Source organism: Amblyomma maculatum, chromosome 7 (assembly GCF_055883805.1).
Source record: "Amblyomma maculatum isolate TAMU_Amacu chromosome 7, ASM5588380v1, whole genome shotgun sequence".
Taxonomy (NCBI): domain Eukaryota; kingdom Metazoa; phylum Arthropoda; class Arachnida; order Ixodida; family Ixodidae; genus Amblyomma; species Amblyomma maculatum.
The window spans coordinates 44,799,761-44,943,939 of record NC_139350.1 but is presented as its reverse complement, the minus strand read 5'-3'; positions in this window follow the sequence as shown (position 1 = coordinate 44,943,939).

The window sequence follows — 144,179 nt, the reverse complement described above, 5'->3', positions numbered from 1 at the left end:
TGATACGTTTTCCAGCAATCTTCACTCCAGCTGAAGACTCGTCAAGACCGGCCTTCCTCATGATGCACTCTGCATATAGGTTAAATAGGCAGGGCGACAGTATGCAGCCTTGCCTCACCCCTTTCTCAATCGGAAACCAATCAGTAAGACCATGCCCAGTTCTGACTGTGGCCTCTTGCCCTTCATAAAGGTTCCTGAGGAGACAGATGAGGTGAATTGGAACTCCCATCTCTTGGAGAGCTTGCCACAATCTGCTGTGATCTACGCAGTCAAACGCTTTCGCATAATCAATAAAGCAGAAGTAAATGGGTTTCTGGAACTCTCTTGCTTTTTCCATGATCCAGCGAAGGTTGGCAATTTGGTCTCTAGTTCCTCTGCCCTTGCGAAACCCAGCTTGCACGTCCGGAAGCTCCCGATCCACATACTGCTGCAGCCTACCTTGCAGGATTTTTAACATCACCTTGCTAGCATGCGAAATAAGCGCGATCGTGCGGTAGTTGGAACAATCTTTGGCACTGCCTTTCTTTGGAATGGGGATGTAAACTGACCTCCTCCAATCCTGTGTCCACTGCAGGGTTGTCCAAATCTTTTGACATAATGTATGCAGTGTGTTTACAGCGTCGTGGTTGAGGTTTTGATGCAACTCAGCTGGAATACCATCAATTCCGCTAGCTTTGTTCTTAGCAAGGCTGGCTAAGGCCCATTCAACTTCACTCTTCAGGATGCCCGGCTCGAGATCAGTAATCACAACCGTCCTATGTTGGGCTTGCACATCCGGGTCCTTCTTGTACAGTTCTTCTGTGTATTCCTGCCACCTCTTCTTTATCTCTGAGGCTTCAGTGAGGTCCTTGCCTCGTTTGTCCTTTATCACGCCCAGCTTAGCACAGAAGCTTCCTTTGATATCTTTGATTGTCTTATACAGAGCTCTTGTGTTCCTTAATTGGCTGTTGTCCTCAACTGCTTGACACTGTATGTTCAGGAAGGCATTCTTATCTCTCCTTGCTATTTTCTGAAAATCCGCATTGAGAACCTTGTATCTTTCTTTCCCCCATACCTTTTGCCATCCTCCTTTCCTCAGCTATTTGCAAAGCCTCTTCAGATAACCAGTTTGCTTTTTTGCATTTCTTTTGCTTTGGAACTACCTTAGTAGCAACTTCTTGTATTATATCACGAACATCAGTCCACATCTCTTCGGGCTCTTTGTCTTCTAGATGTAATTCTTGAAATCGATTCCTCACTTCCACAGCATATTCTAATGGAATCTGATCCAGATCATACCTGAAAGGCCTTCTAGTTTTCTGCGTTTTCCTCAATCGAAGCTTAATTTTGGCAACAAGAAGCTGATGATCGGTGCCACAATCGGCCCCAGGCCTTGTTTTTACTGCTTGTATAGCGCTTCTCCATCTCTGCCGGCAAATAATATAATCGATCTGATTCCTGTACAGACCGTCCGGTGAAATCCATGTGTACAGGCGCCTCTTGTGCTGTTGAAAATGAGTATTCGCTATCGTCAGGTTGTTTTCTTGACAGAACTCTACTAGCCTCTGCCCAGCTTCATTTGGCTCACCAAGACCGAACTTGCCTGTAATTCCGGATATTTCTTCACTCCTATGAGAAAAACGACGTCTGATGATGGGGTGCGGTTTAAAGGCATTGTAGGTCCGCATAAAATCTCTCAACGTCAGCTTCTTCAGCAGCAGTGGTCGGTGCATAGACTTGGATAACTGTTATGTTGAAAGGGTGACCTTGGATCCGAAGTGAAATCATTCGGTCGTTTTTGGGGTTGTACCCTAGCACTGCTTCGCCCATTCTTCTGTTTACTATGAGAGCGACCCCATTCCTTCTCTTGGATTCGTGCCCACAATAAAAGACATAATGGTCGCCGGAGTTAAATTCTCCCATTTCGGTCCACTTGAGCTCGGTGATACCCAAGATATCAATGTTCAATCTGTCCATTTCTCGCTTGACGATATCCAGTTTACCTTGCGTCATAGATCTTACATTCCATGTTGCTATGTGATATATCTCCTTGCAACATCGGACTTTCCGGTCGCTTCCCGACACATCCACAACTGAGCGTCCTTTTGGCTTTAGCCCAGCCGCTTCATTCGTCCTGGAGCTACAAGGAATCGCTCTTTGTTCATCCCCAGTAACATGTGGGATGCCTTCCAACCTGGGGGGCTCACCTTCCGGCGCCATATCGAAGCGGCAAATTTTAAACCACTGACCAGACACTAACTCATTCATGAGGCTTTAAACTGGAAACATTTTTAGCATTAAAAAGGGATGTTTTAATGTAAAAATAAAGGAAACTGTCTAATATGATCATCTGGCAACTATGAAAGCAGAAATTCAAGTCTAGAACAGAAATATTATTGTCTGACAACATAACTAGAACAACAGTGACACAATCAGGTGGAGTTTTTTTTTGTATCAAAATATAGTGCAGGCTCTGAAGTAAAAGAATCGTTGAACCAAAAATTATGAATATACAAAGTATGTAAATCCATCAAGCTTGTTATCTTAGGCTGCACGAACAGTTGGCAACTATGAAGCGGCAAATTTTAAACCACTGACCAGACACTAACTCATTCATGAGGCTTTAAACTTGAAACATTTTTAGCATTAAAAAGGGATGTTTTACTGCAAAAATAAAAGAAACTGTCTAATATGATCATCTGACAACTATGAAAGCAGAAATTCTAATCTAGAACAGAAATATCCATGTCTGACAACATAACTAGAACAACAGTGACACAATCAGGTGGAGTTTTTTTTTTATCAAAATATAGTACAGGATCTGAAGTAAAAGAATCGTTAAATCAAAAATTATGAATATACAAAGTATGTAAATCTATCAACCTTGTTATCTTAGGCTGCAGGAACAGTTGGAAACTATGAAGCGGCAAATTTTAAACCATCGACCAGACACTAACTCATTCATGAGGCTTTAAACTGGAAACATTTTTAGCATTAAAAAGGGATGTTTTAATGCAAAAATAAAAGAAACTGTCTAATATGATCATCTGGCAACTATGAAAGCAGAAATTCAAATCTAGGAAAGAAATATCAATGTCTGACAAGATAATTAGAACAACAGTGACGAAATCAGGTGGAGTGTTTTTTTTTGTATCAAAATATAGTGCAGGCTCTGAAGTAAAAGAATCGTTAAGCCAAAAATTATGAATATACAAAGTATGTAAATCTAGCAACCTTGTTATCTTAGGCTGCAGGAACAGTTGGAAACTATGAAGCGGCAAATTTTAAACCATCGACCAGACACTAACTCATTCATGAGGCTTTAAACCGGAAACATTTTTAGCATTAAAAAGGGATGTTTTAATGCAAAAATAAAAGAAACTGTCTAATATGATCATCTGGCAACTATGAAAGCAGAAATTCAAATCTAGAAAAGAAATATCAATATCTGACAACATAATTAGAACAGTGACACAATCAGGGGGAGTTTTTTTGTATCAAAATATAGTACAGGATCTGAAGTAAAAGAATCGTTAAATCAAAAATTATGAATATACAAAGTATGTAAATCTATCAACCTTGTTATCTTAGGCTGCAGGAACAGTTGGAAACTATGAAGCGGCAAATTTTAAACCATTGACCAGACACTAACTCATTCATGAGGCTTTAAACCGGAAACATTGTTAGCATTAAAAAGGGATGTTTTAATGCAAAAAAAAAAGAAACTGTCTAATATGATCATCTGGCAACTATGAAAGCAGAAATTCATATCTAGAAAAGAAATACAGTTGAATCCCGCTATAACGAAATTCACGGTGCACGAAAAAAAATTCGTTCTCGCGGAACTTCGTTATCGCAAAAATTTGACATGAAACGCAGAAAGAATTGCCCAAGCAGCAGCAAAGGCATTTAATGCCAAAAATCTGTAAGCTTGGTTTGCTTACGCTTCACGGCGAGCAACGCCGTCACGCGATTTTCGCACTCGGTCAGCAAACCCATTGCAACATCGTCGTCTCGGACAGCAACGAAATTCCTGATGACATCAAAAACGTCCATCGCCTGTACGGCGGTTGCCGCAGCCGGCGCTTCCTGTACGTCGTCGTCTTCTACATCGGAAGAGTCCTTATCATTCCGGGCAGCTTTTATGATCTGCTCATCACTCACATCTTCGTGAACAACACAAGCGTCAGCGCCGATGTATTTGTCGAGCTCGAGATTAGGCGGCACGGTTCCTATTTCTCCCAGCGTTTTCCAGGCGGCCGCGATCCCCGGAGCCGGTGACGCCTCTTCGTCGTCGTCTGTAACGCCTGGTGTTAGGCCAGCAGAGTGTACGGGTCGACCTTCGGCAAATCCGGCGTGCCTGAAACAGTTCACAATTACTGAGCGCCCCAGTGTGCTCCAGGCAGCAGACATAATCTGCAGTGCCACGTACAAGTCCACCTTCGTGTCTCGGCCGGTTTCAGTGTTAAAAAGCAGCCGCTGAATTAACCTCCCGCGGTAAGCGCGCTTCAGGCTAAGAATCACGCCCTGATCGAGAGGCTGTAAGACAGACGTGCAATTGGGAGGGAAAAACCTCAGCTCCGTGTTAGTGAGCTTGACTTCGTCGGAGTGATGCGTTGAACAATTGTCCAAAAGCAAGCAAACTTTACGGCCCTGCCGCTTCATGTCGCGGTCGAATGCCATCATCCACTCGGTGAAAATAGCGCGGGTCATCCATGACTTGTTGTTCGCCTTGTACTGCACAGGTAGGCTACGAGTTCCCTTAAAACAGCGCGGCTTGGCAATTTTGCCTATGACTAACGGCGGACGCTTGTCCGAGCCATCCATGTTTGTGCAAAGCAGCACTGTGATGCGTTTTTTGCTGTGTTTGCCGCCGTGACAGCGCTGCCCCTTGAAGTCGAGCGTCCTAGCCGGCAACATCTCGTAGAATAGCCCGGTCTCGTCGGCGTTGTAAATGTCTGCAGGCGCGGAGTTGCTTAAAATTCCGGCCATGTTACTCGCCTTCCAAGCAGCTGCTCCGTCCATGTCTGCTGACATTGACTCGCCGCACAACACTTTTCCAACGATGTTATGGCGGGCCTTGAAACGGTTTAGCCAGCCAATGCTGGCTTTAAAATCATCAATGCCAAGTAGGCATGCATAGTTCAAGGCTTTCTGCTGGACGATGCTTCCGGACAGGGGGACGTTGCTGGCTCGTGCTTCCACAAACCACGCATGCACTGCTTTGTCCAACTCTTCATGGAGGGGCCGCGTCACCTTTTTGTGCTTCGAGGATGTGCCTGAAGCAAGTGCCATTCTCACGCTGTCCTTATTGCCTAGAATCGTTGACAGCGAACTTGCAGGAATTCCGAAGTCTTCAGCAATTGCCGCTTTCTTCCTTCCGCTTTCTGCTTGGGCGATTATTTGAGCTTTTTGCTCAAGGGAAAGAGTTTTGCGTTTTTTCACTTGCGTTGCCATCGTGTCCTGCGGATGAAAACTCGTTGTTGTCGAAGAGAAAGGCAGCGAGTGAACAACGCGACCACGACACAAAGCCAAAATGGCGGAACTGCAATCACGTGATTTCATGCTTAATGTGGCTTTGGATTTGACTTGGACTTCTCGCCAATAAAACAAGTTTCGGTTTCGATTTTGAACGCGAAAATTTCGTTGAAGCGGAAATGCTCTGCAAAAATGGTTCGTTGTGCAGAGAAATTTAGGCCATTAATTCTTATAGGATACTCGCGGGAAATAAAAAATTATTCGTTGTCGCGGAAATTTCGTTGTGGCGGTATTCGTTGTGGCGGGATTCAATTGTATCAATGTCTGACAACATAATTAGAACAACAGTGACACAATCAGGTGGAGTTTTTTTTTTGTATCAAAATATAGTACAGGATCTGAAGTAAAAGAATCGTTAAATCAAAAATTATGAATATACAAAGTATGTAAATCCATCAACCTTGTTATCTTAGGCTGCATGAACAGTTGGAAACCATGAAGCGGCAAATTTTAAACCATCGACCAGACACTAACTCATTCATGAGGCTTTAATCCGGAAACATTTTTAGCATTAAAAAGGGATGATTTAATGCAAAAATAAAAGAAACTGTCTAATATGATCATCTGGCAACTATGAAAGCAGAAATTCAAATCTAGAACAGAAATATCAATGTCTGACAACATAACTAGAACAACAGTGACACAATCAGATGGAGTTTTTTTTATCAAAATATAGTGCAGGCTCTGATGTAAAAGAATCGTTGAACCAAAAATTATGAATATACAAAGTATGTAAATCTATCAACCTTGTTACCTTAGGCTGCACAAACAGTTGGCAACTATGAAGTGGGAAATTTTAAACCATCGACCAGACACTAACTCATTCATGAGGCTTTAAACCGGAAACATTTTTGCATTAAAAAGGGATGTTTTAATGCAAAAATAATAGAAACTGTCTAATATGATCATCTGGCAACTATGAAAGCAGAAATTCAAATCTAGAACAGAAATATCAATGTCTGACAACATAATTACAACAACAGTGACACAATCAGGTGGAGTTTTTTTTTATCAAAATATAGTACAGGATCTGAAGTAAAAGAATCGTTAAATCAAAAATTATGAATATACAAAGTATGTAAATCTATCAACCTTGTTATCTTAGGCTGCAGGAACAGTTGGAAACTATGAAGTGGCAAATTTTAAACCATCGACCAGACACTAACTCATTCATGAGGCTTTAAACCGGAAAAATTTTTAGCATTAAAAAGGGATGTTCTAATGCAAAAATAAAAGAAACTCTCTAATATGATCATCTGGCAACTATGAAAGCAGAAATTCAAATCTAGAAAAGAAATATCAATGTCTGACAACATAATTAGAACAGTGACACAATCAGGTGGAGTTTTTGTTTATCAAAATATAGTGCAGGCTCAGAAGTAAAAAAATTGTTGAACCAAAAATTATGAATATACAAAGTATGTAAATCCATCAAACTTGTTATCTTAGGCTGCACGAACAGTTGGCAACCATGAAGCGGCAAATTTTAAACCACTGACCAGACACTAACTCATTCATGAGGCTTTAAACTGGAAACATTTTAGCATTAAAAAGGGATGTTTTAATGCAAAAATAAAAGAAACTGTCTAATATGATCATCTGGCAACTATGAAAGCAGAAACTCAAATCTAGAACAGAAATATCAATGTCTGACAACATAATTAGAACAACAGTGACACAATCAGGTGGAGTTTTTTTTTGTATCAAAATATAGTACAGGATCTGAAGTAAAAGAATCGTTAAATCAAAAATTATGAATATACAAAGTATGTAAATCTATCAACCTTGTTATCTTAGGCTGCACGAACAGTTGGCAACCATGAAGCGGCAAATTTTAAACCACTGACCAGACACTAACTCATTCATGAGGCTTTAAACTGGAAACATTTTTAGCATTAAAAAGGGATGTTTTAATGCAAAAATAAAAGAAACTGTCTAATATGATCATCTGGCAACTATGAAAGCAGGAATTCAAATCTAGAACAGAAGTATGAATGTCTGACAACATAACTAGAACAACAGTGACACAATCAGGTGGAGTTTTTTTTTGTATCAAAATATAGTGCAGGCTCTGAAGTAAAAGAATCGTTAAACCAAAAATTATGAATATACAAAGTATGTAAATCTAGCAACCTTGTTATCTTAAGCTGCACGATCAGTTGGCAACAATGAAGCGGGAAATTTTAAACCATCGACCAGACACTAACTCATTCATGAGGCTTTAAACCGGAAACATTTTTAGCATTAAAAAGGGATGTTTTAATGCAAAAATAAAAGAAACTGTCTAATATGATCATCTGGCAACTATGAAAGCAGAAATTCAAATCTAGAAAAGAAATATCAATGTCTGACAACATAATTAGAACAACAGTGACACAATAAGGCGGAGTTTTTTTTGTATCAAAATATAGTACAGGATCTGAAGTAAAAGAATCGTTAAATCAAAAATTATGAATATACAAAGTATGTAAATCTATCAACCTTGTTATCTTAGGCTGCAGGAACAGTTGGAAACTATGAAGCGGCAAATTTTAAACCATCGACCAGACACTAACTCATTCATGAGGCTTTAAACTGGAAACATTTTTAGCATTAAAAAGGGATGTTTTAATGCAAAAATAAAAGAAACTGTCTAATATGATCATCTGGCAACTATGAAAGCAGAAATTCAAATCTAGAAAAGAAATATCAATGTCTGACAACATAATTAGAACAACAGTGACACAATCAGGTGGAGTTTTTTTTATCAAAATATAGTGCAGGCTCTGAAGTAAAAGAATCGTTAAACCAAAAATTATGAATATACAAAGTATGTAAATCTAGCAACCTTGTTATCTTAAGCTGCACGATCAGTTGGCAACAATGAAGCGGGAAATTTTAAACCATCGACCAGACACTAACTCATTCATGAGGCTTTAAACCGGAAACATTTTTAGCATTAAAAAGGGATGTTTTAATGCAAAAATAAAAGAAACTGTCTAATATGATCATCTGGCAACTATGAAAGCAGAAATTCAAATCTAGAAAAGAAATATTAATGTCTGACAACATAATTAGAACAACAGTGACACAATCAGGTGGAGTTTTTTTTTGTATCAAAATATAGTACAGGATCTGAAGTAAAAGAATCGTTAAATCAAAAATTATGAATATACAAAGTATGTAAATCTATCAACCTTGTTATCTTAGGCTGCAGGAACAGTTGGAAACTATGAAGCGGCAAATTTTAAACCATCGACCAGACACTAACTCATTCATGAGGCTTTAAACCGGAAACATTTTTAGCAGTAAAAGGGATGTTTTAATGCAAAAATAAAAGAAACTGTCTAATATGATCATCTGGCAACTATGAAAGCAGAAATTCAAATCTAGAACAGAAATATCAATGTCTGACAACATAATTAGAACAACAGTGACACAATCAGGTGGAGTTATTTTTTGTATCAAATATAGTACAGGCTCTGAAGTAAAAGAATCGTTAAATAAAAAATTATGAATATACAAAGTATGTAAATCTATCAACCTTGTTATCTTAGGCTGCACGAACACTTGGAAACTATGAAGCAGCAAATTTTCAACCACCAACCAGACACTAACTCATTCATGAGGATTTAAGCTGGAAACATTTTTAGCATTAAAAAGGGATTTTTACTGCAAAAATAAAAGAAACTGTCTAATATGATCATCTGACAACTATGAAAGCAGAAATTCAAATCTAGAACAGAAATATCCATGTCTGACAACATAACTAGAACAACAGTGACACAATCAGATGGAGTTTTTTTTATCAAAATATAGTGCAGTCTCTGAAGTAAAAGAATCGTTAAACCAAAAATTATGAATATACAAAGTATGTAAATCTAGCAACCTTGTTATCTTAAGCTGGACAAACAGTTGGCAACAATGAAGCGGGAAATTTTAAACCATCGACCAGACACTAACTCATTCATGAGGCTTTAAACCGGAAACATTTTTAGCATTAAAAAGGGATGTTTTAATGCAAAAATAAAAGAAACTGTCTAATATGATCATCTGGCAACTATGAAAGCAGAAATTCAAATCTAGAACAGAAATATCCATGTCTGACAACATAACTAGAACAACAGTGACACAATCAGATGGAGTTTTTTTTATCAAAATATAGTGCAGTCTCTGAAGTAAAAGAATCGTTAAACCAAAAATTCTGAATACACAAAGTATGTAAATCAATCAACCTTGTTATCAGGCTGCACGAACAGTTGGCAACTATGAAACGGCAAATTTTAAACCACTGACCAGACACTAACTCATTCATGAGGCTTTAAACTGGAAACATTTTAACATTAAGAAGGGATGTTTTAATGCAAAAATAAAAGAAACTGCCTAATATGATCATCTGGCAACTATGAAAGCAGAAATTCAAATCTAGAACAGAAATATGAATGTCTGACAACATAACTAGAACAACAGTGACACAATCAGGTGGAGTTTTTTTTTGTATCAAAATATAGTGCAGGCTCTGAAGTAAAAGAATCGTTGAACCAAAAATTATGAATATACAAAGTATGCAAATCTATCAACCTTGTTATCTTAGGCTGCACAAACAGTTGGCAACTATGAAGCGGGAAATTTTAAACCATCGACCAGACACTAACTCATTCATGAGGCTTTAAACCGGAAACATTTTTGAATTAAAAAGGGATGTTTTAATGCAAAAATAATAGAAACTGTCTAATATGATCATCTGGCAACTATGAAAGCAGAAATTCAAATCTAGAACAGAAATATCAATGTCTGACAACATAATTAGAACAACAGTGACACAATCAGGTGGAGATTTTTTTTATGAAAATATAGTACAGTATCTGAAGTAAAAGAATCGTTAAACCAATAATTATGAATATACAAAGTATGTAAATCTATCAACCTTGTTACCTTAGGCTGCAGGAACAGTTGGAAACTATGAAGCGGCAAATTTTAAACCATCGACCAGACACTAACTCATTCATGAGGCTTTAAGCTGGAAACATTTTTAGCATTAAGAAGGGATGTTTTAATGCAAAAATAAAAGAAACTGTCTAATATGATCATCTGGCAACTATGAAAGCAGAAATTCAAATCTAGAACAGAAATATGAATGTCTGACAACATAACTAGAACAACAGTGACACAATCAGGTGGAGTTTTTTTGTATCAAAGTTTAGTGCAGGCTCTGAAGTAAAAGAATCGTTGAACCAAAAATTATGAATATACAAAGTATGTAAATCTATCAACATTGTTATCTTAGGCTGCACAAACAGTTGGCAACTATGAAGCGGGAAATTTTAAACCATCGACCAGACACTAACTCATTCACGAGGCTTTAAACCGGAAACATTTTTGCATTAAAAAGGGATGTTTTAATGCAAAAATAATAGAAACTGTCTAATATGATCATCTGGCAACTATGAAAGCAGAAATTCAAATCTAGAACAGAAATATCAATGTCTGACAACATAATTAGAACAACAGTGACACAATCAGGTGGAGTTCTTTTTTTTATCAAAATATAGTACAGGATCTGAAGTAAAAGAATCGTTAAATCAAAAATTATGAATATACAAAGTATGTAAATCTATCAACCTTGTTATCTTAGCCTGCAGGAGCAGTTGGAAACTATGAAGCGGCAAACTTTATGCCATCAACCAGACACTAACTCATTCATGAGGCTTTAAACCGTAAACATTTTTAGCATTAAAAAGGGATGTTTTAATGCAAAAATAAAAGAAACTGTCTAATATGATCATCTGGCAACTATGAAAGCAGAAATTCAAATCTAGAAAAGAAATATCAATGTCTGACAACATAATTAGAACAACAGTGACACAATCAGGTGGAGTTTTTTTTTTTGTATCAAAATATAGTGCAGGCTCTGAAGTAAAAGAATCGCTAAACCAAAAATTATGAATATACAAAGTATGTAAATCTAGCAACCTTGTTATCTTAGGCTGCAGGAACAGTTGGAAACTATGAAGCGGCAAATTTTAAACCATCAACCAGACACTAACTCATTCATGAGGCTTTAAACCGGAAACATTTTTAGCATTAAAAAGGGATGTTTTAATGCAAAAATAAAAGCAACTGTCTAATATGATCATCTGGCAACTATGAAAGCAGAAATTCAAATCTAGAAAAGAAATATCAATGTCTGACAACATAATTAGAACAACAGTGACACAATCAGGTGGAGTTTTTTTTTGTATCAAAATATAGTACAGGATCTGAAGTAAAAGAATCGTTAAATCAAAAATTATGAATATACAAAGTATGTAAATCTATCAACCTTGTTATCTTAGGCTGCACGAACAGTTGGCAACCATGAAGCGGCAAATTTTAAACCACTGACCAGACACTAACTCATTCATGAGGCTTTAAACTGGAAACATTTTTAGCATTAAAAAGGGATGTTTTAATGCAAAAATAAAAGAAACTGTCTAATATGATCATCTGGCAACTATGAAAGCAGGAATTCAAATCTAGAACAGAAGTATGAATGTCTGACAACATAACTAGAACAACAGTGACACAATCAGGTGGAGTTTTTTTTTGTATCAAAATATAGTGCAGGCTCTGAAGTAAAAGAATCGTTGAACCAAAAATTATGAATATACAAAGTATGTAAATCTATCAACCTTGTTATCTTAGGCTGCACGAACAGTTGGCAACTATGAAGCGGGAAATTTTAAACCATCGACCAGACACTAACTCATTCATGAGGCTTTAAACCGGAAACATTTTTGCATTAAAAAGGGATGTTTTAATGCAAAAATAAAAGAAACTGTCTAATATAATCATCTGGCAACTATGAAAGCAGAAACTCAAATCTAGAACAGAAATATCAATGTCTGACAACATAATTAGAACAACAGTGACACAATCAGGTGGAGTTTTTTTTTGTATCAAAATATAGTACAGGATCTGAAGTAAAAGAATCGTTAAATCAAAAATTATGAATATACAAAGTATGTAAATCTATCAACCTTGTTATCTTAGGCTGCATGAACAGTTGGAAACCATGAAGCGGCAAATTTTAAACCATCGACCAGACACTAACTCATTCATGAGGCTTTAAACCGGAAACATTTTTAGCATTAAAAAGGGATGATTTAATGCAAAAATAAAAGAAACTGTCTAATATGATCATCTGGCAACTATGAAAGCAGAAATTCAAATCTAGAACAGAAATATCAATGTCTTACAACATAATTAGAACAACAGTGACACAATCAGGTGGAGTTTTTTTTGTATCAAGATATAGTGCAGGCTCTGAAGTAAAAGAATCGTTAAACCAAAAATTATGAATATACAAAGTATGTAAATCTAGCAACCTTGTTATCTTAAGCTGCACGAACAGTTGGCAACCATGAAGCGGGAAATTTTAAACCATCGACCAGACACTAACTCATTCATGAGGCTTTAAACTGGAAACATTTTTAGCATTAAAAAGGGATGTTTTAATGCAAAAATAAAAGAAACTGTCTAATATGATCATCTGGCAACTATGAAAGCAGAAATTCAAATCTAGAAAAGAAATATCAATGTCTGACAACATAATTAGAACAACAGTGACACAATCAGGTGGAGTTCTTTTTGTATCAAAATATAGTGCAGGCTCTGAAGTAAAAGAATCGTTAAACCAAAAATTCTGAATATACAAAGTATCTAAATCCATCGACCTTGTTATCTTAGGCTGCACGAACAGTTGGCAACTCAGTTCAGTTCAGGCGTTCAGTCGTGTCCGACTCTTCGTGACCCTATGGACCATGTCACGCCACGCTTTCCGGTCTCTCACTATCTTCTTAACATCACATAGCTTCATCTGCAATGCATCGAGAATGCCATCTAACCATCGCGTTCGCTGCCTACCCCTTCTCCGGCGACCCTCAACCTTTCCCAACATCAAATCTTTCTCCAGCGACTCCTCTCTTCTCATCAGATGACCAAAGTAGCTGAGCTTTAACTTTAGAATTTGACCCTCCAATGAGCAGTCAGGGTTTATGGTCGACAATATCGACTGATTTGATCTTCTGGCAGTCCAAGGAACTCTTAAGAGTCTTCGCCAGCACCACAATTCAAACGCGTCAATTCTTCGACGGTCAGCCTTTTTCACAGTCCAACTCTCGCATCCATGCATCACAACTGGAAAGACCATAGCACGGGTTATACGGATCTTGGTTGGCAGACTAATGTATCTGCTCTTTACTAGGCGGTCAAGGCTAACCATTGCTCTCTTTCCCAGAAGCAGGCGTCTCCTAATTTCATGGCTGCAGTCTCCTTCCGAGGTAATCTTGGCGCCCAAGAACAGAAAATCTGTCACAGCTTCCACTTCTTGTCCATTGATGCTCCACGACTTGATAGGGCAAGACGCCATGATCTTCGTCTTTTTAATGTTCAGTTTAAGCCCAAACTTCTCACTCCTCACTCTCTTCTTGTACGCGCATCAGAAGTCTCTTGAGTTCCACTTCACTTTCTGCCATTAACGTGGTATCATCCACATATCTAAGGTTGTTGATACGTTTTCCAGCAATCTTCACTCCAGCTGAAGACTCGTCAAGACCGGCCTTCCTCATGATGCACTCTGCATATAGGTTAAATAGGCAGGGCGACAGTATGCAGCCTTGCCTCACCCCTTTCTCAATCGGAAACCAATCAGTAAGACCATGCCCAGTTCTGACTGTGGCCTCTTGCCCTTCATAAAGGTTCCTGAGGAGACAGATGAGGTGAATTGGAACTCCCATCTCTTGGAGAGCTTGCCACAATCTGCTGTGATCTACGCAGTCAAACGCTTTCGCATAATCAATAAAGCAGAAGTAAATGGGTTTCTGGAACTCTCTTGCTTTTTCCATGATCCAGCGAAGGTTGGCAATTTGGTCTCTAGTTCCTCTGCCCTTGCGAAACCCAGCTTGCACGTCCGGAAGCTCCCGATCCACATACTGCTGCAGCCTACCTTGCAGGATTTTTAACATCACCTTGCTAGCATGCGAAATAAGCGCGATCGTGCGGTAGTTGGAACAATCTTTGGCACTGCCTTTCTTTGGAATGGGGATGTAAACTGACCTCCTCCAATCCTGTGTCCACTGCAGGGTTGTCCAAATCTTTTGACATAATGTATGCAGTGTGTTTACAGCGTCGTGGTTGAGGTTTTGAAGCAACTCAGCTGGAATACCATCAATTCCGCTAGCTTTGTTCTTAGCAAGGCTGGCTAAGGCCCATTCAACTTCACTCTTCAGGATGCCCGGCTCGAGATCAGTAATCACAACCGTCCTATGTTGGGCTTGCACATCCGGGTCCTTCTTGTACAGTTCTTCTGTGTATTCCTGCCACCTCTTCTTTATCTCTGAGGCTTCAGTGAGGTCCTTGCCTCGTTTGTCCTTTATCACGCCCAGCTTAGCACAGAAGCTTCCTTTGATATCTTTGATTGTCTTATACAGAGCTCTTGTGTTCCTTAATTGGCTGTTGTCCTCAACTGCTTGACACTGTATGTTCAGGAAGGCATTCTTATCTCTCCTTGCTATTTTCTGAAAATCCGCATTGAGAACCTTGTATCTTTCTTTCCCCCATACCTTTTGCCATCCTCCTTTCCTCAGCTATTTGCAAAGCCTCTTCAGATAACCAGTTTGCTTTTTTGCATTTCTTTTGCTTTGGAACTACCTTAGTAGCAACTTCTTGTATTATATCACGAACATCAGTCCACATCTCTTCGGGCTCTTTGTCTTCTAGATCTAATTCTTGAAATCGATTCCTCACTTCCACAGCATATTCTAATGGAATCTGATCCAGATCATACCTGAAAGGCCTTCTAGTTTTCTGCGTTTTCCTCAATCGAAGCTTAATTTTGGCAACAAGAAGCTGATGATCGGTGCCACAATCGGCCCCAGGCCTTGTTTTTACTGCTTGTATAGCGCTTCTCCATCTCTGCCGGCAAATAATATAATCGATCTGATTCCTGTACAGACCGTCCGGTGAAATCCATGTGTACAGGCGCCTCTTGTGCTGTTGAAAATGAGTATTCGCTATCGTCAGGTTGTTTTCTTGACAGAACTCTACTAGCCTCTGCCCAGCTTCATTTGGCTCACCAAGACCGAACTTGCCTGTAATTCCGGATATTTCTTCACTCCTATGAGAAAAACGACGTCTGATGATGGGGTGCGGTTTAAAGGCATTGTAGGTCCGCATAAAATCTCTCAACGTCAGCTTCTTCAGCAGCAGTGGTCGGTGCATAGACTTGGATAACTGTTATGTTGAAAGGGTGACCTTGGATCCGAAGTGAAATCATTCGGTCGTTTTTGGGGTTGTACCCTAGCACTGCTTCGCCCATTCTTCTGTTTACTATGAGAGCGACCCCATTCCTTCTCTTGGATTCGTGCCCACAATAAAAGACATAATGGTCGCCGGAGTTAAATTCTCCCATTTCGGTCCACTTGAGCTCGGTGATACCCAAGATATCAATGTTCAATCTGTCCATTTCTCGCTTGACGATATCCAGTTTACCTTGCGTCATAGATCTTACATTCCATGTTGCTATGTGATATATCTCCTTGCAACATCGGACTTTCCGGTCGCTTCCCGACACATCCACAACTGAGCGTCCTTTTGGCTTTAGCCCAGCCGCTTCATTCGTCCTGGAGCTACAAGGAATCGCTCTTTGTTCATCCCCAGTAACATGTGGGATGCCTTCCAACCTGGGGGGCTCACCTTCCGGCGCCATATCGAAGCGGCAAATTTTAAACCACTGACCAGACACTAACTCATTCATGAGGCTTTAAACTGGAAACATTTTTAGCATTAAAAAGGGATGTTTTAATGTAAAAATAAAGGAAACTGTCTAATATGATCATCTGGCAACTATGAAAGCAGAAATTCAAGTCTAGAACAGAAATATTATTGTCTGACAACATAACTAGAACAACAGTGACACAATCAGGTGGAGTTTTTTTTTGTATCAAAATATAGTGCAGGCTCTGAAGTAAAAGAATCGTTGAACCAAAAATTATGAATATACAAAGTATGTAAATCCATCAAGCTTGTTATCTTAGGCTGCACGAACAGTTGGCAACTATGAAGCGGCAAATTTTAAACCACTGACCAGACACTAACTCATTCATGAGGCTTTAAACTTGAAACATTTTTAGCATTAAAAAGGGATGTTTTACTGCAAAAATAAAAGAAACTGTCTAATATGATCATCTGACAACTATGAAAGCAGAAATTCTAATCTAGAACAGAAATATCCATGTCTGACAACATAACTAGAACAACAGTGACACAATCAGGTGGAGTTTTTTTTTTATCAAAATATAGTACAGGATCTGAAGTAAAAGAATCGTTAAATCAAAAATTATGAATATACAAAGTATGTAAATCTATCAACCTTGTTATCTTAGGCTGCAGGAACAGTTGGAAACTATGAAGCGGCAAATTTTAAACCATCGACCAGACACTAACTCATTCATGAGGCTTTAAACTGGAAACATTTTTAGCATTAAAAAGGGATGTTTTAATGCAAAAATAAAAGAAACTGTCTAATATGATCATCTGGCAACTATGAAAGCAGAAATTCAAATCTAGGAAAGAAATATCAATGTCTGACAAGATAATTAGAACAACAGTGACGAAATCAGGTGGAGTGTTTTTTTTTGTATCAAAATATAGTGCAGGCTCTGAAGTAAAAGAATCGTTAAGCCAAAAATGATGAATATACAAAGTATGTAAATCTAGCAACCTTGTTATCTTAGGCTGCAGGAACAGTTGGAAACTATGAAGCGGCAAATTTTAAACCATCGACCAGACACTAACTCATTCATGAGGCTTTAAACCGGAAACATTTTTAGCATTAAAAAGGGATGTTTTAATGCAAAAATAAAAGAAACTGTCTAATATGATCATCTGGCAACTATGAAAGCAGAAATTCAAATCTAGAAAAGAAATATCAATGTCTGACAACATAATTAGAACAACAGTGACACAATCAGGGGGAGTTTTTTTGTATCAAAATATAGTACAGGATCTGAAGTAAAAGAATCGTTAAATCAAAAATTATGAATATACAAAGTATGTAAATCTATCAACCTTGTTATCTTAGGCTGCAGGAACAGTTGGAAACTATGAAGCGGCAAATTTTAAACCATTGACCAGACACTAACTCATTCATGAGGCTTTAAACCGGAAACATTGTTAGCATTAAAAAGGGATGTTTTAATGCAAAAAAAAAAGAAACTGTCTAATATGATCATCTGGCAACTATGAAAGCAGAAATTCATATCTAGAAAAGAAATACAGTTGAATCCCGCTATAACGAAATTCACGGTGCACGAAAAAAAATTCGTTCTCGCGGAACTTCGTTATCGCAAAAATTTGACATGAAACGCAGAAAGAATTGCCCAAGCAGCAGCAAAGGCATTTAATGCCAAAAATCTGTAAGCTTGGTTTGCTTACGCTTCACGGCGAGCAACGCCGTCACGCGATTTTCGCACTCGGTCAGCAAACCCATTGCAACATCGTCGTCTCGGACAGCAACGAAATTCCTGATGACATCAAAAACGTCCATCGCCTGTACGGCGGTTGCCGCAGCCGGCGCTTCCTGTACGTCGTCGTCTTCTTCATCGGAAGAGTCCTTATCATTCCGGGCAGCTTTTATGATCTGCTCATCACTCACATCTTCGTGAACAACACAAGCGTCAGCGCCGATGTATTTGTCGAGCTCGAGATTAGGCGGCACGGTTCCTATTTCTCCCAGCGTTTTCCAGGCGGCCGCGATCCCCGGAGCCGGTGACGCCTCTTCGTCGTCGTCTGTAACGCCTGGTGTTAGGCCAGCAGAGTGTACGGGTCGACCTTCGGCAAATCCGGCGTGCCTGAAACAGTTCACAATTACTGAGCGCCCCAGTGTGCTCCAGGCAGCAGACATAATCTGCAGTGCCACGTACAAGTCCACCTTCGTGTCTCGGCCGGTTTCAGTGTTAAAAAGCAGCCGCTGAATTAACCTCCCGCGGTAAGCGCGCTTCAGGCTAAGAATCACGCCCTGATCGAGAGGCTGTAAGACAGACGTGCAATTGGGAGGGAAAAACCTCAGCTCCGTGTTAGTGAGCTTGACTTCGTCGGAGTGATGCGTTGAACAATTGTCCAAAAGCAAGCAAACTTTACGGCCCTGCCGCTTCATGTCGCGGTCGAATGCCATCATCCACTCGGTGAAAATAGCGCGGGTCATCCATGACTTGTTGTTCGCCTTGTACTGCACAGGTAGGCTACGAGTTCCCTTAAAACAGCGCGGCTTGGCAATTTTGCCTATGACTAACGGCGAACGCTTGTCCGAGCCATCCATGTTTGTGCAAAGCAGCACTGTGATGCGTTTTTTGCTGTGTTTGCCGCCGTGACAGCGCTGCCCCTTGAAGTCGAGCGTCCTAGCCGGCAACATCTCGTAGAATAGCCCGGTCTCGTCGGCGTTGTAAATGTCTGCAGGCGCGAAGTTGCTTAAAATTCCGGCCATGTTACTCGCCTTCCAAGCAGCTGCTCCGTCCATGTCTGCTGACATTGACTCGCCGCACAACACTTTTCCAACGATGTTATGGCGGGCCTTGAAACGGTTTAGCCAGCCAATGCTGGCTTTAAAATCATCAATGCCAAGTAGGCATGCATAGTTCAAGGCTTTCTGCTGGACGATGCTTCCGGACAGGGGGACGTTGCTGGCTCGTGCTTCCACAAACCACGCATGCACTGCTTTGTCCAACTCTTCATGGAGGGGCCGCGTCACCTTTTTGTGCTTCGAGGATGTGCCTGAAGCAAGTGCCATTCTCACGCTGTCCTTATTGCCTAGAATCGTTGACAGCGAACTTGCAGGAATTCCGAAGTCTTCAGCAATTGCCGCTTTCTTCCTTCCGCTTTCTGCTTGGGCGATTATTTGAGCTTTTTGCTCAAGGGAAAGAGTTTTGCGTTTTTTCACTTGCGTTGCCATCGTGTCCTGCGGATGAAAACTCGTTGTTGTCGAAGAGAAAGGCAGCGAGTGAACAACGCGACCACGACACAAAGCCAAAATGGCGGAACTGCAATCACGTGATTTCATGCTTAATGTGGCTTTGGATTTGACTTGGACTTCTCGCCAATAAAACAAGTTTCGGTTTCGATTTTGAACGCGAAAATTTCGTTGAAGCGGAAACGCTCTGCAAAAATGGTTCGTTGTGCAGAGAAATTTAGGCCATTAATTCTTATAGGATACTCGCGGGAAATAAAAAATTATTCGTTGTCGCGGAAATTTCGTTGTGGCGGTATTCGTTGTGGCGGGATTCAATTGTATCAATGTCTGACAACATAATTAGAACAACAGTGACACAATCAGGTGGAGTTTTTTTTTGTATCAAAATATAGTACAGGATCTGAAGTAAAAGAATCGTTAAATCAAAAATTATGAATATACAAAGTATGTAAATCCATCAACCTTGTTATCTTAGGCTGCATGAACAGTTGGAAACCATGAAGCGGCAAATTTTAAACCATCGACCAGACACTAACTCATTCATGAGGCTTTAAACCGGAAACATTTTTAGCATTAAAAAGGGATGATTTAATGCAAAAATAAAAGAAACTGTCTAATATGATCATCTGGCAACTATGAAAGCAGAAATTCAAATCTAGAACAGAAATATCAATGTCTGACAACATAACTAGAACAACAGTGACACAATCAGATGGAGTTTTTTTTATCAAAATATAGTGCAGGCTCTGATGTAAAAGAATCGTTGAACCAAAAATTATGAATATACAAAGTATGTAAATCTATCAACCTTGTTACCTTAGGCTGCACAAACAGTTGGCAACTATGAAGTGGGAAATTTTAAACCATCGACCAGACACTAACTCATTCATGAGGCTTTAAACCGGAAACATTTTTGCATTAAAAAGGGATGTTTTAATGCAAAAATAATAGAAACTGTCTAATATGATCATCTGGCAACTATGAAAGCAGAAATTCAAATCTAGAACAGAAATATCAATGTCTGACAACATAATTACAACAACAGTGACACAATCAGGTGGAGTTTTTTTTTATCAAAATATAGTACAGGATCTGAAGTAAAAGAATCGTTAAATCAAAAATTATGAATATACAAAGTATGTAAATCTATCAACCTTGTTATCTTAGGCTGCAGGAACAGTTGGAAACTATGAAGTGGCAAATTTTAAACCATCGACCAGACACTAACTCATTCATGAGGCTTTAAACCGGAAAAATTTTTAGCATTAAAAAGGGATGTTCTAATGCAAAAATAAAAGAAACTCTCTAATATGATCATCTGGCAACTATGAAAGCAGAAATTCAAATCTAGAAAAGAAATATCAATGTCTGACAACATAATTAGAACAACAGTGACACAATCAGGTGGAGTTTTTGTTTATCAAAATATAGTGCAGGCTCAGAAGTAAAAAAATTGTTGAACCAAAAATTATGAATATACAAAGTATGTAAATCCATCAAACTTGTTATCTTAGGCTGCACGAACAGTTGGCAACCATGAAGCGGCAAATTTTAAACCACTGACCAGACACTAACTCATTCATGAGGCTTTAAACTGGAAACATTTTAGCATTAAAAAGGGATGTTTTAATGCAAAAATAAAAGAAACTGTCTAATATGATCATCTGGCAACTATGAAAGCAGAAACTCAAATCTAGAACAGAAATATCAATGTCTGACAACATAATTAGAACAACAGTGACACAATCAGGTGGAGTTTTTTTTTGTATCAAAATATAGTACAGGATCTGAAGTAAAAGAATCGTTAAATCAAAAATTATGAATATACAAAGTATGTAAATCTATCAACCTTGTTATCTTAGGCTGCACGAACAGTTGGCAACCATGAAGCGGCAAATTTTAAACCACTGACCAGACACTAACTCATTCATGAGGCTTTAAACTGGAAACATTTTTAGCATTAAAAAGGGATGTTTTAATGCAAAAATAAAAGAAACTGTCTAATATGATCATCTGGCAACTATGAAAGCAGGAATTCAAATCTAGAACAGAAGTATGAATGTCTGACAACATAACTAGAACAACAGTGACACAATCAGGTGGAGTTTTTTTTTGTATCAAAATATAGTGCAGGCTCTGAAGTAAAAGAATCGTTAAACCAAAAATTATGAATATACAAAGTATGTAAATCTAGCAACCTTGTTATCTTAAGCTGCACGGTCAGTTGGCAACAATGAAGCGGGAAATTTTAAACCATCGACCAGACACTAACTCATTCATGAGGCTTTAAACCGGAAACATTTTTAGCATTAAAAAGGGATGTTTTAATGCAAAAATAAAAGAAACTGTCTAATATGATCATCTGGCAACTATGAAAGCAGAAATTCAAATCTAGAAAAGAAATATCAATGTCTGACAACATAATTAGAACAACAGTGACACAATAAGGCGGAGTTTTTTTTGTATCAAAATATAGTACAGGATCTGAAGTAAAAGAATCGTTAAATCAAAAATTATGAATATACAAAGTATGTAAATCTATCAACCTTGTTATCTTAGGCTGCAGGAACAGTTGGAAACTATGAAGCGGCAAATTTTAAACCATCGACCAGACACTAACTCATTCATGAGGCTTTAAACTGGAAACATTTTTAGCATTAAAAAGGGATGTTTTAATGCAAAAATAAAAGAAACTGTGTAATATGATCATCTGGCAACTATGAAAGCAGAAATTCAAATCTAGAAAAGAAATATCAATGTCTGACAACATAATTAGAACAACAGTGACACAATCAGGTGGAGTTTTTTTATCAAAATATAGTGCAGGCTCTGAAGTAAAAGAATCGTTAAACCAAAAATTATGAATATACAAAGTATGTAAATCTAGCAACCTTGTTATCTTAAGCTGCACGATCAGTTGGCAACAATGAAGCGGGAAATTTTAAACCATCGACCAGACACTAACTCATTCATGAGGCTTTAAACCTGAAACATTTTTAGCATTAAAAAGGGATGTTTTAATGCAAAAATAAAAGAAACTGTCTAATATGATCATCTGGCAACTATGAAAGCAGAAATTCAAATCTAGAAAAGAAATATCAATGTCTGACAACATAATTAGAACAACAGTGACACAATCAGGTGGAGTTTTTTTATCAAAATATAGTGCAGGCTCTGAAGTAAAAGAATCGTTAAACCAAAAATTATGAATATACAAAGTATGTAAATCTAGCAACCTTGTTATCTTAAGCTGCACGATCAGTTGGCAACAATGAAGCGGGAAATTTTAAACCATCGACCAGACACTAACTCATTCATGAGGCTTTAAACCTGAAACATTTTTAGCATTAAAAAGGGATGTTTTAATGCAAAAATAAAAGAAACTGTCTAATATGATCATCTGGCAACTATGAAAGCAGAAATTCAAATCTAGAAAAGAAATATTAATGTCTGACAACATAATTAGAACAACAGTGACACAATCAGGTGGAGTTTTTTTTTGTATCAAAATATAGTACAGGATCTGAAGTAAAAGAATCGTTAAATCAAAAATTATGAATATACAAAGTATGTAAATCTATCAACCTTGTTATCTTAGGCTGCAGGAACAGTTGGAAACTATGAAGCGGCAAATTTTAAACCATCGACCAGACACTAACTCATTCATGAGGCTTTAAACCGGAAACATTTTTAGCAGTAAAAGGGATGTTTTAATGCAAAAATAAAAGAAACTGTCTAATATGATCATCTGGCAACTATGAAAGCAGAAATTCAAATCTAAAAAAGAAATATCAATGTCTGACAACATAATTAGAACAACAGTGACACAATCAGGTGGAGTTTTTTTTTTGTATCAAAATATAGTGCAGGATCTGAAGTAAAAGAATCATTAAATCAAAAATTATGAATATACAAACTATGTAAATCTATCAACCTTGTTATCTTAGGCTGCATGAACAGTTTGAAACCATGAAGCGGCAAATTTTAAACCATCGACCAGACACTAACTCATTCATGAGGCTTTAAACCGGAAACATTTTTAGCATTAAAAAGGGATGATTTAATGCAAAAATAAAAGAAACTGTCTAATATGATCATCTGGCAACTATGAAAGCAGAAATTCAAATCTAGAACAGAAATATCAATGTCTGACAACATAATTAGAACAACAGTGACACAATCAGGTGGAGTTTTTTTTTGTATCAAATATAGTACAGGCTCTGAAGTAAAAGAATCGTTAAATAAAAAATTATGAATATACAAAGTATGTAAATCTATCAACCTTGTTATCTTAGGCTGCACGAACACTTGGAAACTATGAAGCAGCAAATTTTCAACCACCAACCAGACACTAACTCATTCATGAGGATTTAAGCTGGAAACATTTTTAGCATTAAAAAGGGATTTTTACTGCAAAAATAAAAGAAACTGTCTAATATGATCATCTGACAACTATGAAAGCAGAAATTCAAATCTAGAACAGAAATATCCATGTCTGACAACATAACTAGAACAACAGTGACACAATCAGATGGAGTTTTTTTTATCAAAATATAGTGCAGTCTCTGAAGTAAAAGAATCGTTAAACCAAAAATTATGAATATACAAAGTATGTAAATCTAGCAACCTTGTTATCTTAAGCTGCACAAACAGTTGGCAACAATGAAGCGGGAAATTTTAAACCATCGACCAGACACTAACTCATTCATGAGGCTTTAAACCGGAAACATTTTTAGCATTAAAAAGGGATGTTTTAATGCAAAAATAAAAGAAACTGTCTAATATGATCATCTGGCAACTATGAAAGCAGAAATTCAAATCTAGAACAGAAATATCCATGTCTGACAACATAACTAGAACAACAGTGACACAATCAGATGGAGTTTTTTTTATCAAAATATAGTGCAGTCTCTGAAGTAAAAGAATCGTTAAACCAAAAATTCTGAATACACAAAGTATGTAAATCAATCAACCTTGTTATCAGGCTGCACGAACAGTTGGCAACTATGAAACGGCAAATTTTAAACCACTGACCAGACACTAACTCATTCATGAGGCTTTAAACTGGAAACATTTTAACATTAAGAAGGGATGTTTTAATGCAAAAATAAAAGAAACTGCCTAATATGATCATCTGGCAACTATGAAAGCAGAAATTCAAATCTAGAACAGAAATATGAATGTCTGACAACATAACTAGAACAACAGTGACACAATCAGGTGGAGTTTTTTTTGTATCAAAATATAGTGCAGGCTCTGAAGTAAAAGAATCGTTGAACCAAAAATTATGAATATACAAAGTATGCAAATCTATCAACCTTGTTATCTTAGGCTGCACAAACAGTTGGCAACTATGAAGCGGGAAATTTTAAACCATCGACCAGACACTAACTCATTCATGAGGCTTTAAACCGGAAACATTTTTGAATTAAAAAGGGATGTTTTAATGCAAAAATAATAGAAACTGTCTAATATGATCATCTGGCAACTATGAAAGCAGAAATTCAAATCTAGAACAGAAATATCAATGTCTGACAACATAATTAGAACAACAGTGACACAATCAGGTGGAGATTTTTTTTATGAAAATATAGTACAGTATCTGAAGTAAAAGAATCGTTAAACCAATAATTATGAATATACAAAGTATGTAAATCTATCAACCTTGTTACCTTAGGCTGCAGGAACAGTTGGAAACTATGAAGCGGCAAATTTTAAACCATCGACCAGACACTAACTCATTCATGAGGCTTTAAGCTGGAAACATTTTTAGCATTAAGAAGGGATGTTTTAATGCAAAAATAAAAGAAACTGTCTAATATGATCATCTGGCAACTATGAAAGCAGAAATTCAAATCTAGAACAGAAATATGAATGTCTGACAACATAACTAGAACAACAGTGACACAATCAGGTGGAGTTTTTTTGTATCAAAGTTTAGTGCAGGCTCTGAAGTAAAAGAATCGTTGAACCAAAAATTATGAATATACAAAGTATGTAAATCTATCAACATTGTTATCTTAGGCTGCACAAACAGTTGGCAACTATGAAGCGGGAAATTTTAAACCATCGACCAGACACTAACTCATTCACGAGGCTTTAAACCGGAAACATTTTTGCATTAAAAAGGGATGTTTTAATGCAAAAATAATAGAAACTGTCTAATATGATCATCTGGCAACTATGAAAGCAGAAATTCAAATCTAGAACAGAAATATCAATGTCTGACAACATAATTAGAACAACAGTGACACAATCAGGTGGAGTTCTTTTTTTTATCAAAATATAGTACAGGATCTGAAGTAAAAGAATCGTTAAATCAAAAATTATGAATATACAAAGTATGTAAATCTATCAACCTTGTTATCTTAGCCTGCAGGAGCAGTTGGAAACTATGAAGCGGCAAACTTTATGCCATCAACCAGACACTAACTCATTCATGAGGCTTTAAACCGTAAACATTTTTAGCATTAAAAAGGGATGTTTTAATGCAAAAATAAAAGAAACTGTCTAATATGATCATCTGGCAACTATGAAAGCAGAAATTCAAATCTAGAAAAGAAATATCAATGTCTGACAACATAATTAGAACAACAGTGACACAATCAGGTGGAGTTTTTTTTTTGTATCAAAATATAGTGCAGGCTCTGAAGTAAAAGAATCGCTAAACCAAAAATTATGAATATACAAAGTATGTAAATCTAGCAACCTTGTTATCTTAGGCTGCAGGAACAGTTGGAAACTATGAAGCGGCAAATTTTAAACCATCGACCAGACACTAACTCATTCATGAGGCTTTAAACCGGAAACATTTTTAGCATTAAAAAGGGATGTTTTAATGCAAAAATAAAAGCAACTGTCTAATATGATCATCTGGCAACTATGAAAGCAGAAATTCAAATCTAGAAAAGAAATATCAATGTCTGACAACATAATTAGAACAACAGTGACACAATCAGGTGGAGTTTTTTTTTGTATCAAAATATAGTACAGGATCTGAAGTAAAAGAATCGTTAAATCAAAAATTATGAATATACAAAGTATGTAAATCTATCAACCTTGTTATCTTAGGCTGCAGGAACAGTTGGAAACTATGAAGCGGGAAATTTTAAACCATCGACCAGACTCTAACTCATTCATGAGGCTTTAAACTGGAAACATTTTTAGCATTAAAAAGGGATGTTTTAATGCAAAAATAAAAGAAACTGTCTAATATGATCATCTGGCAACTATGAAAGCAGAAATTCAAATCTAGAAAAGAAATATCAATGTCTGACAACATAATTAAAACAACAGTGACACAATCAGGTGGAGTTTTTTTTGTATCAAAATATAGTTCACGCTCTGAAGTAAAAGAATCGTTAAACCAAAAATTCTGAATATACAAAGTATGTAAATCCATCGACCTTGTTATCTTAGGCTGCACGAACAGTTGGCAACTCAGTTCAGTTCAGGCGTTCAGTCGTGTCCGACTCTTCGTGACCCTATGGACCATGTCATGCCACGCTTTCCGGTCTCTCACTATCTTCTTAACATCACATAGCTTCATCTGCAATGCCTCGAGAATGCCATCTAACCATCGCGTTCGCTGCCTACCCCTTCTCCGGCGACCCTCAACCTTTCCCAACATCAAATCTTTCTCCAGCGACTCCTCTTTTCTCATCACATGACCAAAGTAGCTGAGCTTTAACTTTAGAATTTGACCCTCCAATGAGCAGTCAGGGTTTATGGTCGACAATATCTACTGATTTGATCTTCTGGCAGTCCAAGGAACTCTTAAGAGTCTTCGCCAGCACCACATTTCAAACGCGTCAATTCTTCGACGGTCAGCCTTTTTCACAGTCCAACTCTCGCATCCATACATCACAACTGGAAAGACCATAGCACGGGTTATACGGATCTTGGTTGGCAGACTAATGTCTCTGCTCTTTACTAGGCGGTCAAGGCTAACCATTGCTCTCTTTCCCAGAAGCAGGCGTCTCCTAATTTCATGGCTGCAGTCTCCTTCCGAGGTAATCTTGGCGCCCAAGAACAGAAAATCTGTCACAGCTTCCACTTCTTGTAAATTGATGCTCCAGGACTTGATAGGGCAAGACGCCATGATCTTCGTCTTTTTAATGTTCAGTTTAAGCCCAAACTTCTCACTCTCTTCTTGTACGCGCATCAGAAGTCTCTTGAGTTCCACTTCACTTTCTGCCATTAAAGTGGTATCATCCGCATATCTAAGGTTGTTGATACGTTTTCCAGCAATCTTCACTCCAGCTGAAGACTCGTCAAGACCGGCCTTCCTCATGATGCACTCTGCATATAGGTTAAATAGGCAGGGCGACAGTATGCAGCCTTGCCTCACCCCTTTCTCAATCGGAAACCAATCAGTAAGACCATGCCCAGTTCTGACTGTGGCCTCTTGCCCTTCATAAAGGTTCCTGAGGAGACAGATGAGATGAATTGGAACTCCCATCTCTTGGAGAGCTTGCCACAATCTGCTGTGATCTACGCAGTCAAACACTTTCGCATAATCAATAAAGCAGAAGTAAATGGGTTTCTGGAACTCTCTTGCTTTTTCCATGATCCAGCGAAGGTTGGCAATTTGGTCTCTAGTTCCTCTGAACTTGCGAAACCCAGCTTGCACGTCCGGAAGCTCCCGATCCACATACTGCTGCAGCCTACCTTGCAGGATTTTTAACATCACCTTGCTAGCATGCGAAATAAGCGCGATCGTGCGGTAGTTGGAACAATCTTTGGCACTGCCTTTCTTTGGAATGGGGATGTAAACTGACCTCCTCCAATCCTGTGTCCACTGCAGGGTTGTCCAAATCTTTTGACATAATGTATGCAGTGTGTTTACAGCGTCGTGGTTGAGGTTTTGAAGCAACGCAGCTGGAATACCATCAATTCCGCTAGCTTTGTTCTTAGCAAGGCTGTCTAAGGCCCATTCAACTTCACTCTTCAGGATGCCCGGCTCGAGATCAGTAATCACAACCGTCCTATGTTGGGTTTGCACATCCGGGTCCTTCTTGTACAGTTCTTCTGTGTATTCCTGCCACCTCTTCTTTATCTCTGAGGCTTCAGTGAGGTCCTTGCCTCGTTTGTCCTTTATCACGCCCAGCTTAGCACAGAAGCTTCCTTTGATATCTTTGATTGTCTTATACAGAGCTCTTGTGTTCCTTAATTGGCTGTTGTCCTCAACTGCTTGACACTGTATGTTCAGGAAGGCATTCTTATCTCTCCTTGCTATTTTCTGAAAATCCGCATTGAGAACCTTGTATCTTTCTCTTTCCCCCATACCTTTTGCCATCCTCCTTTCCTCAGCTATTTGCAAAGCCTCTTCAGATAACCAGTTTGCTTTTTTGCATTTCTTTTGCTTTGGAACTACCTTAGTAGCAACTTCTTGTATTATATCACGAACATCAGTCCACATCTCTTCGGGCTCTTTGTCTTCTAGATCTAATTCTTGAAATCGATTCCTCACTTCCACAGCATATTCTAATGGAATCTGATCCAGATCATACCTGAAAGGCCTTCTAGTTTTCTGCGTTTTCCTCAATCGAAGCTTAATTTTGGCAACAAGAAGCTGATGATCGGTGCCACAATCGGCCCCAGGCCTTGTTTTTACTGCTTGTATAGCGCTTCTCCATCTCTGCCGGCAAATAATATAATCGATCTGATTCCTGTACAGACCGTCCGGTGAAATCCATGTGTACAGGCTCCTCTTGTGCTGTTGAAAATGAGTATTCGCTATTGTCAGGTTGTTTTCTTGACAGAACTCTACTAGCCTCTGCCCAGCTTCATTTGGCTCGCCAAGACCGAATTTGCCTATAATTCCGGATATTTCTTCACTTCCGACCTTAGCATTCCACTCTCCTATGAGAAAAACGTCTGAGGATGGGGTGCGGTCTAAAAGGCATTGTAGGTCCGCATAAAATCTCTCAACATCAGCTTCTTCAGCAGTAGTGGTCGGCGCATAGACTTGGATAACTGTTATGTTGAAAGGGTGACCTTGGATCCGAAGTGAAATCATCCGGTCGTTTTTGGGGTTGTACCCTAGCACTGCTTTGCCAATTTTTCTGTTTACTATGAGAGCGACACCATTCCTTCTCTTGGATTCGTGCCCACAATAAAAGACATAATGGTCGCCGGAGTTAAATTCTCCCATTCCGGTCCACTTGAGCTCGCTGATACCCAAGATATCAATGTTCAATCTGTCCATTTCTCGCTTGACGATATCCAGTTTACCTTGCGTCATAGATCTTACATTCCATGTTGCTATGTGATATATCTCCTTGCAACATCGGACTTTCCGGTCGCTTCCCGACACATCCACAACTGAGCGTCCTTTTGGCTTTAGCCCAGCCGCTTCATTCGTCCTGGAGCTACTAGGAATCGCCCTTTGTTCATCTCCAGTAACATGTGGGACGCCTTCCAACCTGGGGGGCTCATCTTCCGGCGCCATATCGAAGCGGCAAATTTTAAACCACTGACCAGACACTAACTCATTCATGAGGCTTTAAACCGGAAACATTTTTACCATTAAAAAGGAATGTTTTAATGCAAAAATAAAAGAAACTGTCTAATATTATCATCTGACAACTATGAAAGCAGAAATTCAAATCTAGAACAGAAATATCCATGTCTGACAACATAACTAGAACAACAGTGACACAATCAGATGGAGCTTTTTATCAAAATATAGTGCAGGCTCTGAAGTAAAAGAATCGTTAAATAAAAAAATTATGAATATACAAAGCATGTAAATCTAGCAACATTGTTATCTTAAGCTGCATGATTAGTTGGCAACCATGAAGCGGGAAATTTTAAACCATCGACCAGACACTAACTCATTCATGAGGCTTTAAACCGGAAACATTTTTAGCATTAAAAAGGGATGTTTTAATGCAAAAATAAAAGAAACTGTCTAATATGATCATCTGGCAACTATGAAAGCAGAAATTCAAATCTAGAAAAGAAATATCAATGTCTGACAACATAATTAGAACAACAGTGACACAATCAGGCGGAGTTTTTTTTTTGTATCAAAATATAGTGCAGGCTCTGAAGTAAAAGAATCGTTAAACCAAAAATTCTGAATATACAAAGTATGTAAATCAATCAACCTTGTTATCAGGCTGCACGAACAGTTGGCAACTATGAAACGGCAAATTTTAAACTACTGACCAGACACTAACTCATTCATGAGGCTTTAAACTGGAAACATTTTTAGCATTAAGAAGGGATGTTTTAAAACAAAAATAAAAGAAACTGTATAATATGATCATCTGGCAACTATGAAAGCAGAAATTCAAATCTAGAACAGAAATATCAATGTCTGACAACATAATTAGAACAACAGTGACACAATCAGGTGGAGTTTTTTTTTGTATCAAAATATAGTACAGGATCTGAAGTAAAAGAATCGTTAAATCAAAAATTATGAATATACAAAGTATGTAAATCTATCAACCTTGTTATCTTAGGCTGCATGAACAGTTGGAAACCATGAAGCGGGAAATTTTAAACCATCGACCAGACACTAACTCATTCATGAGGCTTTAAACCGGAAACATTTTTAGCATTAAAAAGGGATGATTTAATGCAAAAATAAAAGAAACTGTCTAATATGATCATCTGGCAACTAAGAAAGCAGAAATTCAAATCTAGAACAGAAATATCAATGTCTGACAACATAATTAGAACAACAGTGACACAATCAGGTGGAGTTTTTTTTTGTATCAAATATAGTACAGGCTCTGAAGTAAAAGAATCGTTAAATCAAAAATATATAAATATACAAAGTATGTAAATCTATCAACCTTGTTATCTTAGGCTGCACGAACAGTTATAAACTACGAAGCAGCAAATTTTCAACCACCAACCAGACACTAACTCATTCATGAGGCTTTAAACTGGAAACATTTTTAGCATTAAAAAGGGATTTTTACTGCAAAAATAAAAGAAACTGTCTAAAATGATCATATGACAACTATGAAAGCAGAAATTCAAATCTAGAACAGAAATATCCATGTCTGACAACATAACTAGAACAACAGTGACACAATCAGGTGGAGTTTTTTTTTGTATCAAAATATAGTGCAGGATCTGAAGTAAAAGAATCGTTAAATCAAAAACTATGAATATACAAAGTATGTAAATCTATCAACCTTGTTATCTTAGGCTGCAGGAACAGTTGGAAACTATGAAGCGGCAAATTTTAAACCATCGACCAGACACTAACTCATTCATGAGGCTTTAACCCGGAAACATTTTTAGCATTAAAAAGGGATGTTTTAATGCAAAAATAAAAGAAACTGTCTAATATGATCATCTGGCAACTATGAAAGCAGAAATTCAAATCTAGAAAAGAAATATCAATGTCTGACAACATAATTAGAACAACAGTGATACAATCAGGTGGAGTTTTTTTTGTATCAAAATATAGTGCAAGCTCTGAAGTAAAAGAATCGTTAAACCAAAAATTATGAATATACAAAGTATGTAAATCTAGCAACCTTGTTATCTTAAGCTGCACGAACAGTTGGCAACCATGAAGCGGGAAATTTTAAACCATCGACCAGACACTAACTCATTCATGAGACTTTAAACCGGAAACATTTTTAGCATTAAAAAGGGATGTTTTAATGCAAAAATAAAAGAAACTGTCTAATATGATCATCTGGCAACTATGAAAGCAGAAATTCAAATCTAGAAAAGAAATATCAATGTCTGACAACATAATTAGAACAACAGTGACACAATCAGGTGGAGTTTTTTTTTTGTATCAAAATATAGTACAGGATCTGAAGTAAAAGAATCGTTAAATCAAAAATTATGAATATACAAAGTATGTAAATCTATCAACCTTGTTATCTTAGGCTGCAGGAACAGTTGGAAACTATGAAGCGGCAAATTTTAAACCATCGACCAGACACTAACTCATTCATGAGGCTTTAAACGGGAAACATTTTTAGCATTAAAAAGGGATGTTTTAATGCAAAAATAAAAAAAAACTGTCTAATATGATCATCTGGCAACTATGAAAGCAGAAATTCAAATCTAGAAAAGAAATATCAATGTTTGACAACATAATTAGAACAACAGAGACACAATCAGGTGGAGTTTTTTTTGTATCAAAATATAGTGCAGGCTCTGAAGTAAAAGAATCGTTAAACCAAAAATTCTATTTATAGAAAGTATGTAAATCCATCGACCTTGTTATCTTAGGCTGCACGAACAGTTGGCAACTCAGTTCAGTTCAGGCGTTTAGTCGTGTCCGACTCTTCGTGACCCTATGAACCATGTCACGCCACGCTTTCCGGTCTCTCACTATCTTAACATCACATAGCTTCATATGCAATGCCTCGAGAATGCCATCTAACCATCGCGTTCGCTGCCTACCCCTTCTCCGGCGACCCTCAACCTTTCCCAACATCAAATCTTTCTCCAGCGACTCCTCTCTTCTCATCAGATGACCAAAGTAGCTGAGCTTTAACTTTAGAATTTGACCCTCCAATGAGCAGTCAGGGTTTATGGTCGACAATATCGACTGATTTGATCTTCTGGCAGTCCAAGGAACTCTTAAGAGTCTTCGCCAGCACCACAATTCAAACGCGTCAATTCTTCGACGGTCAGCCATTTTCACAGTCCAACTCTCGCATCCATACATCACAACTGGAAAGACCATAGCACGGGTTATACGGATCTTGGTTGGCAGACTAATGTCTCTGCTCTTTACTAGGCGGTCAAGGCTAACCATTGCTCTCTTTCCCAGAAGCAGGCGTCTCCTAATTTCATGGCTGCAGTCTCCTTCCGAGGTAATCTTGGCGCCCAAGAACAGAAAATCTGTCACAGCTTCCACTTCTTGTCCATTGATGCTCGAGGACTTGATAGGGCAAGACGCCATGATCTTCGTCTTTTTAATGTTCAGTTTAAGCCCAAACTTCTCACTCTCTTCTTGTACGCGCATCAAAAGTCTCTTGAGTTCCACTTCACTTTCTGCCATTAAAGTGGTATCATCCGCATATCTAAGGTTGTTGATACGTTTTCCAGCAATCTTCACTCCAGCTGAAGACTCGTCAAGACCGGCCTTGCTCATGATGCACTCTGCATATAGGTTAAATAGGCAGGGCGACAGTATGCAGCCTTGCCTCACCCCTTTCTCAATCGGAAACCAATCAGTAAGACCATGCCCAGTTCTGACTGTGGCCTCTTGCCCTTCATAAAGGTTCCTGAGGAGACAGATGAGGTGAATTGGAACTCCCATCTCTTGGAGAGCTTGCCACAATCTGCTGTGATCTACGCAGTCAAACGCTTTCGCATAATCAATAAAGCAGCAGTAAATGGGTTTCTGGAACTCTCTTGCTTTTTCCATGATCCAGCGAAGGTTGGCAATTTGGTCTCTAGTTCCTCTGCCCTTGCGAAACCCAGCTTGCACGTCCGGAACCTCCCGATCCACATACTGCTGCAGCCTACCTTGCAGGATTTTTAACATCACCTTGCTAGCATGCGAAATAAGCGCGATCGTGCGGTAGTTGGAACAATCTTTGGCACTGCCTTTCTTTGGAATGGGGATGTAAACTGACCTCCTCCAATCCTGTGTCCACTGCAGGGTTGTCCAAATCTTTTGACATAATGTATGCAGTGTGTTTACAGCGTCGTGGTTGAGGTTTTGAAGCAACTCAGCTGGAATACCATCAATTCCGCTAGCTTTGTTCTTAGCAAGGCTGTCTAAGGCCCATTCAACTTCACTCTTCAGGATGCCCGGCTCGAGATCAGTAACCACAACCGCCCTATGTTGGGTTTGCACATCCGGGTCCTTCTTGTACAGTTCTTCTGTGTATTCCTGCCACCTCTTCTTTATCTCTGAGGCCTCAGTGAGGTCCTTGCCTCGTTTGTCCTTTATCACGCCCAGCTTAGCACAGAAGCTTCCTTTGATATCTTTGATTGTCTTATACAGAGCTCTTGTGTTCCTTAATTGGCTGTTGTCCTCAACTGCTTGACACTGTATGTTCAGGAAGGCATTCTTATCTCTCCTTGCTATTTTCTGAAAATCCGCATTGAGAACCTTGTATCTTTCTCTTTCCCCCATACCTTTTGCCATCCTCCTTTCCTCAGCTATTTGCAAAGGCTCTTCAGATAACCAGTTTGTTTTTTTGCATTTCTTTTGCTTTGGAACTACCTTAGTAGCAACTTGTATTATATCACGAACATCAGTCCACATCTCTTCGGGCTCTTTGTCTTCTAGATCTAATTCTTGAAATCGATTCCTCACTTCCACAGCATATTCTAATGGAATCTGATCCAGATCATACCTGAAAGGCCTTCTAGTTCTCTGCGTTTTCCTCAATCGAAGCTTAATTTTGGCAACAAGAAGCTGATGATCGGTGCCACAATCGGCCCCAGGCCTTGTTTTTACTGCTTGTATAGCGCTTCTCCATCTCTGCCGGCAAATAATATAATCGATCTGATTCCTGTACAGACCGTCCGGTGAAATCCATGTGTACAGGCGCCTCTTGTGCTGTTGAAAATGAGTATTCGCTATGGTCAGGTTGTTTTCTTGACAGAACTCTACTAGCCTCTGCCCAGCTTCATTTGGCTCACCAAGACCGAACTTGCCTGTAATTCCGGATATTTCTTCACTCCTATGAGAAAAACGACGTCTGATGATGGGGTGCGGTCTAAAAGGCATTGTAGGTCCGCATAAAATCTCTCAACGTCAGCTTCTTCAGCAGCAGTGGTCGGTGCATAGACTTGGATAACTGTTATGTTGAAAGGGTGACCTTGGATCCGAAGTGAAATCATTCGGTCATTTTTGGGGTTGTACCCTAGCACTGCTTCGCCCATTCTTCTGTTTACTATGAGAGCGACCCCATTCCTTCTCTTGGATTCGTGCCCAGAATAAAAGACATAATGGTCGCCGGAGTTAAATTCTCCCATTCCGGTCCACTTGAGCTCACTGATACCCAAGATATCAATGTTCAATCTGTCCATTTCTCGCTTGACGATATCCAGTTTACCTTGCGTCATAGATCTTACATTCCATGTTGCTATGTGATATATCTCCGTGCAACATCGGACTTTCCGGTCGCTTGCCGACACATCCACAACTGAGCGTCCTTTTGGCTTTAGCCCAGCCGCTTCATTCGTCCTGGAGCTACTAGGAATCGCCCTTTGTTCATCCCCAGTAACATGTGGGACGCCTTCCAACCTGGGGGGCTCATCTTCCGGCGCCATATCGAAGCGGCAAATTTTAAACCACTGACCAGACACTAACTCATTCATGAGGCTTTAAACTGGAAACATTTTTAGCATTAAAAAGGGATGTTTGAATGCAAAAATAAAAGAAACTGTCTAATATGATCATCTGGCAACTATGAAAGCAGAAATTCAAATCTAGAACAGAAATATGAATGTCTGACAACATAATTAGAACAACAGTGACACAATCAGGTGGAGTTTTTTTGTATCAAAATATAGTGCATGCTCTGAAGTAAAAGAATCGTTAAACCAAAAATTCTGAATATACAAAGTATGTAAATCAATCAACCTTGTTATCAGGCTGCACGAACAGTTGGCAACTATGAAACGCCAAATTTTAAACCACTGACCAGAACTAACTCATTCATGAGGCTTTAAACTGGAAACATTTTTAGCATTAAACAGGGATTTTTTAATGCAAAAATAAAAGAAACTGTCTAATATGATCATCTGGCAACTATGAAAGCAGAAATTCAAATCTAGAACAGAAATATGAATGTCTGACAACATAACTCGAACAACAGTGACACAATCAGGTGGAGTTTTTTTTTGTATCAAAATATAGTGCAGGCTCTGAAGTAAAAGAATCGTTGAACCAAAAATTATGAATATACAAAGTATGTAAATCTATCAACCTTGTTATCTTAGGCTGCACGAACAGTTGGCAACTATGAAGCGGGAAATTTTAAACCATCCACCAGACACTAACTCATTCATGAGGCTTTAAACCGGAAACATTTCTGCATTAAAAAGGGATGTTTTAATGCAAAAATAAAAGAAACTGTCTAATATGATCATCTGGCAACTATGAAAGCAGAAATTCAAATCTAGAACAGAAATATCAATGTCTGACAACATAATTAGAACAACAGTGACACAATCAGGTGGAGTTTTTTTTTGTATCAAAATATAGTACAGGATCTGAAGTAAAAGAATCGTTAAATCAAAAATTATGAATATACAAAGTATGTAAATCTATCCACCTTGTTATCTTATCTGCAGGAAGAGTTGGAAACTATGAAGTGGCAAATTTTAAACCATCGACCAGACACTAACTCATTCATGAGGCTTTTAACCGGAAACATTTTTAGCATTAAAAAGGGATGTTTTAATGCAAAAATAAAAGAACCTGTCTAATATGATCATCTGGCAACTATGAAAGCAGAAATTCAAGTCTAGAAAAGAAATATCAATGTCTGACAACATAATTAGAACAACAGTGACACAATCAGGTGGAGTTTTTTTTTGTATCAAAATATAGTACAGGATCTGAAGTAAAAGAATCGTTAAATCAAAAATTATGAATATACAATGTATGTAAATCTATCAACCTTGTTATCTTAGGCTGCAGGAACAGTTGGAAACTATGAAGCGGCAAATTTTAAACCATCGACCAGACACTAACTCATTCATGAGGCTTTAAACCGGAAACATTTTTAGCATTAAAAAGGGATGTTTTAATGCAAAAATAAAAAAAACTGTCTAATATGATCATCTGGCAACTATGAAAGCAGAAATTCAAATCTAGAAAAGAAATATCAATGCTGACAACATAATTAGAACAACAGTGACACAATCAGGTGGAGTTTTTTTTTGTATCAAAATATAGTACAGGATCTGAAGTAAAAGAATCGTTAAATCAAAAATTATGAATATACAAAGTATGTAAATCTATCAACCATGTTATCTTAGGCTGCAGGAACAGTTGGAAACTATGAAGCGGCAAATTTTAAACCATGGACCAGACACTAACTCATTCATGAGGCTTTAAACCGGAAACATTTTTAGCATTAAAAAGGGTTGTTTTAATACAAAAATAAAAGAAACTGTCTAATATGATCATCAGGCAAATATGAAAGCAGAAATTCAAATCTAGAAAAGAAATATCAATGTCTGACAACATAATTAGAACAACAGTGACACAATCAGGTGGAGTTTTTTTTGTATCAAAATATAGTGCAGGCTCTGAAGTAAAAGAATCGTTAAACCAAAAATTATGAATATACAAAGTATGTAAATCTAGCAACCTTGTTATCTTAAGCTGCACGAACAGTTGGGAACTATGAAGCAGGAAATTTTAAACCATCGCCCAGACACTAACTCATTCATGAGGCTTTAAACTGGAAACATTTTTAGCATTAAAAAGGGATGTTTTAATGCAAAAATAAAAGAAACTGTCTAATATGATCATCTGGCAACTATGAAAGCAGAAATTCAAATCTAGAAAAGAAATATCAATGTCTGACAACATAATTATAACAACAGTGACACAATCAGGCGGAGTTTTTTTTTTGTATCAAAATATAGTGCAGGCTCTGAAGTAAAAGAATCGTTAAACCAAAAATTCTGAATATACAAAGTATGTAAATCAATCAACCTTGTTATCAGGCTGCACGAACAGTTGGCAACTGTGAAACGGCAAATTTTAAACCACTGACCAGACACTAACTCATTCATGAGGCTTTAAACTGGAAACATTTTTAGCATTAAGAAGGGATGTTTTAAAACAAAAATAAAAGAAACTGTATAATATGATCATCTGGCAACTATGAAAGCAGAAATTCAAATCTAGAACAGAAATATCAATGTCTGACAACATAATTAGAACAACAGTGATACAATCAGGTGGAGTTTTTTTTTGTATCAAAATATAGTGCAGGCTCTGAAGTAAAAGAATCGTTAAACCAAAAATTATGAATATACAAAGTATGTAAATCTAGCAACCTTGTTATCTTAAGCTGCACGAACAGTTGGCAACCATGAAGCGGGAAATTTTAAACCATCGACCAGACACTAACTCATTCATGAGACTTTAAACCGGAAACATTTTTAGCATTAAAAAGGGATGTTTAATGCAAAAATAAAAGAAACTGTCTAATATGATCATCTGGCAACTATGAAAGCAGAAATTCAAATCTAGAAAAGAAATATCAATGTCTGACAACATAATTAGAACAACAGTGACACAATCAGGTGGAGTTTTTTTTTTGTATCAAAATATAGTACAGGATCTGAAGTAAAAGAATCGTTAAATCAAAAATTATGAATATACAAAGTATGTAAATCTATCAACCTTGTTATCTTAGGCTGCAGGAACAGTTGGAAACTATGAAGCGGCAAATTTAAACCATCGACCAGACACTAACTTATTCATGAGGCTTTAAACGGGAAACATTTTTAGCATTAAAAAGGGATGTTTTAATGCAAAAATAAAAGAAACTGTCTAATATGATCATCTGGCAACTATGAAAGCAGAAATTCAAATCTAGAAAAGAAATATCAATGTTTGACAACATAATTAGAACAACAGAGACACAATCAGATGGAGTTTTTTTTGTATCAAAATATAGTGCAGGCTCTGAAGTAAAAGAATCGTTAAACCAAAAATTCTATTTATAGAAAGTATGTAAATCCATCGACCTTGTTATCTTAGGCTGCACGAACAGTTGGCAACTCAGTTCAGTTCAGGCGTTCAGTCGTGTCCGACTCTTCGTGACCCTATGGACCATGTCACGCCACGCTTTCCGGTCTCTCACTATCTTAACATCACATAGCTTCATATGCAATGCCTCGAGAATGCCATCTAACCATCGCGTTCGCTGCCTACCCCTTCTCCGGCGACCCTCAACCTTTCCCAACATCAAATCTTTCTCCAGCGACTCCTCTCTTCTCATCAGATGACCAAAGTAGCTGAGCTTTAACTTTAGAATTTGACCCTCCAATGAGCAGTCAGGGTTTATGGTCGACAATATCGACTGATTTGATCTTCTGGCAGTCCAAGGAACTCTTAAGAGTCTTCGCCAGCACCACAATTCAAACGCGTCAATTCTTCGACGGTCAGCCATTTTCACAGTCCAACTCTCGCATCCATACATCACAACTGGAAAGACCATAGCACGGGTTATACGGATCTTGGTTGGCAGACTAATGTCTCTGCTCTTTACTAGGCGGTCAAGGCTAACCATTGCTCTCTTTCCCAGAAGCAGGCGTCTCCTAATTTCATGGCTGCAGTCTCCTTCCGAGGTAATCTTGGCGCCCAAGAACAGAAAATCTGTCACAGCTTCCACTTCTTGTCCATTGATGCTCCAGGACTTGATAGGGCAAGACGCCATGATCTTCGTCTTTTTAATGTTCAGTTTAAGCCCAAACTTCTCACTCTCTTCTTGTACGCGCATCAAAAGTCTCTTGAGTTCCACTTCACTTTCTGCCATTAAAGTGGTATCATCCGCATATCTAAGGTTGTTGATACGTTTTCCAGCAATCTTCACTCCAGCTGAAGACTCGTCAAGACCGGCCTTCCTCATGATGCACTCTGCATATAGGTTAAATAGGCAGGGCGACAGTATGCAGCCTTGCCTCACCCCTTTCTCAATCGGAAACCAATCAGTAAGACCATGCCCAGTTCTGACTGTGGCCTCTTGCCCTTCATAAAGGTTCCTGAGGAGACAGATGAGGTGAATTGGAACTCCCATCTCTTGGAGAGCTTGCCACAATCTGCTGTGATCTACGCAGTCAAACGCTTTCGCATAATCAATAAAGCAGAAGTAAATGGGTTTCTGGAACTCTCTTGCTTTTTCCATGATCCAGCGAAGGTTGGCAATTTGGTCTCTAGTTCCTCTGCCCTTGCGAAACCCAGCTTGCACGTCCGGAAGCTCCCGATCCACATACTGCTGCAGCCTACCTTGCAGGATTTTTAACATCACCTTGCTAGCATGCGAAATAAGCGCGATCGTGCGGTAGTTGGAACAATCTTTGGCACTGCCTTTCTTTGGAATGGGGATGTAAACTGACCTCCTCCAATCCTGTGGCCACTGCAGGGTTGTCCAAATCTTTTGACATAATGTATGCAGTGTGTTTACAGCGTCGTGATTGAGGTTTTGAAGCAACTCAGCTGGAATACCATCAATTCCGCTAGCTTTGTTCTTAGCAAGGCTGTCTAAGGCCCATTCAACTTCACTCTTCAGGATGCCCGGCTCGAGATCAGTAACCACAACCGTCCTATGTTGGGTTTGCACATCCGGGTCCTTCTTGTACAGTTCTTCTGTGTATTCCTGCCACCTCTTCTTTATCTCTGAGGCCTCAGTGAGGTCCTTGCCTCGTTTGTCCTTTATCACGCCCAGCTTAGCACAGAAGCTTCCTTTGATATCTTTGATTGTCTTATACAGAGCTCTTGTGTTCCTTAATTGGCTGTTGTCCTCAACTGCTTGACACTGTATGTTCAGGAAGGCATTCTTATCTCTCCTTGCTATTTTCTGGAAATCCGCATTGAGAACCTTGTATCTTTCTCTTTCCCCCATACCTTTTGCCATCCTCCTTTCCTCAGCTATTTGCAAAGGCTCTTCAGATAACCAGTTTGTTTTTTTTGCATTTCTTTTGCTTTGGAACTACCTTAGTAGCAACTTCTTGTATTATATCACGAACATCAGTCCACATCTCTTCGGGCTCTTTGTCTTCTAGATCTAATTCTTGAAATCGATTCCTCACTTCCACAGCATATTCTAATGGAATCTGATCCAGATCATACCTGAAAGGCCTTCTAGTTCTCTGCGTTTTCCTCAATCGAAGCTTAATTTTGGCAACAAGAAGCTGATGATCGGTGCCACAATCGGCCCCAGGCCTTGTTTTTACTGCTTGTATAGCGCTTCTCCATCTCTGCCGGCAAATAATATAATCGATCTGATTCCTGTACAGACCGTCCGGTGAAATCCATGTGTACAGGCGCCTCTTGTGCTGTTGAAAATGAGTATTCGCTATGGTCAGGTTGTTTTCTTGACAGAACTCTACTAGCCTCTGCCCAGCTTCATTTGGCTCACCAAGACCGAACTTGCCTGTAATTCCGGATATTTCTTCACTCCTATGAGAAAAACGACGTCTGATGATGGGGTGCGGTCTAAAAGGCATTGTAGGTCCGCATAAAATCTCTCAACGTCAGCTTCTTCAGCAGCAGTGGTCGGTGCATAGACTTGGATAACTGTTATGTTGAAAGGGTGACCTTGGATCCGAAGTGAAATCATTCGGTCATTTTTGGGGTTGTACCCTAGCACTGCTTCGCCCATTCTTCTGTTTACTATGAGAGCGACCCCATTCCTTCTCTTGGATTCGTGCCCAGAATAAAAGACATAATGGTCGCCGGAGTTAAATTCTCCCATTCCGGTCCACTTGAGCTCACTGATACCCAAGATATCAATGTTCAATCTGTCCATTTCTCGCTTGACGATATCCAGTTTACCTTGCGTCATAGATCTTACATTCCATGTTGCTATGTGATATATCTCCTTGTAACATCGGACTTTCCGGTCGCTTGCCGACACATCCACAACTGAGCGTCCTTTTGGCTTTAGCCCAGCCGCTTCATTCGTCCTGGAGCTACTAGGAATCGCCCTTTGTTCATCCCCAGTAACATGTGGGACGCCTTCCAACCTGGGGGGCTCATCTTCCGGCGCCATATCGAAGCGGCAAATTTTAAACCACTGACCAGACACTAACTCATTCATGAGGCTTTAAACTGGAAACATTTTTAGCATTAAAAAGGGATGTTTGAATGCAAAAATAAAAGAAACTGTCTAATATGATCATCTGGCAACTATGAAAGCAGAAATTCAAATCTAGAACAGAAATATGAATGTCTGACAACATAATTAGAACAACAGTGACACAATCAGGTGGAGTTTTTTTGTATCAAAATATAGTGCATGCTCTGAAGTAAAAGAATCGTTAAACCAAAAATCCTGAATATACAAAGTATGTAAATCAATCAACCTTGTTATCAGGCTGCACGAACAGTTGGCAACTATGAAACGCCAAATTTTAAACCACTGACCAGAACTAACTCATTCATGAGGCTTTAAACTGGAAACATTTTTAGCATTAAAAAGGGATGTTTTAATGCAAAAATAAAAGAAACTGTCTAATATGATCATCTGGCAACTATGAAAGCAGAAATTCAAATCTAGAACAGAAATATGAATGTCTGACAACATAACTAGAACAACAGTGACACAATCAGGTGGAGTTTTTTTTTTGTATCAAAATATAGTGCAGGCTCTGAAGTAAAAGAATCGTTGAACCAAAAATTATGAATATACAAAGTATGTAAATCTATCAACCTTGTTATCTTAGGCTGCACGAACAGTTGGCAACTATGAAGCGGGAAATTTTAAACCATCCACCAGACACTAACTCATTCATGAGGCTTTAAACCGGAAACATTTCTGCATTAAAAAGGGATGTTTTAATGCAAAAATAAAAGAAACTGTCTAATATGATCATCTGGCAACTATGAAAGCAGAAATTCAAATCTAGAACAGAAATATCAATGTCTGACAACATAATTAGAACAACAGTGACACAATCAGGTGGAGTTTTTTTTTGTATCAAAATATAGTACAGGATCTGAAGTAAAAGAATCGTTAAATCAAAAATTATGAATATACAAAGTATGTAAATCTATCCACATTGTTATCTTAGGCTGCAGGAAGAGTTGGAAACTATGAAGTGGCAAATTTTAAACCATCGACCAGACACTAACTCATTCATGAGGCTTTTAACCGGAAACATTTTTAGCATTAAAAAGGGATGTTTTAATGCAAAAATAAAAGAACCTGTCTAATATGATCATCTGGCAACTATGAAAGCAGAAATTCAAGTCTAGAAAAGAAATATCAATGTCTGACAACATAATTAGAACAACAGTGACACAATCAGGTGGAGTTTTTTTTTGTATCAAAATATAGTACAGGATCTGAAGTAAAAGAATCATTAAATCAAAAATTATGAATATACAAAGTATGTAAATCTATCAACCATGTTATCTTAGGCTGCAGGAACAGTTGGAAACTATGAAGCGGCAAATTTTAAACCATGGACCAGACGCTAACTCATTCATGAGGCTTTAAACCGGAAACATTTTTAGCATTAAAAAGGGATGTTTTAATACAAAAATAAAAGAAACTGTCTAATATGATCATCTGGCAAATATGAAAGCAGAAATTCAAATCTAGAAAAGAAATATCAATGTCTGACAACATAATTAGAACAACAGTGACACAATCAGGTGGAGTTTTTTTTGTATCAAAATATAGTGCAGGCTCTGAAGTAAAAGAATCGTTAAACCAAAAATTATGAATATACAAAGTATGTAAATCTAGCAACCTTGTTATCTTAAGCTGCACGAACAGTTGGGAACTATGAAGCGGGAAATTTTAAACCATCGCCCAGACACTAACTCATTCATGAGGCTTTAAACTGGAAACATTTTTAGCATTAAAAAGGGATGTTTTAATGCAAAAATAAAAGAAACTGTCTAATATGATCATCTGGCAAATATGAAAGCAGAAATTCAAATCTAGAAAAGAAATATCAATGTCTGACAACATAATTAGAACAACAGTGACACAATCAGGTGGAGTTTTTTTTGTATCAAAATATAGTGCAGGCTCTGAAGTAAAAGAATCGTTAAACCAAAAATTATGAATATACAAAGTATGTAAATCTAGCAACCTTGTTATCTTAAGCTGCACGAACAGTTGGGAACTATGAAGCGGGAAATTTTAAACCATCGCCCAGACACTAACTCATTCATGAGGCTTTAAACTGGAAACATTTTTAGCATTAAAAAGGGATGTTTTAATGCAAAAATAAAAGAAACTGTCTAATATGATCATCTGGCAACTATGAAAGCAGAAATTCAAATCTAGAAAAGAAATATCAATGTCTGACAACATAATTATAACAACAGTGACACAATCAGGCGGAGTTTTTTTTTTGTATCAAAATATAGTGCAGGCTCTGAAGTAAAAGAATCGTTAAACCAAAAATTCTGAATATACAAAGTATGTAAATCAATCAACCTTGTTATCAGGCTGCACGAACAGTTGGCAACTGTGAAACGGCAAATTTTAAACCACTGACCAGACACTAACTCATTCATGAGGCTTTAAACTGGAAACATTTTTAGCATTAAAAGGGATGTTTTAAAACAAAAATAAAAGAAACTGTATAATATGATCATCTGGCAACTATGAAAGCAGAAATTCAAATCTAGAAAAGAAATATCAATGTCTGACAACATAATTATAACAACAGTGACACAATCAGGCGGAGTTTTTTTTTTGTATCAAAATATAGTGCAGGCTCTGAAGTAAAAGAATCGTTAAACCAAAAATTCTGAATATACAAAGTATGTAAATCAATCAACCTTGTTATCAGGCTGCACGAACAGTTGGCAACTGTGAAACGGCAAATTTTAAACCACTGACCAGACACTAACTCATTCATGAGGCTTTAAACTGGAAACATTTTTAGCATTAAAAGGGATGTTTTAAAACAAAAATAAAAGAAACTGTATAATATGATCATCTGGCAACTATGAAAGCAGAAATTCAAATCTAGAACAGAAATATCAATGTCTGACAACATAATTAGAACAACAGTGACACAATCAGGTGGAGTTTTTTTTGTATCAAAATATAGTACAGGATCTGAAGTAAAAGAATCGTTAAATCAAAAATTATGAATATACAAAGTATGTAAATCTATCAACCTTGTTATCTTAGGCTGCATGAACAGTTGGAAACCATGAAGCGGGAAATTTTAAACCATCGACCAGACACTAACTCATTCATGAGGCTTTAAACCGGAAACATTTTTAGCATTAAAAAGGGATGATTTAATGCAAAAATAAAAGAAACTGTCTAATATGATCATCTGGCAACTAAGAAAGCAGAAATTCAAATCTAGAACAGAAATATCAATGTCTGACAACATAATTAGAACAACAGTGACACAATCAGGTGGAGTTTTTTTTGTATCAAATATAGTACAGGCTCTGAAGTAAAAGAATCGTTAAATCAAAAATATATGAATATACAAAGTATGTAAATCTATCAACCTTGTTATCTTAGGCTGCACGAACAGTTATAAACTATGAAGCAGCAAATTTTCAACCACCAACCAGACACTAACTCATTCATGAGGCTTTAAACTGGAAACATTTTTAGCATTAAAAAGGGATTTTTACTGCAAAAATAAAAGAAACTGTCTAAAATGATCATCTGACAACTATGAAAGCAGAAATTCAAATCTAGAACAGAAATATCCATGTCTGACAACATAACTAGAACAACAGTGACACAATCAGGTGGAGTTTTTTTTTGTATCAAAATATAGTGCAGGATCTGAAGTAAAAGAATCGTTAAATCAAAAACTATGAATATACAAAGTATGTAAATCTATCAACCTTGTTATCTTAGGCTGCAGGAACAGTTGGAAACTATGAAGCGGCAAATTTTAAACCATCGACCAGACACTAACTCATTCATGAGGCTTTAACCCGGAAACATTTTTAGCATTAAAAAGGGATGTTTTAATGCAAAAATAAAAGAAACTGTCTAATATGATCATCTGGCAACTATGAAAGCAGAAATTCAAATCTAGAAAAGAAATATCAATGTCTGACAACATAATTAGAACAACAGTGATACAATCAGGTGGAGTTTTTTTTTGTATCAAAATATAGTGCAGGCTCTGAAGTAAAAGAATCGTTAAACCAAAAATTATGAATATACAAAGTATGTAAATCTAGCAACCTTGTTATCTTAAGCTGCACGAACAGTTGGCAACCATGAAGCGGGAAATTTTAAACCATCGACCAGACACTAACTCATTCATGAGACTTTAAACCGGAAACATTTTTAGCATTAAAAAGGGATGTTTTAATGCAAAAATAAAAGAAACTGTCTAATATGATCATCTGGCAACTATGAAAGCAGAAATTCAAATCTAGAAAAGAAATATCAATGTCTGACAACATAATTAGAACAACAGTGACACAATCAGGTGGAGTTTTTTTTTTGTATCAAAATATAGTACAGGATCTGAAGTAAAAGAATCGTTAAATCAAAAATTATGAATATACAAAGTATGTAAATCTATCCACCTTGTTATCTTAGGCTGCAGGAAGAGTTGGAAACTATGAAGCGGCAAATTTTAAACCATCGACCAGACACTAACTCATTCATGAGGCTTTTAACCGGAAACATTTTTAGCATTAAAAAGGGATGTTTTAATGCAAAAATAAAAGAACCTGTCTAATATGATCATCTGGCAACTATGAAAGCAGAAATTCAAGTCTAGAAAAGAAATATCAATGTCTGACAACATAATTAGAACAACAGTGACACAATCAGGTGGAGTTTTTTTTTGTATCAAAATATAGTACAGGATCTGAAGTAAAAGAATCGTTAAATCAAAAATTATGAATATACAAAGTATGTAAATCTATCCACCTTGTTATCTTAGGCTGCAGGAAGAGTTGGAAACTATGAAGCGGCAAATTTTAAACCATCGACCAGACACTAACTCATTCATGAGGCTTTTAACCGGAAACATTTTTAGCATTAAAAAGGGATGTTTTAATGCAAAAATAAAAGAACCTGTCTAATATGATCATCTGGCAACTATGAAAGCAGAAATTCAAGTCTAGAAAAGAAATATCAATGTCTGACAACATAATTAGAACAACAGTGACACAATCAGGTGGAGTTTTTTTTTGTATCAAAATATAGTACAGGATCTGAAGTAAAAGAATCGTTAAATCAAAAATTATGAATATACAAAGTATGTAAATCTATCAACCTTGTTATCTTAGGCTGCAGGAACAGTTGGAAACTATGAAGCGGCAAATTTTAAACCATCGACCAGACACTAACTCATTCATGAGGCTTTAAACCGGAAACATTTTTAGCATTGAAAAGGGATGTTTTAATGCAAAAATAAAAAAAACTGTCTAATATGATCATCTGGCAACTATGAAAGCAGAAATTCAAATCTAGAAAAGAAATATCAATGTCTGACAACATAATTAGAACAACAGTGACACAATCAGGTGGAGTTTTTTTTTGTATCAAAATATAGTACAGGATCTGAAGTAAAAGAATCGTTAAATCAAAAATTATGAATATACAAAGTATGTAAATCTATCAACCATGTTATCTTAGGCTGCAGGAACAGTTGGAAACTATGAAGCGGCAAATTTTAAACCATGGACCAGACGCTAACTCATTCATGAGGCTTTAAACCGGAAACATTTTTAGCATTAAAAAGGGATGTTTTAATACAAAAATAAAAGAAACTGTCTAATATGATCATCTGGCAAATATGAAAGCAGAAATTCAAATCTAGAAAAGAAATATCAATGTCTGACAACATAATTAGAACAACAGTGACACAATCAGGTGGAGTTTTTTTTGTATCAAAATATAGTGCAGGCTCTGAAGTAAAAGAATCGTTAAACCAAAAATTATGAATATACAAAGTATGTAAATCTAGCAACCTTGTTATCTTAAGCTGCACGAACAGTTGGGAACTATGAAGCGGGAAATTTTAAACCATCGCCCAGACACTAACTCATTCATGAGGCTTTAAACTGGAAACATTTTTAGCATTAAAAAGGGATGTTTTAATGCAAAAATAAAAGAAACTGTCTAATATGATCATCTGGCAACTATGAAAGCAGAAATTCAAATCTAGAAAAGAAATATCAATGTCTGACAACATAATTATAACAACAGTGACACAATCAGGCGGAGTTTTTTTTTGTATCAAAATATAGTGCAGGCTCTGAAGTAAAAGAATCGTTAAACCAAAAATTCTGAATATACAAAGTATGTAAATCAATCAACCTTGTTATCTTAGGCTGCAGGAACAGTGAAACTATGAAGCGGCAAATTTTAAACCATCGACCAGACACTAACTCATTCATGAGGCTTTAAACCGGAAACATTTTTAGCATTAAAAAGGGATGTTTTAATGCAAAAATAAAAAAAACTGTCTAATATGATCATCTGGCAACTATGAAAGAAGAAATTCAAATCTAGAAAAGAAATATCAATGTCTGACAACATAATTAGAACAACAGTGACACAATCAGGTGGAGTTTTTTTTGTATCAAAATATAGTACAGGATCTGAAGTAAAAGAATCGTTAAATCAAAAATTATGAATATACAAAGTATGTAAATCTATCAACCATGTTATCTTAGGCTGCAGGAACAGTTGGAAACTATGAAGCGGCAAATTTTAAACCATGGACCAGACGCTAACTCATTCATGAGGCTTTAAACCGGAAACATTTTTAGCATTAAAAAGGGATGTTTTAATACAAAAATAAAAGAAACTGTCTAATATGATCATCTGGCAACTATGAAAGCAGAAATTCAAATCTAGAAAAGAAATATCAATGTCTGACAACATAATTATAACAACAGTGACACAATCAGGCGGAGTTTTTTTTGTATCAAAATATAGTGCAGGCTCTGAAGTAAAAGAATCGTTAAACCAAAAATTCTGAATATACAAAGTATGTAAATCAATCAACCTTGTTATCAGGCTGCACGAACAGTTGGCAACTGTGAAACGGCAAATTTTAAACCACTGACCAGACACTAACTCATTCATGAGGCTTTAAACTGGAAACATTTTTAGCATTAAGAAGGGATGTTTTAAAACAAAAATAAAAGAAACTGTATAATATGATCATCTGGCAACTATGAAAGCAGAAATTCAAATCTAGAACAGAAATATCAATGTCTGACAACATAATTAGAACAACAGTGACACAATCAGGTGGAGTTTTTTTTTGTATCAAAATATAGTACAGGATCTGAAGTAAAAGAATCGTTAAATCAAAAATTATGAATATACAAAGTATGTAAATCTATCAACCTTGTTATCTTAGGCTGCATGAACAGTTGGAAACCATGAAGCGGGAAATTTTAAACCATCGACCAGACACTAACTCATTCATGAGGCTTTTAACTGGAAACATTTTTAGCATTAAAAAGGGATGTTTTAATGCAAAAATAAAAGAACCTGTCTAATATGATCATCTGGCAACTATGAAAGCAGAAATTCAAGTCTAGAAAAGAAATATCAATGTCTGACAACATAATTAGAACAACAGTGACACAATCAGGTGGAGTTTTTTTTTGTATCAAAATATAGTACAGGATCTGAAGTAAAAGAATCGTTAAATCAAAAATTATGAATATACAAAGTATGTAAATCTATCCACCTTGTTATCTTAGGCTGCAGGAAGAGTTGGAAACTATGAAGCGGCAAATTTTAAACCATCGACCAGACACTAACTCATTCATGAGGCTTTTAACCGGAAACATTTTTAGCATTAAAAAGGGATGTTTTAATGCAAAAATAAAAGAACCTGTCTAATATGATCATCTGGCAACTATGAAAGCAGAAATTCAAGTCTAGAAAAGAAATATCAATGTCTGACAACATAATTAGAACAACAGTGACACAATCAGGTGGAGTTTTTTTTTGTATCAAAATATAGTACAGGATCTGAAGTAAAAGAATCGTTAAATCAAAAATTATGAATATACAAAGTATGTAAATCTATCAACCATGTTATCTTAGGCTGCAGGAACAGTTGGAAACTATGAAGCGGCAAATTTTAAACCATGGACCAGACGCTAACTCATTCATGAGGCTTTAAACCGGAAACATTTTTAGCATTAAAAAGGGATGTTTTAATACAAAAATAAAAGAAACTGTCTAATATGATCATCTGGCAACTATGAAAGCAGAAATTCAAATCTAGAAAAGAAATTTCAATGTCTGACAACATAATTATAACAACAGTGACACAATCAGGCGGAGTTTTTTTTTTGTATCAAAATATAGTGCAGGCTCTGAAGTAAAAGAATCGTTAAACCAAAAATTCTGAATATACAAAGTATGTAAATCAATCAACCTTGTTATCAGGCTGCACGAACAGTTGGCAACTGTGAAACGGCAAATTTTAAACCACTGACCAGACACTAACTCATTCATGAGGCTTTAAACTGGAAACATTTTTAGCATTAAGAAGGGATGTTTTAAAACAAAAATAAAAGAAACTGTATAATATGATCCTCTGGCAACTATGAAAGCAGAAATTCAAATCTAGAACAGAAATATCAATGTCTGACAACATAATTAGAACAACAGTGACACAATCAGGTGGAGTTTTTTTTTGTATCAAAATATAGTACAGGATCTGAAGTAAAAGAATCGTTAAATCAAAAATTATGAATATACAAAGTATGTAAATCTATTAACCTTGTTATCTTAGGCTGCATGAACAGTTGGAAACCATGAAGCGGGAAATTTTAAACCATCGACCAGACACTAACTCATTCATGAGGCTTTTAACTGGAAACATTTTTAGCATTAAAAAGGGATGTTTTAATGCAAAAATAAAAGAACCTGTCTAATATGATCATCTGGCAACTATGAAAGCAGAAATTCAAGTCTAGAAAAGAAATATCAATGTCTGACAACATAATTAGAACAACAGTGACACAATCAGGTGGAGTTTTTTTTTGTATCAAAATATAGTACAGGATCTGAAGTAAAAGAATCGTTAAATCAAAAATTATGAATATACAAAGTATGTAAATCTATCCACCTTGTTATCTTAGGCTGCAGGAAGAGTTGGAAACTATGAAGCGGCAAATTTTAAACCATCGACCAGACACTAACTCATTCATGAGGCTTTTAACCGGAAACATTTTTAGCATTAAAAAGGGATGTTTTAATGCAAAAATAAAAGAACCTGTCTAATATGATCATCTGGCAACTATGAAAGCAGAAATTCAAGTCTAGAAAAGAAATATCAATGTCTGACAACATAATTAGGACAACAGTGACACAATCAGGTGGAGTTTTTTTTTGTATCAAAATATAGTACAGGATCTGAAGTAAAAGAATCGTTAAATCAAAAATTATGAATATACAAAGTATGTAAATCTATCAACCTTGTTATCTTAGGCTGCAGGAACAGTTGGAAACTATGAAGCGGCAAATTTTAAACCATCGACCAGACACTAACTCATTCATGAGGCTTTAAACCGGAAACATTTTTAGCATTAAAAAGGGATGTTTTAATGCAAAAATAAAAAAAACTGTCTAATATGATCATCTGGCAACTATGAAAGCAGAAATTCAAATCTAGAAAAGAAATATCAATGTCTGACAACATAATTAGAACAACAGTGACACAATCAGGTGGAGTTTTTTTTTTGTATCAAAATATAGTACAGGATCTGAAGTAAAAGAATCGTTAAATCAAAAATTATGAATATACAAAGTATGTTAATCTATCAACCATGTTATCTTAGGCTGCAGGAACAGTTGGAAACTATGAAGCGGCAAATTTTAAACCATGGACCAGACGCTAACTCATTCATGAGGCTTTAAACCGGAAACATTTTTAGCATTAAAAAGGGATGTTTTAATACAAAAATAAAAGAAACTGTCTAATTTGATCATCTGGCAAATATGAAAGCAGAAATTCAAATCTAGAAAAGAAATATCAATGTCTGACAACATAATTAGAACAACAGTGACACAATCAGGTGGAGTTTTTTTTGTATCAAAATATAGTGTAGGCTCTGAAGTAAAAGAATCGTTAAACCAAAAATTATGAATATACAAAGTATGTAAATCTAGCAACCTTGTTATCTTAAGCTGCACAAACAGTTGGGAACTATGAAGCGGGAAATTTTAAACCATCGCCCAGACACTAACTCATTCATGAGGCTTTAAACTGGAAACATTTTTAGCATTAAAAAGGGATGTTTTAATGCAAAAATAAAAGAAACTGTCTAATATGATCATCTGGCAACTATGAAAGCAGAAATTCAAATCTAGAAAAGAAATATCAATGTCTGACAACATAATTATAACAACAGTGACACAATCAGGCGGAGTTTTTTTTTGTATCAAAATATAGTGCAGGCTCTGAAGTAAAAGAATCGTTAAACCAAAAATTCTGAATATACAAAGTATGTAAATCAATCAACCTTGTTATCTTAGGCTGCAGGAACAGTTGGAAACTATGAAGCGGCAAATTTTAAACCATCGACCAGACACTAACTCATTCATGAGGCTTTAAACCGGAAACATTTTTAGCATTAAAAAGGGATGTTTTAATGCAAAAATAAAAAAAACTGTCTAATATGATCATCTGGCAACTATGAAAGAAGAAATTCAAATCTAGAAAAGAAATATCAATGTCTGACAACATAATTAGAACAACAGTGACACAATCAGGTGGAGTTTTTTTTTGTATCAAAATATAGTACAGGATCTGAAGTAAAAGAATCGTTAAATCAAAAATTATGAATATACAAAGTATGTAAATCTATCAACCATGTTATCTTAGGCTGCAGGAACAGTTGGAAACTATGAAGCGGCAAATTTTAAACCATGGACCAGACGCTAACTCATTCATGAGGCTTTAAACCGGAAACATTTTTAGCATTAAAAAGGGATGTTTTAATACAAAAATAAAAGAAACTGTCTAATATGATCATCTGGCAAATATGAAAGCAAAAATTCAAATCTAGAAAAGAAATATCAATGTCTGACAACATAATTAGAACAACAGTGACACAATCAGGTGGAGTTTTTTTTGTATCAAAATATAGTGCAGGCTCTGAAGTAAAAGAATCGTTAAACCAAAAATTATGAATATACAAAGTATGTAAATCTAGCAACCTTGTTATCTTAAGCTGCACGAACAGTTGGGAACTATGAAGCGGGAAATTTTAAACCATCGCCCAGACACTAACTCATTCATGAGGCTTTAAACTGGAAACATTTTTAGCATTAAAAAGGGATGTTTTAATGCAAAAATAAAAGAAACTGTCTAATATGATCATCTGGCAACTATGAAAGCAGAAATTCAAATCTAGAAAAGAAATATCAATGTCTGACAACATAATTATAACAACAGTGACACAATCAGGCGGAGTTTTTTTTTTGTATCAAAATATAGTGCAGGCTCTGAAGTAAAAGAATCGTTAAACCAAAAATTCTGAATATACAAAGTATGTAAATCAATCAACCTTGTTATCAGGCTGCACGAACAGTTGGCAACTGTGAAACGGCAAATTTTAAACCACTGACCAGACACTAACTCATTCATGAGGCTTTAAACTGGAAACATTTTTAGCATTAAGAAGGGATGTTTTAAAACAAAAATAAAAGAAACTGTATAATATGATCATCTGGCAACTATGAAAGCAGAAATTCAAATCTAGAACAGAAATATCAATGTCTGACAACATAATTAGAACAACAGTGACACAATCAGGTGGAGTTTTTTTTTGTATCAAAATATAGTACAGGATCTGAAGTAAAAGAATCGTTAAATCAAAAATTATGAATATACAAAGTATGTAAATCTATCAACCTTGTTATCTTAGGCTGCATGAACAGTTGGAAACCCTGAAACCGGAAATTTTAAACCATCGACCAGACACTAACTCATTCATGAGGCTTTAAACCGGAAACATTTTTAGCATTAAAAAGGGATGATTTAATGCAAAAATAAAAGAAACTGTCTAATATGATCATCTGGCAACTAAGAAAGCAGAAATTCAAATCTAGAACAGAAATATCAATGTCTGACAACATAATTAGAACAACAGTGACACAATCAGGTGGATTTTTTTTTTGTATCAAATATAGTACAGGCTCTGAAGTAAAAGAATCGTTAAATCAAAAATATATGAATATACAAAGTATGTAAATCTATCAACCTTGTTATCTTAGGCTGCACGAACAGTTATAAACTATGAAGCAGCAAATTTTCAACCACCAACCAGACACTAACTCATTCATGAGGCTTTAAACTGGAAACATTTTTAGCATTAAAAAGGGATTTTTACTGCAAAAATAAAAGAAACTGTCTAAAATGATCATCTGACAACTATGAAAGCAGAAATTCAAATCTAGGACAGAAATATCCATGTCTGACAACATAACTAGAACAACAGTGACACAATCAGGTGGAGTTTTTTTTTTGTATCAAAATATAGTGCAGGATATGAAGTAAAAGAATCGTTAAATCAAAAACTATGAATATACAAAGTATGTAAATCTATCAACCTTGTTATCTTAGGCTGCAGGAACAGTTGGAAACTATGAAGCGGCAAATTTTAAACCATCGACCAGACACTAACTCATTCATGAGGCTTTAACCCGGAAACATTTTTAGCATTAAAAAGGGATGTTTTAATGCAAAAATAAAAGAAACTGTCTAATATGATCATCTGGCAACTATGAAAGCAGAAATTCAAATCTAGAAAAGAAATATCAATGTCTGACAACATGATTAGAACAACAGTGATACAATCAGGTGGAGTTTTTTTTTGTATCAAAATATAGTGCAGGCTCTGAAGTAAAAGAATCGTTAAACCAAAAATTATGAATATACAAAGCATGTAAATCTAGCAACCTTGTTATCTTAAGCTGCACGAACAGTTGGCAACCATGAAGCGGGAAATTTTAAACCATCGACCAGACACTAACTCATTCATGAGACTTTAAACCGGAAACATTTTTAGCATTAAAAAGGGATGTTTTAATGCAAAAATAAAAGAAACTGTCTAATATGATCATCTGGCAACTATGAAAGCAGAAATTCAAATCTAGAAAAGAAATATCAATGTCTGACAACATAATTAGAACAACAGTGACACAATCAGGTGGAGTTTTTTTTTGTATCAGAATATAGTACAGGATCTGAAGTAAAAGAATCGTTAAATCAAAAATTATGAATATACAAAGTATGTAAATCTATCCACCTTGTTATCTTAGGCTGCAGGAAGAGTTGGAAACTATGAAGCGGCAAATTTTAAACCATCGACCAGACACTAACTCATTCATGAGGCTTTTAACCGGAAACATTTTTAGCATTAAAAAGGGATGTTTTAATGCAAAAATAAAAGAACCTGTCTAATATGATCATCTGGCAACTATGAAAGCAGAAATTCAAGTCTAGAAAAGAAATATCAATGTCTGACAACATAATTAGAACAACAGTGACACAATCAGGTGGAGTTTTTTTTTGTATCAAAATATAGTACAGGATCTGAAGTAAAAGAATCGTTAAATCAAAAATTATGAATATACAAAGTATGTAAATCTATCAACCTTGTTATCTTAGGCTGCAGGAACAGTTGGAAACTATGAAGCGGCAAATTTTAAACCATCGACCAGACACTAACTCATTCATGAGGCTTTAAACCGGAAACATTTTTAGCATTAAAAAGGGATGTTTTAATGCAAAAATAAAAAAAACTGTCTAATATGATCATCTGGCAACTATGAAAGCAGAAATTCAAATCTAGAAAAGAAATATCAATGTCTGACAACATAATTAGAACAACAGTGACACAATCAGGTGGAGTTTTTTTTGTATCAAAATATAGTACAGGATCTGAAGTAAAAGAATCGTTAAATCAAAAATTATGAATATACAAAGTATGTAAATCTATCAACCATGTTATCTTAGGCTGCAGGAACAGTTGGAAACTATGAAGCGGCAAATTTTAAACCATGGACCAGACACTAACTCATAAATGAGGCTTTAAACCGGAAACATTTTTAGCATTAAAAAGGGATGTTTTAATACAAAAATAAAAGAAACTGTCTAATATGATCATCTGGCAAATATGAAAGCAGAAATTCAAATCTAGAAAAGAAATATCAATGTCTGACAACATAATTAGAACAACAGTGACACAATCAGGTGGAGTTTTTTTTGCATCAAAATATAGTGCAGGCTCTGAAGTAAAAGAATCGTTAAACCAAAAATTATGAATATACAAAGTATGTAAATCTAGCAACCTTGTTATCTTAAGCTGCACGAACAGTTGGGAACTATGAAGCGGGAAATTTTAAACCATCGCCCAGACACTAACTCATTCATGAGGCTTTAAACTGGAAACATTTTTAGCATTAAAAAGGGATGTTTTAATGCAAAAATAAAAGAAACTGTCTAATATGATCATCTGGCAACTATGAAAGCAGAAATTCAAATCTAGAAAAGAAATATCAATGTCTGACAACACAATTATAACAACAGTGACACAATCAGGCGGAGTTTTTTTTTTGTATCAAAATATAGTGCAGGCTCTGAAGTAAAAGAATCGTTAAACCAAAAATTCTGAATATACAAAGTATGTAAATCAATCAACCTTGTTATCAGGCTGCACGAACAGTTGGCAACAGTGAAACGGCAAATTTTAAACCACTGACCAGACACTAACTCATTCATGAGGCTTTAAACTGGAAACATTTTTAGCATTAAGAAGGGATGTTTTAAAACAAAAATAAAAGAAACTGTATAATATGATCATCTGGCAACTATGAAAGCAGAAATTCAAATCTAGAACAGAAATATCAATGTCTGACAACATAATTAGAACAACAGTGACACAATCAGGTGGAGTTTTTTTTGTATCAAAATATAGTACAGGATCTGAAGTAAAAGAATCGTTAAATCAAAAATTATGAATATACAAAGTATGTAAATCTATCAACCTTGTTATCTTAGGCTGCATGAACAGTTGGAAACCATGAAGCGGGAAATTTTAAACCATCGACCAGACACTAACTCATTCATGAGGCTTTAAACCGGAAACATTTTTAGCATTAAAAAGGGATGATTTAATGCAAAAATAAAAGAAACTGTATAATATGATCATCTGGCAACTAATAAAGCAGAAATTCAAATCTAGAACAGAAATATCAATGTCTGACAACATAATTAGAACAACAGTGACACAATCAGGTGGAGTTTTTTTTTGTTTCAAATATAGTACAGGCTCTGAAGTAAAAGAATCGTTAAATCAAAAATATATGAATATACAAAGTATGTAAATCTATCAACCTTGTTATCTTAGGCTGCACGAACAGTTATAAACTATGAAGCAGCAAATTTTCAACCACCAACCAGACACTAACTCATTCATGAGGCTTTAAACTGGAAACATTTTTAGCATTAAAAAGGGATTTTTACTGCAAAAATAAAAGAAACTGTCTAAAATGATCATCTGACAACTATGAAAGCAGAAATTCAAATCTAGAACAGAAATATCCATGTCTGACAACATAACTAGAACAACAGTGACACAATCAGGTGGAGTTTTTGTTTGTATCAAAATATAGTGCAGGATCTGAAGTAAAAGAATCGTTAAATCAAAAACTATGAATATACAAAGTATGTAAATCTATCAACCTTGTTATCTTAGGCTGCAGGAACAGTTGGAAACTATGAAGCGGCAAATTTTAAACCATCGACCAGACACTAACTCATTCATGAGGCTTTAAGCCGGAAACATTTTTAGCATTAAAAAGGGATGTTTTAATGCAAAAATAAAAGAAACTGTCTAATATGATCATCTGGCAACTATGAAAGCAGAAATTCAAATCTAGAAAAGAAATATCAATGTCTGACAACATAATTAGAACAACAGTGATACAATCAGGTGGAGTTTTTTTTGTATCAAAATATAGTGCAGGCTCTGAAGTAAAAGAATCGTTAAACCAAAAATTATGAATATACAAAGTATGTAAATCTAGCAACCTTGTTATCTTAAGCGGCACGAACAGTTGGCAACCATGAAGCGGGAAATTTTAAACCATCGACCAGACACTAACTCATTCATGAGACTTTAAACCGGAAACATTTTTAGCATTAAAAAGGGATGTTTTAATGCAAAAATAAAAGAAACTGTCTAATATGATCATCTGGCAACTATGAAAGCAGAAATTCAAATCTAGAAAAGAAATATCAATGTCTGACAACATAATTAGAACAACAGTGACACAATCAGGTGGAGTTTTTTTTTTTGTATCAAAATATAGTACAGGATCTGAAGTAAAAGAATCGTTAAATCAAAAATTATGAATATACAAAGTATGTAAATCTATCAACCTTGTTATCTTAGGCTGCAGGAACAGTTGGAAACTATGAAGCGGCAAATTTTAAACCATCGACCAGACACTAACTCATTCATGAGGCTTTAAACGGGAAACATTTTTAGCATTAAAAAGGGATGTTTTAATGCAAAAATAAAAGAAACTGTCTAATATGATCATCTGGCAACTATGAAAGCAGAAATTCAAATCAAGAAAAGAAATATCAATGTTTGACAACATAATTAGAACAACAGAGACACAATCAGGTGGAGTTTTTTTGTATCAAAATATAGTGCAGGCTCTGAAGTAAAAGAATCGTTAAACCAAAAATTCTATTTATAGAAAGTATGTAAATCCATCGACCTTGTTATCTTAGGCTGCACGAACAGTTGGCAACTCAGTTCAGTTCAGGCGTTCAGTCGTGTCCGACTCTTCGTGACCCTATGGACCATGTCACGCCACGCTTTCCGGTCTCTCACTATCTTAACATCACATAGCTTCATATGCAATGCCTCGAGAATGCCATCTAACCATCGCGTTCGCTGCCTACCCCTTCTCCGGCGACCCTCAACCTTTCCCAACATCAAATCTTTCTCCAGCGACTCCTCTCTTCTCATCAGATGACCAAAGTAGCTGAGCTTTAACTTTAGAATTTGACCCTCCAATGAGCAGTCAGGGTTTATGGTCGACAATATCGACTGATTTGATCTTCTGGCAGTCCAAGGAACTCTCAAGAGTCTTTGCCAGCACCACAATTCAAACGCCTCAATTCTTCGACGGTCAGCCATTTTCACAGTCCAACTCTCGCATCCATACATCACAACTGGAAAGACCATAGCACGGGTTATACGGATCTTGGTTGGCAGACTAATGTCTCTGCTCTTTACTAGGCGGTCAAGGCTAACCATTGCTCTCTTTCCCAGAAGCAGGCGTCTCCTAATTTCATGGCTGCAGTCTCCTTCCGAGGTAATCTTGGCGCCCAAGAACAGAAAATCTGTCACAGCTTCCACTTCTTGTCCATTGATGCTCCAGGACTTGATAGGGCAAGACGCCATGATCTTCGTCTTTTTAATGTTCAGTTTAAGCCCAAACTTCTCACTCTCTTCTTGTACGCGCATCAAAAGTCTCTTGAGTTCCACTTCACTTTCTGCTATTAAAGTGGTATCATCCGCATATCTAAGGTTGTTGATACGTTTTCCAGCAATCTTCACTCCAGCTGAAGACTCGTCAAGACCGGCCTTCCTCATGATGCACTCTGCATATAGGTTAAATAGGCAGGGCGACAGTATGCAGCCTTGCCTCACCCCTTTCTCAATCGGAAACCAATCAGTAAGACCATGCCCAGTTCTGACTGTGGCCTCTTGCCCTTCATAAAGGTTCCTGAGGAGACAGATGAGGTGAATTGGAACTCCCATCTCTTGGAGAGCTTGCCACAATCTGCTGTGATCTACGCAGTCAAACGCTTTCGCATAATCAATAAAGCAGAAGTAAATGGGTTTCTGGAACTCTCTTGCTTTTTCCATGATCCAGCGAAGGTTGGCAATTTGGTCTCTAGTTCCTCTGCCCTTGCGAAACCCAGCTTGCACGTCCGGAAGCTCCCGATCCACATACTGCTGCAGCCTACCTTGCAGGATTTTTAACATCACCTTGCTAGCATGCGAAATAAGCGCGATCGTGCGGTAGTTGGAACAATCTTTGGCACTGCCTTTCTTTGGAATGGGGATGTAAACTGACCTCCTCCAATCCTGTGGCCACTGCAGGGTTGTCCAAATCTTTTGACATAATGTATGCAGTGTGTTTACAGCGTCGTGGTTGAGGTTTTGAAGCAACTCAGCTGGAATACCATCAATTCCGCTAGCTTTGTTCTTAGCAAGGCTGTCTAAGGCCCATTCAACTTCACTCTTCAGGATGCCCGGCTCGAGATCAGTAACCACAACCGTCCTATGTTGGGTTTGCACATCCGGGTCCTTCTTGTACAGTTCTTCTGTGTATTCCTGCCACCTCTTCTTTATCTCTGAGGCCTCAGTGAGGTCCTTGCCTCGTTTGTCCTTTATCACGCCCAGCTTAGCACAGAAGCTTCCTTTGATATCTTTGATTGTCTTATACAGAGCTCTTGTGTTCCTTAATTGGCTGTTGTCCTCAACTGCTTGACACTGTATGTTCAGGAAGGCATTCTTATCTCTCCTTGCTATTTTCTGAAAATCCGCATTGAGAACCTTGTATCTTTCTCTTTCCCCCATACCTTTTGCCATCCTCCTTTCCTCAGCTATTTGCAAAGGCTCTTCAGATAACCAGTTTGTTTTTTTGCATTTCTTTTGCTTTGGAACTACCTTAGTAGCAACTTCTTGTATTATATCACGAACATCAGTCCACATCTCTTCGGGCTCTTTGTCTTCTAGATCTAATTCTTGAAATCGATTCCTCACTTCCACAGCATATTCTAATGGAATCTGATCCAGATCATACCTGAAAGGCCTTCTAGTTCTCTGCGTTTTCCTCAATCGAAGCTTAATTTTGGCAACAAGAAGCTGATGATCGGTGCCACAATCGGCCCCAGGCCTTGTTTTTACTGCTTGTATAGCGCTTCTCCATCTCTGCCTGCAAATAATATAATCGATCTGATTCCTGTACAGACCGTCCGGTGAAATCCATGTGTACAGGCGCCTCTTGTGCTGTTGAAAATGAGTATTCGCTATCGTCAGGTTGTTTTCTTGACAGAACTCTACTAGCCTCTGCCCAGCTTCATTTGGCTCACCAAGACCGAACTTGCCTGTAATTCCGGATATTTCTTCACTCCTATGAGAAAAACGACGTCTGATGACGGGGTGCGGTCTAAAAGGCATTGTAGGTCCGCATAAAATCTCTCAACGTCAGCTTCTTCAGCAGCAGTGGTCGGTGCATAGACTTGGATAACTGTTATGTTGAAAGGGTGTCCTTGGATCCGAAGTGAAATGATTCGGTCGTTTTTGGGGTGGTACCCTAGCACTGCTTCGCCCATTCTTCTGTTTACTATGAGAGCGATCCCCCATTCCTTCTCTTGGATTCGTGCCCACAATAAAAGACATAATGGTCGCCGGAGTTGAATTCTCCCATTCCGGTCCACTTGAGCTCGCTGATACCCAAGATATCAATGTTCAATCTGTCTATTTCTCGCTTGACGATATGCAGTTTACCCTGCGTCATAGATCTTACATTCCATGTTGCTATGTGATATATCTCCTTGCAACATCGGACTTTCCGGTCGCTTACCGACACATCCACAACAGAGCGTCCTTTTGGCTTTAGCCCAGCCGCTTCATTCGTCCTGGAGCTACTAGGAATCGCCCTTTGTTCATCCCCAGTAACATGTGGGACGCCTTCCAACCTGGGGGGCTCATCTTCCGGCGCCATATCGAAGCGGCAAATTTTAAACCACTGACCAGACACTAACTCATTCATGAAGCTTTAAACTGGAAACATTTTTAGCATTAAAAAGGGATGTTTTACTGCAAAAATAAAAGAAACTGTCTAATATGATCATCTGACAACTATGAAAGCAGAAATTCAAATCTAGAACAGAAATATCCACGTCTGACAACATAACTAGAACAACAGTGACACAATCAGGTGGAGTTTTTTTTTTATCAAAATATAGTGCAGGATCTGAAGTAAAAGAATCATTAAACCAAAAATTATGAATATACAAAGTATGTAAATCCATCAACCCTGTTATCTTAGGCTGCACGAACAGTTGGCAACTATGAAGCGGCAAATTTTAAACCACTGACCAGACACTAACTCATTCATGAGGCTTTAAACTGGAAACATTTTTAGCATTAAAAAGGGATGTTCTAATGCAAAAATAAAAGAAACTATCTAATATGATCATCTGGCAACTATGAAAGCAGAAATTCAAATCTAGAAAAGAAATATCAATGTCTGACAACATAATTAGAACAGTGACACAATCAGGTGGAGTTTTTTTTGCATCAAAATATAGTGCAGGCTCTGAAGTAAAAGAATCGTTAAACCAAAAATTCTGTATATACAAAGTATGTAAATCCATCAACCTTGTTATCTTAGGCTGCACGAACAGTTGGCAACTATGAAGCGGGAAATTTTAAACCATCGACCAGACACTAACTCATTCATGAGGCTTTAAACCGGAAACATTTTTAGCATTAAAAAGGGATGTTTTAATGCAAAAATAAAAGAAACTGTCTAATATGAACATCTGGCAACTATGAAAGCAGAAATTCAAATCTAGAAAAGAAATATCAATGTCTGACAACATAATTAGAACAACAGTGACACAATCAGGCGGAGTTTTTTTTTTGTATCAAAATATAGTGCAGACTCTGAAGTAAAAGAATCGTTAAACCAAAAATTCTGAATATACAAAGTATGTAAATCAATCAACCTTGTTATCAGGCTGCACGAACAGTTGGCAACTATGAAACGGCAAATTTTAAACCACTGACCAGACACTAACTCATTCATGAGGCTTTAAACTGGAAACATTTTTAGCATTAAAAAGGGATGTTTTAATGCAAAAATAAAAGAAACTGTCTAATATGATCATCTGGCAACTATGAAAGCAGAAATTCAAATCTAGAACAGAAATATGAATGTCTGACAACATAACTAGAACAACAGTGACACAATCAGGTGGAGTTTTTTTTGTATCAAAATATAGTGCAGGCTCTGAAGTAAAAGAATCGTTAAACCAAAAATTATGAATATACAGAGTATGTATATCTAGCAACCTTGTTATCTTAAGCTGCACGAACAGTTGGCAACCATGAAGCGGGAAATTTTAAACCATTGACCAGACTCCAACTCATTCATGAGGCTTTACACCGGAAACATTTTTAGCATTAAAAAGGGATGTTTTAATGCAAAAATATAAGAAACTGTCTAATATGATCATCTGGCAACTATGAAAGCAGAAATTCAAATCTAGAAAAGAAATATCAATGTCTGTCAACATAATTAGAACAACAATGACACAATCAGGGGGAGTTTTTTTTGTATCAAAATATAGTGCAGGCTCTGAAGTAAAAGAATCGTTAAACCAAAAATTATGAATATACAAAGTATGTAAATCTAGCAACCTTGTTATCTTAAGCTGCACGAACAGTTGGCAACCATGAAGCGGGAAATTTTAAACCATCGACCAGACACTAACTCATTCATGAGGCTTTAAACTGGAAACATTTTTAGCATTAAAAAGGGATGTTTTAATGCAAAAATAAAAGAAACTGTCTAATATGATCATCTGGCAACTATGAAAGCAGAAATTCAAATCTAGAAAAGAAATATCAATGTCTGACAACATAATTAGAACAACAGTGACACAATCAGGTGGAGTTTTTTTTTGTATCAAAATATAGTGCAGGCTCTGAAGTAAAGGAATCGTTAAACCAAAAATTCTGAATATACAAAGTATGTAAATCCATCGACCTTGTTATCTTAGGCTGCACGAACAGTTGGCAAAATTTAGTTCAGTTCAGGCGTTCAGTCATGTCCGACTCTTCGTGACCCTATGGACCATGTCATGCCACGCTTTCCGGTCTCTCACTATCTTCTTAACATCACATAGCTTCATCTGCAATGCCTCGAGAATGCCATCTAACCATCGCGTTCGCTGCCTACCCCTTCTCCGGCGACCCTCAACCTTTCCCAATATCAAATCTTTCTCCAGCGACTCCTCTCTTCTCATCAGATGACCAAAGTAGCTGAGCTTTAACTTTAGAATTTGACCCTCCTATGAGCAGTCAGGGTTTATGGTCGACAATATCGACTGATTTGATCTTCTGGCAGTCCAAGGAACTCTTAAGAGTCCTCGCCAGCACCACAATTCAAACGCGTCAATTCTTCGACGGTCAGCCTTTTTCACAGTCCAACTCTCGCATCCATACATCACAACTGGAAAGACCATAGCACGGGTTATACGGATCTTGGTTGGCAGACTAATGTCTCTGCTCTTTACTAGGCGGTCAAGGCTAACCATTGCTCTCTTTCCCAGAAGCAGGCGTCTCCTAATTTCATGGCTGCAGTCTCCTTCCGAGGTAATCTTGGCGCCCAAGAACAGAAAATCTGTCACAGCTTCCACTTCTTGTCCATTGATGCTCCAGGACTTGATAGGGCAAGACACCATGATCTTCGTCTTTTTAATGTTCAGTTTAAGCCCAAACTTCTCACTCTCTTCTTGTACGCGCATCAGAAGTCTCTTGAGTTCCACTTCACCTTCTGCCATTAAAGTGGTATCATCCGCATATCTAAGGTTGTTGATACGTTTTCCAGCAATCTTCACTCCAGCTGAAGATTCGTCAAGACCGGCCTTCCTCATGATGCACTCTGCATATAGGTTAAATAGGCAGGGCGACAGTATGCAGCCTTGCCTCACCCCTTTCTCAATCGGAAACCAATCAGTAAGACCATGCCCAGTTCTGACTGTGGCCTCTTGCCCTTCATAAAGGTTCCTGAGGAGACAGATGAGGTGAATTGGAACTCCCATCTCTTGGAGAGCTTGCCACAATCTGCTGTGATCTACGCAGTCAAACGCTTTCGCATAATCAATAAAGCAGAAGTAAATGGGTTTCTGGAACTCTCTTGCTTTTTCCATGATCCAGCGAAGGTTGGCAATTTGGTCTCTAGTTCCTCTGCCCTTGCAAAACCCAGCTTGCACGTCCGGAAGCTCCCGATCCACATACTGCTGCAGCCTACCTTGCAGGATTTTTAACATCACCTTGCTAGCATGCGAAATAAGCGCGATCGTGCGGTAGTTGGAACAATCTTTGGCACTGCCTTTCTTTGGAATGGGGATGTAAACTGACCTCCTCCAATCCTGTGGCCACTGCAGGGTTGTCCAAATCTTTTGACATAATGTATGCAGTGTGTTTACAGCGTCGTGGTTGAGGTTTTGAAGCAACTCAGCTGGAATACCATCAATTCCGCTAGCTTTGTTCTTAGCAAGGCTGGCTAAGGCCCATTCAACTTCACTCTTCAGGATGCCCGGCTCGAGATCAGTAATCACAACCGTCCTATGTTGGGTTTGCACATCCGGGTCCTTCTTGTACAGTTCTTCTGTGTATTCCTGCCACCTCTTCTTTATCTCTGAGGCTTCAGTGAGGTCCTTGCCTCGTTTGTCCTTTATCACGCCCAGCTTAGCACAGAAGCTTCCTTTGATATCTTTGATTGTCTTATACAGAGCTCTTGTGTTCCTTAATTGGCTGTTGTCCTCAACTGCTTGACACTGTATGTTCAGGAAGGCATTCTTATCTCTCCTTGCTATTTTCTGAAAATCCGCATTGAGAACCTTGTATCTTTCTCTTTCCCTCATACCTTTTGCCATCCTCCTTTCCTCAGCTATTTGCAAAGCCTATTTAGATAAGCAGTTTGCTTTTTTGCATTTCTTTTGCTTTGGAACTACCTTAGTAGCAACTTCTTGTATTATATCACGAACATCAGTCCACATCTCTTCGGGCTCTTTGTCTTCTAGATCTAATTCTTGAAATCGATTCCTCACTTCCACAGCATATTCTAATGGAATCTGATCCAGATCATACCTGAAAGGCCTTCTAGTTTTCTGCGTTTTCCTCAATTGAAGCTTAATTTTGGCAACAAGAAGCTGATGATCGGTGCCACAATCGGCCCCAGGCCTTGTTTTTACTGCTTGTATAGCGCTTCTCCATCTCTGCCGGCAAATAATATCATCGATCTGATTCCTGTACAGACCGTCCGGTGAAATCCATGTGTACAGGCGCCTCTTGTGCTGTTGAAAATGAGTATTCGCTATGGTCAGGTTGTTTTCTTGACAGAACTCTACTAGCCTCTGCCCAGCTTCATTTGGCTCAGCAAGACCGAACTTGCCTGTAATTCCGGCTATTTCTTCACTCCCGACCTTAGCATTCCAGTCTCCTATGAGAAAAACGACGTCTGATGATGGGGTGCGGTCTAAAAGGCATTGTAGGTCCGCATAAAATCTCTCAACGTCAGCTTCTTCAGCAGCAGTGGTCGGTGCATAGACTTGGATAACTGTTATGTTGAAAGGGTGACCTTGGATCCGAAGTGAAATCATTCGGTCGTTTATGGCGTTGTACCCTAGCACTGCTTCGCCCATTCTTCTGTTTACTATGAGAGCGATCCCCCATTCCTTCTCTTGGATTCGTGCCCACAATAAAAGACATAATGGTCGCCGGAGTTGAATTCTCCCATTCCGGTCCACTTGAGCTCGCTGATACTCATGATATCAATGTTCAATCTGTCCATTTCTCGCTTGACGATATCCAGTTTACCTTGCGTCATAGATCTTACATTCCATGTTGCTATGTGATATATCTCCTTGCAACATCGGACTTTCCGGTCGCTTCCCGACACATCCACAACTGAGCGTCCTTTTGGCTTTAGCCCAGCCGCTTCATTCGTCCTGGAGCTACTAGGAATCGCCCTTTGTTCATCCCCAGTAACATGTGGGACGCCTTCCAACCTGGGGGGCTCATCTTCCGGCGCCATATCAAAGCGGCAAATTTTAAACCACTGACCAGACACTAACTCATTCATGAGGCTTTAAACTGGAAACATTTTTAGCATTAAAAAGGGATGTTTTAATGCAAAAATCAAAGAAACTGTCTAATATGATCATCTGGCAACTATGAAAGCAGAAATTCAAATCTAGAAAAGAAATATCAATGTCTGACAACATAATTAGAACAACAGTGACACAATCAGGTGGAGTTTTCTTGTATCAAAATATAGTGCATGCTCTGAAGTAAAAGAATCGTTAAACCAAAAATTCTGAATATACAAAGTATGTAAATCAATCAACCTTGTTATCAGGCTGCACGAACAGTTGGCAACTATGAAACGCCAAATTTTAAACCACTGACCAGAACTAACTCATTCATGAGGCTTTAAACTGGAAACATTTTTAGCATTAAAAAGGGATGTTTTAATGCAAAAATAAAAGAAACTGTCTAATATGATCATCTGGCAACTATGAAAGCAGAAATTCAAATCTAGAACAGAAATATGAATGTCTGACAACATAACTAGAACAACAGTGACAGAATCAGGTGGAGTTTTTTTTTTGTATCAAAATATAGTGCAGGCTCTGAAGTAAAAGAATCGTTGAACCAAAAATTATGAATATACAAAGTATGTAAATCTATCAACCTTGTTATCTTAGGCTGCACGAACAGTTGGCAACTATGAAGCGGGAAATTTTAAACCATCCACCAGACACTAACTCATTCATGAGGCTTTAAACCGGAAACATTTTTGCATCAAAAAGGGATGTTTTAATGCAAAAATAAAAGAAACTGTCTAATATGATCATCTGGCAACTATGAAAGCAGAAATTCAAATCTAGAACAGAAATATCAATGTCTGACAACATAATTAGAACAACAGTGACACAATCAGGTGGAGTTTTTTTTTTGTATCAAAATATAGTACAGGATCTGAAGTAAAAGAATCGTTAAATCAAAAATTATGAATATACAATGTATGTAAATCTATCCACCTTGTTATCTTAGGCTGCAGGAACAGTTGGAAACTATGAAGCGGCAAATTTTAAACCATCGACCAGACACTAACTAATTCATGAGGCTTTTAACCGGAAACATTTTTAGCATTAAAAAGGGATGTTTTAATGCAAAAATAAAAGAAACTGTCTAATATGATCATCTGGCAACTATGAAAGCAGAAATTCAAATCTAGAAAAGAAATATCAATGTCTGACAACATAATTAGAACAACAGTGACACGATCAGGTGGAGTTTTTTTTGTATCAAAATATAGTGCAGGCTCTGAAGTAAAAGAATCGTTAAACCAAAAATTCTGAATACACAAAGTATGTAAATCAATCAACCTTGTTATCAGGCTGCACGAACAGTTGGCAACTATGAAACGGCAAATTTTAAACCACTGACCAGACACTAATTCATTCATGAGGCTTTAAACTGGAAACATTTTTAGCATTAAGAAGGGATGTTTTAATGCAAAAATAAAAGAAACTGTCTAATATGATCATCTGGCAACTATGAAAGCAGAAATTCAAATCTAGAACAGAAATATGAATGTCTGACAACATAACTAGAACAACAGTGACACAATCAGGTGGAGTTTTTTTTGTATCAAAATATAGTGCAGGCTCTGAAGTAAAAGAATCGTTGAACCAAAAATTATGAATAAACAAAGTATGTAAATCTATCAACCTTGTTATCTTAGGCTGCACAAACAGTTGGCAACCATGAAGCGGGAAATTTTAAACCATCGACCAGACACTAACTCATTCATGAGGCTTTAAACCGGACACATTTTTGCATTAAAAAGGGATGTTTTAATGCAAAAATAATAGAAACTGTCTAATATGATCATCTGGCAACTATGAAAGCAGAAATTCAAATCTAGAACAGAAATATCAATGTCTGACAACATAATTAGAACAACAGTGACACAATCAGGTGGAGTTCTTTTTTTTTATCAAAATATAGTACAGGATCTGAAGTAAAAGAATCGTTAAATCAAAAATATGAATATACAAAGTATGTAAATCTATCAACCTTGTTATCTTAGGCTGCAGGAACAGTTGGAAACTATGAAGCGGCAAATTTTAAACCATCGACCAGACACTAACTCATTCATGAGGCTTTAAACCGGAAACATTTTTAGCATTAAAAAGGAATGTTTTAATGCAAAAATAAAAGAAACTGTCTAATATGATCATCTGGCAACTATGAAAGCAGAAATTCAAATCTAGAAAAGAAATATCAATGTCTGACAAGATAATTAGAACAACAGTGACACAATCAGGTGGAGTTTTTTTTTTGTATCAAAATATAGTGCAGGCTCTGAAGTAAAAGAATCGTTAAACCAAAAATTATGAATATACAAAGTATGTAAATCTAGCAACCTTGTTATCTTAGGCTGCAGGAACAGTTGGAAACTATGAAGCGGCAAATTTTAAACCATCGACCAGACACTAACTCATTCATGAGGCTTTAAACCGGAAACATTTTTAGCATTAAAAAGGGATGTTTTAATGCAAAAATAAAAGAAACTGTCTAATATGATCATCTGGCAACTATGAAAGCAGGAATTCAAATCTAGAAAAGAAATATCAATGTCTGACAACATAATTAGAACAACAGTGACACAATCAGGTGGAGTTTTTTTTTTTTTATCAAAATATAGTACAGGATCTGAAGTAAAAGAATCGTTAAATCAAAAATTATGAATATACAAAGTATGTAAATCTATCAACCTTGTTATCTTAGGCTGCAGGAACAGTTGGAAACTATGAAGCGGCAAATTTTAAACCATTGACCAGACACTAACTCATTCATGAGGCTTTAAACCGGAAACATTGTTAGCATTAAAAAGGGATGTTTTAATGCAAAAATAAAAGAAACTGTCTAATATGATCATCTGGCAACTATGAAAGCAGAAATTCAAATCTAGAAAAGAAATACAGTTGAATCCCGCTATAACGAAATTCACGGTGCACGAAAAAAAATTCGTTCTCGCGGAACTTCGTTATCGCAAAAATTTGACGTGAAACGCAGAAAGAATTGCCCAAGCAGCAGCAAAGGCGTTTAATGCCAAAAATCTGTAAGCTTGGTTTGCTTACGCTTCACGGCGAGCAACGCCGTCACGCGATTTTCGCAATCGGTCAGCAAACCCATTGCAACATCGTCGTCTCGGACAGCAACGAAATTCCTGATGACATCAAAAGCGTCCATCGCCTGTACGGCGGTTGCCGCAGCCGGCGCTTCCTGTACGTCGTCGTCTTCTTCATCGGAAGAGTCCTTATCATTCCGGGCAGCTTTTATGATCTGCTCATCACTCACATCTTCGTGAACAACACAAGCGTCAGCGCCGATGTATTTGTCGAGCTCGAGATTAGGCGGCACGGTTCCTATTTCTCCCAGCGTTTTCCAGGCGGCCGCGATCCCCGGAGCCAGTGACGCCTCTTCGTCGTCGTCTGTAACGCCTGGTGTTAGGCCAGCAGAGTGTACGGGTCGACCTTCGGCAAATCCGGCGTGCCTGAAACAGTTCACAATTACTGAGCGCCCCAGTGTGCTCCAGGCAGCAGACATAATCTGCAGTGCCACGTACAAGTCCACCTTCGTGTCTCGGCCGGTTTCAGTGTTAAAAAGCAGCCGCTGAATTAACCTCCCGCGGTAAGCGCGCTTCAGGCTAAGAATCACGCCCTGATCGAGAGGCTGTAAGACAGACGTGCAATTGGGAGGGAAAAACCTCAGCTCCGTGTTAGTGAGCTTGACTTCGTCGGAGTGATGCGCTGAACAATTGTCCAAAAGCAAGCAAACTTTACGGCCCTGCCGCTTCATGTCGCGGTCGAATGCCATCATCCACTCGGTGAAAATAGCGCGGGTCATCCATGACTTGTTGTTCGCCTTGTACTGCACAGGTAGGCTACGAGTTCCCTTAAAACAGCGCGGCTTGGCACTTTTGCCTATGACTAACGGCGGACGCTTGTCCGAGCCATCCATGTTTGTGCAAAGCAGCACTGTGATGCGTTTTTTGCTGTGTTTGCCGCCGTGACAGCGCTGCCCCTTGAAGTCGAGCATCCTAGCCGGCAACATCTCGTAGAATAGCCCGGTCTCGTCGGCGTTGTAAAGGTCTGCAGGCGCGAAGTTGCTTAAAATTCCGGCCATGTTACTCGCCTTCCAAGCAGCTGCTCCGTCCACGTCTGCTGACATTGACTCGCCGCACAACACTTTTCCAACGATGTTATGGCGGGCCTTGAAACGGTTTAGCCAGCCAATGCTGGCTTTAAAATCATCAATGCCAAGTAGGCATGCATAGTTCAAGGCTTTCTGCTGGACGATGCTTCCGGACAGGGGGACGTTGCTGGCTCGTGCTTCCACAAACCACGCATGCACTGCTTTGTCCAACTCTTCATGGAGGGGCCGCGTCACCTTTTTGTGCTTTGAGGATGTGCCTGAAGCAAGTGCCATTCTCACGCTGTCCTTATTGCCTAGAATCGTTGACAGCGAACTTGCAGGAATTCCGAAGTCTTCAGCAATTGCCGCTTTCTTCCTTCCGCTTTCTGCTTGGGCGATTATTTGAGCTTTTTGCTCAAGGGAAAGAGTTTTGCGTTTTTTCACTTGCGTTGCCATCGTGTCCTGCGGATGAAAACTCGTCGTTGTCGAAGAGAAAGGCAGCGAGTGAACAACGCGACCACGACACAAAGCCAAAATGGCGGAACTGCAATCACGTGATTTCATGCTTAATGTGGCTTTGGATTTGACTTGGACTTCTCGCCAATAAAACTAGTTTCGGTTTCGATTTTGAACGCGAAAATTTCGTTGAAGCGGAAACGCTCTGCAAAAATGGTTCGTTGTGCAGAGAAATTTAGGCCATTAATTCTTATAGGATACTCGCGGGAAATAAAAAATTATTCGTTGTCGCGGAAATTCCGTTGCGGCGGTATTCGTTGTGGCGGGATTCAATTGCATCAATGTCTGACAACATAATTAGAACAACTGTGACACAATCAGGTGGAGATTTTTTTTGTATCAAAATATAGTGCAGGATCTGAAGTAAAAGAATCGTTAAACAAAAAATTATGAATATACAAAGTATATAAATCTAGCAACCTTGTTATCTTAAGCTGCACGAACAGTTGGCAACCATGAAGCGGGAAATTTTAAACCATCGACCAGACACTAACTCATTCATGAGGCTTTAAACTGGAAACATTTTTAGCATTAAAAAGGGATGTTTTAATGCAAAAATAAAAGAAACTGACTAATATGATCATCTGGCAACTATGAAAGCAGAAATTCAAATCTAGAAAAGAAATATCAATGTCTGACAACATAATTAGAACAACAGTGACACAATCAGGTGGAGTTTTTTTTGTATCAAAATATAGTGCAGGCTCTGAAGTAAAAGAATCGTTAAACCAAAAATTCTGAATATACAAAGTATGTAAATCCATCGACCTTGTTATCTTAGGCTGCACGAACAGTTGGCAACTCAGTTCAGTTCAGGCGTTCAGTCATGTCCGACTCTTCGTGACCCTATGGACCATGTCATGCCACGCTTTCCGGTCTCTCACTATCTTCTTAACATCACATAGCTTCATCTGCAATGCCTCGAGAATGCCATCTAACCATCGCGTTCGCTGCCTACCCCTTCTCCAGCGACCCTCAACCTTTCCCAACATCAAATCTTTCTCCAGCGACTCCTCTTTTCTCATCACATGACCAAAGTAGCTGAGCTTTAACTTTAGAATTTGACCCTCCAATGAGCAGTCAGGGTTTATGGTCGACAATATCTACTGATTTGATCTTCTGGCAGTCCAAGGAACTCTTAAGAGTCTTCGCCAGCACCACAATTCAAACGCGTCAATTCTTCGACGGTCAGCCTTTTTCACAGTCCAACTCTCGCATCCATACATCACAACTGGAAAGACCATAGCACGGGTTATACGGATCTTGGTTGGCAGACTAATGTCTCTGCTCTTTACTAGGCGGTCAAGGCTAACCATTGCTCTCTTTCCCAGAAGCAGGCGTCTCCTAATTTCATGGCTGCAGTCTCCTTCCGAGGTAATCTTGGCGCCCAAGAACAGAAAATCTGTCACAGCTTCCACTTCTTGTCCATTGATGCTCCAGGACTTGATAGGGCAAGACGCCATGATCTTCGTCTTTTTAATGTTCAGTTTAAGCCCAAACTTCTCACTCTCTTCTTGTACGCGCATCAGAAGTCTCTTGAGTTCCACTTCACTTTCTGCCATTAAAGTGGTATCATCCGCATATCTAAGGTTGTTGATACGTTTTCCAGCAATCTTCACTCCAGCTGAAGACTCGTCAAGACCGGCCTTCCTCATGATGCACTCTGCATATAGGTTAAATAGGCAGGGCGACAGTATGCAGCCTTGCCTCACCCCCTTCTCAATCGGAAACCAATCAGTAAGACCATGCCCAGTTCTGACTGTGGCCTCTTGCCCTTCATAAAGGTTCCTGAGGAGACAGATGAGGTGAATTGGAACTGCCATCTCTTGGAGAGCTTGCCACAATCTGCTGTGATCTACGCAGTCAAACGCTTTCGCATAATCAATAAAGCAGAAGTAAATGGGTTTCTGGAACTCTCTTGCTTTTTCCATGATCCAGCGAAGGTTGGCAATTTGGTCTCTAGTTCCTCTGCCCTTGCGAAACCCAGCTTGCACGTCCGGAAGCTCCCGATCCACATACTGCTGCAGCCTACCTTGCAGGATTTTTAACATCACCTTGCTAGCATGCGAAATAAGCGCGATCGTGCGGTAGTTGGAACAATCTTTGGCACTGCCTTTCTTTGGAATGGGGATGTAAACTGACCTCCTCCAATCCTGTGTCCACTGCAGGGTTGTCCAAATCTTTTGACATAATGTATGCAGTGTGTTTACAGCGTCGTGGTTGAGGTTTTGAAGCAACTCAGCTGGAATACCATCAATTCCGCTAGCTTTGTTCTTAGCAAGGCTGGCTAAGGCCCATTCAACTTCACTCTTCAGGATGCCCGGCTCGAGATCAGTAATCACAACCGTCCTATGGTGGGTTTGCACATCCGGGTCCTTCTTGTACAGTTCTTCTGTGCATTCCTGCCACCTCTTCTTTATCTCTGAGGCTTCAGTGAGGTCCTTGCCTCGTTTGTCCTTTATCACGCCCAGCTTAGCACAGAAGCTTCCTTTGATATCTTTGATTGTCTTATACAGAGCTCTTGTGTTCCTTAATTGGCTGTTGTCCTCAACTGCTTGACACTGTATGTTCAAGAAAGCATTCTTATCTCTCCTTGCTATTTTCTGAAAATCCGCATTGAGAACCTTGTATCTTTCTCTTTCCCCCATACCTTTTGCCATCCTCCTTTCCTCAGCTATTTGCAAAGCCTCTTCAGATAACCAGTTTGCTTTTTTCATTTCTTTTGCTTTGGAACTACCTTAGTAGCAACTTCTTGTATTATATCACGAACATCAGTCCACATCTCTTCGGGCACTTTGTCTTCTAGATCTAATTCTTGAAATCGATTCCTCACTTCCACAGCATATTCTAATGGAATCTTATCCAGATCATACCTGAAAGGCCTTCTAGTTTTCTGCGTTTTCCTCAATCGAAGCTTAATTTTGGCAACAAGAAGCTGATGATCGGTGCCACAATCGGCCCCAGGCCTTGTTTTTACTGCTTGTATAGCGCTTCTCCATCTCTGCCGGCAAATAATATAATCGATCTGATTCCTGTACAGACCGTCCGGTGAAATCCATGTGTACAGGCGCCTCTTGTGCTGTTGAAAATGAGTATTCGCTATCGTCAGGTTGTTTTCTTGACAGAACTCTACTAGCCTCTGCCCAGCTTCATTTGGCTCACCAAGACCGAACTTGCCTGTAATTCCGGATATTTCTTCACTCCTATGAGAAAAACGACGTCTGATGATGGGGTGTGGTCTAAAAGGCATTGTAGATCCGCATAAAATCTCTCAACGTCAGCTTCTTCAGCAGCTTTGGTCGGTGCATAGACTTGGATAACTGTTATGTTGAAAGGGTGACCTTAGATCCGAAGTGAAATCATTCGGTCGTTTTTGGGGTTGTACCCTAGCACTGCTTCGCCCATTCTTCTGTTTACTATGAGAGCGACCCCATTCCTTCTCTTGGATTCGTGCCCACAATAAAAGACATAATGGTCGCCGGAGTTAAATTCTCCCATTTCGGTCCACTTGAGCTCGCTGATACCCAAGATATCAATGTTCAATCTGTCCATTTCTCGCTTGACGATATCCAGTTTACCTTGCGTCATAGATCTTACATTCCATGTTGCTATGTGATATATCTCCTTGCAACATCGGACTTTCCGGTCGCTTCCCGACACATCCACAACTGAGCGTCCTTTTGGCTTTAGCCCAGCCACTTCATTCGTCCTGGAGCTACTAGGAATCGCCCTTTGTTCATCCCCAGTAACATGTGGGACGCCTTCCAACCTGGGGGGCTCATCTTCCGGCGCCATATCGAAGCGGCAAATTTTAAACCACTGACCAGACACTAAATCATTCATGAGGCTTTAAACTGGAAACATTTTTAGCATTAAAAAGGGATGTTTTAATGCAAAAATAAAAGAAACTGTCTAATATGATCATCTGGCAACTATGAAAGCAGAAATTCAAATCTAGAACAGAAATATGAATGTCTGACAACATAACTAGAACAACAGTGACACAATCAGGTGGAGTTTTTTTTTGTATCAAAATATAGTGCAGGCTCTGAAGTAAAAGAATCATTGAACCAAAAATTATGAATATACAAAGTATGTAAATCCATCAAGCTTGTTATCTTAGGCTGCACGAACAGTTGGCAACTATGAAGCGGCAAATTTTAAACCACTGACCAGACACTAACTCATTCATGAGGCTTCAAACTGGAAACATTTTTAGCATTAAAAAGGGATGTTTTACTGCAAAAATAAAAGAAACTGTCTAATATGATCATCTGACAACTATGAAAGCAGAAATTCAAATCTAGAACAGAAATATCCATGTCTGACAACATAATTAGAACAACAGTGACACAATCAGGTGGAGTTTTTTTGTATCAAAATATAGTATAGGATCTGAAGTAAAAGAATCGTTAAATCAAAAATTATGAATATACAAAGTATGTAAATGTATCAACCTTGTTATCTTAGGCTGCAGGAACAGTTGGAAACTATGAAGCGGCAAATTTTAAACCATTGACCAGGCACTAACTCATTCATGAGGCTTTAAACCGGAAACATTGTTAGCATTAAAAAGGGATGTTTTAATGCAAAAATAAAAGAAACTGTCTAATATGATCATCTGGCAACTATGAAAGCAGAAATTCAAATCTAGAAAAGAAATACAGTTGAATCCCGCTATAACGAAATTCACGGTGCACGAAAAAAAATTCGTTCTCGCGGAACTTCGTTATCGCAAAAATTTGACGTGAAACGCAGAAAGAATTGCCCAAGCAGCAGCAAAGGCGTTTAATGCCAAAAATCTGTAAGCTTGGTTTGCTTACGCTTCACGGCGAGCAACGCCGTCACGCGATTTTCGCACTCGGTCAGCAAACCCATTGCAACATCGTCGTCTCGGACAGCAACGAAATTCCTGATGACATCAAAAGCGTCCATCGCCTGTACGGCGGTTGCCGCAGCCGGCGCTTCCTGTACGTCGTCGTCTTCTTCATCGGAAGAGTCCTTATCATTCCGGGCAGCTTTTATGATCTGCTCATCACTCACATCTTCGTGAACAACACAAGCGTCAGCGCCGATGTATTTGTCGAGCTCGAGATTAGGCGGCACGGTTCCTATTTCTCCCAGCGTTTTCCAGGCGGCCGCGATCCCCGGAGCCGGTGACGCCTCTTCGTCGTCGTCTGTAACGCCTGGTGTTAGGCCAGCAGAGTGTACGGGTCGACCTTCGGCAAATCCGGCGTGCCTGAAACAGTTCACAATTACTGAGCGCCCCAGTGTGCTCCAGGCAGCAGACATAATCTGCAGTGCCACGTACAAGTCCACCTTCGTGTCTCGGCCGGTTTCAGTGTTAAAAAGCAGCCGCTGAATTAACCTCCCGCGGTAAGCGCGCTTCAGGCTAAGAATCACGCCCTGATCGAGAGGCTGTAAGACAGACGTGCAATTGGGAGGGAAAAACCTCAGCTCCGTGTTAGTGAGCTTGACTTCGTCGGAGTGATGCGCTGAACAATTGTCCAAAAGCAAGCAAACTTTACGGCCCTGCCGCTTCATGTCGCGGTCGAATGCCATCATCCACTCGGTGAAAATAGCGCGGGTCATCCATGACTTGTTGTTCGCCTTGTACTGCACAGGTAGGCTACGAGTTCCCTTAAAACAGCGCGGCTTGGCACTTTTGCCTATGACTAACGGCGGACGCTTGTCCGAGCCATCCATGTTTGTGCAAAGCAGCACTGTGATGCGTTTTTTGCTGTGTTTGCCGCCGTGACAGCGCTGCCCCTTGAAGTCGAGCGTCCTAGCCGGCAACATCTCGTAGAATAGCCCGGTCTCGTCGGCGTTGTAAATGCCTGCAGGCGCGAAGTTGCTTAAAATTCCGGCCATGTTACTCGCCTTCCAAGCAGCTGCTCCGTCCACGTCTGCTGACATTGACTCGCCGCACAACACTTTTCCAACGATGTTATGGCGGGCCTTGAAACGGTTTAGCCAGCCAATGCTGGCTTTAAAATCATCAATGCCAAGTAGGCATGCATAGTTCAAGGCTTTCTGCTGGACGATGCTTCCGGACAGGGGGACGTTGCTGGCTCGTGCTTCCACAAACCACGCATGCACTGCTTTGTCCAACTCTTCATGGAGGGGCCGCGTCACCTTTTTGTGCTTCGAGGATGTGCCTGAAGCAAGTGCCATTCTCACGCTGTCCTTATTGCCTAGAATCGTTGACAGCGAACTTGCAGGAATTCCGAAGTCTTCAGCAATTGCCGCTTTCTTCCTTCCGCTTTCTGCTTGGGCGATTATTTGAGCTTTTTGCTCAAGGGAAAGAGTTTTGCGTTTTTTCACTTGCGTTGCCATCGTGTCCTGCGGATGAAAACTCGTCGTTGTCGAAGAGAAAGGCAGCGAGTGAACAACGCGACCACGACACAAAGCCAAAATGGCGGAACTGCAATCACGTGATTTCATGCTTAATGTGGCTTTGGATTTGACTTGGACTTCTCGCCAATAAAACTAGTTTCGGTTTCGATTTTGAACGCGAAAAATTCGTTGAATCGGGAACGCTCTGCAAAAATGGTTCGTTGTGCAGAGAAATTTAGGCCATTAATTCTTATAGGATACTCGCGGGGAATAAAAAATTATTCGTTGTCGCGGAAATTTCGTTGTGGCGGTATTCGTTGTGGCGGGATTCAACTGTATCAATGTCTGACAACATAATTAGAACAACAGTGACACAATCAGGTGGAGTTTTTTTTTTGTATCAAAATATAGTGCAGGATCTGAAGTAAAAGAATCGTTCAATAAAAAATTATGAATATAAAAAGTATGTAAATCTAGCAACCTTGTTATCTTAAGCTGCACGAACAGTTGGCAACCATGAAGCGGGAAATTTTAAACCATCGACCAGACACTAACTCATTCATGAGGCTTTAAACTGGAAACATTTTTAGCATTAAAAAGGGATGTTTTAATGCAAAAATAAAAGAAACTGCCTAATATGATCATCTGGCAACTATGAAAGCAGAAATTCAAATCTAGAACTGAAATATGAATGTCTGACAACATAACTAGAACAACAGTGACACAATCAGGTGGTTTTTTTTTGTATCAAAATATAGTGCAGGCTCTGAAGTAAAAAAATTGTTGAACCAAAAATTATGAATATACAAAGTATGCAAATCTATCAACCTTGTTATCTTAGGCTGCACAAACAGTTGGCAACTATGAAGCGGGAAATTTTAAACCATCGACCAGACACTAACTCATTCATGAGGCTTTAAACCGGAAACATTTTTGCATTAAAAAGGGATGTTTTAATGCAAAAATAATAGAAACTGTCTAATATGATCATCTGGCAACTATGAAAGCAGAAATTCAAATCTAGAACAGGAATATCAATGTCTGACAACATAATTAGAACAACAGTGACACAATCAGGTGGAGTTTTTTTTTTATCAAAATATAGTACAGGATCTGAAGTAAAAGAATCGTTAAATCAAAAATTATGAATATACAAAGTATGTAAATCTATCAACCTTGTTATTTTAGGCTGCAGGAACAGTTGGAAACTATGAAGCGGCAAATTTTAAACCATCGACCAGACACTAACTCATTCATGAGGCTTTAAGCTGGAAACATTTTTAGCATTAAAAAGGGATGTTTTAATGCAAAAATAAAAGAAACTGTCTAATAGGATCATCTGGCAACTATGAAAGAAGAAATTCAAATCTAGAAAAGAAATATCAATGTCTGACAACATAATTAGAACAACAGTGACACAATCAGGTGGAGTTTTTTTTTGTATCAAAATATAGTGCAGGCTCTGAAGTAAAAGAATCGTTAAACCAAAAATTATGAATATACAAAGTATGTAAATCTAGCAACCTTGTTATCTTAGGCTGCAGGAAGAGTTGGAAACTATGAAGCGGCAAATTTTAAACCATCGACCAGACACTAAATCATTCATGAGGCTTTAAACCGGAAACATTTTTAGCATTAAAAAGGGATGTTTTAATGCAAAAATAAAAAACTCTTTAATATGATCATCTGGCAACTATGAAAGCAGAAATTCAAATCTAGAAAAGAAATATCAATGTCTGACAGCATAATTAGAACAACAGTGACACAATCAGGTGGAGTTTTTTTTTGTATCAAAATATAGTACAGGATTTGAAGTAAAAGAATCGTTAAATCAAAAATTATGAATATACAAAGTATGTAAATCTATCAACCTTGTTATCTTAGGCTGCAGCAACAGTTGGAAACTATGAAGCGGCAAATTTTAAACCATCGACCAGACACTAACTCATTCATGAGGCTTTAAACCGGAAACATTTTTAGCATTAAAAAGGGATGTTTTAATGCAAAAATAAAAGACACTGTCTAATATGATCATCTGGCAACTATGAAAGCAGAAATTCAAATCTAGAAAAGAAATATCAATGTCTGACAACATAATTAGAACAACAGTGACACAATCAGGTGGAGCTTTTTTTTTGTATCAAAATATAGTGCAGGATCTGAAGTAAAAGATTCGTTAAATCAAAAATTATGAATATACAAACTATGTAAATCTATCAACCTTGTTATCTTAGGCTGCAGGAACAGTTGGAAACTATGAAGCGGCAAATTTTAAACCATCGACCAGACACTAACTCATTCATGAGGCTTTAAACCGGAAACATTTTTAGCATTAAAAAGGGATGTTTTAATGCAAAAATAAAAGAAACTGTCTAATATGATCATCTGGCAACTATGAAAGCAGAAATTCAAATCTAGAAAAGAAATATCAATGTCTGACAACATAATTAGAACAACAGTGACACAATCAGGTGGAGTTTTTTTGTATCAAAATATAGTGCAGGCTCTGAAGTAAAAGAATCGTTAAACCAAAAATTATGAATATACAAAGTATGTAAATCTAGCAACCTTGTTATCTTAAGCTGCACGAACAGTTGGCAACCATGAAGCGGGAAATTTTAAACCATCGACCAGACACTAACTCATTCATGAGGCTTTAAACTGGAAACATTTTTAGCATTAAAAAGGGATGTTTTAATGCAAAAATAAAAGAAACTGTCTAATATGATCATCTGGCAACTATGAAAGCAGAAATTCAAATCTAGAAAAGAAATATCAATGTCTGACAACATAATTAGAACAACAGTGACACAGTCAGGTGGAGTTTTTTTTGTATCAAAATATAGTGCAGGCTCTGAAGTAAAAGAATCGTTAAACCAAAAATTCTGAATATACAAAGTATGTAAATCCATCGACCTTGTTATCTTAGGCTGCACGAACAGTTGGCAACTCAGTTCAGTTCAGGCGTTCAGTCGTGTCCGACTCTTCGTGACCCTATGGACCATGTCACACCACGCTTTCCGGTCTCTCACTATCTTCTTAACATCACATAGCTTCATCTGCAATGCCTCGAGAATGCCATCTAACCATCGCGTTCGCTGCCTACCCCTTCTCCGGCGACCCTCAACCTTTCCCAACATCAAATCTTTCTCCAGCGACTCCTCTCTTCTCATCAGATGACCAAAGTAGCTGAGCTTTAACTTTAGAATTTGACCCTCCAATGAGCAGTCAGGGTTTATGATCGACAATATCGTCTGATTTAATCTTCTGGCAGTCCAAGGAACTCTTAAGAGTCTTCGCCAGCACCACAATTCAAACGCGTCAATTCTTCGACGGTCAGCCTTTTTCACAGTCCAACTCTCGCATCCGTACATCACAACTGGAAAGACCATAGCACGGGTTATACAGATCTTGGTTGGCAGACTAATGTCTCTGCTCTTTACTAGGCGGTCAAGGCTAACCATTGCTCTCTTTCCCAGAAGCAGGCGTCTCCTAATTTCATGGCTGCAGTCTCCTTCCGAGGTAATCTTGGCGCCCAAGAACAGAAAATCTGTCACAGGTTCCACCTCTTGTCCATTGATGCTCCAGGACTTGATAGGGCAAGACGCCATGATCTTCGTCTTTTTAATGTTCAGTTTAAGCCCAAACTTCTCACTCTATTCTTGTACGCGCATCAGAAGTCTCTTGAGATCCACTTCACTTTCTGCCATTAAAGTGGTATCATCCACATATCTAAGGTTGTTGATACGTTTTCCAGCAATCTTCACTCCAGCTGAAGACTCGTCAAGACCGGCCTTCCTCATGATGCACTCTGCATATAGGTTAAATAGGCAGGGCGACAGTATGCAGCCTTGCCTCACCCCTTTCTCAATCGGAAACCAATCAGTAAGACCATGCCCAGTTCTGACTGTGGCCTCTTGCCCTTCATAAAGGTTCCTGAGGAGACAGATGAGGTGTATTGGAACTCCCATCTCTTGGAGAGCTTGCCACAATCTGCTGTGATCTACGCAGTCAAACGCTTTCGCATAATCAATAAAGCAGAAGTAAATGGGTTTCTGGAACTCTCTTGCTTTTTCCATGATCCAGCGAAGGTTGGCAATTTGGTCTCTAGTTCCTCTGCCCTTGCGAAACCCAGCTTGCACGTCCGGAAGCTCCCGATCCACATACTGCTGCAGCCTACCTTGCAGGATTTTTAACATCACCTTGCTAGCATGCGAAATAAGCGCGATCGTGCGGTAGTTGGAACAATCTTTGGCACTGCCTTTCTTTGGAATGGGGATGTAAACTGACCTCCTCCAATCCTGTGGCCACTGCAGGGTTGTCCAAATCTTTTGACATAATGTATGCAGTGTGTTTAGAGCGTCGTGGTTGAGGTTTTGAAGCAACTCAGCTGGAATACCATCAATTCCGCTAGCTTTGTTCTTAGCAAGGCTGGCTAAGGCCCATTCAACTTCACTCTTCAGGATGCCCGGCTCGAGATCCGTAATCACAACCGTCCTATGTTGGGTTTGCACATCCGGGTCCTTCTTGTACAGTTCTTCTGTGTATTCCTGCCACCTCTTCTTTATCTCTGAGGCTTCAGTGAGGTCCTTGCCTCGTTTGTCCTTTATCACGCCCAGCTTAGCACAGAAGCTTCCTTTGATATCTTTGATTGTCTTATACAGAGCTCTTGTGTTCCTTAATTGGCTGTTGTCCTCAACTGCTTGACACTGTATGTTCAGGAAGGCATTCTTATCTCTCCTTGCTATTTTCTGAAAATCCGCATTGAGAACCTTGTATCTTTCTCTTTCCCCCATACCTTTTGCCATCCTCCTTTCCTCAGCTATTTGCAAAGCCTCTTCAGATAACCAGTTTGCTTTTTTGCATTTCTTTTGCTTTGGAACTACCTTAGTAGCAACTTCTTGTATTATATCACGAACATCAGTCCACATCTCTTCGGGCTCTTTGTCTTCTAGATCTAATTCTTGAAATCGATTCCTCACTTCCACAGCATATTCTAATGGAATCTGATCCAGATCATACCTGAAAGGCCTTCTAGTTTTCTGCGTTTTCCTCAATCGAAGTTTAATTTTGGCAACAAGAAGCTGATGATCGGTGCCACAATCGGCCCCAGGCCTTGTTTTTACTGCTTGTATAGCGCTTCTCCATCTCTGCCGGCAAATAATATAATCGATCTGATTCCTGTACAGACCGTCCGGTGAAATCCATGTGTACAGGCGCCTTTTGTTTTGTTGAAAATGAGTATTCGCTATCGTCAGGTTGTTTTCTTGACAGAACTCTACTAGCCTCTGCCCAGCTTCATTTGGCTCACCAAGACCGAACTTGCCTGTAATTCCGGATATTTCTTCACTCCTATGAGAAAAACGACGTCTGATGATGGGGTGCGGTCTAAAAGGCATTGTAGGTCCGCATAAAATCTCTCAACGTCAGCTTCTTCAGCAGCAGTGGTCGGTGCATAGACTTGGATAACTGTTATGTTGAAAGGGTGACCTTGGATCCGAAGTGAAATGATTCGGTCGTTTTTGGGGTTGTACCCTAGCACTGCTTCGCCCATTCTTCTGTTTACTATGAGAGCGACCCCATTCCTTCTCTTGGATTCGTGCCCACAATAAAAGACATAATGGTCGCCGGAGTTAAATTCTCCCATTCCGGTCCACTTGAGCTCGCTGATACCCAAGATATCAATGTTCAATCTGTCCATTTCTCGCTTGACGATATCCAGTTTACCTTGCGTCATAGATCTTACATTCCATGTTGCTATGTGATATATCTCCTTGCAGCATCGGACTTTCCGGTCGCTTCCCGACACATCCACAACTGAGCGTCCTTTTGGCTTTAGCCCAGCCGCTTCATTCGTCCTGGAGCTACTAGGAATCGCCCTTTGTTCATCCCCAGTAACATGTGGGATGCCTTCCAACATGGGGGCTCACCTTCCGGCGCCATATCGAAGCGGCAAATTTTAAACCACTGACCAGACACTAACTCATTCATGAGGCTTTAAACTGGAAACATTTTTAGCATTAAAAAGGGATGTTTTAATGTAAAAATAAAAGAAACTGTCTAATATGATCATCTGGCAACTATGAAAGCAGAAATTCAAATCTAGAACAGAAATATTATTGTCTGACAAGATAACTAGAACAACAGTGACACAATCAGGTGGAGTTTTTTTTTGTATCAAAATATAGTGCAGGCTCTGAAGTAAAAGAATCGTTGAACCAAAAATTATGAATATACAAAGTATGTAAATCCATCAAGCTTGTTATCTTAGGCTGCACGAACAGTTGGCAACTATGAGGCGGCAAATTTTAAACCACTGACCAGACACTAACTCATTCATGAGGCTTTAAACTGGAAACATTTTTAGCATTAAAAAGGGATGTTTTACTGCAAAAATAAAAGAAACTGTCTAATAAGATCATCTGACAACTATGAAAGCAGAAATTCTAATCTAGAACAGAAATATCCATGTCTGACTACATAACTAGAACAACAGTGACACAATTAGGTGGAGTTTTCTTTGTATCAAAATATAGTGCAGGCTCTGAAGTAAAAGAATCGTTAAACCAAAAATTATGAATATACAAAGTATGTAAATCCAGCAACCTTGTTATCTTAAGCTGCACGAACAGTTGGCAACCATGAAGCGGGAAATTTTAAACCATCGACCAGACACTAACTCATTCATGAGGCTTTAAACTGGAAACATTTTTAGCATTAAAAAGGGATGTTTTAATGCAAAAATAAAAGAAACTGTCTAATATGATCATCTGGCAACTATGAAAGCAGAAATTCAAATCTAGAAAAGAAATATCAATGTCTGACAACATAATTAGAACAACAGTGACACAGTCAGGTGGAGTTTTTTTTGTATCAAAATATAGTGCAGGCTCTGAAGTAAAAGAATCGTTAAACCAAAAATTCTGAATATACAAAGTATGTAAATCCATCGACCTTGTTATCTTAGGCTGCACGAACAGTTGGCAACTCAGTTCAGTTCAGGCGTTCAGTCGTGTCCGACTCTTCGTGACCCTATGGACCATGTCACGCCACGCTTTCCGGTCTCTCACTATCTTCTTAACATCACATAGCTTCATCTGCAATGCCTCGAGAATGCCATCTAACCATCGCGTTCGCTGCCTACCCCTTCTCCGGCGACCCTCAACCTTTCCCAACATCAAATCTTTCTCCAGCGACTCCTCTCTTCTCATCAGATGACCAAAGTAGCTGAGCTTTAACTTTAGAATTTGACCCTCCAATGAGCAGTCAGGGTTTATGATCGACAATATCGTCTGATTTGATCTTCTGGCAGTCCAAGGAACTCTTAAGAGTCTTCGCCAGCACCACAATTCAAACGCGTCAATTCTTCGACGGTCAGCCTTTTTCACAGTCCAACTCTCGCATCCGTACATCACAACTGGAAAGACCATAGCACGGGTTATACAGATCTTGGTTGGCAGACTAATGTCTCTGCTCTTTACTAGGCGGTCAAGGCTAACCATTGCTCTCTTTCCCAGAAGCAGGCGTCTCCTAATTTCCTGGCTGCAGTCTCCTTCCGAGGTAATCTTGGCGCCCAAGAACAGAAAATCTGTCACAGGTTCCACCTCTTGTCCATTGATGCTCCAGGACTTGATAGGGCAAGACGCCATGATCTTCGTCTTTTTAATGTTCAGTTTAAGCCCAAACTTCTCACTCTCTTCTTGTACGTGCATCAGAAGTCTCTTGAGATCCACTTCACTTTCTGCCATTAAAGTGGTATCATCCACATATCTAAGGTTGTTGATACGTTTTCCAGCAATCTTCACTCCAGCTGAAGACTCGTCAAGACCGGCCTTCCTCATGATGCACTCTGCATATAGGTTAAATAGGCAGGGCGACAGTATGCAGCCTTGCCTCACCCCTTTCTCAATCGGAAACCAATCAGTAAGACCATGCCCAGTTCTGACTGTGGCCTCTTGCCCTTCATAAAGGTTCCTGAGGAGACAGATGAGGTGTATTGGAACTCCCATCTCTTGGAGAGCTTGCCACAATCTGCTGTGATCTACGCAGTCAAACGCTTTTGCATAATCAATAAAGCAGAAGTAAATGGGTTTCTGGAACTCTCTTGCTTTTTCCATGATCCAGCGAAGGTTGGCAATTTGGTCTCTAGTTCCTCTGCCCTTGCGAAACCCAGCTTGCACGTCCGGAAGCTCCCGATCCACATACTGCTGCAGCCTACCTTGCAGGATTTTTAACATCACCTTGCTAGCATGCGAAATAAGCGCGATCGTGCGGTAGTTGGAACAATCTTTGGCACTGCCTTTCTTTGGAATGGGGATGTAAACTGACCTCCTCCAATCCTGTGGCCACTGCAGGGTTGTCCAAATCTTTTGACATAATGTATGCAGTGTGTTTACAGCGTCGTGGTTGAGGTTTTGAAGCAACTCAGCTGGAATACCATCAATTCCGCTAGCTTTGTTCTTAGCAAGGCTGGCTAAGGCCCATTCAACTTCACTCTTCAGGATGCCCGGCTCGAGATCCGTAATCACAACCGTCCTATGTTGGGTTTGCACATCCGGGTCCTTCTTGTAAAGTTCTTCTGTGTATTCCTGCCACCTCTTCTTTATCTCTGAGGCTTCAGTGAGGTCCTTGCCTCGTTTGTCCTTTATCACGCCCAGCTTAGCACAGAAGCTTCCTTTGATATCTTTGATTGTCTTATACAGAGCTCTTGTGTTCCTTAATTGGCTGTTGTCCTCAACTGCTTGACACTGTATGTTCAGGAAGGCATTCTTATCTCTCCTTGCTATTTTCTGAAAATCCGCATTGAGAACCTTGTATCTTTCTCTTTCCCCCATACCTTTTGCCATCCTCCTTTCCTCAGCTATTTGCAAAGCCTCTTCAGATAACCAGTTTGCTTTTTTGCATTTCTTTTGCTTTGGAACTACCTTAGTAGCAACTTCTTGTATTATATCACGAACATCAGTCCACATCTCTTCGGGCTCTTTGTCTTCTAGATCTAATTTTTGAAATCGATTCCTCACTTCCACAGCATATTCTAATGGAATCTGATACAGATCATACCTGAAAGGCCTTCTAGTTTTCTGCGTTTTCCTCAATCGAAGCTTAATTTTGGCAACAAGAAGCTGATGATCGGTGCCACAATCGGCCCCAGGCCTTGTTTTTACTGCTTGTATAGCGCTTCTCCATCTCTGCCGGCAAATAATATAATCGATCTGATTCCTGTACAGACCGTCCGGTGAAATCCATGTGTACAGGCGCCTCTTGTGCTGTTGAAAATGAGTATTCGCTATCGTCAGGTTGTTTTCTTGACAGAACTCTACTAGCCTCTGCCCAGCTTCATTTGGCTCACCAAGACCGAACTTGCCTGTAATTCCGGATATTTCTTCACTCCTATGAGAAAAACGACGTCTGATGATGGGGTGCGGTCTAAAAGGCATTGTAGGTCCGCATAAAATCTCTCAACGTCAGCTTCTTCAGCAGCAGTGGTCGGTGCATAGACTTGGATAACTGTTATGTTGAAAGGGTGACCTTGGATCCGAAGTGAAATGATTCGGTCGTTTTTGGGGTTGTACCCTAGCACTGCTTCGCCCATTCTTCTGTTTACTATGAGAGCGACCCCATTCCTTCTCTTGGATTCGTGCCCACAATAAAAGACATAATGGTCGCCGGAGTTAAATTCTCCCATTCCGGTCCACTTGAGCTCGCTGATACCCAAGATATCAATGTTCAATCTGTCCATTTCTCGCTTGACGATATCCAGTTTACCTTGCGTCATAGATCTTACATTCCATGTTGCTATGTGATATATCTCCTTGCAACATCGGACTTTCCGGTCGCTTCCCGACACATCCACAACTGAGCGTCCTTTTGGCTTTAGCCCAGCCGCTTCATTCGTCCTGGAGCTACTAGGAATCGCCCTTTGTTCATCCCCAGTAACATGTGGGACGCCTTCCAACCTGGGGGGCTCACCTTCCGGCGCCATATCGAAGCGGCAAATTTTAAACCACTGACCAGACACTAACTCATTCATGAGGCTTTAAACTGGAAACATTTTTAGCATTAAAAAGGGATGTTTTAATGTAAAAATAAAAGAAACTGTCTAATATGATCATCTGGCAACTATGAAAGCAGAAATTCAAATCTAGAACAGAAATATTATTGTCTGACAACATAACTAGAACAACAGTGACACAATCAGGTGGAGTTTTTTTTTGTATCAAAATATAGTGCAGGCTCTGAAGTAAAAGAATCGTTGAACCAAAAATTATGAATATACAAAGTATGTAAATCCATCAAGCTTGTTATCTTAGGCTGCACGAACAGTTGGCAACTATGAAGCGGCAAATTTTAAACCACTGACCAGACACTAACTCATTCATGAGGCTTTAAACTGGAAACATTTTTAGCATTAAAAAGGGATGTTTTACTGCAAAAATAAAAGAAACTGTCTAATAAGATCATCTGACAACTATGAAAGCAGAAATTCTAATCTAGAACAGAAATATCCATGTCTGACAACATAACTAGAACAACAGTGACACAATCAGGTGGAGTTTTTTTTTATCAAAATATAGTGCAGGCTCTGAAGTAAAAGAATCATTAAATCAAAAATTATGAATATACAAAGTATGTAAATCCATCGACCCTGTTATCTTAGGCTGCACGAACAGTTGGCAACTATGAAGTGGCAAATTTTAAACCACTGACCAGACACTAACTCATTCATGAGGCTTTAAACTGGAAACATTTTTAGCATTAAAAAGGGATGTTCTAATGCAAAAATAAAAGAAACTGTCTAATATGATCATCTGGCAACTATGAAAGCAGAAATTCAAATCTAGAAAAGAAATATCAATGTCTGACAACATAATTAGAACAACAGTGACACAATCAGGTGGAGTTTTTTTGTATCAAAATATAGTGCAGGCTCTGAAGTAAAAGAATCGTTAAACCAAAAATTCTGTATATACAAAGTATGTAAATCCATCAACCTTGTTATCTTAGGCTGCACGAACAGTTGGCAACCATGAAGCGGCAAATATTAAACCACTGACCAGACACTAACTCATTCATGAGGCTTTAAACCGGAAACATTTTTAGCATTAAAAAGGGATGTTTTAATGCAAAAATAAAAGAAACTGTCTAATATGATCATCTGGCAACTATGAAAGCAGAAATTCAAATCTAGAAAAGAAATATCAATGTCTGACAACATAATTAGAACAACAGTGACACAATCAGGTGGAGTTTTTTTGTATATAAATATAGTGCAGGCTCTGAAGTAAAAGAATCGTTAAACCAAAAATTCTGAATATACAAAGTATGTAAATCCATCGACCTTATTTTCTTAGGCTGCACGAACAGTTGGCAACTCAGTTCAGTTCAGGCGTTCAGTCGTGTCCGACTCTTCGTGACCCTATGGACCATGTCACGCCACGCTTTCCAGTCTCTCACTATCTTCTTAACATCACATAGCTTCATCTGCAATGCCTCGAGAATGCCATCTAACCATCGCGTTCGCTGCCTACCCCTTCTCCGGCGACCCTCAACCTTTCCCAACATCAAATCTTTCTCCAGCGACTCCTCTCTTCTCATCAGATGACCAAAGTAGCTGAGCTTTAACTTTAGAATTTGACCCTCCAATGAGCAGTCAGGGTTTATGATCGACAATATCGACTGATTTGATCTTCTGGCAGTCCAAGGAACTCTTAAGAGTCTTCGCCAGCACCACAATTCAAACGCGTCAATTCTTCGACGGTCAGCCTTTTTCACAGTCCAACTCTCGCATCCGTACATCACAACTGGAAAGACCATAGCACGGGTTATACGGATCTTGGTTGGCAGACTAATGTCTCTGCTCTTTACTAGGCGGTCAAGGCTAACCATTGCTCTCTTTCCCAGAAGCAGGCGTCTCCTAATTTCATGGCTGCAGTCTCCTTCCGAGGTAATCTTGGCGCCCAAGAACAGAAAATCTGTCACAGCTTCCACTTCTTGTCCATTGATGCTCCAGGACTTGATAGGGCAAGACGCCATGATCTTCGTCTTTTTAATGTTCAGTTTAAGCCCAAACTTCTCACTCTCTTCTTGTACGCGCATCAGAAGTCTCTTGAGATCCACTTCACTTTCTGCCATTAAAGTGGTATCATCCACATATCTAAGGTTGTTGATACGTTTTCCAGCAATCTTCACTCCAGCTGAAGACTCGTAGACCGGCCTTCCTCATGATGCACTCTGCATATAGGTTAAATAGGCAGGGCGACAGTATGCAGCCTTGCCTCACCCCTTTCTCAATCGGAAACCAATCAGTAAGACCATGCCCAGTTCTGACTGTGGCCTCTTGCCCTTAATAAAGGTTCCTGAGGAGACAGATGAGGTGAATTGGAACTCCCATCTCTTGGAGAGCTTGCCACAATCTGCTGTGATCTACGCAGTCAAACGCTTTCGCATAATCAATAAAGCAGAAGTAAATGGGTTTCTGGAACTCTCTTGCTTTTTCCATGATCCAGCGAAGGTTGGCAATTTGGTCTCTAGTTCCTCTGCCCTTGCGAAACCCAGCTTGCACGTCCGGAAGCTCCCGATCCACATACTGCTGCAGCCTACCTTGCAGGATTTTTAACATCACCTTGCTAGCATGCGAAATAAGCGCGATCGTGCGGTAGTTGGAACAATCTTTGGCACTGCCTTTCTTTGGAATGGGGATGTAAACTGACCTCCTCCAATCCTGTGGCCACTGCAGGGTTGTCCAAATCTTTTGACATAATGTATGCAGTGTGTTTACAGCGTCGTGGTTGAGGTTTTGAAGCAACTCAGCTGGAATACCATCAATTCCGCTAGCTTTGTTCTTAGCAAGGCTGGCTAAGGCCCATTCAACTTCACTCTTCAGGATGCCCGGCTCGAGATCCGTAATCACAACCGTCCTATGTTGGGTTTGCACATCCGGGTCCTTCTTGTACAGTTCTTCTGTGTATTCCTGCCACCTCTTCTTTATCTCTGAGGCTTCAGTGAGGTCCTTGCCTCGTTTGTCCTTTATCACGCCCAGCTTAGCACAGAAGCTTCCTTTGATATCTTTGATTGTCTTATACAGAGCTCTTGTGTTCCTTAATTGGCTGTTGTCCTCAACTGCTTGACACTGTATGTTCAGGAAGGCATTCTTATCTCTCCTTGCTATTTTCTGAAAATCCGCATTGAGAACCTTGTATCTTTCTCTTTCCCCCATACCTTTTGCCATCCTCCTTTCCTCAGCTATTTGCAAAGCCTCTTCAGATAACCAGTTTGCTTTTTTGCATTTCTTTTGCTTTGGAACTACCTTAGTAGCAACTTCTTGTATTATATCACGAACATCAGTCCACATCTCTTCGGGCTCTTTGTCTTCTAGATCTAATTTTTGAAATCGATTCCTCACTTCCACAGCATATTCTAATGGAATCTGATCCAGATCATACCTGAAAGGCCTTCTAGTTTTCTGCGTTTTCCTCAATCGAAGCTTAATTTTGGCAACAAGAAGCTGATGATCGGTGCCACAATCGGCCCCAGGCCTTGTTTTTACTGCTTGTATAGCGCTTCTCCATCTCTGCCGGCAAATAATATAATCGATCTGATTCCTGTACAGACCGTCCGGTGAAATCCATGTGTACAGGCGCCTCTTGTGCTGTTGAAAATGAGTATTCGCTATCGTCAGGTTGTTTTCTTGACAGAACTCTACTAGCCTCTGCCCAGCTTCATTTGGCTCACCAAGACCTAACTTGCCTGTAATTCCGGATATTTCTTCACTCCTATGAGAAAAACGACGTCTGATGATGGGGTGCGGTCTAAAAGGCATTGTAGGTCCGCATAAAATCTCTCAACGTCAGCTTCTTCAGCAGCAGTGGTCGGTGCATAGACTTGGATAACTGTTATGTTGAAAGGGTGACCTTGGATCCGAAGTGAAATGATTCGGTCGTTTTTGGGGTTGTACCCTAGCACTGCTTCGCCCATTCTTCTGTTTACTATGAGAGCGACCCCATTCCTTCTCTTGGATTCGTGCCCACAATAAAAGACATAATGGTCGCCGGAGTTAAATTCTCCCATTCCGGTCCACTTGAGCTCGCTGATACCCAAGATATCAATGTTCAATCTGTCCATTTCTCGCTTGACGATATCCAGTTTACCTTGCGTCATAGATCTTACATTCCATGTTGCTATGTGATATATCTCCTTGCAACATCGGACTTTCCGGTCGCTTCCCGACACATCCACAACTGAGCGTCCTTTTGGCTCTAGCCCAGCCGCTTCATTCGTCCTGGAGCTACTAGGAATCGCCCTCTGTTCATCCCCAGTAACATGTGGGACGCCTTCCAACCTGGGGGGCTCACCTTCCGGCGCCATATCGAAGCGGCAAATTTTAAACCACTGACCAGACACTAACTCATTCATGAGGCTTTAAACTGGAAACATTTTTAGCATTAAAAAGGGATGTTTTAATGTAAAAATAAAAGAAACTGTCTAATATGATCATCTGGCAACTATGAAAGCAGAAATTCAAATCTAGAACAGAAATATTATTGTCTGACAACATAACTAGAACAACAGTGACACAATCAGGTGGAGTTTTTTTTTGTATCAAAATATAGTGCAGGCTCTGAAGTAAAAGAATCGTTGAACCAAAAATTATGAATATACAAAGTATGTAAATCCATCAAGCTTGTTATCTTAGGCTGCACGAACAGTTGGCAACTATGAAGCGGCAAATTTTAAACCAATGACCAGACACTAACTCATTCATGAGGCTTTAAACTGGAAACATTTTTAGCATTAAAAAGGGATGTTTTACTGCAAAAATAAAAGAAACTGTCTAATAAGATCATCTGACAACTATGAAAGCAGAAATTCTAATCTAGAACAGAAATATCCATGTCTGACAACATAACTAGAACAACAGTGACACAATCAGGTGGAGTTTTTTTGTATCAAAATATAGTGCAGGCTCTGAAGTAAAAGAATCGTTAAACCAAAAATTCTGTATATACAAAGTATGTAAATCCATCAACCTTGTTATCTTAGGCTGCACGAACTGTTGGCAACCATGAAGCGGCAAATATTAAACCACTGACCAGACACTAACTCATTCATGAGGCTTTAAACCGGAAACATTTTTAGCATTAAAAAGGGATGTTTTAATGCAAAAATAAAAGAAACTGTCTAATATGATCATCTGGCAACTATGAAAGCAGAAATTCAAATCTAGAAAAGAAATATCAATGTCTGACAACATAATTAGAACAACAGTGACACAATCAGGTGGAGTTTTTTTTGTATATAAATATAGTGCAGGCTCTGAAGTAAAAGAATCGTTAAACCAAAAATTCTGAATATACAAAGTATGTAAATCCATCGACCTTATTTTCTTAGGCTGCACGAACAGTTGGCAACTCAGTTCAGTTCAGGCATTCAGTCGTGTCCGACTCTTCGTGACCCTATGGACCATGTCACGCCACGCTTTCCAGTCTCTCACTATCTTCTTAACATCACATAGCTTCATCTGCAATGCCTCGAGAATGCCATCTAACCATCGCGTTCGCTGCCTACCCCTTCTCCGGCGACCCTCAACCTTTCCCAACATCAAATCTTTCTCCAGCGACTCCTCTCTTCTCATCAGATGACCAAAGTAGCTGAGCTTTAACTTTAGAATTTGACCCTCCAATGAGCAGTCAGGGTTTATGATCGACAATATCGACTGATTTGATCTTCTGGCAGTCCAAGGAACTCTTAAGAGTCTTCGCCAGCACCACAATTCAAACGCGTCAATTCTTCGACGGTCAGCCTTTTTCACAGTCCAACTCTCGCATCCGTACATCACAACTGGAAAGACCATAGCACGGGTTATACGGATCTTGGTTGGCAGACTAATGTCTCTGCTCTTTACTAGGCGGTCAAGGCTAACCATTGCTCTCTTTCCCAGAAGCAGGCGTCTCCTAATTTCATGGCTGCAGTCTCCTTCCGAGGTAATCTTGGCGCCCAAGAACAGAAAATCTGTCACAGCTTCCACTTCTTGTCCATTGATGCTCCAGGACTTGATAGGGCAAGACGCCATGATCTTCGTCTTTTTAATGTTCAGTTTAAGCCCAAACTTCTCACTCTCTTCTTGTACGCGCATCAGAAGTCTCTTGAGATCCACTTCACTTTCTGCCATTAAAGTGGTATCATCCACATATCTAAGGTTGTTGATACGTTTTCCAGCAATCTTCACTCCAGCTGAAGACTCGTAGACCGGCCTTCCTCATGATGCACTCTGCATATAGGTTAAATAGGCAGGGCGACAGTATGCAGCCTTGCCTCACCCCTTTCTCAATCGGAAACCAATCAGTAAGACCATGCCCAGTTCTGACTGTGGCCTCTTGCCCTTAATAAAGGTTCCTGAGGAGACAGATGAGGTGAATTGGAACTCCCATCTCTTGGAGAGCTTGCCACAATCTGCTGTGATCTACGCAGTCAAACGCTTTCGCATAATCAATAAAGCAGAAGTAAATGGGTTTCTGGAACTCTCTTGCTTTTTCCATGATCCAGCGAAGGTTGGCAATTTGGTCTCTAGTTCCTCTGCCCTTGCGAAACCCAGCTTGCACGTCCGGAAGCTCCCGATCCACATACTGCTGCAGCCTACCTTGCAGGATTTTTAACATCACCTTGCTAGCATGCGAAATAAGCGCGATCGTGCGGTAGTTGGAACAATCTTTGGCACTGCCTTTCTTTGGAATGGGGATGTAAACTGACCTCCTCCAATCCTGTGGCCACTGCAGGGTTGTCCAAATCTTTTGACATAATGTATGCAGTGTGTTTACAGCGTCGTGGTTGAGGTTTTGAAGCAACTCAGCTGGAATATCATCAATTCCGCTAGCTTTGTTCTTAGCAAGGCTGGCTAAGGCCCATTCAACTTCACTCTTCAGGATGCCCGGCTCGAGATCCGTAATCACAACCGTCCTATGTTGGGTTTGCACATCCGGGTCCTTCTTGTACAGTTCTTCTGTGTATTCCTGCCACCTCTTCTTTATCTCTGAGGCTTCAGTGAGGTCCTTGCCTCGTTTGTCCTTTATCACGCCCAGCTTAGCACAGAAGCTTCCTTTGATATCTTTGATTGTCTTATATAGAGCTCTTGTGTTCCTTAATTGGCTGTTGTCCTCAACTGCTTGACACTGTATGTTCAGGAAGGCATTCTTATCTCTCCTTGCTATTTTCTGAAAATCCGCATTGAGAACCTTGTATCTTTCTCTTTCCCCCATACCTTTTGCCATCCTCCTTTCCTCAGCTATTTGCAAAGCCTCTTCAGATAACCAGTTTGCTTTTTTGCATTTCTTTTGCTTTGGAACTACCTTAGTAGCAACTTGTATTATATCACGAACATCAGTCCACATCTCTTCGGGCTCTTTGTCTTCTAGATCTAATTCTTGAAATCGATTCCTCACTTCCACAGCATATTCTAATGGAATCTGATCCAGATCATACCTGAAAGGCCTTCTAGTTTTCTGCGTTTTCCTCAATCGAAGCTTAATTTTGGCAACACGAAGCTGATGATCGGTGCCACAATCGGCCCCAGGCCTTGTTTTTACTGCTTGTATAGCGCTTCTCCATCTCTGCCGGCAAATAATATAATCGATCTGATTCCTGTACAGACCGTCCGGTGAAATCCATGTGTACAGGCGCCTCTTGTGCTGTTGAAAATGAGTATTCGCTATCGTCAGGTTGTTTTCTTGACAGAACTCTACTAGCCTCTGCCCAGCTTCATTTGGCTCACCAAGACCGAACTTGCCTGTAATTCCGGATATTTCTTCACTCCTATGAGAAAAACGACGTCTGATGATGGGGTGCGGTCTAAAAGGCATTGTAGGTCCGCATAAAATCTCTCAACGTCAGCTTCTTCAGCAGCAGTGGTCGGTGCATAGACTTGGATAACTGTTATGTTGAAAGGGTGACCTTGGATCCGAAGTGAAATGATTCGGTCGTTTTTGGGGTTGTACCCTAGCACTGCTTCGCCCATTCTTCTGTTTACTATGAGAGCGACCCCATTCCTTCTCTTTGATTCGTGCCCACAATAAAAGACATAATGGTCGCCGGAGTTAAATTCTCCCATTCCGGTCCACTTGAGCTCGCTGATACCCAAGATATCAATGTTCAATCTGTCCACTTCTCGCTTGACGATATCCAGTTTACCTTGCGTCATAGATCTTACATTCCATGTTGCTATGTGATATATCTCCTTGCAACATCGGACTTTCCGGTCGCTTCCTGACACATCCACAACTGAGCGTCCTTTTGGCTTTAGCCCAGCCGCTTCATTCGTCCTGGAGCTACTAGGAATCGCCCTTTGTTCATCCCCAGTAACATGTGGGACGCCTTCCAACCTGGGGGGCTCACCTTCCGGCGCCATATCGAAGCGGCAAATTTTAAACCACTGACCAGACACTAACTCATTCATGAGGCTTTAAACTGGAAACATTTTTAGCATTAAAAAGGGATGTTTTAATGTAAAAATAAAAGAAACTGTCTAATATGATCATCTGGCAACTATGAAAGCAGAAATTCAAATCTAGAACAGAAATATTATTGTCTGACAACATAACTAGAACAACAGTGACACAATCAGGTGCAGTTTTTTTTTTGTATCAAAATATAGTGCAGGCTCTGAAGTAAAAGAATCGTTGAACCAAAAATTATGAATATACAAAGTATGTAAATCCATCAAGCTTGTTATCTTAGGCTGCACGAACAGCTGGCAACTATGAAGCGGCATATTTTAAACCACTGACCAGACACTTACTCATTCATGAGGCTTTAAACTGGAAACATTTTTAGCATTAAAAAGGGATGTTTTACTGCAAAAATAAAAGAAACTGTCTAATAAGATCATCTGACAACTATGAAAGCAGAAATTCTAATCTAGAACAGAAATATCCATGTCTGACAACATAACTAGAACAACAGTGACACAATCAGGTGGAGTTTTTTTTATCAAAATATAGTGCAGGCTCTGAAGTAAAAGAATCATTAAACCAAAAATTATGAATATACAAAGTATGTAAATCCATCGACCCTGTTATCTTAGGCTGCACGAACAGTTGGCAACTATGAAGCGGCAAATTTTAAACCACTGACCAGACACTAACTCATTCATGAGGCTTTAAACTGGAAACATTTTTAGCATTAAAAAGGGATGTTCTAATGCAAAAATAAAAGAAACTGTCTAATATGATCATCTGGCAACTATGAAAGCAGAAATTCAAATCTAGAAAAGAAATATCAATGTCTGACAACATAATTAGAACAACAGTGACACAGTCAGGTGGAGTTTTTTTTGTATCAAAATATAGTGCAGGCTCTGAAGTAAAAGAATCGTTAAACCAAAAATTCTGAATATACAAAGTATGTAAATCCATCGACCTTGTTATCTTAGGCTGCACGAACAGTTGGCAACCATGAAGCGGCAAATTTTAAACCACTGACCAGACACTAACTCATTCATGAGGCTTTAAACCGGAAACATTTTTAGCATTAAAAAGGGATGTTTTAATGCAAAAATAAAAGAAACTGTCTAATATGATCATCTGGCAACTATGAAAGCAGAAATTCAAATCTAGAAAAGAAATATCAATGTCTGACAACATAATTAGAACAACAGTGACACAATCAGGCAGAGTTTTTTTTTGTATCAAAATATAGTGCAGGATCTGAAGTAAAAGAATCGTTAAACCAAAAATTCTGAATACACAAAGTGTGTAAATCAATCAACATTGTTATCAGGCTGCACGAACAGTTGGCAACCATGAAGCGGGAAATTTTAAACCATCGACCAGACACTAACTCATTCATGAGGCTTTAAACCGGAAACATTTTTGCATTAAAAAGGGATGTTCTAATGCAAAAATAAAAGAAACTCTCTAATATGATCATCTGGCAACTATGAAAGCAGAAATTCAAATCTAGAAAAGAAATATCAATGTCTCACAACATAATTAGAACAACAGTGACACAATCAGGTGGAGTTTTTTTTGTATCAAAATATAGTGCAGGCTCTGAAGTAAAAGAATTGTTAAACCAAAAATTCTGTATATACAAAGTATGTAAATCCAACAACCTTGTTATCTTAGGCTGCACGAACAGTTGGCAACCATGAAGCGGCAAATATTAAACCACTGACCAGACACTAACTCATTCATGAGGCTTTAAACCGGAAACATTTTTAGCATTAAAAAGGGATGTTTTAATGCAAAAATAAAAGAAACTGTCTAATATGATCATCTGGCAACTATGAAAGCAGAAATTCAAATCTAGAAAAGAAATATCAATGTCTGACAACATAATTAGAACAACAGTGACACAGTCAGGTGGAGTTTTTTTTGTATCAAAATATAGTGAGGCTCTGAAGTAAAAGAATCGTTAAACCAAAAATTCTGAATATACAAAGTATGTAAATCCATCGACCTTGTTATCTTAGGCTGCACGAACAGTTGGCAACTCCGTTCAGTTCAGGCGTTCAGTCGTGTCCGACTCTTCGTGACCCTATGGACCATGTCACGCCACGCTTTCCGGTCTCTCACTATCTTCTTAACATCACATAGCTTCATCTGCAATGCCTCGAGAATGCCATCTAACCATCGCGTTCGCTGCCTACCCCTTCTCCGGCGACCCTCAACCTTTCCCAACATCAAATCTTTCTCCAGCGACTCCTCTCTTCTCATCAGATGACCAAAGTAGCTGAGCTTTAACTTTAGAATTTGACCCTCCAATGAGCAGTCAGGGTTTATGATCGACAATATCGACTGATTTGATCTTCTGGCAGTCCAAGGAACTCTTAAGAGTCTTCGCCAGCACCACAATTCAAACGCGTCCATTCTTCGACGGTCAGCCTTTTTCACAGTCCAACTCTCGCATCCGTACATCACAACTGGAAAGACCATAGCACGGGTTATACGGATCTTGGTTGGCAGACTAATGTCTCTGCTCTTTACTAGGCGGTCAAGGCTAACCATTGCTCTCTTTCCCAGAAGCAGGCGTCTCCTAATTTCATGGCTGCAGTCTCCTTCCGAGGTAATCTTGGCGCCCAAGAACAGAAAATCTGTCACAGCTTCCACTTCTTGTCCATTGATGCTCCAGGACTTGATAGGGCAAGACGCCATGATCTTCGTCTTTTTATTGTTCAGTTTAAGCCCAAACTTCTCACTCTCTTCTTGTACGCGCATCAGAAGACTCTTGAGATCCACTTCACTTTCTGCCATTAAAGTGGTATCATCCACATATCTAAGGTTGTTGATACGTTTTCCAGCAATCTTCACTCCAGCTGAAGACTCGTCAAGACCGGCCTTCCTCATGATGCACTCTGCATATAGGTTAAATAGGCAGGGCGACAGTATGCAGCCTTGCCTCACCCCTTTCTCAATCGGAAACCAATCAGTAAGACCATGCCCAGTTCTGACTGTGGCCTCTTGCCCTTCATAAAGGTTCCTGAGGAGACAGATGAGGTGAATTGGAACTCCCATCTCTTGGAGAGCTTGCCACAATCTGCTGTGATCAACGCAGTCAAACGCTTTCGCATAATCAATAAAGCAGAAGTAAATGGGTTTCTGGAACTCTCTTGCTTTTTCCATGATCCAGCGAAGGTTGGCAATTTGGTCTCTAGTTCCTCTGCCCTTGCGAAACCCAGCTTGCACGTCCGGAAGCTCCCGATCCACATACTGCTGCAGCCTACCTTGCAGGATTTTTAACATCACCTTGCTAGCATGCGAAATAAGCGCGATCGTGCGGTAGTTGGAACAATCTTTGGCACTGCCTTTCTTTGGAATGGGGATGTAAACTGACCTCCTCCAATCCTGTGTCCACTGCAGGGTTGTCCAAATCTTTTGACATAATGTATGCAGTGTGTTTACAGCGTCGTGATTGAGGTTTTGAAGCAACTCAGCTGGAATATCATCAATTCCGCTAGCTTTGTTCTTAGCAAGGCTGGCTAAGGCCCATTCAACTTCACTCTTCAGGATGCCCGGCTCGAGATCCGTAATCACAACCGTCCTATGTTGGGTTTGCACATCCGGGTCCTTCTTGTACAGTTCTTCTGTGTATTCCTGCCACCTCTTCTTTATCTCTGAGGCTTCAGTGAGGTCCTTGCCTCGTTTGTCCTTCATCACGCCCAGCTTAGCACAGAAGCTTCCTTTGATATCTTTGATTGTCTTATATAGAGCTCTTGTGTTCCTTAATTGGCTGTTGTCCTCAACTGCTTGACACTGTATGTTCAGGAAGGCATTCTTATCTCTCCTTGCTATTTTCTGAAAATCCGCATTGAGAACCTTGTATCTTTCTCTTTCCCCCATACCTTTTGCCATCCTCCTTTCCTCAGCTATTTGCAAAGCCTCTTCAGATAACCAGTTTGCTTTTTTGCATTTCTTTTGCTTTGGAACTACCTTAGTAGCAACTTCTTGTATTATATCACGAACATCAGTCCACATCTCTTCGGGCTCTTTGTCTTCTAGATCTAATTCTTGAAATCGATTCCTCACTTCCACAGCATATTCTAATGGAATCTGATCCAGATCATACCTGAAAGGCCTTCTAGTTTTCTGCGTTTTCCTCAATCGAAGCTTAATTTTGGCAACAAGAAGCTGATGATCGGTGCCACAGTCGGCCCCAGGCCTTGTTTTTACTGCTTGTATAGCGCTTCTCCATCTCTGCCGGCAAATAATATAATCGATCTGATTCCTGTACAGACCGTCCGGTGAAATCCATGTCTACAGGCGCCTCTTGTGCTGTTGAAAATGAGTATTCGCTATCGTCAGGTTGTTTTCTTGACAGAACTCTACTAGCCTCTGCCCAGCTTCATTTGGCTCACCAAGACCGAACTTGCCTGTAATTCCGGATATTTCTTCACTCCTATGAGAAAAACGACGTCTGATGATGGGGTGCGGTCTAAAAGGCATTGTAGGTCCGCATAAAATCTCTCAACGTCAGCTTCTTCAGCAGCAGTGGTCGGTGCATAGACTTGGATAACTGTTATGTTGAAAGGGTGACTTGGATCCGAAGTGAAATGATTCGGTCGTTTTTGGGGTTGTACCCTAGCACTGCTTCGCCCATTCTTCTGTTTACTATGAGAGCGACCCCATTCCTTCTCTTGGATTCGTGCCCACAATAAAAGACATAATGGTCGCCGGAGTTAAATTCTCCCATTCCGGTCCACTTGAGCTCGCTGATACCCAAGATATCAATGTTCAATCTGTCCATTTCTCGCTTGACGATATCCAGTTTACCTTGCGTCATAGATCTTACATTCCATGTTGCTATGTGATATATCTCCTTGCAACATCGGACTTTCCGGTCGCTTCCTGACACATCCACAACTGAGCGTCCTTTTGGCTTTAGCCCAGCCGCTTCATTCGTCCTGGAGCTACTAGGAATCGCCCTTTGTTCATCCCCAGTAACATGTGGGACGCCTTCCAACCTGGGGGGCTCACCTTCCGGCGCCATATCGAAGCGGCAAATTTTAAACCACTGACCAGACACTAACTCATTCATGAGGCTTTAAACTGGAAACATTTTTAGCATTAAAAAGGGATGTTTTAATGTAAAAATAAAAGAAACTGTCTAATATGATCATCTGGCAACTATGAAAGCAGAAATTCAAATCTAGAACAGAAATATTATTGTCTGACAACATAACTAGAACAACAGTGACACAATCAGGTGCAGTTTTTTTTTTGTATCAAAATATAGTGCAGGCTCTGAAGTAAAAGAATCGTTGAACCAAAAATTATGAATATACAAAGTATGTAAATCCATCAAGCTTGTTATCTTAGGCTGCACGAACAGCTGGCAATTATGAAGCGGCAAATTTTAAACCACTGACCAGACACTAACTCATTCATGAGGCTTTAAACTGGAAACATTTTTAGCATTAAAAAGGGATGTTTTACTGCAAAAATAAAAGAAACTGTCTAATAAGATCATCTGACAACTATGAAAGCAGAAATTCTAATCTAGAACAGAAATATCCATGTCTGACAACATAACTAGAACAACAGTGACACAATCAGGTGGAGTTTTTTTTATCAAAATATAGTGCAGGCTCTGAAGTAAAAGAATCATTAAACCAAAAATTATGAATATGCAAAGTATGTAAATCCATCGACCCTGTTATCTTAGGCTGCACGAACAGTTGGCAACTATGAAGCGGCAAATTTTAAACCACTGACCAGACACTAACTCATTCATGAGGCTTTAAACTGGAAACATTTTTAGCATTAAAAAGGGATGTTCTAATGCAAAAATAAAAGAAACTGTCTAATATGATCATCTGGCAACTATGAAAGCATAAATTCAAATCTAGAAAAGAAATATCAATGTCTGACAACATAATTAGAACAACAGTGACACAATCAGGTGGAGTTTTTTTTGTATCAAAATATAGTGCAGGCTCAGAAGTAAAAGAATATGTTAAACCAAAAATTCTGTATATACAAAGTATGTAAATACATCAACCTTGTTATCTTAGGCTGCACGAACAGTTGGCAACCATGAAACGGCAAATTTTAAACCATCGACCAGACACTAACTCATTCATGAGGCTTTAAACCGGAAACATTTTTGCATTAAAAAGGGATGTTTTAATGCAAAAATAATAGAAACTGTCTAATATGATCATCTGGCAACTATGAAAGCAGAAATTCAAATCTAGAACAGAAATATCAATGTGTGACAACATAATTAGAACAACAGTGACACAATCAGGTGGAGTTCTTTTTTTGTATCAAAATATAGTGCAGGCTCTGAAGTAAAAGAATCGTTAAACCAAAAATTCTGAACATACAAAGTATGTAAATCCATCGACCTTGTTATCTTAGGCTGCGCGAACTGTTGGCAAAACTCAGTTCAGTTCAGGCGTTCAGTCGTGTCCGACTCTTCGTGACCCTATGGACCATGTCACGCCACGCTTTCCGGTCTCTCACTATCTTCTTAACATCACATAGCTTCATCTGCAATGCCTCGAGAATGCCATCTAACCATCGCGTTCGCTGCCTACCCCTTCTCCGGCGACCCTCAACCTTTCCCAATATCAAATCTTTCTCCAGCGACTCCTCTCTTCTCATCAGATGACCAAAGTAGCTGAGCTTTAACTTTAGAATTTGACCCTCCTATGAGCAGTCAGGTTTTATGGTCGACAATATCGACTGATTTGATCTTCTGGCAGTCCAAGGAACTCTTAAGAGTCCTCGCCAGCACCACAATTCAAACGCGTCAATTCTTCGACGGTCGGCCTTTTTCACAGTCCAACTCTCGCATCCATACATCACAACTGGAAAGACCATAGCACGGGTTATATGGATCTTGGTTGGCAGACTAATGTCTCTGCTCTTTACTAGGCGGTCAAGGCTAACCATTGCTCTCTTTCCCAGAAGCAGGCGTCTCCTAATTTCATGGCTGCAGTCTCCTTCCGAGGTAATCTTGGCGCCCAAGAACAGAAAATCTGTCACAGCTTCCACTTCTTGTCCATTGATGCTCCAGGACTTGATAGGGCAAGACGCCATGATCTCCGTCTTTTTAATGTTCAGTTTAAGCCAAAACTTCTCACTCTCTTCTTGTACGCGCATCAGAAGTCTCTTGAGATCCACTTCACTTTCTGCCATTAAAGTGGTATCATCCACATATCTAAGGTTGTTGATACGTTTTCCAGCAATCTTCACTCCAGCTGAAGACTCGTCAAGACCGGCCTTCCTCATGATGCACTCTGCATATAGGTTAAATAGGCAGGGCGACAGTATGCAGCCTTGCCTCACCCCTTTCTCAATCGGAAACCAATCAGTAAGACCATGCCCAGTTCTGACTGTGGCCTCTTGCCCTTCATAAAGGTTCCTGAGGAGACAGATGAGGTGAATTGGAACTCCCATCTCTTGGAGAGCTTGCCACAATCTGCTGTGATCTACGCAGTCAAACGCTTTCGCATAATCAATAAAGCAGAAGTAAATGGGTTTCTGGAACTCTCTTGCTTTTTCCATGATCCAGCGAAGGTTGGCAATTTGGTCTCTAGTTCCTCTGCCCTTGCGAAACCCAGCTTGCACGTCCGGAAGCTCCCGATCCACATACTGCTGCAGCCTACCTTGCAGGATTTTTAACATCACCTTGCTAGCATGCGAAATAAGCGCGATCGTGCGGTAGTTGGAACAATCTTTGGCACTGCCTTTCTTTGGAATGGGGATGTAAACTGACCTCCTCCAATCCTGTGACCACTGCAGGGTTGTCCAAATCTTTTGACATAATGTATGCAGTGTGTTTACAGCGTCGTGGTTGAGGTTTTGAAGCAACTCAGCTGGAATACCATCAATTCCGCTAGCTTTGTTCTTAGCAAGGCTGGCTAAGGCCCATTCAACTTCACTCTTCAGGATGCCCGGCTCGAGATCAGTAATCACAACCGTCCTATGTTGGGTTTGCACATCCGGGTCCTTCTTGTACAGTTCTGTGTATTCCTGCCACCTCTTCTTTATCTCTGAGGCTTCAGTGAGGTCCTTGCCTCGTTTGTCCTTTATCACGCCCAGCTTAGCGCAGAAGCTTCCTTTGATATCTTTGATTGTCTTATACAGAGCTCTTGTGTTCCTTAATTGGCTGTTGTCCTCAACTGCTTGACACTGTATGTTCAGGAAGGCATTCTTATCTCTCCTTGCTATTTTCTGAAAATCCGCATTGAGAACCTTGTATCTTTCTCTTTCCCCCATACCTTTTGCCATCCTCCTTTCCTCAGCTATTTGCAAAGCCTCTTCAGATAACCAGTTTGCTTTTTTGCATTTCTTTTGCTTTGGAACTACCTTAGTAGCAACTTCTTGTATTATATCACGAACATCAGTCCACATCTCTTCGGGCTCTTTGTCTTCTAGATCTAATTCTTGAAATCGATTCCTCACTTCCACAGCATATTCTAATGGAATCTGATCCAGATCATACCTGAAAGGCCTTCTAGTTTTCTGCGTTTTCCTCAATCGAAGCTTAATTTTGGCAACAAGAAGCTGATGATCGGTGCCACAATCGGCCCCAGGCCTTGTTTTTACTGCTTGTATAGCGCTTCTCCATCTCTGCCGGCAAATAATATAATCGATCTGATTCCTGTACAGACCGTCCGGTGAAATCCATGTGTACAGGCGCCTCTTGTGCTGTTGAAAATGAGTATTCGCTATCGTCAGGTTGTTTTCTTGACAGAACTCTACTAGCCTCTGCCCAGCTTCATTTGGCTCACCAAGACCGAACTTGCCTGTAATTCCGGATATTTCTTCACTCCTATGAGAAAAACGACGTCTGATGATGGGGTGCGGTCTAAAAGGCATTGTAGGTCCGCATAAAATCTCTCAACGTCAGCTTCTTCAGCAGCAGTGGTCGGTGCATAGACTTGGATAACTGTTATGTTGAAAGGGTGACCTTGGATCCGAAGTGAAATGATTCGGTCGTTTTTGGGGTTGTACCCTAGCACTGCTTCGCCCATTCTTCTGTTTACTATGAGAGCGACCCCATTCCTTCTCTTGGATTCGTGCCCACAATAAAAGACATAATGGTCGCCGGAGTTAAATTCTCCCATTCCGGTCCACTTGGGCTCGCTGATACCCAAGATATCAATGTTCAATCTGTCCATTTCTCGCTTGACGATATCCAGTTTACCTTGCATCATAGATCTTACATTCCATGTTGCTATGTGATATATCTCCTTGCAGCATCGGACTTTCCGGTCGCTTCCCGACACATCCACAACTGAGCGTCCTTTTGGCTTTAGCCCAGCCGCTTCATTCGTCCTGGAGCTACTAGGAATCGCCCTTTGTTCATCCCCAGTAACATGTGGACGCCTTCCAACCTGGGGGGCTCACCTTCCGGCGCCATATCGAAGCGGCAAATTTTAAACCACTGACCAGACACTAACTCATTCATGAGGCTTTAAACTGGAAACATTTTTAGCATTAAAAAGGGATGTTTTACTGCAAAAATAAAAGAAACTGTCTAATATGATCATCTGACAACTATGAAAGCAGAAATTCTAATCTAGAACAGAAATATCCATGTCTGACAACATAACTAGAACAACAGTGACACAATCAGGTGGAGTTTTTTTTATCAAAATATAGTGCAGGCTCTGAAGTAAAAGAATCATTAAACCAAAAATTATGAATATACAAAGTATGTAAATCCATCGACCCTGTTATCTTAGGCTGCACGAACAGTTGGCAACTATGAAGCGGCAAATTTTAAACCACTGACCAGACACTAACTCATTCATGAGGCTTTAAACTGGAAACATTTTTAGCATTAAAAAGGGATGTTTTAATGCAAAAATAAAAGAAACTGTCTAATATGATCATCTGGCAACTATGAAAGCAGAAATTCAAATCTAGAAAAGAAATATCAATGTCTGACAACATAATTAGAACAACAGTGACACAATCAGGTGGAGTTTTTTTTGTATCAAAATATAGTGCAGGCTCTGAAGTAAAAGAATCGTTAAACCAAAAATTCTGTATATACAAAGTATGTAAATCCATCAACCTTGTTATCTTAGGCTGCACGAACAGTTGGCAACCATGAAGCGGCAAATTTTAAACCACTGACCAGACACTAACTCATTCATGAGGCTTTAAACCGGAAACATTTTTAGCATTAAAAAGGGATGTTTTAATGCAAAAATAAAAGAAACTGTCTAATATGATCATCTGGCAACTATGAAAGCAGAAATTCAAATCTAGAAAAGAAATATCAATGTCTGACAACATAATTAGAACAACAGTGACACAATCAGGCGGAGTTTTTTTTTGTATCAAAATATAGTGCAGGCTCTGAAGTAAAAGAATCATTAAACCAAAAATTCTGAATACACAAAGTATGTAAATCAATCAACCTTGTTATCTTAGGCTGCAGGAACAGTTGGAAACTATGAAGCGGCAAATTTTAAACCATCGACCAGACACTAACTCATTCATGAGGCTTTAAACCGGAAACATTTTTAGCATTAAAAAGGGATGTTTTAATGCAAAAATAAAAGAAACTGTCTAATATGATCATCTGGCAACTATGAAAGCAGAAATTCAAATCTAGAAAAGAAATATCAATGTCTGACAACATAATTAGAACAACAGTGACACAATCAGGTGGAGTTTTTTTTTTGTATCAAAATATAGTGCAGGCTCTGAAGTAAAAGAATCGTTAAACCAAAAATTATGAATATACAAAGTATGTAAATCTAGCAACCTTGTTATCTTAGGCTGCAGGAACAGTTGGAAACTATGAAGCGGCAAATTTTAAACCATCGACCAGACACTAACTCATTCATGAGGCTTTAAACCGGAAACATTTTTAGCATTAAAAAGGGATGTTTTAATGCAAAAATAAAAGAAACTGTCTAATATGATCATCTGGAAACTATGAAAGCAGAAATTCAAATCTAGAAAAGAAATATCAATGTCTGACAACATAATTAGAACAACAGTGACACAATCAGGTGGAGTTTTTTTTTGTATCAAAATATAGTACAGGATCTGAAGTAAAAGAATCGTTAAATCAAAAATTATGAGTATACAAAGTATGTAAATCTATCAACCTTGTTATCTTAGGCTGCAGGAACAGTTGGAAACTATGAAGCGGCAAATTTTAAACCATTGACCAGACACTAACTCATTCATGAGGCTTTAAACCGGAAACATTGTTAGCATTAAAAAGGGATGTTTTAATGCAAAAATAAAAGAAACTGTCTAATATGATCATCTGGCAACTATGAAAGCAGAAATTCAAATCTAGAAAAGAAATACAGTTGAATCCCGCTATAACGAAATTCACGGTGCACGAAAAAAAATTCGTTCTCGCGGAACTTCGTTATCGCAAAAATTTGACGTGAAACGCAGAAAGAATTGCCCAAGCAGCAGCAAAGGCGTTTAATGCCAAAAATCTGTAAGCTTGGTTTGCTTACGCTTCACGGCGAGCAACGCCGTCACGCCATTTTCGCACTCGGTCAGCAAACCCATTGCAACATCGTCGTCTCGGACAGCAACGAAATTCCTGATGACATCAAAAGCGTCCATCGCCTGTACGGCGGTTGCCGCAGCCGGCGCTTCCTGTACGTCGTCGTCTTCTTCATCGGAAGAGTCCTTATCATTCCGGGCAGCTTTTATGATCTGCTCATCACTCACATCTTCGTGAACAACACAAGCGTCAGCGCCGATGTATTTGTCGAGCTCGAGATTAGGCGGCACGGTTCCTATTTCTCCCAGCGTTTTCCAGGCGGCCGCGATCCCCGGAGCCGGTGACGCCTCTTCGTCGTCGTCTGTAACGCCTGGTGTTAGGCCAGCAGAGTGTACGGGTCGACCTTCGGCAAATCCGGCGTGCCTGAAACAGTTCACAATTACTGAGCGCCCCAGTGTGCTCCAGGCAGCAGACATAATCTGCAGTGCCACGTACAAGTCCACCTTCGTGTCTCGGCCGGTTTCAGTGTTAAAAAGCAGCCGCTGAATTAACCTCCCGCGGTAAGCGCGCTTCAGGCTAAGAATCACGCCCTGATCGAGAGGCTGTAAGACAGACGTGCAATTGGGAGGGAAAAACCTCAGCTCCGTGTTAGTGAGCTTGACTTCGTCGGAGTGATGCGCTGAACAATTGTCCAAAAGCAAGCAAACTTTACGGCCCTGCCGCTTCATGTCGCGGTCGAATGCCATCATCCACTCGGTGAAAATAGCGCGGGTCATCCATGACTTGTTGTTCGCCTTGTACTGCACAGGTAGGCTACGAGTTCCCTTAAAACAGCGCGGCTTGGCACTTTTGCCTATGACTAACGGCGGACGCTTGTCCGAGCCATCCATGTTTGTGCAAAGCAGCACTGTGATGCGTTTTTTGCTGTGTTTGCCGCCGTGACAGCGCTGCCCCTTGAAGTCGAGCGTCCTAGCCGGCAACATCTCGTAGAATAGCCCGGTCTCGTCGGCGTTGTAAATGTCTGCAGGCGCGAAGTTGCTTAAAATTCCGGCCATGTTACTCGCCTTCCAAGCAGCTGCTCCGTCCACGTCTGCTGACATTGACTCGCCGCACAACACTTTTCCAACGATGTTATGGCGGGCCTTGAAACGGTTTAGCCAGCCAATGCTGGCTTTAAAATCATCAATGCCAAGTAGGCATACATAGTTCAAGGCTTTCTGCTGGACGATGCTTCCGGACAGGGGGACGTTGCTGGCTCGTGCTTCCACAAACCACGCATGCACTGCTTTGTCCAACTCTTCATGGAGGGGCCGCGTCACCTTTTTGGGCTTCGAGGATGTGCCTGAAGCAAGTGCCATTCTCACGTTGTCCTTATTGCCTAGAATCGTTGACAGCGAACTTGCAGGAATTCCGAAGTCTTCAGCAATTGCCGCTTTCTTCCTTCCGCTTTCTGCTTGGGCGATTATTTGAGCTTTTTGCTCAAGGGAAAGAGTTTTGCGTTTTTTCACTTGCGTTGCCATCGTGTCCTGCGGATGAAAACTCGTCGTCGAAGAGAAAGGCAGCGAGTGAACAACGCGACCACGACACAAAGCCAAAATGGCGGAACTGCAATCACGTGATTTCATGCTTAATGTGGCTTTGGATTTGACTTGGACTTCTCGCCAATAAAACTAGTTTCGGTTTCGATTTTGAACGCGAAAATTTCGTTGAAGCAGAAACGCTCTGCAAAAATGGTTCGTTGTGCAGAGAAATTTAGGCCATTAATTCTTATAGGATACTCGCGGGGAATAAAAAATTATTCGTTGTCGCGGAAATTTTGTTGTGGCGGTATTCGTTGTGGCGGGATTCAACTGTATCAATGTCTGACAACATAAGTAGAACAACAGTGACACAATCAGGTGGAGTTTTTTTTTTGTATCAAAATATAGTGCAGGATCTGAAGTAAAAGAATCGTTAAATAAAAAATTATGAATATACAAAGTATGTAAATCTAGCAACCTTGTTATCTTAAGCTGCACGAACACTTGGCAACCATGAAGCGGGAAATTTTAAACCATCGACCAGACACTAACTCATTCATGAGGCTTTAAACTGGAAACATTTTTAGCATTAAAAAGGGATGTTTTAATGCAAAAATAAAAGAAACTGTCTAATATGATCATCTGGCAACTATGAAAGCAGAAATTCAAATCTAGAAAAGAAATATCAATGTCTGACAACATAATTAGAACAACAGTGACACAATCAGGTGGAGTTTTTTTGTATCAAAATATAGTGCAGGCTCTGAAGTAAAAGAATCGTTAAACCAAAAATTCTGAATATACAAAGTATGTAAATCCATCGATCTTGTTATCTTAGGCTGCACGAACAGTTGGCAACTCAGTTCAGTTCAGGCGTTCAGTCGTGTCCGACTCTTCGTGACCCTATGGACCATGTCATGCCACGCTTTCCGGTCTCTCACTATCTTCTTAACATCACATAGCTTCATCTGCAATGCCTCGAGAATGCCATCTAACCATCGCGTTCGCTGCCTACCCCTTCTCCGGCGACCCTCAACCTTTCCCAATATCAAATCTTTCTCCAGCGACTCCTCTCTTCTCATCAGATGACCAAAGTAGCTGAGCTTTAACTTTAGAATTTGACCCTCCTATGAGCAGTCAGGGTTTATGGTCGACAATATCGACTGATTTGATCTTCTGGCAGTCCAAGGAACTCTTAAGAGTCCTCGCCAGCACCATAATTCAAACGCGTCAATTCTTCGACGGTCAGCCTTTTTCACAGTCCAACTCTCGCATCCATACATCACAACTGGAAAGACCATAGCACGGGTTATACGGATCTTGGTTGGCAGACTAATGTCTCTGCTCTTTACTAGGCGGTCAAGGCTAACCATTGCTCTCTTTCCCAGAAGCAGGCGTCTCCTAATTTCATGGCTGCAGTCTCCTTCCGAGGTAATCTTGGCACCCAAGAACAGAAAATCTGTCACAGCTTCCACTTCTTGTCCATTGATGCTCCAGGACTTGATAGGGCAAGACGCCATGATCTTCGTCTTTTTAATGTTCAGTTTAAGCCCAAACTTCTCACTCTCTTCTTGTACGCGCATCAGAAGTCTCTTGAGATCCACTTCACTTTCTGCCATTAAAGTGGTATCATCCACATATCTAAGGTTGTTGATACGTTTTCCAGCAATCTTCACTCCAGCTGAAGACTCGTCAAGACCGGCCTTCCTCATGATGCACTCTGCATATAGGTTAAATAGGCAGGGCGACAGTATGCAGCCTTGCCTCACCCCTTTCTCAATCGGAAACCAATCAGTAAGACCATGCCCAGTTCTGACTGTGGCCTCTTGCCCTTCATAAAGGTTCCTGAGGAGACAGATGAGGTGAATTGGAACTCCCATCTCTTGGAGAGCTTGCCACAATCTGCTGTGATCTACGCAGTCAAACGCTTTCGCATAATCAATAAAGCAGAAGTAGATGGGTTTCTGGAACTCTCTTGCTTTTTCCATGATCCAGCGAAGGTTGGCAATTTGGTCTCTAGTTCCTCTGCCCTTGCGAAACCCAGCTTGCACGTCCGGAAGCTCCCGATCCACATACTGCTGCAGCCTACCTTGCAGGATTTTTAACATCACCTTGCTAGCATGCGAAATAAGCGCGATCGTGCGGTAGTTGGAACAATCTTTGGCACTGCCTTTCTTTGGAATGGGGATGTAAACTGACCGCCTCCAATCCTGTGACCACTGCAGCGTTGTCCAAATCTTTTGACATAATGTATGCAGTGTGTTTACAGCGTCGTGGTTGAGGTTTTGAAGCAACTCAGCTGGAATACCATCAATTCCGCTAGCTTTGTTCTTAGCAAGGCTGGCTAAGGCCCATTCAACTTCACTCTTCAGGATGCCCGGCTCGAGATCAGTAATCACAACCGTCCTATGTTGGGTTTGCACATCCGGGTCCTTCTTGTACAGTTCTTCTGTGTATTCCTGCCACCTCTTCTTTATCTCTGAGGCTTCAGTGAGGTCGTTGCCTCGTTTGTCCTTTATCACGCCCAGCTTAGCACAGAAGCTTCCTTTGATATCTTTGATTGTCTTATACAGAGCTCTTGTGTTCCTTAATTGGCTGTTGTCCTCAACTGCTTGACACTGTATGTTCAGGAAGGCATTCTTATCTCTCCTTGCTATTTTCTGAAAATCCGCATTGAGAACCTTGTATCTTTCTCTTTCCCCCATACCTTTTGCCATCCTCCTTTCCTCAGCTATTTGCAAAGCCTCTTCAGATAACCAGTTTGCTTTTTTGCATTTCTTTTGCTTTGGAACTACCTTAGTAGCAACTTCTTGTATTATATCACGAACATCAGTCCACATCTCTTCGGGCTTTTTGTCTTCTAGATCTAATTCTTGAAATCGATTCCTCACTTCCACAGCATATTCTAATGGAATCTGATCCAGATCAGACCTGAAAGGCCTTCTAGTTTTCTGCGTTTTCATCAATCGAAGCTTAATTTTGGCAACAAGAAGCTGATGATCGGTGCCACAATCGGCCCCAGGCCTTGTTTTTACTGCTTGTATAGCGCTTCTCCATCTCTGCCGGCAAATAATATAATCGATCTGATTCCTGTACAGACCGTCCGGTGAAATCCATGTGTACAGGCGCCTCTTGTGCTGTTGAAAATGAGTATTCGCTATCGTCAGGTTGTTTTCTTGACAGAACTCTACTAGCCTCTGCCCAGCTTCATTTGGCTCACCAAGACCGAACTTGCCTGTAATTCCGGATATTTCTTCACTCCTATGAGAAAAACGACGTCTGATGATGGGGTGCGGTCTAAAAGGCATTGTAGGTCCGCATAAAATCTCTCAACGTCAGCTTCTTCAGCAGCAGTGGTCGGTGCATAGACTTGGATAACTGTTATGTTGAAAGGGTGACCTTGGATCCGAAGTGAAATGATTCGGTCGTTTTTGGGGTTGTACCCTAGCACTGCTTCGCCCATTCTTCTGTTTACTATGAGAGCGACCCCATTCCTTCTCTTGGATTCGTGCCCACAATAAAAGACATAATGGTCGCCGGAGTTAAATTCTCCCATTCCGGTCCACTTGAGCTCGCTGATACCCAAGATATCAATGTTCAATCTGTCCATTTCTCACTTGACAATATCCAGTTTACCTTGCGTCATAGATCTTACATTCCATGTTGCTATGTGATATATCTCCTTGCAACATCGGACTTTCCGGTCGCTTCCCGACACATCCACAACTGAGCGTCCTTTTGGCTTTAGCCCAGCCGCTTCATTCGTCCTGGAGCTACTAGGAATCGCCCTTTGTTCATCCCCAGTAACATGTGGGACGCCTTCCAACCTGGGGGGCTCACCTTGCGGCGCCATATCGAAGCGGCAAATTTTAAACCACTGACCAGACACTAACTCATTCATGAGGCTTTAAACTGGAAACATTTTTAGCATTAAAAAGGGATGTTTTACTGCAAAAATAAAAGAAACTGTCTAATATGATCATCTGACAACTATGAAAGCAGAAATTCTAATCTAGAACAGAAATATCCATGTCTGACAACATAACTAGAACAACAGTGACACAATCAGGTGGAGTTTTTTTTTATCAAAATATAGTGCAGGCTCTGAAGTAAAAGAATCATTAAACCAAAAATTATGAATATACAAAGTATGTAAATCCATCGACCCTGTTATCTTAGGCTGCACGAACAGTTGGCAACTATGAAGCGGCAAATTTTAAACCACTGACCAGACACTAACTCATTCATGAGGCTTTAAACTGGAAACATTTTTAGCATTAAAAAGGGATGTTTTAATGCAAAAATAAAAGAAACTGTCTAATATGATCACCTGGCAACTATGAAAGCAGAAATTCAAATCTAGAAAAGAAATATCAATGTCTGACAACATAATTAGAACAACAGTGACACAATCAGGTGGAGTTTTTTTGTATCAAAATATAGTGCAGGCTCTGAAGTAAAAGAATCGTTAAACCAAAAATTCTGTATATACAAAGTATGTAAATCCATCAACCTTGTTATCTTAGGCTGCACGAACAGTTGGCAACCATGAAGCGGCAAATTTTAAACCACTGACCAGACACTAACTCATTCATGAGGCTTTAAACCGGAAACATTTTTAGCATTAAAAAGGGATGTTTTAATGCAAAAATAAAAGAAACTGTCTAATATGATCATCTGGCAACTATGAAAGCAGAAATTCAAATCTAGAAAAGAAATATCAATGTCTGACAACATAATTAGAACAACAGTGACACAATCAGGCGGAGTTTTTTTTTGTATCAAAATATAGTGCAGGCTCTGAAGTAAAAGAATCGTTAAACCAAAAATTCTGAATACACATGTATGTAAATCAATCAACCTTGTTATCTTAGGCTGCAGGAACAGTTGGAAACTATGAAGCGGCAAATTTTAAACCATCGACCAGACACTAACTCATTCATGAGGCTTTAAACCGGAAACATTTTTAGCATTAAAAAGGGATGTTTTAATGCAAAAATAAAAGAAACTGTCTAATATGATCATCTGGCAACTATGAAAGCAGAAATTCAAATCTAGAAAAGAAATATCAATGTCTGACAACATAATTACAACAACAGTGACACAATCAGGTGGAGTTTTTTTTTTTGTATCAAAATATAGTGCAGGCTCTGAAGTAAAAGTATCGTTAAACCAAAAATTATGAATATACAAAGTATGTAAATCTAGCAACCTTGTTATCTTAGGCTGCAGGAACAGTTGGAAACTATGAAGCGGCAAATTTTAAACCATCGACCAGACACTAACTCCTTCATGAGGCTTTAAACCGGAAACATTTTTAGCATTAAAAAGGGATGTTTTATTGCAAAAATAAAAGAAACTGTCTAATATGATCATCTGGCAACTATGAAAGCAGAAATTCAAATCTAGAAAAGAAATATCAATGTCTGACAACATAATTAGAACAACAGTGACACAATCAGGTGGAGTTTTTTTTTTGTATCAAAATATAGTACAGGATCTGAAGTAAAAGAATCGTTAAATCAAAAATTATGAATATACAAAGTATGTAAATCTATCAACCTTGTTATCTTAGGCTGCAGGAACAGTTGGAAACTATGAAGCGGCAAATTTTAAACCATTGACCAGACACTAACTCATTCATGAGGCTTTAAACCGGAAACATTGTTAGCATTAAAAAGGGATGTTTTAATGCAAAAATAAAAGAAACTGTCTGATATGATCATCTGGCAACTATGAAAGCAGAAATTCAAATCTAGAAAAGAAATACAGTTGAATCCCGCTATAACGAAATTCACGGTGCACGAAAAAAAATTCGTTCTCGCGGAACTTCGTTACCGCAAAAAATTTGACGTGAAACGCAGAAAGAATTGCCCAAGCAGCTGCAAAGGCGTTTAATGCCAAAAATCTGTAAGCTTGGTTTGCTTACGCTTCACGGCGAGCAACGCCGTCACGCGATTTTCGCACTCGGTCAGCAAACCCATTGCAACATCGTCGTCTCGGACAGCAACGAAATTCCTGATGACATCAAAAGCGTCCATCGCCTGTACGGCGGTTGCCGCAGCCGGCGCTTCCTGTACGTCGTCGTCTTCTTCATCGGAAGAGTCCTTATCATTCCGGGCAGCTTTTATGATCTGCTCATCACTCACATCTTCGTGAACAACACAAGCGTCAGCGCCGATGTATTTGTCGAGCTCGAGATTAGGCGGCACGGTTCCTATTTCTCCCGGCGTTTTCCAGGCGGCCGCGATCCCCGGAGCCGGTGACGCCTCTTCGTCGTCGTCTGTAACGCCTGGTGTTAGGCCAGCAGAGTGTACGGGTCGACCTTCGGCAAATCCGGCGTGCCTGAAACAGTTCACAATTACTGAGCGCCCCAGTGTGCTCCAGGCAGCAGACATAATCTGCAGTGCCACGTACAAGTCCACCTTCGTGTCTCGGCCGGTTTCAGTGTTAAAAAGCAGCCGCTGATTTAACCTCCTGCGGTAAGCGCGCTTCAGGCTAAGAATCACGCCCTGATCGAGAGGCTGTAAGACAGACGTGCAATTGGGAGGGAAAAACCTCAGCTCCGTGTTAGTGAGCTTGACTTCGTCGGAGTGATGCGCTGAACAATTGTCCAAAAGCAAGCAAACTTTACGGCCCTGCCGCTTCATGCCGCGGTCGAATGCCATCATCCACTCGGTGAAAATAGCGCGGGTCATCCATGACTTGTTGTTCGCCTTGTACTGCACAGGTAGGCTACGAGTTCCCTTAAAACAGCGCGGCTTGGCACTTTTGCCTATGACTAACGGCGGACGCTTGTCCGAGCCATCCATGTTTGTGCAAAGCAGCACTGTGATGCGTTTTTTGCTGTGTTTGCCGCCGTGACAGCGCTGCCCCTTGAAGTCGAGCGTCCTAGCCGGCAACATCTCGTAGAATAGCCCGGTCTCGTCGGCGTTGTAAATGTCTGCAGGCGCTAAGTTGCTTAAAATTCCGGCCATGTTACTCGCCTTCCAAGCAGCTGCTCCGTCCACGTCTGCTGACATTGACTCGCCGCACAACACTTTTCCAACGATGTTATGGCGGGCCTTGAAACGGTTTAGCCAGCCAATGCTGGCTTTAAAATCATCAATGCCAAGTAGGCATGCATAGTTCAAGGCTTTCTGCTGGACGATGCTTCCGGACAGGGGGACGTTGCTGGCTCGTGCTTCCACAAACCACGCATGCACTGCTTTGTCCAACTCTTAATGGAGGGGCCGCGTCACCTTTTTGTGCTTCGAGGATGTGCCTGAAGCAAGTGCCATTCTCACGCTGTCCTTATTGCCTAGAATCGTTGACAGCGAACTTGCAGGAATTCCGAAGTCTTCAGCAATTGCCGCTTTCTTCCTTCCGCTTTCTGCTTGGGCGATTATTTGAGCTTTTTGCTCAAGGGAAAGAGTTTTGCATTTTTTCACTTGCGTTGCCATCGTGTCCTGCGGATGAAAACTCGTCGTTGTCAAAGAGAAAGGCAGCGAGTGAACAACGCGACCACGACACAAAGCCAAAATGGCGGAACTGCAATCACGTGATTTCATGCTTAATGTGGCTTTGGATTTGACTTGGACTTCTCGCCAATAAAACTAGTTTCGGTTTCGATTTTGAACGCGAAAATTTCGTTGAAGCAGAAACGCTCTGCAAAAATGGTTCGTTGTGCAGAGAAATTTAGGCCATTAATTCTTATAGGATACTCGCGGGGAATAAAAAATTATTCGTTGTCGCGGAAATTTTGTTGTGGCGGTATTCGTTGTGGCGGGATTCAACTGTATCAATGTCTGACAACATAAGTAGAACAACAGTGACACAATCAGGTGGAGTTTTTTTTTTGTATCAAAATATAGTGCAGGATCTGAAGTAAAAGAATCGTTAAATAAAAAATTATGAATATACAAATTATGTAAATCTAGCAACCTTGTTATCTTAAGCTGCACGAACACTTGGCAACCATGAAGCGGGAAATTTTAAACCATCGACCAGACACTAACTCATTCATGAGGCTTTAAACTGGAAACATTTTTAGCATTAAAAAGGGATGTTTTAATGCAAAAATAAAAGAAACTGTCTAATATGATCATCTGGCAACTATGAAAGCAGAAATTCAAATCTAGAAAAGAAATATCAATGTCTGACAACATAATTAGAACAACAGTGACACAATCAGGTGGAGTTTTTTTGTATCAAAATATAGTGCAGGCTCTGAAGTAAAATAATCGTTAAACCAAAAATTCTGTATATACAAAGTATGTAAATCCATCAACCTTGTTATCTTAGGCTGCACGAACAGTTGGCAACCATGAAGCGGCAAATTTTAAACCACTGACCAGACACTAACTCATTCATGAGGCTTTAAACCGGAAACATTTTTAGCATTAAAAAGGGATGTTTTAATGCAAAAATAAAAGAAACTGTCTAATATGATCATCTGGCAACTATGAAAGCAGAAATTCAAATCTAGAAAAGAAATATCAATGTCTGACAACATAATTAGAACAACAGTGACACAATCAGGCGGAGTTTTTTTTTTGTATCAAAATATAGTGCAGGCTCTGAAGTAAAAGAATCGTTAAACCAAAAATTCTGAATACACAAAGTATGTAAATCAATCAACCTTGTTATCTTAGGCTGCAGGAACAGTTGGAAACTATGAAGCGGCAAATTTTAAAACCATCGACCAGACACTAACTCATTCATGAGGCTGTAAACCGGAAACATTTTTAGCATTAAAAAGGGATGTTTTAATGCAAAAATAAAAGAAACTGTCTAATATGATCATCTGGCAACTATGAAAGCAGAAATTCAAATCTAGAAAAGAAATATCAATGTCTGACAACATAATTAGAACAACAGTGACACAATCAGGTGGAGTTTTTTTTTTGTATCAAAATATAGTGCAGGCTCTGAAGTAAAAGTATCGTTAAACCAAAAATTATGAATATACAAAGTATGTAAATCTAGCAACCTTGTTATCTTAGGCTGCAGGAACAGTTGGAAACTATGAAGCGGCAAATTTTAAACCATCGACCAGACACTAACTCCTTCATGAGGCTTTAAACCGGAAACATTTTTAGCATTAAAAAGGGATGTTTTAATGCAAAAATAAAAGAAACTGTCTAATATGATCATCTGGCAACTACGAAAGCAGAAATTCAAATCTAGAAAAGAAATATCAATGTCTGACAACATAATTAGAACAACAGTGACACAATCAGGTGGAGTTTTTTTTTTGTATCAAAATATAGTACAGGATCTGAAGTAAAAGAATCGTTAAATCAAAAATTATGAATATACAAAGTATGTAAATCTATCAACCTTGTTATCTTAGGCTGCAGGAACAGTTGGAAACTATGAAGCGGCAAATTTTAAACCATTGACCAGACACTAACTCATTCATGAGGCTTTAAACCGGAAACATTGTTAGCATTAAAAAGGGATGTTTTAATGCAAAAATAAAAGAAACTGTCTGATATGATCATCTGGCAACTATGAAAGCAGAAATTCAAATCTAGAAAAGAAATACAGTTGAATCCCGCTATAACGAAATTCACGGTGCACGAAAAAAAATTCGTTCTCGCGGAACTTCGTTATCGCAAAAATTTGACGTGAAACGCAGAAAGAATTGCCCAAGCAGCAGCAAAGGCGTTTAATGCCAAAAATCTGTAAGCTTGGTTTGCTTACGCTTCACGGCGAGCAACGCCGTCACGCGATTTTCGCACTCGGTCAGCAAACCCATTGCAACATCGTCGTCTCGGACAGCAACGTAATTCCTGATGACATCAAAAGCGTCCATCGCCTGTACGGCGGTTGCCACAGCCGGCGCTTCCTGTACGTCGTCGTCTTCTTCATCGGAAGAGTCCTTATCATTCCGGGCAGCTTTTATGATCTGCTCATCACTCACATCTTCGTGAACAACACAAGCGTCAGCGCCGATGTATTTGTCGAGCTCGAGATTAGGCGGCACGGTTCCTATTTCTCCCGGCGTTTTCCAGGCGGCCGCGATCCCCGGAGCCGGTGACGCCTCTTCGTCGTCGTCTGTAACGCCTGGTGTTAGGCCAGCAGAGTGTACGGGTCGACCTTCGGCAAATCCGGCGTGCCTGAAACAGTTCACAATTACTGAGCGCCCCAGTGTGCTCCAGGCAGCAGACATAATCTGCAGTGCCACGTACAAGTCCACCTTCGTGTCTCGGCCGGTTTCAGTGTTAAAAAGCAGCCGCTGATTTAACCTCCTGCGGTAAGCGCGCTTCAGGCTAAGAATCACGCCCTGATCGAGAGGCTGTAAGACAGACGTGCAATTGGGAGGGAAAAACCTCAGCTCCGTGTTAGTGAGCTTGACTTCGTCAGAGTGATGCGCTGAACAATTGTCCAAAAGCAAGCAAACTTTACGGCCCTGCCGCTTCATGTCGCGGTCGAATGCCATCATCCACTCGGTGAAAATAGCGCGGGTCATCCATGACTTGTTGTTCGCCTTGTACTGCACAGGTAGGCTACGAGTTCCCTTAAAACAGCGCGGCTTGGCACTTTTGCCTATGACTAACGGCGGACGCTTGTCCGAGCCATCCATGTTTGTGCAAAGCAGCACTGTGATGCGTTTTTTGCTGTGTTTGCCGCCGTGACAGCGCTGCCCCTTGAAGTCGAGCGTCCTAGCCGGCAACATCTCGTAGAATAGCCCGGTCTCGTCGGCGTTGTAAATGTCTGCAGGCGCTAAGTTGCTTAAAATTCCGGCCATGTTACTCGCCTTCCAAGCAGCTGCTCCGTCCACGTCTGCTGACATTGACTCGCCGCACAACACTTTTCCAACGATGTTATGGCGGGCCTTGAAACGGTTTAGCCAGCCAATGCTGGCTTTAAAATCATCAATGCCAAGTAGGCATGCATAGTTCAAGGCTTTCTGCTGGACGATGCTTCCGGACAGGGGGACGTTGCTGGCTCGTGCTTCCACAAACCACGCATGCACTGCTTTGTCCAACTCTTCATGGAGGGGCCGCGTCACCTTTTTGTGCTTCGAGGATGTGCCTGAAGCAAGTGCCATTCTCACGCTGTCCTTATTGCCTAGAATCGTTGACAGCGAACTTGCAGGAATTCCGAAGTCTTCAGCAATTGCCGCTTTCTTCCTTCCGCTTTCTGCTTGGGCGATTATTTGAGCTTTTTGCTCAAGGGAAAGAGTTTTGCGTTTTTTCACTTGCGTTGCCATCGTGTCCTGCGGATGAAAACTCGTCGTTGTCGAAGAGAAAGGCAGCGAGTGAACAACGCGACCACGACACAAAGCCAAAATGGCGGAACTGCAATCACGTGATTTCATGCTTAATGTGGCTTTGGATTTGACTTGGACTTCTCGCCAATAAAACTAGTTTCGGTTTCGATTTTGAACGCGAAAATTTCGTTGAAGCAGAAACGCTCTGCAAAAATGGTTCGTTGTGCAGAGAAATTTAGGCCATTAATTCTTATAGGATACTCGCGGGGAATAAAAAATTATTCGTTGTCGCGGAAATTTTGTTGTGGCGGTATTCGTTGTGGCGGGATTCAACTGTATCAATGTCTGACAACATAAGTAGAACAACAGTGACACAATCAGGTGGAGTTTTTTTTTTGTATCAAAATATAGTGCAGGATCTGAAGTAAAAGAATCGTTAAATAAAAAATTATGAATATACAAAGTATGTAAATCTAGCAACCTTGTTATCTTAAGCTGCACGAACACTTGGCAACCATGAAGCGGGAAATTTTAAACCATCGACCAGACACTAACTCATTCATGAGGCTTTAAACTGGAAACATTTTTAGCATTAAAAAGGGATGTTTTAATGCAAAAATAAAAGAAACTGTCTAATATGATCATCTGGCAACTATGAAAGCAGAAATTCAAATCTAGAAAAGAAATATCAATGTCTGACAACATAATTAGAACAACAGTGACACAATCAGGTGGAGTTTTTTTTGTATCAAAATATAGTGCAGGCTCTGAAGTAAAAGAATCGTTAAACCAAAAATTCTGAATATACAAAGTATGTAAATCCATCGACCTTGTTATCTTAGGCTGCACGAACAATTGGCAACTCAGTTCAGTTCAGGCGTTCAGTCGTGTCCGACTCTTCGTGACCCTATGGACCATGTCATGCCACGCTTTCCGGTCTCTCACTATCTTCTTAACATCACATAGCTTCATCTGCAATGCCTCGAGAATGCCATCTAACCATTGCGTTCGCTGCCTACCCCTTCTCCGGCGACCCTCAACCTTTCCCAACATCAAATCTTTCTCCAGCGACTCCTCTTTTCTCATCACATGACCAAAGTAGCTGAGCTTTAACTTTAGAATTTGACCCTCCAATGAGCAGTCAGGGTTTATGGTCGACAATATCTACTGATTTGATCTTCTGGCAGTCCAAGGAACTCTTAAGAGTCTTCACCAGCACCACAATTCAAACGCGTCAATTCTTCGACGGTCAGCCTTTTTCACAGTCCAACTCTCGCATCCATACATCACAACTGGAAAGACCATAGCACGGGTTATACGGACCTTGGTTGGCAGACTAATGTCTCTGCTCTTTACTAGGCGGTCAAGGCTAACCATTGCTCTCTTTCCCAGAAGCAGGCGTCTCCTAATTTCATGGCTGCAGTCTCCTTCCGAGGTAATCTTGGCACCCAAGAACAGAAAATCTGTCACAGCTTCCACTTCTTGTCCATTGATGCTCCAGGACTTGATAGGGCAAGACGCCATGATCTTCGTCTTTTTAATGTTCAGTTTAAGCCCAAACTTCTCACTCTCTTCTTGTACGTGCATCAGAAGTCTCTTGAGTTCCACTTCACTTTCTGCCATTAAAGTGGTATCATCCGCATATCTAAGGTTGTTGATACGTTTTCCAGCAATCTTCACTCCAGCTGAAGACTCATCAAGACCGGCCTTCCTCATGATGCACTCTGCATATAGGTTAAATAGGCAGGGCGACAGTATGCAGCCTTGCCTCACCCCTTTCTCAATCGGAAACCAATCAGTAAGACCATGCCCAGTTCTGACTGTGGCCTCTTGCCCTTCATAAAGGTTCCTGAGGAGACAGATGAGGTGAATTGGACCTGCCATCTCTTGGAGAGCTTGCCACAATCTGCTGTGATCTACGCAGTCAAACGCTTTCGCATAATCAATAAAGCAGAAGTAAATGGGTTTCTGGAACTCTCTTGCTTTTTCCATGATCCAGCGAAGGTTGGCAATTTGGTCTCTAGTTCCTCTGCCCTTGCGAAACCCAGCTTGCACGTCCGGAAGCTCCCGATCCACATACTGCTGCAGCCTACCTTGCAGGATTTTTAACATCACCTTGCTAGCATGCGAAATAAGCGCGATCGTGCGGTAGTTGGAACAATCTTTGGCACTGCCTTTCTTTGGAATGGGGATGTAAACTGACCTCCTCCAATCCTGTGGCCACTGCAGGGTTGTCCAAATCTTTTGACATAATGTATGCAGTGTGTTTACAGCGTCGTGGTTGAGGTTTTGAAGCAACTCAGCTGGAATACCATCAATTCCGCTAGCTTTGTTCTTAGCAAGGCTGGCTAAGGCCCATTTAACTTCACTCTTCAGGATGCCCGGCTCGAGATCAGTAATCACCACCGTCCTATGTTGGGTTTGCACATCCGGGTCCTTCTTGTACAGTTCTTCTGTGTATTCCTGCCACCTCTTCTTTATCTCTGAGGCTTCAGTGAGGTCCTTGCCTCGTTTGTCCTTTATCACGCCCAGCTTAGCACAGAAGCTTCCTTTGATATCTTTGATTGTCTTATACAGAGCTCTTGTGTTCCTTAATTGGCTGTTGTCCTCAACTGCTTGACACTGTATGTTCAGGAAGGCATTCTTATCTCTCCTTGCTATTTTCTGAAAATCCGCATTGAGAACCTTGTATCTTTCTCTTTCCCCCATACCTTTTGCCACCCTCCTTTCCTCAGCTATTTGCAAAGCCTCTTCAGATAACCAGTTTGCTTTTTTGCATTTATTTTGCTTTGGAACTACCTTAGTAGCAAATTCTTGTATTATATCACGAACATCAGTCCACATCTCTTCGGGCTCTTTGTCTTCTAGATCTAATTCTTGAAATCGATTCCTCACTTCCACAGCATATTCTAATGGAATCTGATCCAGATCATACCTGAAAGGCCTTCTAGTTTTCTGCGTTTTCCTCAATCGAAGCTTAATTTTGGCAACAAGAAGCTGATGATCGGTGCCACAATCGGCCCCAGGCCTTGTTTTTACTGCTTGTATAGCGCTTCTCCATCTCTGCCGGCAAATAATATAATCGATCTGATTCCTGTACAGACCGTCCGGTGAAATCCATGTGTACAGGCGCCTCTTGGGCTGTTGAAAATGAGTATTCGCTATCGTCAGGTTGTTTTCTTGACAGAACTCTACTAGCCTCTGCCCAGCTTCATTTGGCTCACCAAGACCGAACTTGCCTGTAATTCCGGATATTTCTTCACTCCTATGAGAAAAACGACGTCTGATGATGGGGTGCGGTCTAAAAGGCATTGTAGGTCCGCATAAAATCTCTCAACGTCAGCTTCTTCAGCAGCAGTGGTCGGTGCATAGACTTGGATAACTGTTATGCTGAAAGGGTGACCTTAGATCCGAAGTGAAATCATTCGGTCGTTTTTGGGGTTGTACCCTAGCACTGCTTCGCCCATTCTTCTGTTTACTATGAGAGCGACCCCATTCCTTCTCTTGGATTCGTGCCCACAATAAAAGACATAATGGTCGCCGGAGTTAAATTCTCCCATTCTGGTCCACTTGAGCTCGCTGATACCCAAGATATCAATGTTCAATCTGTCCATTTCTCGCTTGACGATATCCAGTTTACCTTGCGTCATAGATCTTACATTCCATGTTGCTATGTGATATATCTCCTTGCAACATCGGACTTTCCGGTCGCTTCCCGACACATCCACAACTGAGCGTCCTTTTGGCTTTAGCCCAGCCGCTTCATTCGTCCTGGAGCTACTAGGAATCGCCCTTTGTTCATCCCCAGTAACATGTGGGACGCCTTCCAACCTGGGGGGCTCATCTTCCGGCACCATATCGAAGCGGCAAATTTTAAACCACTGACCAGACACTAACTCATTCATGAGGCTTTAAACTGGAAACATTTTTAGCATTAAAAAGGGATGTTTTAATGCAAAAATAAAAGAAACTGTCTAATATGATCATCTGGCAACTATGAAAGCAGAAATTCAAATCTAGAACAGAAATATGAATGTCTGACAACATAACTAGAACAACAGTGACACAATCAGGTGGAGTTTTTTTTTGTATCAAAATATAGTGCAGGCTCTGAAGTAAAAGAATCATTGAACCAAAAATTATGAATATACAAAGTATGTAAATCCATCAAGCTTGTTATCTTAGGCTGCACGAACAGTTGGCAACTATGAAGCGGCAAATTTTAAACCACTGACCAGACACTAACTCATACATGAGGCTTTAAACTGGAAACATTTTTAGCATTAAAAAGGGATGTTTTACTGCAAAAATAAAAGAAACTGTCTAATATGATCATCTGACAACTATGAAAGCAGAAATTCAAATCTAGAACAGAAATATCCATGTCTGACAACATAACTAGAACAACAGTGACACAATCAGTTGGAGTTTTTTTTTATCAAAATATAGTGCAGGCTCTGAAGTAAAAGAATCATTAAACCAAAAATTATGAATATACAAAGTATGTAAATCCATCAACCCTGTTATCTTAGGCTGCACGAACAGTTGGCAACTATGAAGCGGCAAATTTTATACCACTGACCAGACACTAACTCATTCATGAGGCTTTAAACTGGAAACATTTTTAGCATTAAAAAGGGATGTTCTAATGCAAAAATAAAAGAAACTGTCTAATATGATCATCTGGCAACTATGAAAGCAGAAATTCAAATCTAGAAAAGAAATATCAATGTCTGACAACATAATAAGAACAACAGTGACACAATCAGGTGGAGTTTTTTTTGTATCAAAATATAGTGCAGGCTCTGAAGTAAAAGAATCGTTAAACCAGAAATTCTGTATATACAAAGTATGTAAATCCATCAACATTGTTATCTTAGGCTGCACGAACAGTTGGCAACCATGAAGCGGCAAATTTTAAACCACTGACCAGACACTAACTCATTCATGAGGCTTTAAACTGGAAACATTTTTAGCATTAAAAAGGGATGTTTTAATGCAAAAATAAAAGAAACTGTCTAATATGATCATCTGGCAACTATGAAAGCAGAAATTCAAATCTAGAACAGAAATATGAATGTCTGACAACATAACTAGAACAACAGTGACACAATCAGGTGGAGTTTTTTTTGTATCAAAATATAGTGCAGGCTCTGAAGTAAAAGAATCGTTGAACCAAAAATTATGAATATACAAAGTATGTAAATCTATCAACCTTGTTATCTTAGGCGGCACGAACAGTTGGCAACTATGAAGCGGGAAATTTTAAACCATCGACCAGACACTAACTCATTCATGAGGCTTTAAACCGGAAACATTTTTAGCATTAAAAAGAATGATTTAATGCAAAAATAAAAGAAACTGTCTAATATGATCATCTGGCAACTATGAAAGCAGAAATTCAAATCTAGAACAGAAATATCAATGTCTGACAACATAATTAGAACAACAGTGACACAATCAGGTGGAGTTTTTTTTTGTATCAAATATAGTACAGGCTCTGAAGTAAAAGAATCGTTTAATCAAAAATTATGAATATACAAAGTATGTAAATCTATCAACCTTGTTATCTTAGGCTGCACGAGCAGTTATAAACTATGAAGCAGCAAATTTTCAACCACCAACCAGACACTAACTCATTCATGAGGCTTTAAACTGGAAACATTTTTAGCATTAAAAAGGGATTTTTACTGCAAAAATAAAAGAAACTGTCTAATATTATCATCTGACAACTATGAAAGCAGAAATTCAAATCTAGAACAGAAATATCCATGTCTGACCACATAACTAGAACAACAGTGACAAAATCAGATGGAGCTTTTTATCAAAATATAGTGCAGGCTCTGAAGTAAAAGAATCGTTAAACCAAAAATTATGAATATACAAAGTGTGTAAATCTAGCAACCTTGTTATCTTAAGCTGCACGAACAGTTGGCAACCATGAAGCGGGAAATTTTAAACCATCGACCAGACACTAACTCATTCATGAGGCTTTAAACCGGAAACATTTTTAGCATTAAAAAGGGATGTTTTAATGCAAAAATAAAAGAAACTGTCTAATATGATCATCTGGCAACTATGAAAGCAGAAATTCAAATCTAGAAAAGAAATATCAATGTCTGACAACATAATTAGAACAACAGTGACACAATCAGGCGGAGTTTTTTTTGTATCAAAATATAGTGCAGGCTCTGAAGTAAAAGAATAGCCAAAAATTCTGAATATACAAAGTATGTAAATCAATCAACCTTGTTATCAGGCTGCACGAACAGTTGGCAACTATGAAACGGCAAATTTTAAACTACTGACCAGACACTAACTCATTCATAAGGCTTTAAACTGGAAACATTTTTAGCAGTAAGAAGGGATGTTTTAAAACAAAAATAAAAGAAACTGTATAATATGATCATCTGGCAACTATGAAAGCAGAAATTCAAATCTAGAACAGAAATATCAATGTCTGACAACATAATTAGAACAACAGTGACAAAATCAGATTGAGCTTTTTATCAAAATATAGTACAGGATCTGAAGTAAAAGAATCGTTAAATCAAAAATTATGAATATACAAAGTATGTAAATCTATCAACCTTGTTATCTTAGGCTGCATGAACAGTTGGAAACCATGAAGCGGGAAATTTTAAACCATCGACCAGACACTAACTCATTCATGAGGCTTTAAACCGGAAACATTTTTAGCATTAAAAAGGGATGATTTAATGCAAAAATAAAAGAAACTATCTAATATGATCATCTGGCAACTATGAAAGCAGAAATTCAAATCTAGAACAGAAATATCAATGTCTGACAACATAATTAGAACAACAGTGACACAATCAGGTGGAGTTTTTTTTGTATCAAATATAGTACAGGCTCTGAAGTAAAAGAATCGTTAAATCAAAAATATATGAATATACAAAGTATGTAAATCTATCAACCTTGTTATCTTAGGCTGCACGAACAGTTATAAACTATGAAGCAGCAAATTTTCAACCACCAACCAGACACTAACTCATTCATGAGGCTTTAAACTGGAAACATTTTTAGCATTAAAAAGGGATTTTTACTGCAAAAATAAAAGAAACTGTCTAATATGATCATCTGACAACTATGAAAGCAGAAATTCAAATCTAGAACAGAAATATCCATGTCTGACAACATAACTAGAACAACAGTGACACAATCAGATGGAGTTTCTTTTATCAAAATATAGCGCAGGATCTGAAGTAAAAGAATCGTTAAATCAAAAATATGAATATACAAAGTATGTAAATCTATCAACCTTGTTATATTAGGCTGCAGGAACAGTTGGAAACTATGAAGCGGCAAATTTTAAACCATCGACCAGACACTAACTCATTCATGAGGCTTTAACCCGGAAACATTTTTAGCATTAAAAAGGGATGTTTTAATGCAAAAATAAAAGAAACTGTCTAATATGATCATCTGGCAACTATGAAAGCAGAAATTCAAATCTAGAAAAGAAATATCAATGTCTGACAACATAATTAGAACAACAGTGATACAATCAGGTGGAGTTTTTTTTTGTATCAAAATATAGTGCAGGCTCTGAAGTAAAAGAATCGGTAAACCAAAAATTATGAATATACAAAGTATGTAAATCTAGCAACATTGTTATCTTAAGCTGCACGAACAGTTGGCAACCATGAAGCGGGAAATTTTAAACCATCGACCAGACACTAACTCATTCATGAGGCTTTAAACCGGAAACATTTTTAGCATTAAAAAGGGATGTTCTAATGCAAAAATAAAAGAAACTGTCTAATATGATCATCTGGCAACTATGAAAGCAGAAATTCAAATCTAGAACAGAAATATGAATGTCTGACAACATAACTAGAACAACAGTGACACAATCAGGTGGAGTTTTTTTTTTGTATCAAAATATAGTGCAGGATCTGAAGTAAAAGAATCATTAAACCAAAAATTATGAATATACAAAGGATTTAAATCCATCAACCCTGTTATCTTAGGCTGCACGAACAGTTGGCAACTATGAAGCGGGAAATTTTAAACCATTGACCAGACACTAACTCATTCATGAGGCTTTAAACCGGAAACATTGTTAGCATTAAAAAGGGATGTTTTAATGCAAAAATAAAAGAAACTGTCTGATATGATCATCTGGCAACTATGAAAGCAGAAATTCAAATCTAGAAAAGAAATACAGTTGAATCCCGCTATAACGAAATTCACAGTGCAGGAAAAAAAATTCGTTCTCGCGGAACTTCGTTACCGCAAAAAATTTGACGTGAAACGCAGAAAGAATTGCCCAAGCAGCAGCAAAGGCGTTTAATGCCAAAAATCTGTAAGCTTGGTTTGCTTACGCTTCACGGCGAGCAACGCCGTCACGCGATTTTCGCACTCGGTCAGCAAACCCATTGCAACATCGTCGTCTCGGACAGCAACGAAATTCCTGATGACATCAAAAGCGTCCATCGCCTGTACGGCGGTTGCCGCAGCCGGCGCTTCCTGTACGTCGTCGTCTTCTTCATCGGAAGAGTCCTTATCATTCCGGGCAGCTTTTATGATCTGCTCATCACTCACATCTTCGTGAACAACACAAGCGTCAGCGCCGATGTATTTGTCGAGCTCGAGATTAGGCGGCACGGTTCCTATTTCTCCCGGCGTTTTCCAGGCGGCCGCGATCCCCGGAGCCGGTGACGCCTCTTCGTCGTCGTCTGTAACGCCTGGTGTTAGGCCAGCAGAGTGTACGGGTCGACCTTCGGCAAATCCGGCGTGCCTGAAACAGTTCACAATTACTGAGCGCCCCAGTGTGCTCCAGGCAGCAGACATAATCTGCAGTGCCACGTACAAGTCCACCTTCGTGTCTCGGCCGGTTTCAGTGTTAAAAAGCAGCCGCTGATTTAACCTCCTGCGGTAAGCGCGCTTCAGGCTAAGAATCACGCCCTGATCGAGAGGCTGTAAGACAGACGTGCAATTGGGAGGGAAAAACCTCAGCTCCGTGTTAGTGAGCTTGACTTCGTCGGAGTGATGCGCTGAACAATTGTCCAAAAGCAAGCAAACTTTACGGCCCTGCCGCTTCATGTCGCGGTCGAATGCCATCATCCACTCGGTGAAAATAGCGCGGGTCATCCATGACTTGTTGTTCGCCTTGTACTGCACAAGTAGGCTACGAGTTCCCTTAAAACAGCGCGGCTTGGCACTTTTGCCTATGACTAACGGCGGACGCTTGTCCGAGCCATCCATGTTTGTGCAAAGCAGCACTGTGATGCGTTTTTTGCTGTGTTTGCCGCCGTGACAGCGCTGCCCCTTGAAGTCGAGCGTCCTAGCCGGCAACATCTCGTAGAATAGCCCGGTCTCGTCGGCGTTGTAAATATCTGCAGGCGCTAAGTTGCTTAAAATTCCGGCCATGTTACTCGCCTTCCAAGCAGCTGCTCCGTCCACGTCTGCTGACATTGACTCGCCGCACAACACTTTTCCAACGATGTTATGGCGGGCCTTGAAACGGTTTAGCCAGCCAATGCTGGCTTTAAAATCATCAATGCCAAGTAGGCATGCATAGTTCAAGGCTTTCTGCTGGACGATGCTTCCGGACAGGGGGACGTTGCTGGCTCGTGCTTCCACAAACCACGCATGCACTGCTTTGTCCAACTCTTCATGGAGGGGCCGCGTCACCTTTTTGTGCTTCGAGGATGTGCCTGAAGCAAGTGCCATTCTCACGCTGTCCTTATTGCCTAGAATCGTTGACAGCGAACTTGCAGGAATTCCGAAGTCTTCAGCAATTGCCGCTTTCTTCCTTCCGCTTTCTGCTTGGGCGATTATTTGAGCTTTTTGCTCAAGGGAAAGAGTTTTGCGTTTTTTCACTTGCGTTGCCATCGTGTCCTGCGGATGAAAACTCGTCGTTGTCAAAGAGAAAGGCAGCGAGTGAACAACGCGACCACGACACAAAGCCAAAATGGCGGAACTGCAATCACGTGATTTCATGCTTAATGTGGCTTTGGATTTGACTTGGACTTCTCGCCAATAAAACTAGTTTCGGTTTCGATTTTGAACGCGAAAATTTCGTTGAAGCAGAAACGCTCTGCAAAAATGGTTCGTTGTGCAGAGAAATTTAGGCCATTAATTCTTATAGGATACTCGCGGGGAATAAAAAATTATTCGTTGTCGCGGAAATTTTGTTGTGGCGGTATTCGTTGTGGCGGGATTCAACTGTATCAATGCTGACAACATAAGTAGAACAACAGTGACACAATCAGGTGGAGTTTTTTTTTTGTATCAAAATATAGTGCAGGATCTGAAGTAAAAGAATCGTTAAATAAAAAATTATGAATATACAAAGTATGTAAATCTAGCAACCTTGTTATCTTAAGCTGCACGAACACTTGGCAACCATGAAGCGGGAAATTTTAAACCATCGACCAGACACTAACTCATTCATGAGGCTTTAAACTGGAAACATTTTTAGCATTAAAAAGGGATGTTTTAATGCAAAAATAAAAGAAACTGTCTAATATGATCATCTGGCAACTATGAAAGCAGAAATTCAAATCTAGAAAAGAAATATCAATGTCTGACAACATAATTAGAACAACAGTGACACAATCAGGTGGAGTTTTTTTGTATCAAAATATAGTGCAGGCTCTGAAGTAAAAGAATCATTAAACCAAAAATTCTGTATATACAAAGTATGTAAATCCATCAACCTTGTTATCTTAGGCTGCACGAACAGTTGGCAACCATGAAGCGGCAAATTTTAAACCACTGACCAGACACTAACTCATTCATGAGGCTTTAAACCGGAAACATTTTTAGCATTAAAAAGGGATGTTTTAATGCAAAAATAAAAGAAACTGTCTAATATGATCATCTGGCAACTATGAAAGCAGAAATTCAAATCTAGAAAAGAAATATCAATGTCTGACAACATAATTAGAACAACAGTGACACAATCAGGCGGAGTTTTTTTTTGTATCAAAATATAGTGCAGGCTCTGAAGTAAAAGAATCGTTAAACCAAAAATTCTGAATACACAAAGTATGTAAATCAATCAACCTTGTTATCTTAGGCTGCAGGAACAGTTGGAAACTATGAAGCGGCAAATTTTAAACCATCGACCAGACACTAACTCATTCATGAGGCTTTAAACCGGAAACATTTTTAGCATTAAAAAGGGATGTTTTAATGCAAAAATAAAAGAAACTGTCTAATATGATCATCTGGCAACTATGAAAGCAGAAATTCAAATCTAGAAAAGAAATATCAATGTCTGACAACATAATTAGAACAACAGTGACACAATCAGGTGGAGTTTTTTTTTTGTATCAAAATATAGTGCAGGCTCTGAAGTAAAAGTATCGTTAAACCAAAAATTATGAATATACAAAGTATGTAAATCTAGCAACCTTGTTATCTTAGGCTGCAGGAACAGTTGGAAACTATGAAGCGGCAAATTTTAAACCATCGACCAGACACTAACTCCTTCATGAGGCTTTAAACCGGAAACATTTTTAGCATTAAAAAGGGATGTTTTAATGCAAAAATAAAAGAAACTGTCTAATATGATCATCTGGCAACTATGAAAGCAGAAATTCAAATCTAGAAAAGAAATATCAATGTCTGACAACATAATTAGAACAACAGTGACACAATCAGGTGGAGTTTTTTTTTTGTATCAAAATATAGTACAGGATCTGAAGTAAAAGAATCGTTAAATCAAAAATTATGAATATACAAAGTATGTAAATCTATCAACCTTGTTATCTTAGGCTGCAGGAACAGTTGGAAACTATGAAGCGGCAAATTTTAAACCATTGACCAGACACTAACTCATTCATGAGGCTTTAAACCGGAAACATTGTTAGCATTAAAAAGGGATGTTTTAATGCAAAAATAAAAGAAACTGTCTGATATGATCATCTGGCAACTATGAAAGCAGAAATTCAAATCTAGAAAAGAAATACAGTTGAATCCCGCTATAACGAAATTCACGGTGCACGAAAAAAAATTCGTTCTCGCGGAACTTCGTTATCGCAAAAATTTGACGTGAAACGCAGAAAGAATTGCCCAAGCAGCAGCAAAGGCGTTTAATGCCAAAAATCTGTAAGCTTGGTTTGCTTACGCTTCACAGCGAGCAACGCCGTCACGCGATTTTCGCACTCGGTCAGCAAACCCATTGCAACATCGTCGTCTCGGACAGCAACGTAATTCCTGATGACATCAAAAGCGTCCATCGCCTGTACGGCGGTTGCCGCAGCCGGCGCTTCCTGTACGTCGTCGTCTTCTTCATCGGAAGAGTCCTTATCATTCCGGGCAGCTTTTATGATCTGCTCATCACTCACATCTTCGTGAACAACACAAGCGTCAGCGCCGATGTATTTGTCGAGCTCGAGATTAGGCGGCACGGTTCCTATTTCTCCCGGCGTTTTCCAGGCGGCCGCGATCCCCGGAGCCGGTGACGCCTCTTCGTCGTCGTCTGTAACGCCTGGTGTTAGGCCAGCAGAGTGTACGGGTCGACCTTCGGCAAATCCGGCGTGCCTGAAACAGTTCACAATTACTGAGCACCCCAGTGTGCTCCAGGCAGCAGACATAATCTGCAGTGCCACGTACAAGTCTACCTTCGTGTCTCGGCCGGTTTCAGTGTTAAAAAGCAGCCGCTGATTTAACCTCCTGCGGTAAGCGCGCTTCAGGCTAAGAATCACGCCCTGATCGAGAGGCTGTAAGACAGACGTGCAATTGGGAGGGAAAAACCTCAGCTCCGTGTTAGTGAGCTTGACTTCGTCGGAGTGATGCGCTGAACAATTGTCCAAAAGCAAGCAAACTTTACGGCCCTGCCGCTTCATGTCGCGGTCGAATGCCATCATCCACTCGGTGAAAATAGCGCGGGTCATCCATGACTTGTTGTTCGCCTTGTACTGCACAGGTAGGCTACGAGTTCCCTTAAAACAGCGCGGCTTGGCACTTTTGCCTATGACTAACGGCGGACGCTTGTCCGAGCCATCCATGTTTGTGCAAAGCAGCACTGTGATGCGTTTTTTGCTGTGTTTGCCGCCGTGACAGCGCTGCCCCTTGAAGTCGAGCGTCCTAGCCGGCAACATCTCGTAGAATAGCCCGGTCTCGTCGGCGTTGTAAATGTCTGCAGGCGCTAAGTTGCTTAAAATTCCGGCCATGTTACTCGCCTTCCAAGCAGCTGCTCCGTCCACGTCTGCTGACATTGACTCGCCGCACAACACTTTTCCAACGATGTTATGGCGGGCCTTGAAACGGTTTAGCCAGCCAATGCTGGCTTTAAAATCATCAATGCCAAGTAGGCATGCATAGTTCAAGGCTTTCTGCTGGACGATGCTTCCGGACAGGGGGACGTTGCTGGCTCGTGCTTCCACAAACCACGCATGCACTGCTTTGTCCAACTCTTCATGGAGGGGCCGCGTCACCTTTTTGTGCTTCGAGGATGTGCCTGAAGCAAGTGCCATTCTCACGCTGTCCTTATTGCCTAGAATCGTTGACAGCGAACTTGCAGGAATTCCGAAGTCTTCAGCAATTGCCGCTTTCTTCCTTCCGCTTTCTGCTTGGGCGATTATTTGAGCTTTTTGCTCAAGGGAAAGAGTTTTGCGTTTTTTCACTTGCGTTGCCATCGTGTCCTGCGGATGAAAACTCGTCGTTGTCGAAGAGAAAGGCAGCGAGTGAACAACGCGACCACGACACAAAGCCAAAATGGCGGAACTGCAATCACGTGATTTCATGCTTAATGTGGCTTTGGATTTGACTTGGACTTCTCGCCAATAAAACTAGTTTCGGTTTCGATTTTGAACGCGAAAATTTCGTTGAAGCAGAAACGCTCTGCAAAAATGGTTCGTTGTGCAGAGAAATTTAGGCCATTAATTCTTATAGGATACTCGCGGGGAATAAAAAAATATTCGTTGTCGCGGAAATTTTGTTGTGGCGGTATTCGTTGTGGCGGGATTCAACTGTATCAATGTCTGACAACATAAGTAGAACAACAGTGACACAATCAGGTGGAGTTTTTTTTTTTTATCAAAATATAGTGCAGGATCTGAAGTAAAAGAATCGTTAAATAAAAAATTATGAATATACAAAGTATGTAAATCTAGCAACCTTGTTATCTTAAGCTGCACGAACACTTGGCAACCATGAAGCGGGAAATTTTAAACCATCGACCAGACACTAACTCATTCATGAGGCTTTAAACTGGAAACATTTTTAGCATTAAAAAGGAATGTTTTAATGCAAAAATAAAAGAAACTGTCTAATATGATCATCTGGCAACTATGAAAGCAGAAATTCAAATCTAGAAAAGAAATATCAATGTCTGACAACATAATTAGAACAACAGTGACACAATCAGGTGGAGTTTTTTTGTATCAAAATATAGTGCAGGCTCTGAAGTAAAAGAATCGTTAAACCAAAAATTCTGTATATACAAAGTATGTAAATCCATCAACCTTGTTATCTTAGGCTGCACGAACAGTTGGCAACCATGAAGCGGCAAATTTTAAACCACTGACCAGACACTAACTCATTCATGAGGCTTTAAACCGGAAACATTTTTAGCATTAAAAAGGGATGTTTTAATGCAAAAATAAAAGAAACTGTCTAATATGATCATCTGGCAACTATGAAAGCAGAAATTCAAATCTAGAAAAGAAATATCAATGTCTGACAACATAATTAGAACAACAGTGACACAATCAGGCGGAGTTTTTTTTTGTATCAAAATATAGTGCAGGCTCTGAAGTAAAAGAATCGTTAAACCAAAAATTCTGAATACACAAAGTGTGTAAATCAATCAACCTTGTTATCTTAGGCTGCAGGAACAGTTGGAAACTATGAAGCGGCAAATTTTAAACCATCGACCAGACACTAACTCATTCATGAGGCTTTAAACCGGAAACATTTTTAGCATTAAAAAGGGATGTTTTAATGCAAAAATAAAAGAAGCTGTCTAATATGATCATCTGGCAACTATGAAAGCAGAAATTCAAATCTAGAAAAGAAATATCAATGTCTGACAACATAATTAGAACAACAGTGACACAATCAGGTGGAGTTTTTTTTTTGTATCAAAATATAGTGCAGGCTCTGAAGTAAAAGTATCGTTAAACCAAAAATTATGAATATACAAAGTATGTAAATCTAGCAACCTTGTTATCTTAGGCTGCAGGAACAGTTGGAAACTATGAAGCGGCAAATTTTAAACCATCGACCAGACACTAACTCCTTCATGAGGCTTTAAACCGGAAACATTTTTAGCATTAAAAAGGGATGTTTAATGCAAAAATAAAAGAAACTATCTAATATGATCATCTGGCAACTATGAAAGCAGAAATTCAAATCTAGAAAAGAAATATCAATGTCTGACAACATAATTAGAACAACAGTGACACAATCAGGTGGAGTTTTTTTTTTGTATCAAAATATAGTACAGGATCTGAAGTAAAAGAATCGTTAAATCAAAAATTATGAATATACAAAGTATGTAAATCTATCAACCTTGTTATCTTAGGCTGCAGGAACAGTTGGAAACTATGAAGCGGCAAATTTTAAACCATTGACCAGACACTAACTCATTCATGAGGCTTTAAACCGGAAACATTGTTAGCATTAAAAAGGGATGTTTTAATGCAAAAATAAAAGAAACTGTCTGATATGATCATCTGGCAACTATGAAAGCAGAAATTCAAATCTAGAAAAGAAATACAGTTGAATCCCGCTATAACGAAATTCACGGTGCACGAAAAAAAATTCGTTCTCGCGGAACTTCGTTATCGCAAAAATTTGACGTGAAACGCAGAAAGAATTGCCCAAGCAGCAGCAAAGGCGTTTAATGCCAAAAATCTGTAAGCTTGGTTTGCTTACGCTTCACGGCGAGCAACGCCGTCACGCGATTTTCGCACTCGGTCAGCAAACCCATTGCAACATCGTCGTCTCGGACAGCAACGAAATTCCTGATGACATCAAAAGCGTCCATCGCCTGTACGGCGGTTGCCGCAGCCGGCGCTTCCTGTACGTCGTCGTCTTCTTCATCGGAAGAGTCCTTATCATTCCGGGCAGCTTTTATGATCTGCTCATCACTCACATCTTCGTGAACAACACAAGCGTCAGCGCCGATGTATTTGTCGAGCTCGAGATTAGGCGGCACGGTTCCTATTTCTCCCGGCGTTTTCCAGGCGGCCGCGATCCCCGGAGCCGGTGACGCCTCTTCGTCGTCGTCTGTAACGCCTGGTGTTAGGCCAGCAGAGTGTACGGGTCGACCTTCGGCAAATCCGGCGTGCCTGAAACAGTTCACAATTACTGAGCGCCCCAGTGTGCTCCAGGCAGCAGACATAATCTGCAGTGCCACGTACAAGTCCACCTTCGTGTCTCGGCCGGTTTCAGTGTTAAAAAGCAGCCGCTGATTTAACCTCCTGCGGTAAGCGCGCTTCAGGCTAAGAATCACGCCCTGATCGAGAGGCTGTAAGACAGACGTGCAATTGGGAGGGAAAAACCTCAGCTCCGTGTTAGTGAGCTTGACTTCGTCGGAGTGATGCGCTGAACAATTGTCCAAAAGCAAGCAAACTTTACGGCCCTGCCGCTTCATGTCGCGGTCGAATGCCATCATCCACTCGGTGAAAATAGCGCGGGTCATCCATGACTTGTTGTTCGCCTTGTACTGCACAGGTAGGCTACGAGTTCCCTTAAAACAGCGCGGCTTGGCACTTTTGCCTATGACTAACGGCGGACGCTTGTCCGAGCCATCCATGTTTGTGCAAAGCAGCACTGTGATGCGTTTTTTGCTGTGTTTGCCGCCGTGACAGCGCTGCCCCTTGAAGTCGAGCGTCCTAGCCGGCAACATCTCGTAGAATAGCCCGGTCTCGTCGGCGTTGTAAATGTCTGCAGGCGCTAAGTTGCTTAAAATTCCGGCCATGTTACTCGCCTTCCAAGCAGCTGCTCCGTCCACGTCTGCTGACATTGAATCGCCGCACAACACTTTTCCAACGATGTTATGGCGGGCCTTGAAACGGTTTAGCCAGCCAATGCTGGCTTTAAAATCATCAATGCCAAGTAGGCATGCATAGTTCAAGGCTTTCTGCTGGACGATGCTTCCGGACAGGGGGACGTTGCTGGCTCGTGCTTCCACAAACCACGCATGCACTGCTTTGTCCAACTCTTCATGGAGGGGCCGCGTCACCTTTTTGTGCTTCGAGGATGTGCCTGAAGCAAGTGCCATTCTCATGCTGTCCTTATTGCCTAGAATCGTTGACAGCGAACTTGCAGGAATTCCGAAGTCTTCAGCAATTGCCGCTTTCTTCCTTCCGCTTTCTGCTTGGGCGATTATTTGAGCTTTTTGCTCAAGGGAAAGAGTTTTGCGTTTTTTCACTTGCGTTGCCATCGTGTCCTGCGGATGAAAACTCGTCGTTGTCGAAGAGAAAGGCAGCGAGTGAACAACGCGACCACGACACAAAGCCAAAATGGCGGAACTGCAATCACGTGATTTCATGCTTAATGTGGCTTTGGATTTGACTTGGACTTCTCGCCAATAAAACTAGTTTCGGTTTCGATTTTGAACGCGAAAATTTCGTTGAAGCAGAAACGCTCTGCAAAAATGGTTCGTTGTGCAGAGAAATTTAGGCCATTAATTCTTATAGGATACTCGCGGGGAATAAAAAATTATTCGTTGTCGCGGAAATTTTGTTGTGGCGGTATTCGTTGTGGCGGGATTCAACTGTATCAATGTCTGACAACATAAGTAGAACAACAGTGACACAATCAGGTGGAGTTTTTTTTTTGTATCAAAATATAGTGCAGGATCTGAAGTAAAAGAATCGTTAAATAAAAAATTATGAATATACAAAGTATGTAAATCTAGCAACCTTGTTATCTTAAGCTGCACGAACACTTGGCAACCATGAAGCGGGAAATTTTAAACCATCGACCAGACACTAACTCATTCATGAGGCTTTAAACTGGAAACATTTTTAGCATTAAAAAGGGATGTTTTAATGCAAAAATAAAAGAAACTGTCTAATATGATCATCTGGCAACTATGAAAGCAGAAATTCAAATCTAGAAAAGAAATATCAATGTCTGACAACATAATTAGAACAACAGTGACACAATCAGGTGGAGTTTTTTTTGTATCAAAATATAGTGCAGGCTCTGAAGTAAAAGAATCGTTAAACCAAAAATTCTGAATATACAAAGTATGTAAATCCATCGACCTTGTTATCTTAGGCTGCACGAACAATTGGCAACTCAGTTCAGTTCAGGCGTTCAGTCGTGTCCGAGTCTTCGTGACCCTATGGACCATGTCATGCCACGCTTTCCGGTCTCTCACTATCTTCTTAACATCACATAGCTTCATCTGCAATGCCTCGAGAATGCCATCTAACCATTGCGTTCGCTGCCTACCCCTTCTCCTGCGACCCTCAACCTTTCCCAACATCAAATCTTTCTCCAGCGACTCCTCTTTTCTCATCACATGACCAAAGTAGCTGAGCTTTAACTTTAGAATTTGACCCTCCAATGAGCAGTCAGGGTTTATGGTCGACAATATCTACTGATTTGATCTTCTGGCAGTCCAAGGAACTCTTAAGAGTCTTCACCAGCACCACAATTCAAACGCGTCAATTCTTCGACGGTCAGCCTTTTTCACAGTCCAACTCTCGCATCCATACATCACAACTGGAAAGACCATAGCACGGGTTATACGGACCTTGGTTGGCAGACTAATGTCTCTGCTCTTTACTAGGCGGTCAAGGCTAACCATTGCTCTCTTTCCCAGAAGCAGGCGTCTCCTAATTTCATGGCTGCAGTCTCCTTCCGAGGTAATCTTGGCGCCCAAGAACAGAAAATCTGTCACAGCTTCCACTTCTTGTCCATTGATGCTCCAGGACTTGATAGGGCAAGACGCCATGATCTTCGTCTTTTTAATGTTCAGTTTAAGCCCAAACTTCTCACTCTCTTCTTGTACGCGCATCAGAAGTCTCTTGAGTTCCACTTCACTTTCTGCCATTAAAGTGGTATCATCCGCATATCTAAGGTTGTTGATACGTTTTCCAGCAATCTTCACTCCAGCTGAAGACTCGTCAAGACCGGCCTTCCTCATGATGCACTCTGCATATAGGTTAAATAGGCAGGGCGACAGTATGCAGCCTTGCCTCACCCCTTTCTCAATCGGAAACCAATCAGTAAGACCATGCCCAGTTCTGACTGTGGCCTCTTGCCCTTCATAAAGGTTCCTGAGGAGACAGATGAGGTGAATTGGACCTGCCATCTCTTGGAGAGCTTGCCACAATCTGCTGTGATCTACGCAGTCAAACGCTTTCGCATAATCAATAAAGCAGAAGTAAATGGGTTTCTGGAACTCTCTTGCTTTTTCCATGATCCAGCGAAGGTTGGCAATTTGGTCTCTAGTTCCTCTGCCCTTGCGAAACCCAGCTTGCACGTCCGGAAGCTCCCGATCCACATACTGCTGCAGCCTACCTTGCAGGATTTTTAACATCACCTTGCTAGCATGCGAAATAAGCGCGATCGTGCGGTAGTTGGAACAATCTTTGGCACTGCCTTTCTTTGGAATGGGGATGTAAACTGACCTCCTCCAATCCTGTGGCCACTGCAGGGTTGTCCAAATCTTTTGACATAATGTATGCAGTGTGTTTACAGCGTCGTGGTTGAGGTTTTGAAGCAACTCAGCTGGAATACCATCAATTCCGCTAGCTTTGTTCTTAGCAAGGCTGGCTAAGGCCCATTTAACTTCACTCTTCAGGATGCCCGGCTCGAGATCAGTAATCACAACCGTCCTATGTTGGGTTTGCACATCCGGGTCCTTCTTGTACAGTTCTTCTGTGTATTCCTGCCACCTCTTCTTTATCTCTGAGGCTTCAGTGAGGTCCTTGCCTCGTTTGTCCTTTATCACGCCCAGCTTAGCACAGAAGCTTCCTTTGATATCTTTGATTGTCTTATACAGAGCTCTTGTGTTCCTTAATTGGCTGTTGTCCTCAACTGCTTGACACTGTATGTTCAGGAAGGCATTCTTATCTCTCCTTGCTATTTTCTGAAAATCCGCATTGAGAACCTTGTATCTTTCTCTTTCCCCCATACCTTTTGCCATCCTCCTTTCCTCAGCTATTTGCAAAGCCTCTTCAGATAACCAGTTTGCTTTTTTGCATTTATTTTGCTTTGGAACTACCTTAGTAGCAAATTCTTGTATTATATCACGAACATCAGTCCACATCTCTTCGGGCTCTTTGTCTTCTAGATCTAATTCTTGAAATCGATTCCTCACTTCCACAGCATATTCTAATGGAATCTGATCCAGATCATACCTGAAAGGCCTTCTAGTTTTCTGCGTTTTCCTCAATCGAAGCTTAATTTTGGCAACAAGAAGCTGATGATCGGTGCCACAATCGGCCCCAGGCCTTGTTTTTACTGCTTGTATAGCGCTTCTCCATCTCTGCCGGCAAATAATATAATCGATCTGATTCCTGTACAGACCGTCCGGTGAAATCCATGTGTACAGGCGCCTCTTGGGCTGTTGAAAATGAGTATTCGCTATCGTCAGGTTGTTTTCTTGACAGAACTCTACTAGCCTCTGCCCAGCTTCATTTGGCTCACCAAGACCGAACTTGCCTGTAATTCCGGATATTTCTTCACTCCTATGAGAAAAACGACGTCTGATGATGGGGTGCGGTCTAAAAGGCATTGTAGGTCCGCATAAAATCTCTCAACGTCAGCTTCTTCAGCAGCAGTGGTCGGTGCATAGACTTGGATAACTGTTATGCTGAAAGGGTGACCTTAGATCCGAAGTGAAATCATTCGGTCGTTTTTGGGGTTGTACCCTAGCACTGCTTCGCCCATTCTTCTGTTTACTATGAGAGCGACCCCATTCCTTCTCTTGGATTCGTGCCCACAATAAAAGACATAATGGTCGCCGGAGTTAAATTCTCCCATTCCGGTCCACTTGAGCTCGCTGATACCCAAGATATCAATGTTCAATCTGTCCATTTCTCGCTTGACGATATCCAGTTTACCTTGCGTCATAGATCTTACATTCCATGTTGCTATGTGATATATCTCCTTGCAACATCGGACTTTCCGGTCGCTTCCCGACACATCCACAACTGAGCGTCCTTTTGGCTTTAGCCCAGCCGCTTCATTCGTCCTGGAGCTACTAGGAATCGCCCTTTGTTCATCCCCAGTAACATGTGGGACGCCTTCCAACCTGGGGGGCTCATCTTCCGGCGCCATATCGAAGCGGCAAATTTTAAACCACTGACCAGACACTAACTCATTCATGAGGCTTTAAACTGGAAACATTTTTAGCATTAAAAAGGGATTTTTACTGCAAAAATAAAAGAAGCTGTCTAATATGATCATCTGGCAACTATGAAAGCAGAAATTCAAATCTAGAAAAGAAATATCAATGTCTGACAACATAATTAGAACAACAGTGACACAATCAGGTGGAGTTTTTTTTTTGTATCAAAATATAGTGCAGGCTCTGAAGTAAAAGTATCGTTAAACCAAAAATTATGAATATACAAAGTATGTAAATCTAGCAACCTTGTTATCTTAGGCTGCAGGAACAGTTGGAAACTATGAAGCGGCAAATTTTAAACCATCGACCAGACACTAACTCCTTCATGAGGCTTTAAACCGGAAACATTTTTAGCATTAAAAAGGGATGTTTAATGCAAAAATAAAAGAAACTATCTAATATGATCATCTGGCAACTATGAAAGCAGAAATTCAAATCTAGAAAAGAAATATCAATGTCTGACAACATAATTAGAACAACAGTGACACAATCAGGTGGAGTTTTTTTTTTTGTATCAAAATATAGTACAGGATCTGAAGTAAAAGAATCGTTAAATCAAAAATTATGAATATACAAAGTATGTAAATCTATCAACCTTGTTATCTTAGGCTGCAGGAACAGTTGGAAACTATGAAGCGGCAAATTTTAAACCATTGACCAGACACTAACTCATTCATGAGGCTTTAAACCGGAAACATTGTTAGCATTAAAAAGGGATGTTTTAATGCAAAAATAAAAGAAACTGTCTGATATGATCATCTGGCAACTATGAAAGCAGAAATTCAAATCTAGAAAAGAAATACAGTTGAATCCCGCTATAACGAAATTCACGGTGCACGAAAAAAAATTCGTTCTCGCGGAACTTCGTTATCGCAAAAATTTGACGTGAAACGCAGAAAGAATTGCCCAAGCAGCAGCAAAGGCGTTTAATGCCAAAAATCTGTAAGCTTGGTTTGCTTACGCTTCACGGCGAGCAACGCCGTCACGCGATTTTCGCACTCGGTCAGCAAACCCATTGCAACATCGTCGTCTCGGACAGCAACGAAATTCCTGATGACATCAAAAGCGTCCATCGCCTGTACGGCGGTTGCCGCAGCCGGCGCTTCCTGTACGTCGTCGTCTTCTTCATCGGAAGAGTCCTTATCATTCCGGGCAGCTTTTATGATCTGCTCATCACTCACATCTTCGTGAACAACACAAGCGTCAGCGCCGATGTATTTGTCGAGCTCGAGATTAGGCGGCACGGTTCCTATTTCTCCCGGCGTTTTCCAGGCGGCCGCGATCCCCGGAGCCGGTGACGCCTCTTCGTCGTCGTCTGTAACGCCTGGTGTTAGGCCAGCAGAGTGTACGGGTCGACCTTCGGCAAATCCGGCGTGCCTGAAACAGTTCACAATTACTGAGCGCCCCAGTGTGCTCCAGGCAGCAGACATAATCTGCAGTGCCACGTACAAGTCCACCTTCGTGTCTCGGCCGGTTTCAGTGTTAAAAAGCAGCCGCTGATTTAACCTCCTGCGGTAAGCGCGCTTCAGGCTAAGAATCACGCCCTGATCGAGAGGCTGTAAGACAGACGTGCAATTGGGAGGGAAAAACCTCAGCTCCGTGTTAGTGAGCTTGACTTCGTCGGAGTGATGCGCTGAACAATTGTCCAAAAGCAAGCAAACTTTACGGCCCTGCCGCTTCATGTCGCGGTCGAATGCCATCATCCACTCGGTGAAAATAGCGCGGGTCATCCATGACTTGTTGTTCGCCTTGTACTGCACAGGTAGGCTACGAGTTCCCTTAAAACAGCGCGGCTTGGCACTTTTGCCTATGACTAACGGCGGACGCTTGTCCGAGCCATCCATGTTTGTGCAAAGCAGCACTGTGATGCGTTTTTTGCTGTGTTTGCCGCCGTGACAGCGCTGCCCCTTGAAGTCGAGCGTCCTAGCCGGCAACATCTCGTAGAATAGCCCGGTCTCGTCGGCGTTGTAAATGTCTGCAGGCGCTAAGTTGCTTAAAATTCCGGCCATGTTACTCGCCTTCCAAGCAGCTGCTCCGTCCACGTCTGCTGACATTGAATCGCCGCACAACACTTTTCCAACGATGTTATGGCGGGCCTTGAAACGGTTTAGCCAGCCAATGCTGGCTTTAAAATCATCAATGCCAAGTAGGCATGCATAGTTCAAGGCTTTCTGCTGGACGATGCT